At 41.5% G+C, this 144179-nt stretch overlaps 1 protein-coding gene and 1 long non-coding RNA gene across 2 annotated transcripts; one reads left to right on the top strand and one right to left on the bottom strand.

Moving 5' to 3' along the window:
- Nucleotides 1-35426: 35426 nt before the first annotated feature.
- LOC135984103 (uncharacterized) lies at nucleotides 35427-63019 on the bottom strand. Its single transcript, XR_010602012.1, has 3 exons — nucleotides 62868-63019; nucleotides 40134-40226; nucleotides 35427-36110 (listed from the first exon to the last, which is right to left on the bottom strand). It is a non-coding gene; the product is annotated as an uncharacterized LOC135984103 (long non-coding RNA).
- Nucleotides 63020-71024: 8005 nt separating this feature from the next.
- On the top strand, nucleotides 71025-136619 carry TACR3 (tachykinin receptor 3). Its single transcript, XM_005287868.3, has 5 exons — nucleotides 71025-71767; nucleotides 102201-102389; nucleotides 103289-103439; nucleotides 134140-134336; nucleotides 135688-136619. Exons 1-5 carry the CDS (start codon nucleotides 71292-71294, stop codon nucleotides 136001-136003), a joined length of 1329 nt encoding a protein of 442 aa, XP_005287925.1. The 5' UTR covers nucleotides 71025-71291; the 3' UTR covers nucleotides 136004-136619.
- Nucleotides 136620-144179: the final 7560 nt, after the last annotated feature.

Here is a 144179-nt window from a genome sequence, read left to right as displayed (position 1 = left end):
CTTAGGGTCACAACCATTCTTTCCTAATACATACTATGAGGAGAAGCCATAGTTCTTTATGCCCTGCTACCCCAAATTGGAGGTCAAGCTGGAGAGAGCATTGCCAAAGTGGTTTCCAATCTTTCCCTCATCTCTGCCATGTTGGAAACATAAGCAGGATTTCTGCCTGGCAGCTGAAATGCCACCACCAGCTGTTTAGCAGAGCAAATAGACTGAGTTTTATTAGAGCCACAGGTTTCTCACAAAGAAGCCTAATTTTGGTACATTTGTCAACACAACCATCTTGAAATCATAAAACTCATAGACTTTAAGGTCGGAAGGGACCATTATGATCATCTAGTCTGACCTCCTGCACAACGCAGGCCACAGAATCTCACCCACCCAGTCCTGTAACAAACCCCTAACCTATGTCTGAGTTATTGAAGTCCTCAAATCATGGTTTAAAGACCTCAAAACTATCCTTTTGTCTAGACTGACTACCAGGCAACTTCTCCTGCTCCCCGTTAAGTATCTGCTTTTCCAAGTGCTACACTCTAAAAATGCAGAAGATGACCTAGAAAGGATTGTCTAGTGGACAGAGTACTAGGCTGGGAATTAGGAGACATGGGTAGAATTCCTGGATCAGCCATAGGCTTTTTGTGCAACCGTGGGTAAGTTACTTAGGAAAGAGATACAGTGAAGACTGTTTAAATTAGCAGTAGAACCTCATAGGGGTGTTATGAGAATACAAGTCCATTTGTGACTGTGAGGTTGTTATTAGGGCTTTGTAAGTACTGTATCTAGGTAGGGGGAAAATGAAGATTCCTCAAGAGAAAAAGAATCTTAGAAACCAGTTTGAAATATGATTTTTCTCAGTCAAGATCTGAATAGTAAAACAGTATTTTTCTAATCAAATAAAAATGTGCCATGTCATAGACATTGTGGAGAACTGTTGCAATAAGACTGAACAAGTGAACTCAGGAGTCTGTACCACCATTAATACAAGCAGGTGACTGTATTTTCTGGGTAGTGAAAGACTCTTATCTTCCTCTTGCAACAAAGCCACAACTTTATTTTATATTACACTTCCAAGGCATTGTAAAGAATGGTAACAACTTACTCCAAAATTGCAAGGAATTTAGTAAAATAGTATGTGTATTTTTATCACTGATCTTTTAAAGGAATGTCTGAGCAGGATGCAACCACTGTAGAGTTCAGATTCACACAGATTGACCTAGAGTTTTCATTCAAACATTCTGTTAAAAGCTGCTAATTAGAAAAACAGGAGCAGAGAACAAACTTATCTGTACTGCTGTGGGAAAACGAGAGGAAAGCAAATACAGATGAATATATATCCCTCTTATAGATCTTTACTTTCTGGAAACATTAACATCTTACAGTATTGGGCCAGAAAGCACAGTTAGTGTAACTCAGTGGAACTCTATGGACTTCAGTGGAGCTTTGCTGATTCACAACCACTGATTTAGCTGGCTCAAAAGATAAAGAGAAAAAAAAACCATACATTTCTTCATTTCTCCTTTCAATATCTCACAAACCAGTTTGTCTCTGAAGAAGTTACTATCAAAATGCCACTTCAGAGAGCCACTTATTTTGAAGGAGAAAGAAATAAAAGTGCATGCTCAGAACCAATTATTTCTCAAAACAACACATTCAAATACTGCAAGAGCCCTAGGTAAAGCTAATAATGGATAGTCTGTGTGACAAAAGGATAGCTTATAGAAGAAAAACAAATGATCATGATCTCTATCTAAGCCACCAGATAATTACCTCAATGCATTGGTTAAATTAATGGGTTGTAAAAACGTGCCCCTTTGAGCACACACAAATTTGATGTGTCCACTATTTCAGCCATAATATTTCAATTGTCCACAACACCTCCTGTTAGAGAAAAACCCTACAGAAAGATCCTATTGAGCCTGGATCCTGGAAACAGTTAACCATTTGTGTATCTTTACTTATGTGAGTAGCCTATTGAACTCAGTGGGCCCAGTAACATTGAGAACAATTAAATGTGCGTAAGTGTTTGCGGCAACATGATCTAAATAATGACCTCCAGCCATTTGAATTCTGTATATTGGTTAAATTGATTAATTAAACCCCGAATTAGCAAAAATCTTTCTGCAAGAAATTATAGGTGAGGCTTCATCTAAAGTTGCCTGACACTTCCCATTATAAGAATCTATTTTCCGTTGTTTAAGTCTTTGCCAAATTGCAACTGCTCAAGCTGAAATTATCTACGCTGGATGTCTGCCTGAGGCTACATTTTTGGAACATTTCAGCAAAGGTGGTTCAGCCATTTCTGGGATTTGCCACCTCTCAGGTGAGTGCCCTGACCACTGAGCTGTACACTAATTCTCACACTCTGGTCCATTTTAAGCTATTAAAGTGGTTGTACTTTAATAGGAGAAACTGAGGGAGCCCCACATCAGAACATACCATCACCAAGTGGTTAGACCGCTCATCTGAAGGGTGGCACAGCCCTTAAATCTCTTCTCCTCGTCAAGCAAAGGGGGGTCTTGAACTGGTTGTCCTCCACATCCTAGGTGAATTCTCTAACCACTGGACTAAATGTTATAAGGAAGGCCTCCTCCCTCGCCTTCTGGCTGTTTTGTTTTCATTTAGGCAGCCTCTGAGTCCACCTACCACATGCCAGTTAGAATAAGGACCACGTAGCTTCCCTGGTTCAAATTGCCAGCAGAGTTAGCCACCTTCCTGCAGCTTGGATTTAGGCACTTATCTCAGAGAGGGGCAGGGCTTAGTGCCAAGAATTCTTCTGTCAACCTATTCCTGTCTGCACTGGTGGTTAGGTTGACTTAATGATACCACTTGGGGAGTGTGGAATTTTCACACCCCTGAGTGACATAGTTAAGCCAACTTAACTTTCTACTGTACACCAGGCATTAGAGTCTTTAAATTGTGACTGGATATCATTCTAAAAGATACACTCTAGTCAACTACAAGTCATTGGGTTTTAGAGTGATCTCTTACATAGTATTGGAAATATAATCACCTTTGCTGCAGGAATTACTGGGTATAATTCCATGGCTTGTGTTATGCACAAAGTCAGACTAGATGATCATAATGGTCCCTTCTGGCCTTAAAATCTATTAATTCTTTTCAACATTCTTAGAAAGTATTCAAAGACCAGTGGCACTCAGAACCTACTGGGCTCAGCCACTTTCCTTCATATGGTGATGCTCATTGCTACTCATTGCTAGCTGTTCTGCTAACATATCTGAGCAACTCCTTTATGAATCTGCAGCGGAGCAAAGTTATTTATGTAAAATTGATTAATTTTTGGCCAAAAACAATTATAGTAATGTTTCATTTTTATTGTATTAAACTTTTCATATTTATAATCATAGAACAAAGAAGTAAAAAATAACAGACTACGAAGGTCTAAAAGAGTGCTGACAACATATGGCTGTCTGAAAAATAGAAATTTTCTCCAATTATACAGACCGTGAACTCCCAAGTACATATTGCCAGATCCACAAATGGACCTAGGCATTCCAATGCTGAGCATCACAGTGCTTAGAAAATTACAGGACAACACTGCAATCCACAAAGCCTGAGTTAGGCACCTACGTTCCCTATACAATGAGTAGGAAGACATAAGTGCCGTAGAATGCAATCCACAAAAGCCAGCATGTTGGTAGGGAGCCACCTAAGCATCATAATGGGAGATGCTTATGAGAGGAATGTGTATGCTCTGCCCTTTTCTGAGATAGGCACCTATGCACAGGTTGCAGGGAGGTGCCCATCTTTGCTTGTGATCCATGAACAGGAACCCCTCTCCTGGACTCAGGTGGCTTAGGGTAGGTCTACACTGCAATTAGACACCGGAGGCTGGCCTGTGTCAGCTGACTCCAGATCACAGACTCAGACTAGAAGGCTGTTTAGTTGCTTTGTAGATATTTGGGCTCATGCTGCAGCCCGAGCTCTGGGACCCTTCCACCTTGCAGGATCTAGAGCCCGGGCTCCAGCCCAAGCCCAAACATCTACTCTGCAGTTAAACAGCTCCTTCACTCGACCCCAAGTCATGATGGCGTTTAAGTCATTTCTTGCAGCGATTAGTTAGATGCCTGCCTTGCTCTGCACAAAATGTCAAGAGGAAGGAGACATAGTGCTGCTGCTGCTGCCACCTCCTCCCCCGTCCCACTTTATAACTTGCATTGGTTAGAGCACTCATCTGGGATCTGGGAGCCCCAGGTTCATTCCCCCAGACACACTTGTTGCCAGAGAGGGAGAAAGGATTGGAACAGGGCTGCCCCACCTTTCAGCAGAGTGCTCTAACCCCAAGCTATAGAGTATTCTGATCTAGGCTCCTGCACTATTACTGGGAACTGCCATTATTGCTATTGTAAGGGTAAAAATGACAGAATGGTGAATCGAACTTTGAACCTCTCTAGGGCTGATTTTTTTTCACAGCCCAAAACAGTTGCATTAACCTTGCATGTCTTATTCCACCCTACCCCCTTCCCCTCATGCTGCCTCTTAGATCCCTGTCTTTGCTTCTACCCCTACTCTGGACTACTGCCCTTGTTATTGTTGGGAGGGGGGAATAGCTGCTAGTGAAAGAAAAAGTGCCGAGACTACTCCATTCTCCATTCCTATTGGTTGCCTGTTCCTCCACCCCCACCCCCTGGCTCCAAAAGATGAGTTCCAAAATGATGATTGATTTCTTCCAAGTTTTAGAAGCATTTAAATCAAAATATATAGTATTTAAAGCCAACCAAAATGTCAAAAATGTATCACACAAAGTACCAATGGCCTAAACAGTACAGTATGTAACTATTACATTTGATGATCCCATCAATTCTGGCTGGAAGGGCTGGAATTGATATCTTGTTCAGATAAAAAGTTTACGTTCGATTTAAGATTTCCTAACGCAGGCTACTCAACCCTTGTCCTACAGTTATGCATTAGATACCATTTGCAATAGCACCTTTAGCCTCTTTACAAATAACTAGCCTGACACAAATTCCTACTCTGTAACCTCCTGAGAGGATCTCATGTTGTCTAATCTCTTACGAAAACAGCTGCCAGCGTAAAACCCATCATTGTATCCCATGCTGAGGCACATTCTGGCAATGCCAATAATACTGTCTGGGTCTGGAAAAATCTGGGATAATTAGAGAAAACTCCCAGAATTCCCTTCAGCTCCCTTCACTAGGTAGGGTAGCCATTTTGGAAATTACCCCAAAACCCAGCTCTTAGCAACAATATTGGGGACTATAGCTCCAGAATATACTAGTGCATCCAGTCTTTTAGGTCATCCACACAGAAGACCCCATAACAATTATATCAGAAGCAGCATAGAACATTTCTTTCCAAAACACTTCAAAGGACAAGTGATACACCCCACCCTTCCTTGAATTCTAGCTCCCAGCAATGGTTTCCTTTTTTAAAGAATATTGCAAAGGCAGAGGCCCAAAATTTTCAAACACTTACATGGACTTCATTTTTATCCAGCTTATTTTGTAAAATGAGTTAAAAAGTATTGTGTTATGGTAATTGTGACGGGTTGGATCACAGAAACCCCTTGGGAGCTGCCACCTAATGTACCAAGACTACCTCTGCTCCTGTTTTCCCTGCCAGCTCAGGACTCCAGCACCCTGTCTCATCATTAAAATCTTTACAATTTTTTTTCCATATAATTATCACGCCGGTATACATAGTACATCTTATACTTTGGATAGGGAGTAACCATGAATACCACACAACGCTTTTATGACTTGCAAAGGCACTTGTAAAGATTTTAGTGGTGACCACCATACTTGATTAACTTATGAATACATTTCTTTTCACGTGTGAGGCTTGATGAACTATGGCTATACTATTTCCATGGTGAGTCACATCATAGTGCAGAGCTCTCAGTCTATATTGATTAATATGCCATTTTACATTTCTTATGAATAAATATTCCTGCTGGCACTGACTCTATTGATACTGATTTCTTTATAGTAATTATTACTTTGTAAGTCTTAATAGTGTTTAATGAAGTTATAAAGTCTATGAAAAGCAGTGTATTCTTTTGCCTTGAAGTCTTTAATAAATGTAGTTAGTATTAATTTCAGGGACAGATGAATATGAGTTAGAACAGCTGGCCTGAACATCAGATAAACCCAGGATCTGAACAGCGGCTGAAACATTTTAAAGTGAGGGCTTCTCTTCTACTGGTGTTGATGATGATGCTGCAGGAACCAGCAGCTGTGTCAGCCTCTCGGCTGTGCAGTGAGCACCTCAAACTGGAAACCTTGTACTACACAAGCAGTGCACTCTGAGGAGTCCCTGACAACGAACATCAGTGTGAAATATTTAGGCCCCAATCCTGCAAAGATTTATTCATGAGCTTAACTTCAAGTATGTGAGTAGTCTTCTTGTTTTAATAAAGACATCAAGACAGAAAGGGAAAGCAATAAGGAAAGTTAAGTAATGGCATTATTCAACCTGATTCCATCAAATACATACTGTAGATCAGTTCATAAATTCATTTGTCTAGAGACTTGATTGTTATATTTATTTGGTTTGAAATGTACAGTATCAAGAGAATGAAATGTATGGCCTTGCTGCTGGTTTTCCATTACTTCTGAGCAGCTGCAGACTGTGTACATGTGTTAATTAGAGCAGAACAAAATGAGTTCAGCTGTTGAAATCGGACATCTTTTCATTCACTATCATGCAGATTGTGTGAGTTGTAGTTACTAAGTCATGTCTGAATTCATTCTTATGAAAATATCTTCACAACTAATTAGAAACAATTGATGCTTAGGTATCACAGTGACACCACTGAAATACCTAATTGGTTGATGGAATTGAGCTTATCAGTTAGTTAGTGAGGGATGGAAGGATTTTTTTAAAAGATCTTATAAATATCTCAGTTCCTTGCATATTTTTTGTTGGATGGTATACAATAGTGGTGAATATTTCATGAAGAAATGTCTAGCATCTCTGAATGACAAGAATCAAAACAAAATTAAACTATAACCATTTAGACCAGTTTCACAGCATATTGATTAAAAGAAATCTTGGTGTTGTGAGAATGAGGTACAGATGCCTTGATGAAGCTAAAAGCAGAGCATCCCAAATACTGCCCCTCCAAAAGAGAAGGGTGGGTGGGTGGGGGGGACCAAAGATAATTGGCCTTTAAACTTCTAACGAACAAATCCTAACCCCATCTGGAGCTGTGAAAGTGAACAGGGAAAATCTGTTTTCTGCAGCAGAAATCCTGCTGGTCAGGACAGGATTTGACAGGACAGACTTGAAGGACTCACAGCAGTGAGGAGTCTGCTGTTGCTGCTTTAAAAAGGAGTAATCTACACCCCTGGCCAGAGTATGCCATTGCCTGCAGCATATGAATTGAATGGCTGACCACCTTGGGAACACGATAAACATGCCAGCACCTTAGCCAGCCTTCTCTTAAGTACAAGGGAGACATCCTGACCTCCTCTTTAGATGGTGGAGAAGTCATCGTCACCCTGTTACTGTCCACTTACATGGACCCTATAATCATATCATCTGAGAGCCTCACAACAACCCTGTGAGATAGTAAAGTAGTCACACCTCTTTTACAAATGGGGAATGGAGACAGATTAGAGAGCCAGATCCTTAACACCTATAACTGCCAAGCTTCTTCTAGAGTTTCAGGTGCTCAGCACATTTCAAAACTCCTGAGTGTCGTGTCCAAAGTCACAAGAAGTCTGTGACAGAGCTGGGAATTGGTCTCCCTGAGTCTCAACCCCATGCCTTGTAGTTAACAAGACCATCCTTCTTCCAGATCAGCACAGGATAGAGAAAAAAGTCTAGCCCTGTTTTGTTTTTGTTTTACATGTGTGGACGCACACACACTCTCTCTCTTTCTCTCTCTTTCTCTCTCTCTCTCAAAAGAATTAGACGTAGGCCAGAGCCACAAAAGTCAGATCTACATTTTAAACTCAGTATTTTTACAATGATCCCTGTAAAAGTTCAGGTTCATTTCTAATGAGAAACAAAGTAAAGTGGTCTTGGTTCTTCTTATATATCCACTGGCTTTACTCTAATATAACACCATTGACTTCTGATTTACTGTAGGAGGAGAATCTGGCTCACTGCTTCTATTTCACAGGAAACCAGGCACAAACTGGCAGTATTAAAAAATAAAAACCAAAATCATACACAACACTTCCATTAAATACTGACAGGTTTCAGAGTAGCAGCCGGGTTAGTCTGTATCCGCAAAAAGAAGAACAGGAGTACTTGTGGCACCTTAGAGACTAACAAATTTATTAGAGCATAAGCTTTCGTGGACTACAGCCCACTTCTTCGGATGCATACAGTGGGCTGTAGTCCACGAAAGCTTATGCTCTAATAAATTTGTTAGTCTCTAAGGTGCCACAAGTACTCCTGTTCTTCCATTAAATACTGTACATGGTTTTTAAGATGTCAAATATTTTAGTATAAAAGGTAAATAAAAATAAAAGTTAGCACTAGCCATCGATTAATTCCTGCATAGAGGCAGCAGGGCACGGGGAGAGGAGATGTGGGAAGATGCATTTGCTATAATCAAATGATCAGAGCCTTCTGCATTATTTGAGTACCAGATATGTTGTGGTTGCCATGGCCCTGTCACTGGGGTGGTGTTGTTTTCTTTAGTGAATGCATTCTTCTGATTGAAAAAGCTGACCCCATTTGTAAGAAGCCAGAACGTAGTCCTTGGTAGAAGAAAATTTTTAGGGGCTATGATGAGTACAAGATCTTTCAGAACTCTGCTGGGGACTCCAAAAACAAATTACCCCACACTCAAGAAGCTTAACAGACTGAGGCTTGGTGAGTGATTCCCAACCAGGATTTAGAAGCAGATTAGAGGGAAACTAATTCTTGGAAACTAATTAAAATGCAATTTAGGCAGCACAGAGGAGCCTCCCACAAGACTACTAACAATGAGGCTGGACTCTGGCCAGTACAATCTATAGACTAGCTCTCCAATAGAGGAATGGACAAGGGGTACTCCAGATAGTAGGGCTGAGAGGCCCTATGGGGCATGATTACTATTCCATTGGATGGCTCCCAGGGTCAGAGTTAAAATAAGATGCATAATTTTTCTTAATTGTCCAAGTCACTGTATTTTCACCTGTTACTTTCTGCCAGACCTAGCACTGACTGCTTTTTTACTTACTAGAAGCACCTGAGTGTTTAAGGGGAACCCACTAAGGGCTGGAGTCTGTATAGCCAAGTGATTATAGCACTTACAGCATTTGCCACTGAGCTTGTGATATGCAGAGCCCCCATCTAATGGGAAGTGATTACCACAGCACCCATAGTAATGCTCTGCAGAGGGAAGTGGACACAGTGCTCATAATTTTCTCCATGTTTGACCAGCTCTGCTTCTTACAGTTGAGGATGAAAATGCTTTGTGGGTACCCAAATGCATGTTAAGTTCTCATGCAGTTCTTGTTTTGTTCCCAGCAGGGGAATGTAATTGGAATGAAAGCCAATAAAGAATAAAGCCAAAGGAGTGATGCACTGTTTCATTGTTCTGCGGATGTGGCCATGTGGGTCTAATTCTCCACTAGCTTTCCCTTTGTGGAGTCATTTGTTCCTGTGCAAAGTGGGCAGAAAACACTGGTGTAAGAGAGGGGAAACTTTTAATTTGGTAGTACTTACAATGTAAGTGACTCCAAGAGGTGCATGGCAGCAGAGGATCAAGAGGCTCTTACCTTTATTACTGTAATGTACTCCCATTCATTTCCCTCCTCTGTCTTTTCATTCAGAAACTGACTTCTGTTTGTCCTGAAATGAAGGGGGTTCATCAAGAGTGGGAAGTTTGTGTTTCCAGGCAGGACACAGGATGTTCATTATTAGACAGTCTAACTGAGGGGTGAGGAGTGCTATCTGTTTGAGGTACTCATATTACCCCCCTTATCCTAGTATTTGAGCACCTCAGACTCTTTTAATGTATTTTGCCTCACACCACACCTATGGAGGTAGGGAAGTACTATTATCTTCATCTTAAAGATGTGGAACTGAGGCAGAGTGAAGCGAAGGTCTAGATCAGAGAGATTTAGCACCCCAAGTCCCATGTGCAGAAAGTCAAATTCCACTCTCTGCCACTACTTAACCCTGTAGGGGCCTACATTTCTGCTAGCAGGCATGAGCAGAGCTGACTCAGTTCTGACAGCACCAAGCAGTTCACACAATCTTTAAACTAGACATTTCCTCACCTATCTTGCCTAAGGGGCCACACAAGACATGGAGGCTGTTCTGGTGCTCCATTATGCCCAATAGCTAGAGCCTAGGATGTGGGAGACCCAGGTTTAAATCCCTGGTCACCCTGATGCAGAGCAGGGGCTTGAACCCACACCTCAGGTGAGTGCTCTAACCCCTGGGCAGTTAGACACCCCCTTCATTTTCTGTGAGAAAGGTGCCTCAGCCCTAAAAACAAGAGAGGTTTCACAGCTGTGACTGCTGAGTGACTGGAGTCAGGGCCGGCTCCAGCTTTTCTGCCGCCCCAAGTGGGGAAAAAAAAAAAAAGACAAGCGGCAGCACTTCGGCGGCAGCTCAATTGCGCCGCTTCTTCTGCGGCACTTCGGCGGCAGGTCTTCCCTCTCTTCCTCTTCGGCAGCAGCTCAAAGAGGAAGAGATGGATGCGGGACCCACCGCCGAACTGCTGCCGAAGACACGGACATGCCGCCCCTTTGAATTGGCCGTCCCAAGAACCTGCTTCCTACGCTGGTGCTTGGAGCTGGCCCTGATAGGAGTCTCCTCCCAGAGCTAGGCACCTTTGAGGAGCAGGGCTTAGTCCACACCCCTGTTCTCAGCATTTTCTACTGGCTGGCACAGGCAGCTCCCTGCTCACCTGGCTGGGTTTTGTGAATCCCATTCTCATGCACCTAACTCTCCCCATGCAGCATATAGGGAGCCCGGGTACTTAACTCAGGGCTCTGGATTGCACTAGGGAGCTGGGCACCCAAGTGTTAGCTGTCACAATGCTGAAACTAACTCCCCTTTGTGGATCTAGCTCAAAGCCACTTGGCTCAAGGTCACACAGAAGTTAGTGGCAGATCAGAGGCCTGAACCCAGGTCTCATTAGTACTAGACTAGGGCCCTACCCACTGTATCATTCTTCATCTCGGTACAGAACTGCTGCTGCTCACTTTTTTGTCTCAGGTGGTGGGAGCATGCATGTTCCTCCTCACTTGCAGCAAATCAGTCTTCTAATTTTTCACCTGATTTGTTGAGGTAGTGACTTCTCATCTTAGGAAGACTTATTTGTCTCCACCTCCCTGAACCATACCAGATGAGAGAAGCTCCCTCTCCTGCCTGATCCAAAGCTGCCACTTGCTAATTATCACATTAACTTTCCACATAAGTCAACATATTAAATACACACTGCATTTTAAAAAGCAAATATAACAATACAAGGGTCTGTCCTGGGTTTAGAAATAACCAGCATTGTGTCAAGATTAGAAGTGGAGCAGGGAAATAACCAAGACCAAAATTCTTCCCCTAAATTTCAGGCTCTAGCTCAGCTCTCTGCTGCTTTTACAGGCTCAAAAACCTAAAGTTTCAAGTTGCTGCTGTTCAATGAAGGTTGCAGCAGGGAATTGATTCTACCTACTCCTTGGTGCCTGAGGTGGTGTCCATGACAGACCACTGGGGAAAATCATAAAGGACTTCAGACTTGAACATGCGCATACACACACGCCCAAAGAGAGATTACAGATCTCCATTTACCTCTGATCAGGACCCAACAGTGGCATCAGGAAGGTAACCCAATATCTGTAAGAGTTCCTGCATGAAAAGAAGCTGGCTTATAATCATTTCCAGTAAAATGGGTATACCTTAAGTAGAGAAGAATAAGTGAAATTCATCATGGGCCCAGGGTGATAGGTCACTAGGAGCTCAGGCGTGCAAGACACAGGCCTCTCAGCATGTACAAGGAAAGACTGGTCCTCAGGGTGCCCCATGATGCACAGGGAAGGTGTGAAGGCAGCGGCCAGTGCTTTGGGGAGACAACTCCTTATAGTGATATGGACAGATGGAGAGGACAATGAATACTCCACTGAGTGCCAAGGCTGGGGCTGTATCTGGGTATGCAGTATCTCACTCTGTGCAAGGGCCAGGGACAGCCTGGACCTTAATGTAATATACAAAGCCATTTAAAAAGACAATAAAAACCCTTCTGGAAAATGGGGCTTTGGTGGCTAGGCTATTTTATTGAGAACTTTGACAACTGCATGCTACGGGCTCATTTTACTTGACTTGTTAAACTGACAATGAAAACATCAGATTTATTATTCATCACCAGTTTGCGGCTGTTGGTACAGGATTTTAACATTCTCAGCTATTATTCAGTATCATCCAGGCTCATTTCTTATTCCAGTCACAAGCCATATATACATTCGTCCTAGAGAAATTTCTGTAGACCCCTGGCATTACATTTTAGCAGCATGGGAAACACACAGGAGAATGTGGTGCAGAGAAAGCACATGAATCCAAATTAAAATAATTCTTTTATCCAATATAAATTTTGTAACAAAGTACCCTACTAAATGGAAGTCCTCCATATTTAAATATCTGTACTGAGCTTTGGAAATCAACAATGGCTTCTATTCAGGCAGGCGCATGCCTTTCAGTGATGAAGATCTGTGGGTTTAATTCCCATGGATGATCTGTGGTATCTTCATGTAACATTGCCCTGGTTTCTTACAAAAAAAAAATCATACCATTAGGTACAAAAGCACCAGTAGCACTCAGTTCTATCTTCTTATAGCGTGCCTATTATCTTGGTGTCTGAGTAATAAACAGATTATAAATAGACCAATGGAATGCCCAGGGGGAGGAGACAGAGGTCAAAAACTACTTCATCTGAACTGAATTTTACAAAAAAAAATGTTGGGTATCTTTGGACCATGACATTTCATGCAAACAAAAATTCTGACTCCTCAAATTATGAAAAAAAATGGTGACTGTTTTAGGATGAGATTACTGGACAATTTAGCACCATAGAAAAAGATTTATAGTTATGGAACTGAGTTTATATTACATTTGCTCATTCCTGTTAAAAGAAAGAGTTAAAATACCTCCTTATATAGCAATTTCCAGCAGTAGATTTCAGTGCACTTTGCAAAGGAGATCAGCATTATTATCCTCATTTTAAAGATGGGGAAACTGAAGTACGGAGGCAAAGTGACTTACCCAAAGTCACCAACAAGCCAGTGGCAGAGCTGGGAATGGAGTCCAGATCTCCTAAGTCTCATTCCAGTGCTCTATCGTCTAAGCTATTCTGCTTCCCTTATCCACACTTTTTTCTTCTACTTCTCACAAGAGGATGAGTCAGGAAACAAACACTCCAACATGCTATTGAGAGGTGTCCTGTTGCTCTTTTGATGATTCTTCTGTTGTAACTTGCTCACTGTCTACTTATGCAGCCATTTGCCACAAGTCAGGTAACTAGCTATGGAAAGGGACTAGAGAGCCACTCTTGCTTCCTTCAAAGCCAGTGGGAAAATAAACTGTATGACTTTGGGGGAAACAGGATCAGGCCCCAAATTAGTAGTCAAACTTACTCATCTACAGTCAGCCTTAAAGAAACAGTACAGAAAATGGCATTTGAAAGGATTTTATCACCATACTCCAGAGTATAGTAGGATATGCTGGACTTGGAAGACAGAATTTTTTTTCCCCTTTTATCTTCAGCAGCCACCTTGCTGACAGCTTTTTTTCCTCCTCAGAGCCCTTCACCACCCCATAGTGTGCAATGCGCTGATTGGTGTTATGGGCAGAGGAAAAAACATAAGCAGTTCTAAAAGGTCATTCCTGAATCATCTCAGTGATGTACTTTGCTAAATTCTCAGTGGTGAAGACTTGCTGGCTCTAAACAATGCTTTTGGTTCTCTGTTTCAAGTAATCTGCATTTACAGAGCTTATTTCAAACAACTGAATTATTCAGAAAAAGCTGTTTGCAAGAAATCACTCCAGGTAGAGCAACAATTCACTATATTTGTTTCTGATCTGCCAATAATTAATAAGATGGGGAACAGGAACTAGAATGATTTTTCACTAATGATGAAAGAATCAAGTAATTTGCTCTTGCCATGCTTCTCATTCAAACTTATGATAGCTTAAAATCAGTGGAGTTATTCTGCGTTTTCACTGATGTAGCATACGGCTAGGATATCCACAGAACAAATTCTTAACATTTCTTACAAATGATTATAGTATTCCAATTCCTGCACTTACAGCGGGAGTATTGGCATGTGGCTGGTCATAAGTCTGGCCCAAGAAGCATTTTGCTGATCTATGACATGGTGCATTGCATTGTTCTGCTTCATGCATGTTTCATTCCATTCTAAGCAGGACCAATTTGTCTAATCTTCTACCAGCCAGCACTTGCAAGCCAAGGTTTAAGGGGAGAGCATGCCACTGAGTCACTGCTCCCCACTTCTTTGGTATAGCTGGGCAGGGAGGCAATCTACTCTCTCCTCTGATCACATTAGTGGAGATAACCAGCAAGTACATAGTTACTGCTTGATCCCGATATCACCCCTTATATGGCTCATACAGGATCACTACTTCAATACAGAAGTAGTGTTCCTGGGGAAGAAAGGCCTTCTAAAAACACGTGTAGCTTTGAAAAAAAATGTGCATTAAATATGAAAAGACCTCACAAACAATCCTTGATATGACTCTGATCTTCCTTTCAAAGCACTCAGATACAAAGAGCAAAGGTAATTTGGACTCATTTTAAATGAAAGTAATGCAAAAGTAGCCAAAAAATACTAAAAAGGCTATGAGAAACGTTCAGATGACATTATTAAACCTGGGAATGATATAGGCTGAGAAAGCGATGCAAGATGCTGCAGGAAGTTTTTGAAAGGTCCTAGGTTGTAATAAAGCTGCAAGAGTTTTCATGACAATTTTTGTCATCAGTTAAAATGTGTATTTTATTTCATATTATAAGTACTTCAACTCATTACAAGATGTCATTTTTATTTGTAACTTTAAAAATTCACAGGGTAAGTTACTGTGTATGAAATACATTAGAAATATGTACCCTAAAAATTAATATATCGTTTTATGTATCAGAAAGTTTTAAAAAGCTTATTTTAATTACTGTTTATTTCCAATGTAAAGGAAATTAATTTGAATTTTAATCACTTAGAAATGAGAGTTAGAAGTAGTTTCAGGTACTACACCTGCCCCTGAATACACCTGACAATTTGTGGTTTTACAATCATGATTTTCTACAATGAATTTGTCCTTTTGATGTGTGGAAGAGTCCCACACAAATAAAAGGCAAAAACTGACTATACAGGGAAGTAATTAAACAAATTATATGGAGGTGCCGTCAAATGCTCAAATTTTACTCAAATATATATTTTTTTCCCTCTACTATTTCAGTTATACTCTTAAGTCTTCCTTGTAGGAACACTAGGTACAACATTTTCAGAAGAGTTTAATGTGACTGGGGACTGGTACACTGATTTCCCAGTCCACAAAATAAGTCAGGCAGCCTTCAGTCAGTTGCTGTCCCTTCTCCCCAAGGCCAATATTATGAAAACTTATACAGAGTCCAAACAGAACAAAACCAGCAGTAGCAAAGCAAAGACAGCAACAACCAACAGTCTCCACATACAGACCTGTGGTCAGGACTCCAGCTCACACCCAGCTAGCTAAGCATCTTAGATTCTTCAGGCATATTGGAGGGTGAAACAATAAAGAAGTTGTGTTGCCTTGTTCTGCAGCACTCCAGGGAACGGTGTCCTGGGTGTAGAGGCAAAGAAAACAGAGCTCGTTTGGAGTGAATTCCTAGGAGACACAGAGTTCCCAAATCAGCAGAACAGCTACAGTTTTACTCTGTAGAGAGACCATGCTAGGTGACTGCAATCCACAACATACAACTCTGCATGCAATCCATGGGGGGACCAACAAATCAGTGATGACACAGCAGCCAGCCAAGTTCATGAATGGAATGGATTCCTGTCCAGTCTCTGCAGTCCTTTATTCTTGGATTAGGAATAGATTCTGTAGCATCTGACAGGTTTCAGAGTAACAGCCGTGTTAGTCTGTATCCGCAAAAAGAAGAACAGGAGTACTTGTGGCACCTTAGAGACTAACAAATTTATTAGAGCATAAGCTTTCGTGGACTACAGCCCACTTCTTCGGATGCATATAGCTATATGCATCCGAAGAAGTGGGCTGTAGTCCACGAAAGCTTATGCTCCAATAAATTTGTTAGTCTCTAAGGTGCCACAAGTACTCCTGTTCTTCTTTTTGTAGCATCTGAGTAATAGACATTTATGGACCCCACCGTTGTCAAAACAGGAAAAACCATGGGATATGTTATCATTATAGCCATCATTGTACAGAATGAAAAGGATCTTTAGCAAGATTCGGAGTTAATCATTTTGGACCAAATCCTGAAGCCTTAAGTATTCAAGCTGTGTACAAGGTATTTCCTGCTGGGTTTGTAAAGCACGAGAAGGAAATCTTCCCACCAAGGTGATGGAGTCGGAGCAGAGTCATGCTGCATATCCACTGCTGCTCTGCACCCCACAGAGAGATGAACGTGACCAGTGGAGTCTCACAGTTGTCAGTCCTTCAGCCACAGCCCTGTCCTCCTCAAGCACAGCACACTGGACAACAGGAATACCTGCAGAGTATAGCTGTGTTACATGCAGTAAGAGCACACCCTCTGTGTCAGCTCCCCACATTGTCTCAGTGCCAGAGCTCATTTTGGGGGGCTAACAAAGACTAAATCTGCTTCCCTACCCCCACCCAACATCCTGATTGTTGGGACCTTATAAATATAAAGGCTAACCTCAGTTATCATTTCAAGCAAAATAAAAACTTCTGCTTGTAGTGGTCAGAATCTTGACTGACCAATCAAGCTGTATTTATGTTCTGAACTTTAATGAGCTTATTATATCAAAGAGCATCTCATATGCTGGGGATAGGTGTATTAGGGGAGGATGTTCGTTCAGATGTACCAAAGGAGGGGGAGGGTTGGAGGACCTTTGAAAATTTCCAAGGTGTCAAAGGTAACTGTCATGGATTCCTTAATTGGTTTGAGTGCAAGATTTGGGAATTCAATTTCAAAGACCCCCTACGCAATTCAAAGACTTCTTTGAAATGGACACACTGGGTAGGAAATGGACTGTTGACGTTTTAGGAGGAAGCTACAAAGGGTTAGTGAATTTAAGAATAGTTTAATTTGGAAATGCTATGTAGTTGTGCGCTACAGGTTGTACTAAAATCTGAAGGTAATTTACGTTGTCATAATGAACACCTTTGCCTCAGCAGTCTCAGAGAACAGCTACCAAAATCTCCAACTGTGCAGGCAATGAGATATACCTGGGTCATGTCTTTCAGTATCCCATAGAGAGGATGAGACCTTGAACCATAAAAAGCATGGTGCTGTTAAAAGAGAAAATTGTTTAACCAATAAGCTGTAATTAAGAGCTCTGACCTAGCTCATTATGCTTTCCACAGTGTTAATCTAGCTATGTCTCATTCTGCTATATCATTTTGTGATTTTCCCTTTTATTGTCACTCCCGTGCCAACTTAAGTAAATCAACGCTTACTTATCTGGAAGTATCGACAGGAACCATTTAAGGACAAGATTTGTAAGATGCTCCTGAAGGAAAAAACAAACAAACATGATCTGATCTCAATGGAGGTTAAGTCTCTCTCCACAAAGAGAGAAGTATCTCAGTGTAGGAAAGGCAGTGTTGTCTAGTAGAATAATTATGGAACAGGAAAGAAATCTTGGAGTCATCATGGATAGTTCTCTGAAGACATCCACGCAGTGTGCAGTGGCAGTCAAAAAAGCAAACAGAATGTTAGGAATCATTTAAAAAGGGATAGAGAATAAGATGGAGAATATCTTATTGCCCTTATATAAATCCATGGTACATCCACATCTTGAATACTGTGTACGGATGTGGTCTCCTCATCTCAAAAAAGATGTACTGGCATCTGGTTCAGAGAAGGGCAACTAAAATGATTAGGGGTTTGGAACGGGTCCCATATGAGGAGAGATTAAAGAGGCTAGGACTTTTCAGCTTGGAAAAGAGGAGACTAAGGGGGGATATGATAGAGGTATATAAAATCATAAGTGGTGTGGAGAAAGTGGTTAAGGAAAAGTTATTTACTTGTTCCCATAATATAAGAACTAGGGGCAGCAGGTTTAAAACAAATAAAAGGAAGTTCTTCACACAGTGCACAGTTAACCTGTAGAACTCCTTGCTTGAGGAGGTTGTGAAGGCTAGGACTATAACAGGGTTTAAAAGAGAACTTGATAAATTCATGGAGGTTAAGTCCATTAATGGCTATTAGCCAGGATGGATAAGGAATGGTGTCCATAGCCTCTGTTTGTCAGAGGGTGGAGATGGATGGCAGGAGAGAGATCACTTGATCATTACTTGTTAGGTTCGCTCCCTCTGGGGCACCTGTCATTGGCCCCTGTTGGAAGACAGGATACTGGGCTGGATGGACCTTTGGTCAGACCCAGTATGGCCATTCTTATGTTCTTAACAAAGATCTCCTGCATTCTAATCCCAGCTCTGCCAACAACTCCCTCTGTGACCATGACCAACACACTTAAGATTTCCCCCCAGCCATAATATGGAGTTAATTATCCTATAGGAGTAATGTGATGAATAATTTGTAAAGAATTATACTGGGTAGTATAAATATATTAATGTTTGTGGGGCAGACACGCTACTGATGGAGGCCAAGATCAGTATCCAAAGAGACAGGAATGCCTAGGAAGAAGCATTACATATTATTCTAGAGAGAAAGTGTGACCAGGGTCCCAGTGGGGGCCAGCTGTGGTCACTCAATTAGGATGAACTGTGAATAATGGGGCAGACAAACCCCAAAAAGCTGGTGGATATTCCAATACTTAGATTTACCAAGCCAGCATAAAACAGCTTCTTTATTACATTACTGGTTACTCAGAAGTCCAAACAATACAGTTCCCTTAAAGTGACCAGCCTCAGGTACTTCATCCAGGTACTTCAGTCAAATCTGATGATTTCTGGAAATCTTATTTCATCATATAAAAGAAAAGGTTCTACCAATCCCAAAGGATTGGACACATTAACTCTCAGGTTAATGAAGGTTTCAGATCTTACCCAAATACACGCTACAGCCAATTCTTATTAACTAAACTAAAATTTATTTAAAAACAAAAGAGAGAGTGTATGGTTAAAAGATCAATATACATTCAGACATGAATTCAATTTTTAAGATTAAGATTCATAGCAGAGATGGTGAGCTTTGTAGTTGCAAAGAGTTCTTTCAGAAATGATGATCCAGTTAGAACTAGAATCTCAGTCCTTGTGGCCTAAGCTTCCCCTGTAGGAAGCCTCAAGCAGACCTAAGATGAGCAAGGATCTTTTATACAATTTTATGTCCTCTTTGACAAGCTAGAGTTCCTTGGGGAACAAAAAGGATGACTTTGAAGGAGGTCCATCACCAGAACTTAGCTATACGAATTAACATAAGACAATTGGCTTGTCCTCCACCATTCATAGATGATTTGCTATACATTTCAAAGAGAGATGAATACAGAGATATCCCGTGTTTACAATTAATTTAAATGCTAGGATGTTCTTTTGATCTTTAAATTATCAGAATACAGCGTAGACAGGGATTGTTGATTACATTGTTGACCATTATCCATATACAAAAACTTGCAAAAACACAAACATTATCTCCTCACACGTCTTCAAGGGTTGAATTTGAGCCATTTATTTTGAAGGATGCTTAACCCATCACAGAAGAGTAGGTGGACTTTGCTCCCATCATTGTCTGTCCAAGGGGGGACAAGATCTGAATTCAGAGAGCAAGGCAGCAGAGAACAAAAAAGTGGTGCAAATGGGAAGATAGGGAACAGCAAGGATGACAGAGGATGGAGTAATATGGACCCAATCCTGTCATATACTGATCACCTCCAATTTGCAATGAAGTCAACAGCGGTTGAGGGTGCATCACACCATAAGAATCAGGTGTGAAAGAGAAAGAATAGAGAAAATGATGTTTTTTTCTTGGAAAAGCAGTGAGAAAGAAGGTCGACAAGTCATATAGAACAATTGACAAAAAAGTAAAAAGGAAATGGAATTTGGGATTTAGGAAGCAAGAGACACAGAACTATCAGGTTCATGAATTTGACTTGTGCTCTTTTATTTTATTGTACTTCAAAGAGGTGCTCTGCCTCTCTATCTATGAGGGGAAAGAGTGGAATGGTGATTTGGAAAACTTATGTTATTTGAATATTCCTAGTTATTCTGGATCCCATAGCATAACCAGAGGAAAAGTCAGAAAATGAAATTTGCAAGCAAAGACAATTTATAAATCCCCCCCAAAATCAAAGCAAGACTCCTGGTTTTATGTGTGTTACCACTGGCTATTTATGTTAGATTAATATTGCTGACTAATCTGGATTTTATAGTTAAATATTAACCTAAAATTCACTAGAATATAGGCAAAAACCTCTATCAAATGGCTATTTGATAAGTAATCGGAAATTAATCAGCAGTCTGTCCACTTCCAAAGACTGAATCCATCACCACAGCTGAGAACAGCACCTTGATGGTAGCCGAAGTAGAGAGGTCAAGGCAATAAGAATAGCAAACAAATTTCCCTCTGACCACTAGAAGTCATTCTTGCAGGGTTGAACAATGGTGGTGGCACAAGATGGGGAAGTTTATGTGGTTACTTCCCATGCTGCACATATCCTGTGACTAGAAAGAAAACATAGGTTCTTACTTTCAAGCGGGAACCTTTCAAAAGAATTAACATTTTTAGATGTGTAGAAAATGGGAATTTTTTTAAAATTTATTAATGGAAAGAATTTTCCCTAGGGTTGTACAGGGAAGCCAAATCATAGTCCAACTCACAAGCCAAAAGGAATTTATCATGTACATATAGCCTAGTCCAACTCCTGTTGAAGACAATGGGAGCCTTTAATGAGAGCTGGATTAGTCCCATAGCTGAGATGGCTGCTACTTGATCCATAATGTTCCTAATAGAAGGATTTATGGGTAGTAATAGTAGTAATGAGCATTTGTACAGCTCTTATTTATATTTTCAAAGAGCTGTACAAACATTAGCTAATTAATCCTCACAACAGCCCTGCTAGGTAGGAAAGTTATTATTAAGTAATTGCCTATACCATACAACGTAGAGGTTTTCCCTTTAACCTTATCTCATGCTTTCAGTTTCCACAGATTTCTAAATTGCCTCTCTGCTGGAAAATCATTTTGGTCATGACTGAATTATAGATTTATTTTACTTCATGTATAAAGATGTATTGAAATAGTTAATTAAAGTATTAATTAATAGAAATCAAAAATAGTCTGTCCTTTTATTCTTGTGTGTATAGGTACTCTGAGTTCCATTGTAAACCAAGGACATTGCATTCTCAATGCATTTGAGCTAATGAGCACTCTGGTGACCTTGTGAAAGTTAGTCACTCTTTTCACTTCTTGGTGCTGTTGCTGTCCTAGCAATGAAACTGGGATACATATTTCTTTCAGTACAGACAATGGAGCCAGAGTAGATTAGCAGCTACCTGAACTGTTGTTTTTCTGTTTGACGTCTAGTATCTGTCATTGTATTTGTGTAAAGACAATTCAGTTACCTCCACAGACGTAACTGGTTTCTAATCCGGAAGGAGAATTTCAGTGAATAATTGATTACCTCTAGCTTTCTCTGAGTAGGGGTCTCATGCCTATTATGTTTTAGGTGCTTGGAAACAATGGTGATGGGCACAGTACAAAAACCTTGAGCCAAATTCTCCGCTGATATAAATTGTTGCAGCTCCAATGAACTTTGGTAGGCTAGAATTCAATGAATTGGCTTTAATGGAGCTGTGTCAGTTTGCACCTGCAGAGAATTTGGCCCTGACATAAAATAGAATTGACACCATTTACTAGCTTGTGCAATTATTCATATTACTTTAGTGTGTAGGAATCCCACTCATGGACAAAGACCCCTTTGTGCTAGGTGCTGTAAAAACAGAACAACGTCCCAACTTCAACAGGAGCACAGGAACTTGACTTGAATGTCAGGTCAGCACCTAGAGTGATGGCAATGCATCCCTCCTCATTTCTCTTTAGATTTCAAATCAAATTAGCACACATCACTAAGATTATACTTAATTTAGCATACAGAGCTTCAGTGAGGAAACCTCCTATCGTTTTGTACTGAATATTTGCAACTCCCGCTATAACTCATGTGGGCTGAAGATTCTGAAGTTGTCTCATCTGAAATTTTCATTTTAACTGCACATTTCTTCACTTTTGTCACATAAATGAAAATTTAATACAAAAGGCTTCCTCTGCCCTGCAGCCTCAGAGGTAGGGACCTGGACCAGCAGGGGGAAGTAAACCTGTGACCCGCTTTGAAAGATGACTACCCCCTGTTTTCTCCCCTCTATGTGGGCACTGAGCTGCCTCATAGGCTTGAGGAGAGAGGCTGATTGGCTGGAAAAAAGGGTGTAGTGGAAGCCTATCAGCTCCGATAGGCAGGGTTTGGGGCGTTTCCACTTTCCTCTCAGAAGTCCCAGGGATCTGCTTGGCAGGTTAGGTTGCAACAACACAAGTTTTACAGACATTACAGTGCTGGTAATTGTTCAATAGAGGAGAAATTTGAATAGGAAGCTGATTATGAGAATGTATCTCAAAAGAAGGTGAGGATGGCGGTTAGGGCTCCTCATGTTTGGTACAGGTGAGAAGACAACCCTTTCTTCTCTCTATCTCAACCCTCATACAGTGGGAAGGCACTCGGGCCATAGCAGTGGTGCTGGGACTGGTTAAAGGGGTGTGGGTATGTCAAAGAAGGGGCAAGAGAAGCCCTCCAAGTGGTATGGATGAGAGAAGAATGACCAGCACTGGACATTGCTGGAGAGTTCCCAGACATGTTACTTAATAAAGCGGTCATCCAGTTAAACTGTATTTATGGTCTCTTGTCTTCCTACCTGCTGTGTCCAGGAAAATGAAACAGCTTCAGATAAGTGCATTAACAGCAATATTAGCTAATACAAAGTGTGACAGACCCAGACCAGTGGGGTACAGGAGTCTGGTAGAGGGCAAATATACTGGTCACTGGATTAGTAGTTTTCTGTGACCAGAGCAGGGGCTGCACTAGAGTAATCAGGAACCTGCTAGAACCAGTTAAGGCAGGCAGGCTAATTAGGACACCTGGAGCCAATTAAGAAGAAGCTTCTAGAATCAATTAAGGTAGGCTAATCAGGGCACCTGGGTTTTAAAAGGAGCTCACTTCAGTTTGTGGTGTGAGTGTGAGGAGCTGGGAGCAAGAGGTGCAAGGAGCTGAGAGGGTGTACTGCTGGAGGACTGAGGAGCATAAGCATTATCAGACACCAGGAGGAAGGTCCTGTGATGAGAATAAGGAAGATGTTTAGAGGAGGCTATGGGGAAGTAGCCCAGGGAATTGTAGCTGTCATGTAGCTGTTACAGGAGGCACTATAGACAGCTGTAGTCCACAGGGCCCTGGGCTGGAACCTGGAGTAGAGGGCGGGCCTGGGTTCCCCTCCAAATCTCCCAATTGACCTGGACTGTGGGTTCTTCCAGAGGGAAAGGTCTCTAGGTTGTTCCCTCCAACCCACATGGTGAATCTCTGAGGCAAGAAAATCTGTCAATAAGCGCAGGACCTACCAAGATAGAGGAGGAACTTTGTCACAAAAGTTATTACTCAAAGGTTTTTGCTAAATAGCTGTTCACTGAAGGTCAAATCCTATAACTCTTACTGTACTCTAATTCAGGTCAGACTCCCATGGAAGTTTGCATCAGGTTTGCCTGAGACACTACAGGATTTAGGGTTACCATACGTCCGGTTTTTCCCAGACATGTCTGGCTTTTCGGCAATCAAACCCCCATCCGGGGGGAATTGCCAAAAAGCCGCACATGTCCGGGAAAATGCCGGCCAGGCACTTCCCCTCCCGCGGCTGCTCTGCTCCTCCCCTGACTCTTCGGCTCTGTTTAAGAGCCGAGCTGCCCAAGCGCTATGGGCTTCAGGCAGCCCCCTTCCCTCTGGACCCCAGCCGCCGGCCGGGCACTTCCCCTCCCGGGCGCCGGCGGCGCAAGGTCCGGAGGCATGGGGGCTGCCCGAGGCCGGTAGCGCTCAGGCAGCTCGGCTCTTAAACAGAGCCAAAGAGTCAGGGGAGGAGCAGAGCCTCTGGCCGCGGAGGCTCTGCTCCTCCCCTGACTCTTTGGCTCTGTTTAAGAGCCAAGTGCTACAGGCTTTGGGCAGCCCCCATGCCTCTGGATCCTGCGCTGCCGGAGCCTGGGAGGGGAAGTGCCCGGCCGGGGGCGCAGGGTCTGGAGGCATAGGGGCTGCCCGAAGCCCAAGCGCTACCGGCTTCCCGGTTTGCCAGGCAGCCTCCAAACCCTGTGCCCCCGGCTGGGCGCTTCCCCTCCTGGGCTCCAGCTGTGCTGGGGAAGTGCCGGCTGGGGGCGCAGGGTCTGGAGGCTGCCCGGCAAACCGTGAAGCCGGTAGCGCTCGGGCAGCCCTTTTCGCGTGGCTGGGAGTGGGAGGGAGGAGGGGGCAGAGTTAGGGCAGGGAAGGGGCGGAGTTGGGGCAGGGCTGGTGTGGGAAATGGGCGGGGTCAGGGCCCCATGGAGGGTCCTCTTTTTTATTTGTTAAATATGGTAACCCTACAGGATTTGAACCTTAAGATTAAGTCCACATTCCCTGCACAAAGCTCAAATAAAGAAGCTTTGCATGGGGAAAATTAAACTTAGGTTTAGGGGAATCTTTGCTCCCAATACATGGACTGCAGGGTGAGCACTTGAGTAGCTGCATCACAGCATTAGCCCACTCTTCCAACCCCTTACATGAGGGTTAATCAGTTAGTTCTAGCAGTGTATGGCACCACTGACCATGACCCTATCATTCCCCAGTCCATCCCTGTGATCCCAGGGAAAGAGCTGCCCTATAGCGGTTCCCTTTATGGCCTCTCCACTTCACTCTCATACGGAGGTTCTACTGTGCTTTGGCTCTGCAGCAGGAGGCACGACCAGAGGATTGTCTTCTAGGAAGGCAGGTAATATAAACAAAAGGATGAACTGGATCACTTGTTTCCTTCTGATCACCATGAACATAGATTTGTGCCAAATCCCTTATGGAGAAGTCCCAAAAGGAGTTAGTGGGGAACAACAATCTTTCTATTGAATGTTTAGACTCTTTAAATGACCCAGACATTTCTACAATGGTGATATAGTTTTCCCTTAAAGGCTTAAAAATTCTGTAGAAAGGCTATCATTCTCCACTGATTTTTTAGAGTAATTTCCATCAAATTCTATTTAAATTCTGCAGGATCTTCTTGGCCTCATAGCTGTTAAATTCTAGAGGATTTTTTCCACAAAGGTATATCTAATTGAAGAAATAGCATTGCTTCAAGCACCCGGTGTGCCATATGCCATAACTGACGTTGTATTGCTGAACTACTAAAAGGCTTTATTTCAAAAATTTAAAGAAAAGAAAAAAGTAAATCAGCCTTCATTATTATTTTCTTACCTATTTAGTTGCACTATCTGTCCTATGCCAGATTGTGATACCCTTACCCACACATTAAATAGAACCTTGCATTACAAGAAGTCCTACTGAAGTTAATGGAAAAGGCAACTTACTCATGGAGTAAAGTTGAAGAAGGGTATCTCAATCTCGTCCTATGTTTTAAGTTACACCAAGTAACACAGAATAACTACTTGGCATGATCATAGCACCAACAGTTTAATGAAATATAAGTACTGTTGAGACTGATTGCTGAGAAAGTGGGGAAGAATAATTAATTGGGTTTTATTTTCATTTCACAGGTAGTGCAATTACCTGGTATTTGCAAGTGCCCATTCTACTTCTTCACTTACCTTATTGTTTCCTTTTCAGACAGCAAATAGCGTGGTAATCAGAAATGAAAAGGAAGAGATATTGTTACCTGCTGAGCTATTCAATTTGAGGCTGTTACTGAACAAAATCATAACTATAATGGCTTTGATTAAAATGCTAAAGAGACACCTTCTGTTCTGTTTATACTAGTGGAAGAGAGCAGAGTTGGTTCAAAATCCTGTTGCACACATGTGACTGAAGTGGGGGTCACACCCTCAATGCAGAGGTCCAAGAACTGAAGGGATGGCCTTATTTCCTAATGTCTGGGGTTTTGCCTGGTTTGGGGGTCATGTCACAGCTCTTTCTTAAAGACAGTAGCTTCCCCCCCTCCCATCTGCCCCCAACCCACATAGTTCCAGACATCCATGACTTGAAAGCCATCCATTTTAGTTTGATTTTTTTTCCATGGGAGAATATCCTGGGGCCTGCTCTGTTTACCTTGAGCAATGAAGTTCCCATTAGAAAGACCAGTTAAGCTAGAGGCTATACAGCTTTATCATGGAAGTTACAATATTTCATAGCAAAGCTGCACATTCCTAAGGCACTGTACTCTGTCAATGAGCAAGTAATACTTTTCCTGACAATTTGTCAAATGAGAAGAGGACAGTTATTTCCCCCCCCCCCCTCTGCTTAATGGGACTGAAAGCAAACAGCACCATGTTTGTTATGTCAGATTTTGTACCACCCCTCTACAGAGTTTAAAGCTCAACTTTCAGCTCTGACTTGTGTGTTAGGAAGTGGAGAACTATACCTCAGGAATAATCTGAAGTGAATACAACCCTGAGAATGGGCTTTGTTAGTGCTGCCAAGCCATCAAAGGGAGCATATGCATTACATTTGAGTGTAAACACATTGTCAGAGCACTGGTTGAGCTCCCCTCTTGAACACTCCCTAGGGTGATGTGTTTGGACCCATATTCTGGCCTGGCCTATCTACTTTTAAGGCTCCTCTTGGTCACAGTCTCTGGCTTCAGCCTCACTAGCCCACTTAATTTGCACAGACTCTCTGATAACCCTACCCCAAATTGGGACCCTGCAGCCCAGCTGCCCTAGCTCCCAGGACCAATGCTAATCCAACGATGAGACATTTAAGCACATCCTTTCCCAGAGCTTCACCTTGTGGGCAGTCTGATTTAAAGTTTAATGCTTGACAGACCTGTGAAGGATTGGATCACAGAAACCCCCTTGGGAGCTGCCACCCGATGTGCAAAGACTACCTCTGCTCCTGTTTTCCCTGCCAGCTCAGGACTCCAGCACCCTGTCTTGCTGAGCCAAACACTCCCGTCTGCTCCAACACAGACCCAGGGTCTGAATCACTTGCCCCAAAGCTGCAAGTTTACCTGAAAACAGCTCTCAGAAGTGTGCTTGTCTTTAGCATTCAGATGCCCAACTCCCAATGGGGTCTAAACCCAAATAAATCCGTTTTACCCTGCATAAAGCTTATGCAGGGAAAACTCATAAATTGTTTGCCCTCTATAACACTGATAGAGAGATATGCACAGTTGTTTGCTCCCCCAGGTATTAATACATACTCTGAGTAAATTACTAAATAAAAAGTGATTTTATTAAACACAGACAGTAGGATTTAAGTGGTTCCAAGTAGTAACAGACAGAACAAAGTAAGTCACCAAGCAAAATAAAATAAAATGCACAAATCTATGTCTAATCAAACTGAATACAGATTATCTCACCCTCAGAGAAGCTTCAGGAAGTTCTCAGGCTGGACACCTTCCAGGCCTGGACACAATTCTTTCCCCTGGTACAGCTCTTGTTCCAGCTCAGGTGATAGCTAGGGGATTCTTCATGATGGCTCCTCTTCCCCCTCTGTTCTCTTCCACCTCTTTATATATCTTTTGCATAAGGTGGGAACCCTTTGTCCCTCTGGGTTTCCAACCTCCACACACACACACACAGGAAAAGCACCAGGTTAAAGATGGATTCCAGTTTAGGTGACATGATCACATGTCACATTGCCCACTTGCCAGCACACACATATACAGGAAGACTCACAGGTAAACACAGCCATCTGCGGATAATGGTCCTTGTTAATGGGAGTCATCAAGATTCCAAACCATCATTAATGGCCCACACTTTACATAATTACAATAGGCCCTCAGTTAGATTTTATATTTCTAGTTTTAGATACTAGAGTGGTACATTTATACAAATCGGATGATCATACTCATGAGATTATAAGCTTTGTAATGATACCTTACAAGAGACCTTTTGCATGAAGCATATCCCAGTTACATTATATTCACTTATTATCATGTTTTTATAAAACCATATAGACTGCACAACATCACAAGACCCTTGGACAAAGGCTTTGCAGGAGAATTTCTAAATAGCATTTTTTAGACAGCACAAGAGAGACACAGATCCAGATAAAGTAATAAACACCTCATTTCCAGCCTCAGTTGCCTCACCACTCAAGCGGGCTTTGGAATTTAGGTCAGTGTCCTTTCAGGGGTGCATGACCTCTCTGCTGGACCACACTTCTCTAGCTTAGGGCTTTTCCTCCAAAATATATAGTCACTCTAACTTGGAAAGTCACCTTCGACCAGCTTTGGGTGGTCCTGACATCATCAGTCCTTTCTCCCTCCTAAAACCTTCCCTTCTGTGCTTCTCTCATCCTCTGTGAGCCCTGGTCTGCATTACAAACTTACGTCATTATAACTATGTTGCTCACCCTTGAGCAACGCACTTATGCCGACCGAACTCCTGGTGTAGACAGTGCTATGTCAATGGGAGGAGTTCTTCCATCGCCATAGCTACCGCCTCTCTGGGAGGTGGAGTACTTATGCCAACAGGAGAGGCCTTCTTCACTAAGCACTACAGTGATACAGTGCACTGGTGCAACACGATATGGGTAGACAAGCCCTGAGTCTCTCCCCAACTTCTCATCCTATGTGTTTTAGGCATCTCCGTTGACACCTGTCTTTGTTCCCTTCTGGGATTTTTCATTCCTTACAGCCCTAGCTCTCTGTAGAAAAGTTGGAGGAAACTGGTTTCACTTAGGACGCAGCCATCTCACTGTCATGTCTGGGCAAGATCTATTCAGGTGCTGGTCTTAGGTGCCCCTCTCCATCTTCTTATCACAAGAACTAAAAGCAAAGATACAGTAAAGATAATAGGGATTTAAACATACAGAGGTCAATCTCAAACAGAATTCATAAACTGAATCTAAAGAGATTTCACCAAGTCATCACACAGACATGGCATTCAAAATAAATAAATAAATAAACAAACAAACAGAGCTTAGGTTTTTTTAGCTTGGGTTTGGTCTTATCAGACTTCCCAGACTAAGCATTACATCCCAGTTCTCCCTGTCCAGGAAGGAGAGTCATTTTTCCATTCTGTTTCACCATAAACCCCTCAAAACAGTTTTTATTCAGTGGAGTTTGAAAGCATTTTTCTTCTCCAAAGATGTTTCTATTTAAAGAGTTCTAATATGCTGTCTAGTATCTTGACAGAACTTGAATGGGAGACCCCTAAAATTGGTTTTGCTAAAGAAAAGATAAAGGAAGGCTTTGCAAAACCTATTTAAAAAACAACAATGTGAAAACACTATTTGTTCTCTTTTAAGCACTCAAGCAGTACTTTTGACAACTCTTGTGCTGTGTTCAAGAATCCCATTATAAATTAGAGCATAAACATAATGAAATTTGTTAGTTCATTCATTGGCCAAGCTGAGCAAAATGCACAAAGGAAACAGTGAAAAGAAATTTTAAACATTTATTTTAGTTTGAAATATAAAAAAGTGTTATTAGTAACATGGGTGAGAATTTTTTAAAGGTGAAATTTTAAAATATCATCCAAGTGTCTCTTTAGGGGACTATATCCTGCCAGCTTCTCAGCCCTGGACTCCCATTAAAATTAAAGGAGGCAGCATACGCTGGGATTGAATGAAGCTCACAAAGTTTTCCCTCAGCTCTTGTTGCTATACACTGTGCATATTCCACTGGACTCCTTTTAACTGTCTCCATACATTAGCCATATACGTTGCCATTCACTGATTCTGTGGGCTGTTTACGACTGCAAACATCCAATCGCTGATTTAGACACTGTACCCTGGAGCATGCCACAACATTTGCATTCCCAAATGCCCAGCTCAGACTATGAATTTGATCAGATGGGAGGTACGGTATGGAAACTCACAAGCGATATCCTTATTCAGAGAATGCGCAACCATGTTTCAGGCATTGTTTTCTTGTCTTTCAGGTGATAATGTTAATAACTTGTGTCAGAAGACAAGGAATATAAAGTCACAAGAAGAAACTGTATAATTCAGAGAGCTCTTGGAATTCTAAAACTGTATTAGATACCTTGATAAATCTGATGGCATGTTATATGTTAATGAAAAGGAGAATGGAATAGATATAAGGCTAATAGAAACAGGGTGCTGGTTGCAGCCTACTTTTACTATTGATAATCTGTAAAGAAGACACAGAAAATGAGCTTTTCCCTTCTCAGACACTAGCCAAACGAGCAACATTTACAGGGCTAGATCCTCAGCTAGTGCAAGTTAGCATAGCTAGCTCCACTGACTTCAAAAGAGCTATACCAATTTACACCAGCTGAGGATTTGGCCCAGAGCTTTTCCACAGCCCGTAAGTGCTCGCCAAAGATTTCAGAATATTGACCAAGCTTGGAGTGCATGTCTACAGACTTGATATCTTTCTGCACAATCTAACTATTGAGGATAATATATGGTCCCAATTCATATGTCCAACTTTTGTTGACAGTGGGAAATCAGTGTGCAGAGGACTGTATCCTCCTGCATATCAATTACACACCGAAAATTTTCCCCCTCTCTTCTCCCATAAGGAACTAGAAATGCTCATTCAGAATGTCTCACATTTGGTGAGACATTCCCCAAGTCTTTTCCTAGCTCCTGACAGTCTTCACCAGCACTACCCTTATACTTATCCAAGACCAAGAAAGTCTTCCTGATGGTTTCCCATGATTGAGCTAAAAGCACCCCTTTATAATCTTCAACAGATAGTCACTTGACTCAAGCACCTGGTGCCCATTCTTGATTTGGTCTGTTCAACCTTTGCAGAATTACCTTTCTTAAAGGGATCATGCCTTGGTACAGAGTTATCTATCCCCAGGCCACACTGCCCATAAACGGGTCAGACCACTGATGACATACACAGCGTCCATGAAGAACTGCCCCCAAGAGAAGAGTTAAACAGAATTCATAAGACAATTAGAAAGCAAATGAGTAAAAACACAAATATGAGCCATAAAGAGCTGGCATTAACACTAAACCAGGTATACTGCTGCTCAGGAGATAGAAAATATCTCCAGACCTCAGTCAGGTCAGAAGCCTGTAAAAGAGTTGCAGATCACTAAGCAGACAGTGGCTGTGGTTCCAATCTCTCATTAAGAATAAAATTAAAATTACCACCCTCCCCCAAAATTAGAATATCATGTGTCAAACAATTTGTTAAAAGAGCACCCAAGCTCTAAAAATCCCACACACGCTGTCTTTCGCTACAGTAGGAACACAGATATCAGTCAAAAAAGATATTGTGCAAAAGTAGCTCAAACCATCAGTAAATGGCCTGGAACAGCTTCCTGTACAACCACTGAATCGGGCCTCACCCTGCATGCAAAGATGGCTACCCCTGTGCTTGTAGTGGAACCATGATTCAGAAAAACCTCCCCTCTCCAATCAGCAAGCCAGTCAGCTTGGTTGCCTGGATCTGTGTGCGTCTCTTACAAAAATGTGGACACTTCATTTTTCTGGGACAGGTACTCAAAAAGAGCCATACATTTTTTAATGTCCCTACACCCATTCACATTCGTTCAGAGAACCACATATAAAATTATCCATTAGACCAGTACTCTCTTACTAAGGGGAAAAACCCCAAAGCCTCAAAAACACCAAATTCTCCTATATCCATTAATCCCCAACTTTGGTTGTTTTTTTTTCCCCAATCTGTGCTATTTCTGTTTGATAAATTTAGAGACATCTCATAGTATACTGAGCAGACTACAACAGGTTAAGGTCAGGAAACCCGTCTCCCATCTGTTGGTGGGGGGGTGGGGAGAGGGAACCTCAGAGAAACCAGAGGGAGGGGGCTGCTGGGACCAAGAGGGGCAGAACTACAACCAGAGAATTGTCCATGCCCCTGACAAAACAAAAAGGGGGGGAAAAATAAAAGGACATCTTAAGCACCCCCAATAGTCTGCTTCCCAATTTTGCTGACCTAACTAGCCCTCTTCGCAGTGCCCTTGGCAACTGGAGCCCCTTCCTCTAATGGCCAGTTGCTGCTTTGGGGCTTTGCCAGCAACCCAGAATCCACAGCTAAGGCTGCAGATATCATAGCAACAGGCTCAGGCTGCGTTTCGCAGTCAGGCTCAGGCCAAGAGGCCTCTGAGTCAGGAGCCACAGAACCAGTCATACTGCCTCCCCCAGATTATAAAGGGGGTTGCCCATAACCAACAACCCCAGAGACATCTGGGTCCTGTTGGGACACAGTCTCTGCCAGAGCCATCCCACCTAGGGCTTTTCTCTCAGAAACCTGCACATTCCCAGGTACAGGATCATCGTAGGGCACTGATTAACCGAGTGTGTCAGCCTCCCACAATGAAAAGAGGCCATGTCCTCAGCTGCCAGCAACTTAGTCACACTCCCCAATTCTATACTTCATGGAAATGTTTAGAACTTTGGAAGCATTGTTTAATATATAATCCTGCCTATGAAGGGACAAGATATGCAGGACCTCTGGTGCACTACAAGGACAAAAAACAACACACCACACACACACAACAATCCCCTCCACAGCCACCTGTTCAACAAGGCTAAGTGGGGCAACACAAGAGCCTTGGTCATGGGGGAGGCATACCTCACCTTTTTACACCCAGTCATCTTCCCCACAGTTAGAACACATTCCTCCACAGAGGAGAGTCTGCAGGCAAAATCTGCAACCCATGGCCATGGGTTAAACCCTCAGAATCCACAACAAACTGAGGTGTCTCCCCTTGGCTGGCAGACAAAATCCTGCTAAAGTAAGAGAAATCCTGAAATTAATTCCACAATCACCAAACAGAGCCCCATTTCCCCAACAGAAAGAAACAACCAAAGCGCACCCACTCTCAGTCTCACTCCCAAACATTCCCACAGTCCTCTTAGAGAGAGTTATGAACAGAGAAATGCTCACTAGATTTTCACGAATGTTTTGCCAGTATTTTTCTTGCTTGATGCTGTCTGCCAATTTCCACTCAATGTATTGCTCTAGTTGAAGGAAAACATTGACACATTGAGTGTGAGAAAACATACTTCAATGTCTTGGGGGTCAATGAAATGATTTTCCAATCTAGTATTTTCTAGAAGAGAAATTTGCCTGGGAATTAAACAGATGAGCACAAGCAGAAGTATCAGACTCTTGCACCCAGAGGCAAATATACCTTCTTTCCTGCCAGTCACATTTTCTTTAATTACAATACAATATTTTGATGAACCTTCTTTTTGTTTTGTTTGATCCTCAGAGAAATGGTATTCAATTATGCAGTCAAAGTGTTTTTGGCATTGAGTTTGTTTGTCAGACACAAGGCAACGTAGAGGATCAAATTAATCAACAAGCTCAGCTTGATTATGGTAATGATGAATTAAACGTGCTGTCAGAAGCTAATTTTGTCAGATACATTTATGATTTTACTAATTCATCATGCTACCTATTTCTTGTTTGCTTTATTCTAACCCCCTAAAAAGTGTGTTGATTATAATGGCTGTAGCTTCTAATACTTGTTTCCATGTTGCTGATCATTCCATCATGACTAACATCCTTTTTGAAAAAGCCTAAAAAATTTAACACAGGCTAAGAATCGACATATGTAAATTTTTAAACCTACAAGTTTTATTCTAAAGCAGGGATGTAATTCTCTATTAAATTCTGTAGGATTATCATTTCCATAGAACCCTATTGCATTTCTGTAAAACACTAGTTTCAATCTACTACATTCTATAGGCATTTTCTATAATATATCAGGATCTAAATTCCATAAGACTTTTCCAGAAGGAAAAAGGGATGAACCCCCTAGATTTCTAAAAACCCACAGAATTTAATAGAGAATGATATTTTTCTATAGTTTTTTTTAAAAACTGTTCTATTAGAATTATACAGCAGAATATTCTCTACTATTGTTCTATATTAAATTTATAAAATTGGCAAGATCACTTTCTGTTATACTCTATAGGACTAAGCTGGTAGAGGCCCCTGCCGCATCATGTAAAAGCCACCCACTCATTATATAGAGTCAGAAGGACCCAGATCCTCAAGAAGCATTTAGGCAGCTAACTCCCATTGAAATCAATCGGAGTTGGTGCCCAAATATCAATGAATAGTAACTGCTCCTAGAGTCTGGTTCATTGACAAGAAGATAACTCCAAAACAACACATGAACCAACCCTTCAGCCTTTTCCCCAGATCAGGTAGCTCCTAGGGCTTCTTTACTCCAGCCTAAGCCTTCTCTGCAGGATTGGCTGCTGAGGCGCGGTCTGTTCCAGACTCTAGCTCTCTATTGTAGAAGGGTACCTCTCCCCTTCCCCCAGATGTTCAAAACTCACAAGCCAGATCTCAGAAAAAATAATGAGACTTTAAAAATATTATTTTAAATCAACAAGCCCACCCCCGTTTCTTATTTTTTTAAATTTGCCTTATGGTTTCCAGGTCCATATGCTCATATCATATTTTCCAGCTTTTCTCTGGAAGTATGAGAATTAGAAATTTTCTTTTTATAATGCAAGCTGAGATTCTCACATAATCACTTGATTTCAGGAGCTGGGATTTGAGTGCCACGTACATTGAGACTTGGGATAAAATCCTGAGAGTTGGCAACATTGCACTCTAAATATAGGCAATCTACCCCAAAGAGTCAGTAGTAATTAACCTGCATTCCAGATCCTGCTGTCTGGATAGGGAAATAGGAGAATCTTGCTACCCAGTTACAAGGACTTTCCCCATACAGGAAAATCACAAATGTGTGAGAGACTGCAGGCTTTTTTGACATTGTAGGCCTGGCTTGACATGAGTAAGTGGATATGGAAGGGGCCTCATTTCTCCTCTACGAACCACAAGCAGACTTCTTAAAAGGCTGCAAACTAAAAACAATTGTACATTCCTTTCTTTTGAAAAATGAATATACTTTAAAGACTTTTTGAATCAATAGACTTTTTGAATCTTTTCAGTCTGAAAATGCAACATAAGTGTGTCACTTGACTTCTAGATAACTGTGAAATTCTAAATTTAATTTTAAATTAAGAAAACCATTATTAATTCAAACAATTCTGGCTGAGAGAAACATAATTTTGTTGGAAGATTATAAGTAGGTGAAATTGTACTTGATCGGTAGGAAATTTGTAAATCAAGAGATGTATCAAATAATGCAACTGTAGCTTAAGTTTGTATTGTTAGGTACCTTCTTTAATATCAAAATCAATTATAATTTTCAAAGTGAGAAAAATCTAGGTTGGGATGAAATAAGATTGGATTCCTCTTTGCCTTATTGATAATAACTTAATAAAACATCTGTGACATACTGTGACTGAGCCAGGAATTTCACCCCAGCCTCTTGATACCCAGTCCACCAGACCATCTTTCCACTAAATATCGCATCCCTTAGAGATGAAAGACCTACTGGTCTCGTCCATACCCCTGCTAACATCTTTATTCCATTGGACCTACGTAGATGCAATAATGGCATTGAAATTAGGAGATAATTTCCCCATGATCTTCTCAAGAAGGGAAATTTTCTGCACAGATTCCCACTTGCTGGTTCTAGGAGGTGGTGGGCTACTGCTTCCACTGAACCACCCCCTTCTACCCCAGGCTGAGGAGGACCCTCAGGAGTCTGCATTTGAGGATAAAGAGAGGGTAAGAAGGATCCATATTGTCCTCTTCTCCCACCCCTAATGCTTTAGAGACCTCTCTATGCCCCCATTGGTGAAAGGGTTCCAGGAGCAGGTGGTAGGTAGAGAAGGATGGGTAGTCTTGTGATCTAAAGCAGAAGGTCTGGCAGTCAGTGGAGAGGCTTCTCTGTTGGTGTCCTTGGCATTCAGAATATCCCTGAAGAACCTTTCCACTGGGATCAAGCCTGGCCCTCACTCCAAATAGAATGACTGAAAGGAAAACTCCATGAAGTTCTGGCACTTTTCTTCCTCCCTTTCCTTGGTAGCTACCCACCACTGACATTCTATTTGTCTCCTGTAAAATACACATTACTTAGAACTCCAATTAATTAAGTCAGAAAATATTAACATTTAAACAAAAGCCATGGTGGCGTGCGAAATCACTTGAGAAATAAAGTCTTTTAAAAGTGGCTAAATATGAGCCTCACTGAGATGACAAGTTAGGGCAATAAAAATGGAGAGCACTTATAAGCCCCTGGATCAAAGGGACCCGATTCATACAACACTGGAGAATGAAATGCTATATTGCTGGGCAAAAAACTTGCAATAAAATATAATCTATTGGTGCCTTCCAAGCTGCTATGGGATCATTGACAATGCATCATAAGTAAGACCATAATGTGTTAGACTCTAAGTAAGCCAAGAAGCCATTAGTGACCATAGAGTAGTTTACAATATTTTAAAAAGAAATCTAGCTATGCTATTGTCAATGCATTGAATAAATAAGGTGTTTTTCAAAGTAATTATAAGAGCCCAGGAGCTCTTATGGAACATTCATTAACTGCTTCATTTTTTAAATACCAAATGACATAATTAGAGATTGCTTTTGAGGTTTATGATGGATTATCAAAATATATGTAATTGAAAGTCCTTAAAAACCTCTTGGAAGTAGGGAAATCAAAACCAAAAATAAGTATTTTTAAAATATTCAGAGATTTCAAGTTCAGTGGACCATTATGATCATCTATTATGAGCTCCTGTACAGCACAGACTGTACAACTATTATATTACAGTTTTAACACTCAGCAAGTGAAATAGGTGATGCACATCTCTTGAATAACCCCAGATAAGGTCTTCAAAGAACTCCACCATTGCTCAGTGGAATAACCAGTCCTGCAAACGGAGGCGTTCCATATGGGGATGGGATACACCTCTATTGCATTACAGATTCAGGGTGAGACCCATAGCATATAATTAGAAGTCCCAGGGGAGTGAGGGATATGGTGGCTTTAAGCTACCTCTGCAACCCCCCAATTCTGGGCTGCTTCAGGGATCACAGCCACCCACAGGGGCGGCTGTAGCTTTTTTGCCGTCCCAAGAACGGCAGGCAGGCACACGCTTGGAGCGCTGGTGCCTGGAGCAGCCACTGGCCACCCATAGTATAATTAATGCAGCACCAAAAGACTAAGTTACAACAGCCTGTTCCTGTCTTCCTATGGGCAACAGTAAAAGCCAGAACTCCATAATGCTATGAGCGCCCCCAACATGCCACTTCTGCCTCACCCACACTCCTTGCATGCTCCCTAGGCAAGGGCTTGATGTGGATCCTCTGAAGACAGCCTACTGCTGTCTGCCCTAGTTCCTGTGCTGGGAAATTTGCTCTGCTTGATCCAGGGCTTTTAGGGTATCTGCACTGCAGCTGGAAACATGCATCCCACTGCTTAGTGAAGAGGGAGAAACAGTAACAGGAAACTTGGAAATGGCAGAGATGCTTAATGACTTCTTTGTTTCGGTCTTCACTGAGAAGTCTGAAGCAATGCCTAACATAGTGAATGCTAATGGGAAGGGGGTACGTTTAGCGGATAAAATAAAAAAAGAACAAGTTAAAAATCACTTAGAAAAGTTAGATGCCTGCAAGTCACCCGGGCCTGATGAAATGCATCCTAGAATACTCAAGGAGCTAATAGAGGAGGTATCTGAGCCTCTAGCTATTATCTTTGGAAAGTCATAGGAGACGGGAGAGATTCCAGAAGACTGGAAAAGGGCAAATATAGTGCCCATCTATAAAAAGGGAAATAAAAACAACCCAGGTAACTACAGACCAGTTAGTTTAACTTCTGTGCCAGGGAAGATAATGGAGCAAGTAATTAAGGAAATCATCTGCAAACACTTGGAAGGTGGTAAGGTGATAGGGAACAGCCAGCATGGATTTGTGAAGAACAAATCATGTCAAACCAATCTGATAGCTTTCTTTGATAGAATAACGAGCCTTGTGGATAAGGGTGAAGCGGTGGATGTGGTATACCTAGACTTTAGTAAGGCATTTGATACGGTCTCGCATGATATTCTTATCGATAAACTAGGCAAATACAAATTAGATGGGGCTACTATAAGGTGGGTGCATAACTGGCTGGATAACCGTACTCAGAGAGTTGTTATTAATGGTTCCCAATCCTGCTGGAAAGGCGTAACGAGTGGGGTTCCGCAGGGGTCTGTTTTGGGACCGGCTCTGTTCAATATCTTCATCAACGACTTAGATATTGGCATAGAAAGTACGCTTATTAAGTTTGCGGATGATACCAAACTGGGAGGGATTGCAACTACTTTGGAGGACAGGGTCATAATTCAAAATGATCTGGACAAATTGGAGAAATGGTCTGAGTTAAACAGGATGAAGTTTAACAAAGACAAATGCAAAGTGCTCCACTTAGGAAGGAAAAATCAATTTCACACATACAGAATGGGAAAAGACTGTCTAGGAAGGAGTACGGCAGAAAGGGATCTAGGGGTTATAGTGGACCACAAGCTAAATATGAGTCAACAGTGTGATGCTGTTGCAAAAAAAGCAAACATGATTCTGGGATGCATTAACAGGTGTGTTGTGAGCAAGACACGAGAAGTCATTCTTCCGCTCTACTCTGCTCTGGTTAGGCCTCAGCTGGAGTATTGTGTCCAGTTCTGGGCGCCGCATTTTAAAAAAGATGTGGAGAAATTGGAAAGGGTCCAAAGAAGAGCAACAAGAATGATTAAAGGTCTTGAGAACATGACCTATGAAGGAAGGCTGAAAGAACTGGGTTTGTTTAGTTTGGAGAAGAGAAGACTGAGAGGGGACATGATAGCAGTTTTCAGGTATCTAAAAGGGTGTCATAAGGAGGAGGGAGAGAACTTGTTCACCTTAGCCTCTAAGGATAGAACCAGAAACAATGGGTTTAAACTGCAGCAAGGGAGGTCTAGGTTGGACATTAGGAAAAAGTTCCTAACTGTCAGGGTGGTTAAACACTGGAACAAATTGCCTAGGGAGGTTGTGGAATCTCCGTCTCTGGAGATATTTAAGAGTAGGTTAGATAAATGTCTATCAGAGACGGTCTAGACAGTATTTGGTCCTGCCATGCGGGCAGGGGACTGGACTCTATGACCTCTCGAGGTCCCTTCCAGTCCTTGAATCTATGAATCTATGAATCCCAGCACAGTTAGACAGATTTGCACTAGCTCCAATAGCTGTCTGGACGTTGTAGCAGCTCTAACTAGCCACCTGAGGCCAAGCCCACCAGCCGATTGGGTTGGAGCTTGATTGGCTAGCCCGAGCGTTGCTGTGCTGCAACATTCAGACCACTACTAGCAGCACAGGCAAAGGCTTAGTCACACAAGCTCCAACCCAGGGGATTGGGTAAGCTCAGAATTGGGCAGCTAGTCTGAACCACCACCAGGGCACAACATCTACCGCTAATGTTAACGTGCTAATTTGAGTGGCGCCATCATGAGTTTTTGTACCTGGCCTGGGTGGCATGCCCCAAGCTGCATGTAGACACATTCTTAGGTCTCTCTTATACAATTCCAGCTCTTGCCTCACCCCTCCGCCCAGTGTAAAGGAGTTGCAGTGGGGGTGATAATCTCCCCTGCAAAGTCCAGTCCTGATCCTACTGTAGTCAATGGGAGTTTTGCCATTGACTCTCCAGTTCCCAGTGTAGTGTCCCTTCAGTGAGAAAAATGTACTTGCCATCAATTTATCATTACAGGAGAGATTATGTCCTACAGAGCAGGGGCTCTCACCATGATCGGTCTGATACTATAGTTCAGAATGAGAGACTGATTTGTTCTCTAATCACCACCTGTTTTCAGATATTTATCTTACAGAAGATACTGTTTTTAGGTTATTCTTTGTTATAAAGAAAAAATGCTCTTCAAAAATAAAGACTCAAAGAAAATAAAAACAGTGTTAAAAGTCATTTAAAGAGGGTAAAAATCAAATTGGACAAGATAACCAAAAGTAGGGGAACAGCGAACATTTGTATTATAAAATAGGCATTGAAAATGCACCTTAAAAAAAAAACAAACAATCTACTGCTGGTAAACACTGAAAATCCATCGGCACTCTTACCTGAAACTATTGTAGTTTCATTCATGTGACCAAATGTAGCATTGTCTTCACTCTTTTTATGAAACAACAGATGCTCAAATAGAAAATATTTCACTGCAACAACAAGAAAACCATGATTGAGGGATTAATAAAGTTTAATTGGGTGGGGAGAGTATTTACTCCACATAACTTCACAGCATACATTCTTCTGCATCTTTGAAGAATGTCATCACAATTTTTTGTATTATACTTGTACCTGGAAAATATCCTACGCATACTTCTGAGTTAACACTTTTGGAGCTATGTGTTTAAGGGTTGTTGTTACCATAGCGGATTTTTTTTTTTGGAGCATTTCCATTGGCTTGATTTCTCAATAAAGTCAGTGATAGATCTAGGTGGAGATTTTCAAAGGCACAAAGAGCAGCTTAATTGATTTTCAGTGGGAGTTGGACTAATAAGTTTGGGAAAAAAAACCTCCATAAACAAGATATAGATCAGAGAAAGCAAGCCACAGACAAAACTCTAAAATAGACCATTTCTTGGGGAGGATACAGAGAATATTCAAGGATTAAATGATTCACTGCACATTTTTATACAAACTAGAAAAAAAAACTGCAGGAAGAGGAACATTGGGTTGGTTAATTCCATTTTACCTTTTATAATGACAATATTGACAAAATGAATCACTAAAGCCAAAATGAAACATCTTACCTTATTGAAACAACATGGTTTTGTCAAAATGGAATGAGTCAAAGTTATCTAAACAATGTGTTTTGATAATCCCAAATCAGATTTTTTTGGGGAATTTTCACTTCATGGGAAATTTAAAGTTTCAGCTTTTTGTTCCAATTTAGAACAAACTTTTTTCCAGAATGTTGGAACGTCCCATGGAATGAAATTCTTATTCCCAATCCGCTCTAATAAATACATTTAAGATTGTGAGGTGCTCAAATACTATGGTACTGGGGACTAAATAAGTAACTCAGGGCTTGTCTACACTTTAAATGTAACAGTGGCACAGCTGCACTGCTGTAGAGCTTCAGCGTAGATACTACTTGTGCCAATGGGAGGGGTTGTCCCATCTGTCTAGGTAATCCACCTCCCCAAGAGGCTGTAGCTAGGTCAAAAGATGAATTCTTCTTGACCTAGCAGCTGTCTACACTGAAAGTTGTGTCAGTTTAACTATGCCGCTCAGAGGTGTGGATTTTTCACACCCCTGAGCAACACAGTTAAAGTGACAATTTTCTAGTGTAGACCAGGCCTTAGATACTCTAAGCACATGAGTAGTCCCATTGACTTTAAGGCCTATATAACTATCTGAAAAGGCCAATAAAGGCTGGTGGATCTTTGAAGAGAAAAGGAATATTTGTCAGCATTTGAACAATAATGTATAAATAGGCAGAGTTGGAAAGAAAAATAGGAATGTCAGGTTAACATCTTTGAAATGCCTTAAAGTCAGATTATTTTTAGAGAATGATGTAATTGATCTATTTGCTTAAAAACAGGGATTGGCCTCACGGACAGTTGATGTATATTTAGAGGGGAAATGGATTATAAACCATCTGGAAATTTAAGAGATATCTATATGGACATTTTAAGTGTCTAAAAAGGGTGCACCAACAAAGCCATTTTGTACACTTTTGCATCATTGTAACTTTTCCTAGTTCTTTAAAATGAAATTTAGCAAACAATTCACAATATATACAGATCCCTTTTATATTTTTAAATGAGTAATAGTGGCACAAAATAGCTTTTTCATCTGCAGAATTCAAGGTGCTTTTTAAATGTGGCTGAGCACTAAAAGTCATAATGGAACCACTCTGCACTCACAGTAACTCCTGTCCATAGGAATTTTAACTATTCAGTCACAGTTATCGGCTGAGAACTATTAAGTGGAACAAAGGTTTAATTGTCCATATGTTCCGAGGGGAATTTTTCTAAGAGAAGACTGCCTAAGACCTATGGGGCAACAATTTCACCTTTGAAGTCAGGGGAGTTCTGTCATTGACTTCCATGGGGCCAGAATTTCACCCTAAGGCTACATCTATACTACGAGCTAAGAGTGTTATTTCCAGCTTGTGTATGCATACTCATGCTAGTACTAGTATAAATAGCAGTGTAGGCACAGTAACATAGGACATGGCAGCAGAGGCATAGCAAAGCCAGAGAATGTACAAACCCGCCTGAAACTGATGGATATGTATTTGGCATGTTATGGCACCTTTAAATGGATGTTATGTCTTTAAACTTTGTTATGTCCCCTCTTTTGCCAAGACAAGGTTTGGGAGGCAGGGGAAGACAAGCCTATATCCTACATTTGCAGTGGGATGCAGTTAATGGCATAGTAGGGTTTTCTCATCTCCAACATTTATGATCCAAGCCCCTGTACTGCCGTAGTTCCCCCAGTTAGCTGAGAAGAGCTAAAGCTCATACAGCGGGTTCCTGTGGAGTCTGGTGCTGTATTACAAATTGCCCAGAAGAAGTTTTCTACGTAACTATTCAGAACATGTATGACAGTGCCTGGTAGTTTTAGGTTAGGTAGGCTTTTATATAGACAGTGGAATTTTTTGGTATGGCTTCTGGGTAAATTCACAACCTGTAAAGAGTATTTCAGTTTCTTTGGATTACTAGCCTCTTAACAGGAAGATCAAATAACTCTCCTCAAAAGAGTTAGCCAGTATTCCCTCCTACCGCCACCCCCAAGCAGTCTAGTTCAACTCAAATTAGACCTTATATATTTTCTCTGCTATGTCTAATATTAAGACTGTACAACAATGTACACATTTCAGACATCTTGCAGGAGAATTACACAAGGATTCTGTTGCCAGCTGTTCCATACACTTTTGCATGATTGCCATTAGTATTGGTCTAATTATTCATTGCCACTAATATTCAATTAACATTTAATTTTTTCTTTTATATTTGTTTGCGAGCAGATCCTGATTTCTGCAAGTATATTCATTATTTGCTAAATAGTTTGGATGAACAATTTTCAGATTATGATTGGGTTACAAGTAGAGCTGTCGATTAATCACAGTTAACTCACACGATTAACTAAAAAAAATTAATCGCAGTTTTAATCACAGTGTTAAAGGAGAGAATACCAATTGAAATTAAATATTTTGGATGTTTTTCTACATTTTCATACATACTGTATTCCGTGTTGTAACTGAAATCAAAATGTACATTATTTTTGATTACAAATATTTGCACTGTAAAATTGATAAAAGAAATAGTATTTTTCAATTCACCTCATACAAGTACTGTAGTGCAATCTCTTTGTTGTGAAAGTGCAACTTACAAATGTAGATTTTTTTTTGCTACATAACTGCACTCAAAAACAAAACAATGTAAAACTTCAGAGCTTACATGACCCTTCAGTCTTGTTCAGCCAATCGCTAAGACAAACAAGTTTGTTTACATTTACGGGAGATAATGCTGCCCTCTTATTTACAGTGTCACCAGAAAGTGAGAACAGGCATTTGCATGGCACTTTTGTAGCCAACATTGAAGATATTTACATGCCAGATATGCTAAACATTCGTTTGCCCCTTTATACTTTGGCCACCATTCCAGAGGACATGCTTCCATGCTGATGACGCTCATTAAAAAAATGTGTTAATTAAATTTGTGACTGAACTCCTTGGGCGAGAATTGTATGTCCCCTGCTCTGTTTTAACTGCATTCTGCCATATATTTCATGTTATAACAGTCTTGGATGATGACCCAGCACACGTTCATTTTAAGAACACTTTCACAAAACTCAAAGAAGGCACCAATGTGAGATTTCTAAAGATAGCTATAGCACTCACCCCAAGGTGTAAGAATCTGAAGGGCCTTCCAAAATCTGAGAGGGACGAGGTGTGGAGCATGCTTTCAGAAGTCTTAAGAGCAACACTCCAATGCGGAAACTATAGAACCCGAACCACCAAAAAAGAAAAATCAACAGTCACTGGTGGCATCTGACTCAGGTAATGAAAATGAACATGTGTCAGACCACACTGTTTTGGATTGTTATCGAGCAGAATCCATCATCAGCAAAGACACATGTCCCCTGGAATTGTGGTTGAAGCATGAAGGGACATATGAATCGTTAGCACATCTGGCACATAAAAAATATCTTGCAACGCCGGCTACAACAGTAGCATGCAAACGCCTGTTCTCACTTTCAGGTGACATTGTAAATGAGAAGCAGGAAGCATTATCTCCTGCAAATGTAAACAAACTTGTTTGTCTGAGCGATTGGCTGAACAAGAAGTAGGACTGAGTGGACTTGCAGGCTCTAAAATTTTAGATTGTTTTATTTTTAATGCAGTTTTTTGTACATAATTCTACATTTGTAAGTTCAACTTTCATGATAAAGAGATTGCAATACAGTATTTGCATTAGGTGAATTGAAAAATACAATTTCTTCTGCTTTTTTACAGTGCAAATACTTATCAAAAATAAATATAAAGTGAGCACTTTGTATTCTGTTTTGGAATTGAAATTAATATATTTGAAAATGTAGAAAACATCCAAAAATATTTAAATAAATGGTATTCTATTATTGTTTAACAGTGCAATTAATCTTGACTATTTTTTTTAATTGTGTGATTAATCGTGCTTAATTCTTTTTAATTGCTTGACATTCCTAGTTACAAGCTCTCTGCTTTGGGTATTCATGTTGTGTGAATGGTTCTCTCTATGATAGGGTATTACTTTGGCTTCCTGATTGGAAGATTGAAATCTTTTAAAGAAAAATAATGACAAATAAATGAGTAATGAATAATCCACTTTGATACAAATCTTTGGAGGAATATTCATTTGTGGTAAAATTCTTTAAACTATCACAATTCAAATACATTTTCCACATACACACCTGTTTTCCAGTATCCACAAACTAATGATAGACACAAATAATATAAGCTTAAACAATAATGAAATTGTTTGTATTATGGCAGCACCCCCAGGCTCCAGACAGGATCAGAGCTCAGTTCCTCATGTGCTGTATAAATACATTGTATGACACCATCCCTGACCCAGAAAGCTTACAATGTAATTTTAAAAAAGTCAAGTTATAAAGAGTGGATTTAAACAATGGGAGGGTGAAAGGGGAGAGGACTAGAATTACGGTGATGAAAACATGCGATTACACAGATTAGAGTACAACTTTATGAGTCCAATTCAGTTTTATTACTCCTGTTAGATACGCCCTCTGGCACTTCTATTTGTGACAGTGTTTGAAAACAAAACTTGTTTAACAGTTAGTATTTGGCCAATAGTGGCTGAAAGCTGCCTATGTCCCAATAGACAAAGCTATCCCTCTTTGACCACAAACCCATAGAGATATCATGGTATCATTCTTAGAGGGAATGGGTTTATTTTCCAAAGGTCTGCCCACAGTCAACCTATTGTGTGTGTGCGCGCACACACACACACCCAACAATACCATGATTCCTTAATCCTTAGTATTGTGTCAGAGGGTAAATCAACTTTTCATTAAAAAGCACCCTTCCATTTGAAGTTACAGAATGCCATCAACAGGGTGCGGTAGCTCCCTGCCCCACCTCCGCCCTGAGGCGCGCTCCCCCCCCCCCCCCGCCCTGAGGCACCCCTCCGCGGCAGCTCCCCACCCCAGCTCACCTCTGCGCCGCCTCCTCCCCGAGCACACCGCCCCCCTCTAATTCTCCTCCCCTCCCAGGCTTGCAGTGCCAAACAGCTGATTGGCGCCGCAAGCCTGGGAGGCGGGAGAAGTGGAGCAGCGACGGCGTGCTCGGGGAGGGGGCGTAGCAGAGGCGAGCTAGGGTGGGGAGCCCTCCGGCAGCTCCCCCCCCCCCTGCCCTGAGGCACCCCCCCAGCCCAGGGAGCCGTGCGGCAGCTCCCCACCCCAGCTCACCTCTGCTCCGCCTCCTCCCCAAGCATGCTGCCCCCGCTCTAATTCTCCTCCCCTCCCAGGCTTGTGGCACCAAACAGCTGATTGGCGCTGCAAGCCTGGGAGATGGGAAAAGTGGAGTGGCTGCTGCGCTGGGAGAGGGAGTCTGAGCTGCACGTGTCAGCGCACCGCTGGCAGCTCAGCCCAGGAATGCTGTAAAAAAAAAAAAAAAATAGGGGGCACCACTTTTGGGTGCCCCCAAATCTTGGCGTCCTAGGCAACCGCCTAGTTTGCCTTAATTGTAGCACCAGCCCTGGCCATCAAAGCACTTCCTACATCTTTAATTACATTAAAAGGTCTGTGTGAAGTCTTGTAACAAAATGAGTAATATTAGGGTGTATTTGCATGGTAAACCAATGAGCAGTTTGAAAAGCTACTGCTTAGCACCAAGGAATGCTAGTTTGTCTTCTTGAAATAGTGTTGATTCATAGGGGCCTTGCTAGAATACATGCTAAGCACATATGCCAGCTCAGAATTTCCTTATTGTCACCAATAAAAGAAAGTGTGCATACTCATGCCAGAGAGATAAAAGGCTCTTTCTTCACCAGATTAATTTGGAAAGAATTCCTTAAATAACATTCTACATCCATGAAGACATGGAAGAAATGAGTTTCGCCAGTCCATAAGTGATGTCCCTGTATGTTATAGCCACCCAGAGTCCTACTTGACAAAATTAAGTTGTTAGAACAATTTTGTGAGACAAAAATACATTTTATCAATACATTACATCTGGGTCAACTTGACAACAGTAAAAGATTAATAAGAGTTTTAATCTGCTACATCTAGAAGAAAATAAAGACTTCACTTTCAGAGAGCAACACAATGGGGATTTGAGAGATTTAATCAAAAGATCTAATACCTGATGCAGGAAAAAAGCCTATGGAAGCCTCACATTTTAATTAAAAATCCCAAACATCTAACACTCTTCTGTAAACTTGGTTAAAAGTATGTCTTTTATATAATCCATACTACAACATAGTCATTCCCTCTGCTATATTACAGCAAGGTTTGGTTTGTTAAATTCATAATGCTGTGTAACTCACTTTTATTTGTCACTAGTAATAGTAATGGTTCAACTCTCAGTTGCTTTCTAGAGCCCTGTTTTCATTTCCATTTGTGTGTTTTCCCATAAATCATAATCTACAGCATGCTCTCAGTATAAGGATCAGCAGACTAAGCCATTTCTGATGAGGTTTTCAAAGAAGGAAATAGTTTTGTTCCCAGTTAAGCAGAATTCAACTGCAGGTAAAGGGATCAGAGCTGCATTAAATTAACAGGATAAGTTATGGAGTTGTAGTAGCCACTTGATAAGGAAGGTTGCTATTGAGTTTTTGTTATAATGCGGATTCCCTTCCCTCCTACCCTAAGACTCACTAGACAAAAAGATCCTGGCCATCATGTTGCCAGGTTAGGTATGAGACTGAGTTAGAATTTTTCTGCCAAATTTGAAGTTATTCAGACAGGGGGTTCTTGAATTATTACAACCTGCAACTACAGGAAAGGCTTGTGAACGAGAAGCATCTTGCAAGTATCAGAGGGGTAGCCGTGTTAGTCTGAATCTGTAAAAAGCAACAGAGGGTCCTGTGGCACCTTTGAGACTAACAGAAGTATTGGGAGCATAAGCTTTCGTGGGTAAGAACCTCACTTCTTCAGATGCAAGCATCTTGCAGCCATTGATTGGGTGTTTTTCTAGAGATTGGGTGTTTTTCTAGAGATTTGTAGAAATGTTGCCCCTCACAAGTCAACTGAGCATAAAATATTAAAAGGCATCTCGTCTCATTTTAGCACTAAAAAAGAAATTGTAATTGTGGTGCTTTTTGGGGTACCCAGGGCTGAGAGTCATCTTGTTGCCCACATGCCTCCAGCGTGAGGGAATCTTGCCTGTGCCAACTGGGTGTTACTCCCCAACACAACCAGCCTGTCAGCCACGTAAGCACTCTCCTTTCGGCTATACCAGCTCTCCTGGTTGACAGCAGATAAACCCCAGCCCCTCCAGGTCCCTTCAAAGTGTGATATCCAGCCACAATCACTGGATAACCACAGAAATCCAAGATCCTCAGTTCCCAAAGGAACAGTGTATTACAGTTTAGCAGTTTTACCTTGGACCACTTCTCCTGTATCTCACACAGCACCTGAGTTCAATTATAAACAAAAGGAAGTTTACTTAAGAATAGAGACTGAAATAGAAACAAGTGCGCAATGGAGACAGACATATAAAACAAAATCATAAAATATGAATTCAGGCCTACACTTAGTAGTTACCTTTCCCTAGCCAATAAAGAATATTCTCACTCCAAAGTTCAATCTTTTGCAGTGTTTGCTGGCCCCTAGGATCCAGAACCCAGTCTTCAAGGTGCTTTCTCAGTGAATGGATGCAGAGTGTCTTTCCCCACCCTATGATATACCATATCAGTCCTGTCTTCATATACAGACAGGGTGATCCCATGGCTGTCATATCATTCCTTTTCACTGCCATGTGGTTTCAATGTTTATAGCTTGTGTTTGGTGATTTTCCATTGACTTTTCTGGGTTGTTGCCACAGTGGACAATTGAGCAATATGTTCCATAATCAACTGGCCAGGGAGGGTGACAACTCCCCTCCTGATTGAATGGAGCAGCCCTGAGACATGATTCCCTGGTGACTTGCTTTCACGCCAAGACCATAAGGCATAGTTTTCACTATATTTACATTATTCCTTACATGTTATCCATGCATACAGCTCACAATGATTATGATTATTATCAATAAGTTACAAATTTTCAGTAGAGAGCTCACATACTATCCTTTATGGATCAATACCATTTAAGTAGTGTAGGGGTGTAATGAGTTTGCCAGGTCTGAGACAGGAGTTGTTTGTGAAGAACAATGAACCTTTTGCCAACGAGCCTCCGTATCACAATAATTGACAATGGGCCAGTTTGCCAGCTCCAAACTCTATGCTTTTGAAGACACAGCATGAATTCAACCTTCTTCTTTCCACCTCTACTGCTCATTTGGAAGTGGCCTGCTGGAATGAGATGTGCAGTTTGTAGAGATAATATGGGATCTCTGTTGAAGAATTATATGCTTAGCTTTAGGGTAACTTGTACTTTATCCCCTGGAGTAAGATCAGCTCAACTGCTTATGGGTCAGATCAGAACATGTAAGTCTTTACCCTAAGAGGCCCTGCTTAAAGGATGTGAGGCTGAGAGATTCCAAATCTAAGAGAACACAGACTTTCTTCTTTAAATGTCATACTGCATCCCAAAGTTGCCCCAGTCCTAAAAAAAATTGGATAAGGAAAATATTGTACAACAGTAGCTGTTGTCAATGGAAATTGCTGCACTATAAATTTGTAGCTGTTTGAGCGTGCTCAAGTCATGCTATACAGAAGAGGTAAGCAGTTGGTTCCAATCCTAACTGAAGTGCCATGTGACCTTAGTTGCACTGGTACTCACACCACAGCCTTAGCAAAGATAAATCTGTTGGGAAGAGTCCTTAACCTGCTCTACAGGAGTCTATGCATTTAGAATTTGATAATCCAAGTAAATTCACATTAGTCTGTATCCACAAAAACAACAAGGAGTCCAGTGGCACCTTAAAGACTAAATCTGTTAGTCTTTAAGGTGCCACTGGACTCCTTGTTGTTCAAGTAAATTCACTTGGGCAGTCTTTCTCAGGGATGGAAGATGGCATGTTCTGAATGAGTGATAAACCAGTGCAGTACCTGGATTGATAACTGGTTGATAAATATTAATTCTGTTCAAAATTCTTTACACAGAAAAAGAGAATAAGATGTCAGAATGTGTACTGCTGCATCAACTCTGTCACAGTAAGCCAGGCAAGAAGGGAGCTAGGGAAGGTTCCAGGCAGAAGCTATAAATGCAGTGATGGGAGGGGCGCTTGAGATCACAATATTTTCCTTATTCTAATAAAGTTTTGTTCAGAGTAAAAGAAAATGAGGCGACCTATTCTGGACACAGCACGGAGTTTTACATTGTTACAAGCCAAGTGACTCACCAGAGGCAAAAACTCTTGCAACAGCAGCATATGCAATTGATTGCACAGTCAGGAAAGCCTGACTGATACCTGAAACTCCAGAATTACCTTGTGTTCAGAAAGATATGCTGTAAGAAGCTTGACCTCAGCATGTCAAGAGGAGATTATTCCACCCCCCACACACACACACACCCTTTCTGATCTCAATGATTTTGACAGAGAAAATTCCCCTAACCCCAAATTGAGCTCAACCAGAGCTCTTTAGATTCCTGATCAAAAGCCCTTTGAAGTCAATGGAAACATTCCTATAGGCTTCAGTGGGTCTTGGATAAGGCCCTAGGGGCTAGTTATTCAAAGGTATTTAGGTGCCCAGTGGAACTTTTATAAGTGCATAGGCATCGGAGTTAGGGTTAGATCTACAATGGGATATGGACATTGCAACTTTTAACTCCTAAGCAACCTTCCACCTTGTGGAATCCTGAAAGCCTGAGCTGTTTTGTTTCTCCATGGCTGTTGAACAGAAGTATCCTGCTGCTGTGACCGCCAATTGGTAATACTTTAGAATGTACATGGCATACACAACCCAGCATTTGAAACAAAGTATGCCTGGCTATCTGTTGTGTTTAGTGCACCTAGAGGGCATAAAAGAAAAGAAATTCTCTACTACTAAGAAATGGATTAGTATTCTATAATTGTTCCTGTTCACTGTCTGCTTTTCTAAATCTTGGCCATAACTGAGCATATATATATATATATATATATATATATTTTTTTTTTTTCTCTCTCTCTCTGTTTTGTTACAAGTCTCGATTGTAAAGGACAGATGCATGAGGATCCAGCTGCAATGATCAATCAGATGTTTGATCAAAAGTCATTTGTTATAACACTGTTCTACTTTATTTTATGTTTTATTTATTAATGGGATTCCTCTATAAGAGAGCAGCAGTATTTTGTAATGAAATGCAAACATACACCCGTTTAAAATTCCACTGTAATTTGACCCCCCAAAAAATCAGTTTTGAAAAAGGAAATTAAGTAAAAAAAAAAAATCATTTTACAAATCATGAATAGAGAACCAGTCTAACTTGTCATTCAAATTAAAGAAAACTGTTCACATAGTGCAAATAAACAGTAGTGCCCATGTAAATGCCAAGATACTCTTATTGAAAACTGAATCTTTCTTTGATCAAATATATTCATATGGATGAAAGTGTGGCTTTAACCTAGGTCAATGGCAAAACTCCCACTGACTTTAATGCAGCTAGGATCTCAGCCTGTGAGTAGAAGGCCAGATTCTCAAGTTGGGTAAATTGGAGATAGTTATGCTGATTTACTCCAGCTGAAGATCTGTCTCGTACTTTAACTTTATTCCACCCAAAGGCACCATATTCACTCTCTAGGCACTGCCATTCAGCCATCTCTGAGCCCCTTAATAAAAGGAAGCTAATAATATAATCTGCATTAAGTGGTCAATATGCCTGAATTAATTCCAGAGTGGGACTCAAGCCTAAAGCAAAGACATAAAAACACACAGCTCTCTAGACACATTAGAGTCTCTGGCAGGTGAACAGACAGCAAGAAGTTTGAGTGTTAGTCTCAAACCAACAGAAATGTAAGGGCAGGTCTTCACTACAGGGGGGGGAGGTCGATTTAAGATACACAAATTCAGCTACGCGAATAGCGTAGCTGAATTCGACCTATCGGAGCCGACTTACCCCGCTGTGAGGATGGCGGCAAAATCAACCTCCGCGGCTCCCCGTCGACAGCGCTTACTCCCACCTCTGCTGGTGGAGTAAGAGCGTCGATTCGGGGATCGATTGTCATGTCCTGACGAGACGCGATAATTCAATCCCCGAGAGATCGATTTCTACCCACCGATTCAGGCGGGTGGTGTAGATCTAGCCTAAATCCTTGGATCATGTGTCCTAATGGGGATAATCCTGTCCCCGCTCTGTCCTTCTGACTACAGATTTCAAGTCCTCTGCTCTTCCAGCTTAAGAAGTAGTTGGTGATGATATCATTGGCTTTGACTGAATGGCTGACTGCTTTCGTGTCAGGTTAGTAATCAAACCCCAACAAAGTCCTGAATTCACCCAGGGAAGCTGTGATGGTAAGCACCTCTGTATTCACACCCGGCCTACACACTACTGCAGTGGTGTTTGTACAAAATATGCCTTGTAAGGTATTTAAAAACTAACACCACACTGGTCACTAATATTATAAAATGGATGTGCTAACCTCATATGTGAAGTTATAAATTCCCTCTGTATAATATTACTAGAACACATTTAAGACAAAGACAGCTTAACCTAGGTAAAGGCAATGAACAGGTTGTCCACCTAGACAAAGGAATGTAGGTTTACCACAATTTATATATTAGCCATAAAAACAAAGCTATCAAGTAAACAAGCGGGGGTTGTCTAGAGCCTCAACTCAAGAGACAGAATTAACATGGCTCCTGTACCCCAGGTCGTGATAACCCCTTACTGGTCTGGATTGTACCCCAAAGTTGACAGAAGGGCAGCAGCAAAAATAAAATAGGTAAAATATTCTAAACTATATTCTATAAACTGGTATGCATTATCTTTTCTATGAAAGAAATTGTATTTTTATGCATCTACTGGCTGTATATTTTATTCGAGCTTGAACAGTCAGACAATAGAACGCACACACACTAATAACGGCAAAGTCACCATATCATTTGAAGGAAATGCAGCCTCATATTATTGCCATATAAAACTATGCATAGCAGGATCTGGGACATTTTGATATCCCACTTGTCTTGGATCTTGTTTTTGGCATAGCTAGACAAAACATCTGAGGGCCTGCATGGCATAACTTTACAAGCTTAAAAAAATAGTACAGTTCTTTTAGAAGCTCTAATTATTTTCTTATTAGCATATGCTCACACTGTAATGTTTGATAACATTCTGAATTCCTTTGATTCCTTGGTGAAGAACATATTCTCAGGTACATTGAATTGCTCTTTTTATGGTGTGTTTTATGGTGCTAGTATGTATTCTTAAAGAGTATCCTAAGAAAAGAAAATGTCTTTACTAAAAGTTTAATTGTATCATTTTTATTCAGATCAGACAATTTCAGTAAACAAAATTTAAAATAACTTGATCGCATAGGTGAAGAGAAGAAAGCAGATCTTCAGCAAGAGTCACAATCTCAGTGGACCAGATTTTTAAGGTATTAGATGCCTAAAGATGCAGATAGGCACCTAGTGGAATTTTCACTAGTGCCTAGGGCCCAGAGCCTCAAAAGGTGTTTAGGGACAGAACTCCCAGAGAAATCTGAAAATTGGACTGTGGGATAGTCGTATGTGGGTCTGTCTCTCTTGCTGAAGTTGTTCAACTATAAATAATGGAATAATTAATATTAATTGGGTCAGACTAAGTGTAAGGGACTCTAGTCCAGAGGTTAGGCACTCACCCAGGAGGTGAAGAGCCCCTGTTCAAATCCCTTCTCCTTATCAGGAAGAGGGGGGAAGTGAATCAATATCTCCTACATCCTGTTTGAGTATCCTAACCACTGGGCTAAAAGTTAAGGAAGGCTATCCCTTCTTTCCCCTCTCCCCCAAATCTCCTTGTGGATCCAGATCTAACATGTCTAAAATGCTCTGAAGGTTCAAACATTTCAAGGTCTCAGATGTAGCGGTGTCAGGTCCTATGACTATTTGACTACTAAGGACTTCAAGCTACAAATTTAACTCAGCCTCACTATGTTCTGGGAGGAATGTCCTCCAGATATTAAATAGTTGTCTCAGGATGAAAGATTCAGATCTTGATTAAAAACTTGATAAGCTTAGGAGTGTTTGGGTGCTGTGTTTTGGTTCAGGCTCATATCTAATTTTAGAGGGATGCACTTTCCACTGACAGAAGTAAGTCCAATAAAAGATACTATCTCACCTAGCTTGTCTCTTGCATCTCCACTTAGAGCAAATGGAGGTATGCCAATTTATACCAGCCAAGGAAATAAACCAAAATATTTATTTTATTTTAAATACACTGGTTGTATTTCAAGGCTTGTTTTTTCAGTTGCCATTGGCTATATGCTATTTCTGTCACAAACCTCATTGCCACACTTGTGCTGAGAGGAGCAACAACTCCAATGATAAGAAAAAAGGGAGCTACATTGGGGGGAAGTTAGCTCATGCTCCCTAAAAAGAGGGGGAAAAGGGTGGGGAGAATGGAGAGGGCAGTAAGCTTCTATGCATCTATTACAAAGCAAAGGGTTAGAGTTAATAAATCCAACAAGTCCATAAAACCGCACTTGAGTGATGAAATGTTACTTAGACAGTCTGCATGGATCTTTCTAGCTATGCTTTTTTATTAGCAAACAAACGTGTCAGCAAATGGAACAAAAGACAGATTTTGGAAGGAGAGATTTTGAAAATTTCAAAAGTACTTTCTGAGTAGAGGAGTGTTGGAAGATTTGTCTTAGTTGAAAGCAAATTAAACTTTCCTTCAAAAGTAAATAGTCTCCAAACAACAACTCTTTGTCCTAAGAATAGCAGAGATTTTTAAAGGTGATTCAAGAAAATTCCCATCTCTGTTCACCTGAGCATTTTTTACATATTACCCCTAACAGCACCATTTCTAAGATAGCTCAAACAATCAAAAAGCTGAAATAATCTACAGTTCAAAGCAAACGTCACCCTACATATCAGAGAACTAAACTGTTTTGTAAATTGTTGTTTTATTTTGAAAATATACCAGAGTACTTAAGGGAGTTAGGAGTCCAACTCATTTCAGGATGCCTAAATCCCTTGGGCTCTTTTGAAATTCCTACCTTGTGTTACAAGTATCATTTGTCCTCTTAGGTCTTCAGCTTCTCTTCCTCTTCTTCTGTTTGCCCTGGTCTTACATATATTTGCTGCTTTCTCTAGTTGCTTTGTACCTTTCTCCCACATTTTTGCTCATTTATTTTTTTATTAATTCCTTTTAAACAAATACTTGTACGAAGACAAGGAACAATACTTGTCTTGTGTGCACAGAATTCAAGACGAAGAATTAAGACATGCGCAATGTGGTGACAGCTACCTAGACCACTACAGGGTGCTTTCTAATGGAAAGAAATTTCCATTTAAACACCCTGGGCAACTGTAGGAGCACACCCTTTCCTCTAGTCTAGAGTGTCTCCCTATGTTCACTGTACGGCATATATCCTTTCACTCTAACAACCCCTCCAGGTCTTCTGGCCTCACAGCCATCTGTTGCCTTCAATGGGCTAATTCTCCAGCTAAATCACTGCTCAGTAATGCACATTAGACAACATAATCCCAAATATACATACAAAATGATGGGGTCTAACTTAGCTATTACCACTCAAGAAAGAGATTGGGGAGTTGTGGACAATTAAAAATGATTAAGGGTATGGAACAACTTCCATATGAGGAGAGATTAAAAAGATGGGCCGTTGAGCTTGGAAAAGAGACAAAGAGGGGCTATGACAGAGGTCTATGCAATCATGAAGAGTGTGGAGAAAGTAAATAAGGAAAGGTTATTTACCTCTTCACATAACACCAGAACCACCAGTAAAAACAAACAAACAAAAGAAAGTACTTCTTCATACAATGCAGAGTCAATATGTGGAACTTGTTGCCAGGGGATGTTGTGAAGGCCAACAGTATAACTGGGTTAAAAAAAGAATTAGACAAGTCCTTGGAGGATAGGACCATCAATGGCTATTAGCCAAGATGATCAGGGATACAACCCTATGCCCTTACCGCTAGATGCTGGGGTGGACAATAGGGGATGGATCACTTGCCCTGTTCTATTCATTCTCTTTGCTGCATTTGGCATAGGACACTATCACAAAACAGGATACTGGGCTAGGTAGATCATTAGTCTGACCAAGTATGGCCATTCTTATGTTCTTAGTATATCCTCATTCAAAGTACACAGAAAAGTCCAAAAATAGGGAACTCACAGTTCAACAGCATCAGCCTCTGCCTAACACTCAGTCCTTTACCATTTTCCCTCTCCTTAATCTGGGGAAGAGGCAGCAGAACCCAGGTTCATCTGTCCACTGGGTTCCAGCTCAGGCCCCTGTTCAGAACAGCCAGAATTAGCCTCTCAATTCCCTTGCTGTTCCCTCAGCAGCTTACTACCTCTGTGGGCTTTCCAACTTCTTGTTGTGTCTCTCCTGTTGGCTTCTCTAGTAGTTCTCACCAGTTTCTTAGCAGAAGCTTCTTTCCGAAGTCCATCAGTCTCTCTGGACGCTACCCCCACCTACCTGCCTTACAGCCCTTTTATCCTCACACCTACTCTGGGGATGCCAATCAGCTCTGGTTAAGCAGATAGACAGGTTTTTGTGTTAACACTTTGGTTGCCAAGCCAGCATAGACTCTGACAGCAATACTGCAGCTTATGAACCAGGTTTATTGGTATGATTTGGCTTCTTTGTGCCACTCTGGTGAAGAAAACCAGCTGTAAACCTGCTTTAGCCAGCCACTAAAGCCAGCTTTATGGCTTCTTTATGTCACCAGAGTGGTACAATGTATCTTGAGCATGCCAGTTAATCTTGCCCTCTAGGCCCAATCCTACAATGCATTGAGTGGCCTCATCTTCCCGCACTTTGCACCTTGCAGGATTGGGTTGTATATTATCTCTTGCGATGTGTTAGTTCAATTAACCATGCAGTCTATACCAGAGAGGTGTCTGAATTCCTTGCTCACTGTTTATTCCTCTTTGTCACTCATTGTTAGAGAAACTACCAAGAGTTGGGCCAGATTCTGAATTCAGTTGTATTCATTGAAATCAGCAGGTTTCTATGACTGTAATTGAGGGCAGAATCTAGCACAGTATATCTGGGGAAGGAGTGCTGTGGAAAAGGAGAAAAATACACATTCAAAACTGCAGACAGATTTCTACAGTCGAGTATGTCAGACCAGAAAACTGTACTGCAGGATTCTCTGTGCAATAAACTGAGAAACACTCTGCCCAGTGTGGAGCACATCAGAAGCAGGCAAGCTCTGCATACCAACCTTCCAAGAGACTCAAGAAATGTGGGACACTGGGAGATGGGTCCCAGTGTAGGTGGGGATAGTGTTCTCCAAAAGTGCCCCTAAAGGATGGTGAAAATATAAAACTAAGACATGGTTACAACCTCTCAAGAAACCAAGCATAACCACATGTGGCACTTCCCCTTCCCAAACAACAGTTATGGCTTTTAGAGCTATCCTTAGATAAAGGACCGCTCTTTACCAGCAGTGTGTTACTCCAGTTGTACACAAATGTAATTCTGTTGATTTCCAAGATATGGCACACTCTTTCAAGTGCAAAATAAATCACAGAAGGAACGCTAGAGACTGCCAGGTGAATTAGTACAACAGCAGAAAAAGCAGTGGATGCTCCATTGCTTTGAACATTTAAAACTAGACTGGGCAAAGCACCCTCCCAGGACACACCCTATAGACCTGCTAATACTGCCAGCAGCAGTAGTGGCTATCCCACCTTGGGGCCATTGCTAGTGTACGTAATTTACAGCACTGAAGCTGCCATAAACTATGACAGGGATAGCGTAGAACCAGCACAAGACTAGGGACAACCCCCCCTTAACCCTCTCCCCCCCGAGATCGCTACTTTGCAGCTCCTCTTTCTCCTTACTGTGTGCAGCTGAGGACTGAGCCAATTATAACATTGTTAGAGGACCAGGTTTTAACCCTGGCAGATACGTAGGCCAAACAGTTCCCTAACATGGTTCATATGTCATTCCATTGGGTTTATAACTGAACAAATCAGTCTAACACACTAAGATGTTATGACTATTCCTACTCTTGGAAAATTGCCAGAGGCCATAATTTAGGTGGCTAATTATACACAAGTGTCAAAATATTCCTAGCAGGTTGATTTCTATTCATTTACTCTGGTCATTTGAAAGTGATCAGACTTGACAGTACATAGTAGAAGATGGTTATCTTCTTTGGTTAAAGGAGACAATTAAAAGAGAAATAGATGGCAGTTTGGCATGATATGCTAAAACGATCAGCAGTGTCACCCCTGACACTTTCTCCAAAAAAAGGGCAGAAAAAGTGAAGTCTCAATAGTTCTTGAAATAGAGGTATTGATTGGTTTACTATCAGAATGAATGTTACAACTTATATTTGAGAATGTATGTTACAAGCACTATTAAGGATCCCTTTTACTTTTAAAGTGTCCTTTGCCAAATATGCCACTACACTGAAACTGTTCTACTTGGTTTTATGGAAGCTAAAAAGAAATCTGTGTTCTACAGCACTGCTGAATGCCACTGGACTCTTGCATGTCTGTTCAAGAAATACCGAATACTCTCACATTTGACTTGGTAGAATGATCTTTTAAGGGCAGTAAGGGAGACCTATAAGTACGGATTTGAGATTCTCCTTTTTCACCTGTTTCAAAACCAGAAGGGAAAATAGACCATAGGCAGGTGAATAAGAACTATCAGTGTGTTGTGAAAATATGTCAAAATGTAGCCCTCTGGAGCAGAGATGGTCTATTCTATGTTCTTACAGCACCAAGCATAAAGGAGCCCCAACTCCAACATGGCCTTTGGGCACTAACAATAGTAAAAGATATTTACTACTATTAATAATGCACCCAGGAAGGGAGAGAGAGAAGTAACTTTTCCACTAATTGGTACTGTGATGGGGTGTATATACCCGGCCTCCCAATAAAGATAGGAAGGACTTACTGGCCTGGAGGAGAGGAAATATTGCTGGCTTCCTCCAAGGTTGGGATTAGAGCTCTCCCACAAAGTGGATTCCCTAAAATGGGGAATATTCACTATTGCTCAAGTAAAGAAAGGGCTAATGCCCAATCCTCCTCATAGACTTTAATACCAGAAGGGACATCAAGATCATCTAGTCTGACCTCCTACATAGTGCAGGGCACAGAAGCTAGCCCAGCCACTCCTGTAATAGACCCTTAAACTCTGACAGAGTTACTGAATTCCTCACATCATGATGTAAAGACTTCAAACCCATATAGATAAGGCCTTAGCTAACAATGCAAACACCTAGTGTAAACACAATGCACATTAGTGGAGAATAATTTGCACATGTGCAGATATTCCAGTGACTAAAATCCAAGCAGAGACAAGGCCTTTGTGTTTAGTCAACTTTGGACATACATAACCATTAGTCTGGTATCCTCTGGTGAGCCAGGAGTGCTTGCGTCTATGTTAGAAAAAAAAATTTATTCCCACGAGAGTCTAGATTGAATGATAGCTATAATCTCCCCACAAGGGAGCAACATCCTGTGGGAAATGTTGTGTTCTGCAGAGGAAAGAAAGCAAATAAACAGCAGGAAAAAGAAGAGACTTAGTTTGGAGAGATACAGCATTGTTATCCAATGAATTTTAAATAAGCATTCTCCTCTCACATCAGTACTGATCCAATGACTGTTGCTGCCAGCAGCAGGGAGCAGGATCCTTTTAATACATTCATGGGGGATTGATCTCTGTTGCTGGCTCTGCCTTTACTGGCTATCAGTGGTGTGGGGCTCCACATTGAAGTCAGGGGAAAGATTCCCACAGGGAAAGACTTCAACTGGCTTTGGATTAAGCTCATAATGCTGATCTATTTTTGAGACCTCTGAATGAAAATCCTAGTCATTTGAAATGTATTACGTTCAATAAATACTTAAGCTAGAAAAACAAAAACATTGTTCAAAGTCCACCTTTATCACTATGGATTTAGCAAAACATAGCCATTCCTACTGTACGTCACGGTGCTTTCTCAAACCTTTTGCTGCATTTGTTCCTTTATCCGTGGCACCAATATTACCATATATATGATGAAGAGTTAGGGCAGAAGAATGCTACAGACAGGGCAATTACAAAAATTTATAGAGTATACAAAAGAATCTTATCACATAGTCATATGAAAATCCCACTATATTAGGATTTCCTGCATCATATTAAGACTGTCAACTTTAGCCATATTTTGGCGGGCCTGGCAGCACACTGCCCCTTTGTGGCTAAGGTGGGATGGGGAGTTGGAACCTCGCCATTCTCAAGTTCACGTGCCCGTCTCTCTGTGGGCAGCCGGTTGCGGCCTAATGGCCTCCTTCCACACAATCACTCCTTGGTCAGGGTAGTGGGCCTAGTGGCTAGAGTCCGGGTAACTCAGCCCAAACGTCTGGGCCGGGTGGCCCAATAGCCAGGGTCCATATAAATCACCTCCCATGTTGGAGCAGTGCAGCCTAATGGCCAGAGTCCATACAATCCCTGTGGTGTGTGTGGAGGGTGGTAGGGGGACCTGGGCAGGGCCAGTGCAACCACTAGGTGAACTAGGCAGTGGCCTAGGGTGGCAAATGGTTGGGGGCGCCCAGGGTCGTCCTCAGGCATAGGCAGCTGGGGAGGGCACCTGAAAATTTGGGGCACCACTGGGTCTTAGTGTCCTCCCGACTGGTATTCCTATCCCTGTTCTGACCCTTCCTGCAGGCTGAGTCTTCCTGGGAAAGAGATCTAGTAGTTAAAAGAGAAACAGTCTCCAGCCTGCCAGACCTATTAGCACAACACTGAAACTGTTAAAGAACCATTCAAGGGGTAATAAGAAGAACAGAAGTACTTGTGGCACCTTAGAGACTAACAAATTTATTAGAGCATAAGCTTTCGTGGACTACAGCCCATGCTCTAATAAATTTGTTAGTCTCTAAGGTGCCACAAGTACTCCTGTTCTTCTTTTTGCGGATACAGACTAACACGGCTGCTACTCTGAAACCTGTCAAGGGGTAATGAAGACATTTAACAGGCATTTGCCAACCCCCAGGTATCTACTGTCAGTTTCTGAATGTACTGACAAAAACAGTTGTGTACTCTATATGCATCCAAAGAAGTGGGCTGTAGTCCACGAAAGCTTATGCTCTAATAAATTTGTTAGTCTCTAAGGTGCCACAAGTACTCCTGTTCTTTGTGCATGACTGTAATATTTACTCAGAACATGACAGTCTACAGGACCTTAGTTTAAAATTTGCTTTAAAAATATTTCATTAGTGAGTTGGTGAAGATTATAAAATCACATCTCTAAAAAATCGTTGCATAGATTTTTAGATGCACAATCATCTTTAGCCTTAAATGCTTGGATCTTCAGACATCTGGTTTTTTAAATAAATTCTTCAAAAGACCACCCTTATCTAAAATACACATTTTAATTACTATAGTAAAAAAAAAAAAAAAAACCACCCTTACTTCTAAAGTCTTCCTGTCCTTTCTGTCCATCCATTTCTCCCTTCACCCCCTCCTCCTCCCCACCCCTCCCACACCCCCAATTGAAGGAAGCAACAGCTCTTTGCTTCCAGATAGCTGGACAGAGTTTCCCTTTCTTTACTTCTGACTATCTGATGAACTAGTTTTAAGCAAAATCAGTACCTTGGTAAGATATAAAATCCTTTGTTATGCCTAAAATCTTTGGAAACATATTTTTTAAAGTTGGTGAAATTTCATAAACATGTGTATTGTTAGGGAGATCACACACAGTAAATTAGTGTTCCCTTTTTCTAAAAGCAATGAACATTGTTATGAACACACTAAACCTCTGTGACTGATTAATTTAAAATAATGTCTCTTTTTCAGTGAGTTAAATATGTAGTAATCTGGAAATGATTACTTTATGAAGGCTTAAGAGTACATTTAAAATATAAAATCAGCTTAGAAATACTGATTAAGAAAATGTAAAACAGAGAAGAGCAGCATCATGTATTCCATAATATTTAATGTTGTCTTCAGCAGACAGCTGACTCACCCTTACTACAAAGTTTTTGCAAATAAATGTCTGACAAACTTCAGGGCATATCAAAAAACCTGTGACTGACATTTTTTATTCCCAAGTTTAGTGCTTTAATTAAGTACCTTCTGCATGTCCATTCTGCGTGAGGGAGAGGGTACAGGGGTCTCTGCGGGGAACTGTGACTCTCCGCCACCGTGAGGCGGGCTGGGCATCTTGTTGTTCTTTCTGCCTTGTCCCTCCTCCCCCGCCCCTGCTGGGCTGCAAGCTCAGGCTGCCGTAGGGCATAGGAGCACCCGTTTAATAATACTGCATAGAGCTTGAGGGGGCGGTGAGCCCCAGCCATAGAGGAGCCGGCGCAGCGCAGGGGGGCAGGAGCCCTGCAAAGGCAGCGGCAGCGCTAGCAGGGAGCAGCTGCGCCCCACGCCCATCCTGCCCAGGCTGTGGCCTGGCGCCCCAGACTGCAGCAGATGCATGCGGGCCCCACCCCCCGTACACCCCTCTAGGTCTCCCCTCGCCACATTCGGGCTCTGTGGCTCCCGGGTATGTGAGCCGCTGCCGGGGCGCAGGGCCCTGAGACTGCTCTGGGAGCGGGAGGGGCAGTGGTGGCTCACACTCCCGGGAGCCGCAGAGCCCAAGCGTGGCGAGAGGGGAGCCAGGAGCCCCCAGAAGGCAGCTCCTCCCTGCCAAGCTGCTGCAGCAGCCCAAGCCCGGCAAAGCCAGTGAGTGGACTCGGGGCGGGGGCCTCCAGAGTGGGGTAGGGAGGGCTCATGGGGGGGGGGAAGGGGCTGTGCACCATCCAGGGGCATTCAGGGGGCAGGGAGGGGGGAACCTGGTCTGGGGAGCAGCCCCTGGGCACGGCTGGCCCCTAGGGTCTATAAAGGCTCATTGGGATTTGGCCCTCAATGAACCAATGTTACCAGGGGGAGGGGAAGGGCTCAAGGTGGAAGTTTCGCATAGGGTGCAAAATATCCTTGCCCCAGCCCTGGACCTGGGCCCCCCCTCTCCACCAGGTCCTGACCCAGGGCCCTGGTAGTGGCAAGTTCCCCTTGCCACCAGCTCAGCGGGGATCCACCCCTAACACCCTGATCATCTATGCGGCTCTAACACCGTTTGCCTCTAAAGTTCCCCTGGGTCACTTCCTACCATAAACTCCAGGTTCTCCGCTTCAGGGGGTCCTCCAATCTGTTCCCCTCCTGTGATGTACTCCATCTGGGCACCAGGATGCATCCCGGCTTGGCTGGCCTCTGGATCCTGGTGCACAGGCTCTCCCTCTTCGGGAGCTGGCAACATGCCTCCTTCCCCTCTGGCAGTCCACCTAGCCTGAGCAGCTCTGCAGGCTTTTATACCTGTTCTCCAGTTGGAGCATGCCCAGCAGAGCTTCCGGGGCGTGGCTTCCTCTGCTAGGAAGGAACGGTTAACCCCTGCGGTACTAGTGCAGGGCCATTCTGCCCCATCACACATATCCAAAAACTTTAACAACAGTTTTGATCTAATTTGTATAGAAATATTAGAAAACCAATAGAAATGGGTGTGGTTTCTAATCATTTTTACAGCGCTATACCCTTCCGTACTGGGCATTGAGCAAAGATAACTGCTGTCTGACAGTAAGTAGTTTCTTTGATTCTGCAGTGAGGCACAAATCTTGTCTCCTCCTGTACCAGTGTGTGGGGACCCTTCCAGAACAGCCAGTGAGCTTCTGCTGCATAAGCTAGGAGGGAAATAGTAAGAGAGGGGGAGAGAGGGAGCACACAGGAAACTTGTACCCCCATGAGACAAAGAAGTGGTGCTAGGGATAAGGTAGGGCTGGAACCAGATGATCGGTTGCTACATAGTCCCCTGGTCCACTCTCTACTGCGGAGCATGGGTAGCGGGGCTGGTGAGGCTATTCCAGCCATTAGATAAAATATCATCTGCAGAGAAGCTCCGCAGTTGCTCTGTGGTTTAGACAGAATGTCACCTGTCACCTTCCCCCATCCCCACATGTACACATTCCCACACGCTCCCTTGTGGAGTTCCCCCTGCATCCTGCCGACTTATTCAGGCTTGGCACAGAGAACAGGATTTTAACATATGTGAACAATATCCAGGAACAGATTTCCAGCTGTTTTATAAGAACAGCTCCATAAATAAAAGCAATAAAACTATTTGTTCATAACCCAGGTAGGCTGACAGGCTCGTGATAATAGTGTAGTGCAAACAAGCTGCCATAACAAATAGGACAGTGCTAAGCATTTCTGAGTGATCGCAATTCTTCCACTGTAAAAATCTAAACGAAAGACTGATAAAGAGTGAATTTCAAAACAGTCAAGAAGAAACCCAACTGAGGAAGACTTTTGAAGTATCAAAGCATCTTCTGAAAGGTTAATTCCTTGAAGCCCTACCCCCCTCCCTCATCCCACCCCACCCCACTCCACCCTACCGTACCCTGGGAGTTAGATGAAAGAGGCTGTGTCTACATTAGAGAATGGAATCACAGACAACTGATCAGGTGGGGCAGCACCAATGTAAATAGCAATGGTGTAGTTTATCCACGGTACGTAGCAATGCTGTGCTGGGTGCAGTTTTGCTATACATCCATACTGTTGCAGTCTAGGTGTATAATCCCACTTTTCCTCGTGCAGTTCCCTGAAGCAGTGACTTGGGAGAGATTTTGAAAAGACGTTTGGTGCCTAGGGAATTGTGGAAGATGAAATCAAACTCCCAGAACTCCCAAAGAACCAGCATAATTTAGAAGACTTCCATTTTGTGATAAAGTTTCCACTGCATGCTCAGCATGAAAGGTTTCTGCACTGGAACTTTTAAAAAGTAGCTACAAGGTGTATAGGGCGGCTATAATGAAATCCTGAAGGATGTTCCAGCAGCATATGCAGAGATTTAATCTTGATCCACTTGGTTTTTCTTTACCATTCACAAATACATAGGAATACTTGGGAATATGAAATGACAAATGGTTTTAATTTGGGGAAAACACAATAACCAAATGTTTGCATAAAATAAAAGTAACAAAATAAAGAGTGTATGAGGAGTACAGCTAACCCCAAACTCTTAGTTAAGGGCCAAGAACTCAGTCCTTACTCATTAACCTGATTAGATCTAGTGGTGGCTTAGTGGTGGCCAAGTGGCTCATAGGAGACAGCTTTACTCACCTGTCTGCTTCAGTCCATTGAAGGCAACACCACTAGGTTCTGCTCCACTCCATTGCTAGTCCCATAGGGTCAAGTCCACTTCCTCGGTGTTCTAAATCTCTGGGTGTGGGAAACTCCAAACACAGAAGGATGCAAGATAGTACCCCTAGCATCTCAAGCAGACTCTCTCAGTAAATCTCCAAAGCGATCCTAAATCCCAAATCCATGCACACTTGATCTGGCTACCCAATCTCAGGCTGAAAGCACCACTGGACCTGTTGTCCAGATTAGAGTGGTCCAATTCCAGGGCCGGCCTTACCATGAGGCGAACTGAGGCTGCCGCCTCAGGTGCCAGACTGGGGTGAGGGGGCACTAGGACCCAGAGTGTAGAAAATTGTGTCTGCTGCTGGTGCATATGTATTCTCTCTGCTCTAGATGCACAGAGATAGTGGAGTGAGTGCTGTGCGGGAGGAAGGAGGGCACAAGAGACATAGGCAGGCAGGCAGGCGAAAATGTGAGAGGGAATAACAGAAAGCAGCAGAAGCTGCAGGGAAAGAGGAGGAGGAGCCTCTTATGTACCTCTCTAGAACCCCCAGGAGCCTGGACTGATTAACACCAGCTTCTCAGGGAGCTTCCTGTTTCCTGCTACTTCCCTGAACCCACTTGAGGAGAACAGGCAGTCAACTGAAGTAGTAGGAGCCAGTTAGGCCCTTAAGACGCTGATATCGTCCCTCACTCAGGCCCTGCTACCAGTCTGCTTATTTGTCCCCTTCAATTGAGTGTTGAGAGCCAGTATAGCTCGCACAGAACAGCAGTCATGAGTGAAAGAAGAAAACGCCCCTCTGGGGCACCATTCAGAAAAAAAGAGAAAGAAAAGGAAGCTTTTCTATCTAAGCAGGAAGGAGCTCTCCTGAGATACATAGACACAAATATTCACGGTGAGCCTTCCAGCCCCAGTGAGGATGTGAGTGGTGAGGAGATGCCTGATCTTCCAGTTAGTCAGAGTGCAGGTGACCTGGCAGCTACTGCAGCATCCATATCTCCATCTCAAATAGATGTAACCATGCACATTCCTGAAGAAAAGGGTAGATCAGAGAAGAGTGTGGTGGAGGCACAAGAAACAGCTGCTGCTGAGTTTAGTTCCTTAAGTCTAGATGATCCAGGACTGTGGACCAACTTGAGCAGTAGCCTGAGGGACTTCCTTCTACTTCATGGGCCACAGCAAGTGAAAAACTTCATGCTCCCCAAAGACAATGAAAATAGAAGTTTCCATCCAAGCACATTACTGGCATGAAATCCCCAATGGTGACAAAGTGGAGAAGCCATGGCTTATGTACTCAAAAACCCAGAATGCTGCATACTGTTTTTGTTGCAAACTCTTCCAGTCTAATGTTCCAGCCACATTGGGTTCTACAGGAACAAAGGACTGGAAAAATCTGGCTAGAAATCTGGCATGCCATGAGAAGGCAACAAATCACCAGAGAGCATTCCACAGGTGGAAAGAGCTTGAGATGAAACTAAGATTAAAGGCCACCATAGATGATCAGCATCAAGAGAAGATTGCATCAGAGTCTCTTTACTGGCAAAATCTGAAAAGGCTCATTGCCATTGTGAGAATGCTTGCTACCCAAAACCTAGCACAATGTGGCACTTCACATCAGCTACATGTGCCAAACAATGGAAACTTCCTAAAAATTGGGGAGCTGATGGCTGAGTTTGATGCTGTACTCCAGGAGCATCTAAGAAGAGTCACCACCCAAGAAATGTACACACACCACTACCTTGGAAAAACAATTCAAAATGAGATCATACAGTTACTGGCAACAAAAGTCAAACAGAAAATTGTGGCAGATCTGAAGTCAGCAAAATATTACTCTGTTATTCTGGATTGCACACCTGACATCAGCCAGACGGAACAAATGACTTTAATGGTGCGTTTTGTAACAACAACAGAACCTAGTGAAAATATCCCTGCTATGGTGACTGTCAGAGAGCATTTTCTAGAATTTATTGACATTGATACTACAGGAGCTGGTATGACAAATGTGCATCTTAAAAAGCTGGAAGATACGGGAATTGCGATAGCTGACATGAGAAGTCAGGGCTATGATAATAGTGCCAACATGAGAGGAAAGTACAGAGGTGTGCAGACACGGATCCGAGAGTTAAACCCTCGATCTTTTTTTGTCCCATGCAGTTCTCATTCATTGAACTTGGTGGTCAGTGATGCAGCACCAGCTTCTAGTGAAGCTGCTGAATTTTTTAATGTAATTCAAAGCATCTATGTATTTTTCTCTGCATCAGCTCATCAATGGCAAATTTTGAAGCAACATCTGGGAACATCCTCTCTGACACTGAAACCACTGAGTGCCACACGATGGGAAAGTCAAGTGGAGGCAATAAAGTCTATCAAACACCAAATTGGGAAGATAGATGATGCCATAGTTGCCATTATGGAGGATAATCCTATGACAGGAACTGTTAGTGGGAGAACACTGGCAGAGGGAAATGGAATCACCAAAAACATACATAACTTCATATTTCTGTGTGGCTTAGTGGTGTGGCATGACATACTGTTTGAAATAAATGTTGTAAGCAAGAGACTACAAAGTGTTGACCTTGATATATATGTAGCAATGGAACAACTGGACAAAGCAAAGCAAAGTCATACCTACAGTCTTACCGGTCAGATGAGGGATTTCAAAACATTCTGAAGAGTGCACAGCAGTTGGCAGAGGAACTTCACACTGAAGCTATTTTCCCACCCATTCAAGAATACAAGTCACCGAAGAAGACATTTTGATTACGAGGCATGGGATAATCCCATTGGAGACCCCAAACAACAATTCAAAGTTGAATTCTTTAACCAGGTACTAGATTGTGCAATACAGTAAGTTGAAGAACGTTTCATGCAGCTCAAGGAACATAGCAGTATATTTGGGATGTTGTATGATATTCCAAAACTCCTCACTATACCTGAAGAAGACCTACACCAGCAATGCAGGGCACTAGAGACAGTGTTGACACATGATGATGATGACATGCACGATATTGATGCGAGTGATTTAGGTGATGAACTGAAAGCCCTTTCAAGATACATTTCAGCAGGATCAACTCCAAAGGCTGTTCTGGAATATATGTGCACAAATAAGATGACCACCCTCTTTCCAAAAGCTTTTGTTGCTCTACACATACATCTAACACTTACTGTAACAGTTGCCAGTGGAGAACGCAGCTTCTCCAAGCTAAAGTTAATAAAAACATCTACGCTCCACAATGACACAGAAGAGGCTGGTCGGCCTTGCAACCATCTCAATAGAGCATGAGCTGGCTCAGACTGTGGACTTTCAGCAGGAAGCCGTTCAAATCTTTGCAACCAAGAAGGCATGGAAAGCACCACTTTGATTATTCAAACAGATAAAAATGCCAGTGTTTACTATGCAGACAACAAAAGTTACATTTGTTGTTCAGGCATTTGAAAGTTAAGTGTTTTTGAACAAGGCATTTTAAGTTGTTAGTTCTCCTTTATTGGGGTAGGTAGCAGAGCAGTACCATTAGAGGAGTAGAACAGGAAGAAAGCAGAATTGAGACTTTCAAAGTTTTGGCCCAAGTGAGGGGACATGGGGGCGTCATTTGATCTCCCTGCCTCAGGTGCTTGTGGGCTGGCCCTGTCCAATTCCCTCAGTGGACAGGCATTCTCACTCTCCTCTCCCCTTTCAGGTATCTGCTGACACACAGCAAATATATCCGTTTTGGGATGTGGGGGTAAGAGGAAAGTCTGTGGGTAGAAGCACGTTGAGGAGAGTAATATCCATAGGGCCACTACACTCCCTTCCACACTGGTGGCCAGGCAGCAAGCAGGCAGGAATGAAGGAGTGAATGGAGTCTGGCTCTGCCCCTGCCAAGCACCAGTTGAGAGTAATCTGCTCAGTATATAGGGATGGAGTTGATTGCTTCCCTACGAGAGCAAAGAGGGAACCAGGAACCAGATTGGTGCTCTGAGTCATAATCTGGTTCCTGATTTGCTCCTGAAACAGTGCCACTGCCCCTTAATTGGGGCTTGTAGCAAAGCCACCATTGAGTACTATTAGCATGTGTAAGGGTGACATAATTTGGTTATAAATAAGCGGAGTGCAAGAGGCGTTGAAAAGGAAAGAATAGGAGTGTGTCCAAATTACAGATATACTATAGAATCACATAGACAGACTTAAAAAAATAAAGTCAGTGCATTTGAATTAGGCCTTTTTACCTAATCATTTGCACCATTATCTGTCAAAACAGTGAAGACTGCAATAATTGTTACAGCTGGCCAATCCTGCACTCCTTACTCGTTGAACTCAGCATTTCAACACTCCTGCAACAGACTCAGACTCTCACAGGGCTTGTCTTCACCGCAACATTATTTTGGACTTGCCTGGCTCCCAGCCACAAACATAACTCTCCCCCATCAGTGCAGTGGTGCTTTCAACCGGAGATAGGCTTAAGTCTCTATGCAAGGATGGATGGACTGAGTAATAGTAACACACTCACAATGAGGACTCAGGCTGAATCGTTCCAGTGTTGATTGTCCTCCAATGCCTTCCCACAATTCCCACCATGTGCCCAGAAGATCAAACAAGTTCTCCCCCATTTCACTGGCAAAGAATCAGAACAGCTCAATTAACTGCAGTGCTAAGAATCACTGGATATGATGCACACAAGTGAGTTCTGTATCAGTGTAGAAGCTACAACTCCAGTATGGCTTTGCAGTGTGGCTGCTTGCACCTAAATGCCAATCCCCCAAATTAACTCTACAGTGAAGGCATGCCCATAGTCAAGTATACACACCACATTCCTTGAGTAAATACATCAGCCAAGAGAGAGCACAAAGTAATACTTCATCTCTGACATCCCAAAGAAAATATATTCTGATGCCAAGTATTAGTTCTAAATTGTTGAAGTATGGAGCAGAATGGCACTGAAATGCACTCATTGCTTGCACCGTGCAATGCCTCAGATAGTCGGTGTTTGACGGATTTGACAGTGCCTTCCAATCAACATCTGCACGAAGCAGAATCTCTATGCCAACTGCAGTTACAGAACTAAGAAATATGTGGCATTACATCAGGTTATAAACCCAGCCGCTTTACCTCGTCCCATTGAGAAATTGACATCAATCAATGAAGATAGCTATACTGATTGCTCAAATTAATAAAAGGTGCAAGAAGTTCAGATAAACGAAAAATGTTTACAATTGCCCAGTGAATTCAGAGCAGGTAGGGTTTGTACAATATAAACAATTATTATAAACCTGGACTACTGGATTTCTTTTTCAGTACAAAGAAAATAAAATCCTGCTGATTTCCCCAGGTTTAGGAAAATTGTACCTTACTGTCAATTCTACACAAAGGACTATATTAAGCTATCAATTGAAATCAATAGTTGCTGAATAAACTGGTAGCTTTATAACATCCAAAGATTATTCTATGAGGAAAGATTCATTAATTTAAACTTTATAAATGTTTCCTGACAGAATTAACTATTACATGTAAAGAAGTGCAGTAGAAAGCAGCAAGATTTATCATTCATTTATCTCATGAAAAATGTCATTGCTTTAGATCTGTAACAGCAGGAATAAATAGCATGCGGTCAAATGAAAACTTGCTGAAGGGGGGGGGGGAAGACGAGCATCAAAAGAGGATCTTAATAAATTGTTCTCAAGAATGTGTTAATACAAATCAGGGATGTATCTGATGTCCACTAATACTGCCAGCCAGACTGGCTGCTGCCCTTAGCAGAATGCCCAGCATTTCTCAGAGAATGTTCTGACAGAATACAGAATGGAAGTGACAATATAGTGTGGTTTTATTAGCATCTGAGACTTGGAATGTTCAATTGATTCCAAAAACACAGAGCCCTACAAAGCTGGGGAAAGGAGTATAACAACAAAACAGGCATGAGCATGAAAGGGTAAAGAGGGAAGTGAAGGGGGAAGGGGGTGGGGAGAGAGGGAGAGGATTTATTCTCCTTGTTCCTTCCTTCACAGCTACTGAACGTGGATGCTGCTGACAGTGAATGAAAGCTGGGGAGAGGAGGAGGGAGAAGAGAGAGAAAAAAAGTGTCATCACCCCACTCCCTTTAGGACGCCGGGGAACACACAGTCCTATAAAAGGTGCCTCAGCTCCTGATCCCCTTCTCCTTCAGCAAAGCAGAGAGAGAGCTGGCTGCACAGAGAGGGAAGGGGACAGCGTGTACTACTCACAAGCAGCAGCTCTCCTGGTGTAGCATCCTTTTATAGTTTAAGCAGCATAACCACATGTGGTGTTGCTCAAGCCTGCTCTGATCCCTCTCTCACTTCCACTAAGCTGTTCTCATTTTGTTGATCAACTTTTTTGGGGGGTGGGGGGTGGGAGGGGAAGTGGGGGAGACTTTCATATTGCTGGGACAAGGGAGGACATTCAAGATGACTTCTATACCTGCATCCAGCTGGAGTGCAAATGAGAGCAGCAGCTGGAACACGAGCTTTTCTGGGTCAGGAGGCAACTGGGGGCAGCCTCTGGGAGCTCAGGCTGGTAACATCTCCTCCCCTTTAGCACCCGCAACAGCTAACTTCTCCAACCAATTTGTGCAGCCCTCCTGGCGCATTGCCCTGTGGTCTCTGGCTTATGGCGGGGTGGTGGCCGTGGCCGTCCTTGGCAACCTGATTGTCATCTGGATCATCTTGGCTCACAAGCGTATGAGGACAGTGACTAATTATTTCCTGGTGAATCTGGCCTTCTCGGATGCCTCCATGGCTGCTTTCAACACCCTCATCAACTTCATCTATGCCCTGCACAACGAGTGGTACTTTGGGGAGGCTTACTGCCGCTTCCACAACTTCTTCCCCATCACTGCAGTCTTTGCCAGCATCTACTCCATGACAGCGATTGCCGTGGACAGGTGAGAGAAGGGAGGGGACAGGTGGAGATGATGGGGTGGAGACAGAATCTCTCTGCTGAAAAATCCCTGAGGGAGAAAGCCAAATAGGTGAGGGGGTTGAGTGATGAACACTGCACCTAAAGTGCTCTGTGTGGAAATTCTGCTGCAGTCCTTGTGTCTGTCAGACAGATCAGCACGGACACTCCACTGTGCCTTTTCAAGATCCCTCCCTAATGCTCATTTTAACTTTTTCTTTCCTCCTCTGTCTGATTTACCTCTGTCTCTCTCTCTCTCCTCGTCTTTTATTCCCTCTCCCTTAGTCTTGCTTTCACATTCTTTTCCTGCGTGAGGACTTCAGCAGCTGTCTGTGCTCCCATCCTTTCAATAATGATTGTGCTATGCCAGCGCCTGCTCTGGGTGTGCTCTTTACCCAGGGAGATGCTCCGTTCTTACGGTCCATGCCATTGTGCTACACCCTGCTGCTGGAGAGTCTATTCTAATGATGTGATTAGAGGAAGCATTTCAAATTTCCTTCTTTATTTCTGCAGCTGGTAGTCATTGAGGAAGACACATCCCAGAGAAGCATCTGCCTCTTCTTTGCTTCCTCAGCGGAGGGAAAACAACTTCAGACTCTGTTGTCAGTAACTCCCCTAGCCGGAAGCTTCTTTCAGCTTTGCCCCTCCTGATCTTAGCTAATGAAATGATTTACATTGTCATTTGTGTATACAGGAGGTATTATGTTTTTAATCAAGTGTATGATTTCCCTCTCAATAATCAGAGCAAGGAAGCCTGTGATCCTGAGAGAAAATAGAACAGGGACAAAACTTCATCCTGGTGTTCTTGATGCTAATGGGATGGGATTGATACAGAAGTTCCTATTGACGAGAGATTTGACACCATCAAATCTCTCGCAAAAATGTTTCACTAGATTGTTCCCTGACTCTTGCAAGATCAGTCTGTGGCTCTCCCTTAGGAAGCGCTCCCTTCTTCCTGATCACTTTCACATACACTGTATTGAAAGGGAGACTCGGCACTTCCTTCATGAGCCTAAGCAATTTAGTTTACATTCAGAAAAACTGGTAGCTTAAGATTGCAGATCTGCAGCAATAGGTAGTGTAGTTATTTCTAAGACTCTTTACTACGTGTTTGTTATTGCAGTGCATTTATAACTTTTTAAATGCAAGAGAGTACATAAGCTATTAAAATCATGTTGTGTAGGTTTGCTCACTTAACTTGCTAGAAAATATGAAACTTTGGGGTGACAATTTTTTTCAAAGGTTCAATCATATGAAGCTTTAAAAACAAGTGCAAAGACAGCAGCAGGATTCCTACAGAGCAGAAGGTCAGAATACTTCTTTGTGAGTTCTACTAAATTGTAAATCTGAAGGCTGAATTCTCAGCCACAAGAACTCATGCTAGGTACAGCTGACAGAAGAGTGGTTCTAAGCCACCTTTCCATTTCCTCTGCTCCTGGGGCCAGTGAGAGCCATTCTACCAGCCCCAAATTGTAAGAGCACACTGTGCTCTGACTTCACTCCTGCTATCAACTCACTGTACCTCACCTCCAACACACACCCCTCTGCTGAAGGGGACGTAGAGTAGATGGAATAAAGACAGGTATGCCATCCTTATGACAGCCGAGGATTCCCCAACTGCCAATTTAGGGATAATTTAACGTCCTCGGTGCTCCAAAGAGTCTTTAGTGGGTACTGAGGATCTTGCCCTAAGCTTTTATTCATATCTATCCAGATGCCTTGTCTGCATTTTTTGGTGAGAAAAAAAAATGAGATATTGCATTACACCAAATATTGCTAATTATTCTAGGAGATTGGAACCAAAGATGAAGTTGTCCTGTGTTACAAAGTCCTCAAGGAAGAAAGATTGGTGTATTTCTAGAATGAGTGAAAAACCACCTGCCCTGCTCCACACTGCCTAAAACTTAAGTGCTTGGCTTGGTTTTAACAGGTTGAAAGGCACACAAGTGTTTGAAATTCATTAGGTGCCATTCTTCCCTCTGACTTATTTCTGAGAACAAGTGACTGGGCTCAGAGATCAGAACAGGGGCTGTCACCAGAAGACATCTCCCTCCCCCACAGGCACCTGCACCCAGAAAACACACACACACACACACACACACAATCTACGCTTGGTGTGTGGGCGGGGGGGTGCAATCAACTGTGAAACGAGTCCTTTTCTTGACAGAATATAAACAAATATTCAGCTCTCTGCAGGGTTTATCAAAACCCTTTTAAGACAAAAATCTCCCCTTCTGAGGCTCAAGCAGGAGAGCAGCAGCCACTACTGCCTTCTTTTACACCTAAACAGCTGGGCCAGACACCCAAATGCACATGCTCTGTATCTTGTAACCCTTCCCCACCTGCTTCTACAGCACATCCCTGCAGACTCATAAGGAAACAGTTTAGCTGGGAATCCCAAGGAGGATCCAAGGCCCAACCCCTCATGGGACCCAGCTAGGTAGCACATCCATCACAGGACATTGTTCTCAAAGAGGTCACTTCCTGGAGAAGAAATATAATGTTGGGTTCCTGCTTGCTTTCATGAAAGATCTCATGCCTTCTGCCAGAGTCAGGATGTTGCTTCTGGTATCCTGGTCAAGTTTTAACTCCAGCAATTAAATTCTGTCAATCTAAATACCTCCAACATTATCAATTGGATATGTTATATTCTTCACTTCCTGTCTTAATCTGATGTGTAAGTTCTGTTAAACAGTTGTCACATTCCACATCGGACACATATGCATTTCAGCAGTGGGTTAAGTGATCCGTTTTTCATGCCTACCTCACAGAGGTGCTACATGTCTTAGTTCATTACTGTCTGTTATATACTTGATTTCCCCACATGAAAGGCACTATAGAAATGCAAAGGTTACTTTACAGCTATTTTATCTATAAATCACTTCCATGTAGTGTGCCAGGGCACTTAGGAAACAGCAGTGAAATAAAATACAATATAATGAGCCTGTCAAGAAAACAATGTTAAGAAAAAATATTTAAGAACCATATGCCAAAGCATCAAATTTAAAACACCAGGGGGGAATGCTACACAAGGACTGACATTAAACAAACAGCTTCTTTTGCAGAGATGTATATGTCCCATATGACTAGAAGCTATTAAAATCAAGGTTCTGAGACTCAAAAATGCATACCTGTAACTGAGTTTTATTGATTGTGTGTATTAGTATTCACACAGTACAGGTTATTCTTCACTGACCCAGGTGTCATTAACTATCAGGAAGGGTATTGATCAAAGTCTCAAGTGATGTGGATTTCCTTCAGTACTTCTAGGACTCTCTGTTGCGTGACTAAGTCAAGTTCTTGGATGGATGTGCTTTATCAATTCTGTGTTCAGTATGAAGTCACTGGAACCCACACAGGCCATCCCAAACTAAGGTGATCTCCTCTGTGAAGCTGATAGAGGTGCTGGGTTCAGAAGTTGAGGATTAAGATATTTTGGGTCAATGAAATTATTCACAGTCCAAATCAGTTCAATGTGTAAATTTAGCAGCCTCTAACAGAGGAGAAGTAAAACATCTAGTTTTCTCCCACAGCCATCATCTAGGCTTGTAAGAAGGCCACATTTTGAAGTCTGACTTTATTTGATGTTTCCCACTACCAATTTTCATTTCTATTTGCCCTCTTTCAGATTGGTGAGGAAAAACTGAGGTTCCAAGGGTAAAGCAGTAAGGGGATGCTTTGGTACCAGACCCAGTGAATGATCATCATAATTCTACCCTTCTCCCCTTTCCACCAGCTACGCTGATCTCAGCATAGAGGAGAGGGTGGTGTGCTCATGCTGGAAGAGTTGGGTAGTTTAATTCTTGTTTTCTCTATACCCATTTCCAGTTAGAAAAATCAGGCTTACCCTATGAACTACTCTGTGTTTAGGCCTTGAAATTAACTTTGATAATACTGGTGAAAATGGGTAGGTTTTGGAGTATTGCATCACAGGCATTGTCAGCATGGATGTTGAAGACTCCCAGGATAAAAAGCTTTGGGAATTTTATGTGCATAATGAAAGGTAGCATCTCAGTTTTCATTTATTTCTTTTCATGGATATTTATACTATTAACGCACACGGAAAAAAAAACACTACAACTAATGTACTGTTAATGTTTCCATAATAATTCTCTCACCTTTTCCAAGGTTCATAAACACATTATTATGAAAGGAGTCACCAGATAGCAATGTTACACATATCTTAGAAGTCTGTTTTCATAGTATGCAAAGAAGTTTTTGCTCCTTGAAGAAATGCCATATTGTTATTAGCTTTTTATATGCAGTAGTTCTTGGAGGAAGCAGTGGCTGATAGTTTGCTCTCTGGATTTGGAGAAGCTTTCCAGGAACCAAGTGCTGGAGTGTAGGCTAAGATTTCTGAAGAGTGATTTGCTTGTGTGCTATTTGTGATGCCTCTGTTCCAGGATGTGTGTGTATAGGATATAGCCGGACTCTGCATCACTCATTTCTCCTTCACTCGAAAGCCAACCTGCAAGGCCCCCGAATTTGCTACTACTCAGCAGAGGGGCAACACTGCCATCAGAAGCAGTATTGGTATTGGAAAGAGAGATGTGTGTATATATAACAACTGATTTTTCCCCACCTTATTCATATTTCTGATCAAGCAAAACAAGACCGCTAGAGAAATAAATGCACAAAGTTGGACATAAGTATCTTAACATACATTCTGGATTTCCTAGTCTGGAGATTCATGTTTCTACTTTGTATTTAAACTTGTACCATCGTGCCTACATATGAAGAGGTTCACGCACCACAAGCCCTTCCTCATGGGCAGGCGTGGCACAGCAGCTCTCTGCCCATATGGCATTCCCTGCGGACAGTTACTCCATTACTGCAGTGGTCTCTCTCCCCAAAACTCAGCCCTTCAGCCCAGGCATGATTTAATACACCCCTTTTCGGGTTACAAAATCCAATAGGACAACAGTCCAAATGCCATTTCCAGATAGCGTTCAATCCCAGCTCAAGGGTTGATTCCACTATATCAGTAGCTAGGAGAGGAGCCCAGCCCATCTGCTACTCTGGGTTCTAACCTAAGGAACCTATAACTAGCAATCAAGGTCCTCAGTACTCATCCCTAGGCTCCTTCCTGCCAACCCTCCCTATCTCCTTTTGCTCTAGGAGCTTACTCTTCTCCCCATGGTTATTTCACCCCCTCCTAGCTTCTTACCAGACTGCTTACTCCAGGATAGGCACTCAGGCCTTATGCTCCCCCTAGACTTCCTTCTTGTCACTGAGTCACCCTCATCCCAGGAAGTGACTAGAGCCTCCTTCCATTGCAGCCCCCTCTGTTTTTCAGTTTCCTGGTTTTATACTATTGTCCCACCTCTTTCCCCAGCTGGGTTTCATTCTCAATTAACTCTGGCCCTCCTTCTCTCAGTTGAGGCAGGATAACCTAATTGGCCTCTCAGAGCTGGTGTGGGGTGCACATCCCCTCACTCTAGGACTATACTATTTTATGTGAAAGCAGGCAATTATGACTAGAGCTGTGTGAAATACTTGTACTGAGCCTCAAACTAGCCAGAGCCTGTAACTACAAAAGTTAGAAGACAGTGAACCGCCCTCCCTGAATTACACTCCATTGCTACCATTCCCTCCTACAACCCCCATAACGTATTTCATTGGACCTTTAGATGGCTTAGGGCTTAATCAAAACAAAAAACAAAAACTATGGGAATCTTTTGGCTGATTTCAAAAGGTTTAGCTCAGGCCATTCAGGAGGCATTATAGGGCTTGTTGGGGAGTAGTAAGGGGTCCCTTTGGCACAAGGGTTCAGTCTAGGGTAGGAAGGGGCATTTTGTCAGAGCTTCAAATGAGCCTGCAAGGGTGATTTGTCTCCAACCCACAAGAACCAAACTGCAGGGTTCAGTAGTTGCCAGGGACCTCTTTGCAAAGCAAAACATGTAAAGATTCCACTGCCCTAATTACTACTCCTTTCTTAAACAAAGAGGAAATAATTAATCCAATACATTTTCTACAATATAAAATTACTGTTTTAAACAGAAAGAAAGTGACTAATGTGTTCTACCACTGAGCTACTCCATTCATTTTAACAAAAGAAACTCTTAAAAGTGCAGCTCTGTGCTCATGTCTTGTGTTCTTGTATTCTACTCAATATTTTTTTTCCTCTGTTGCTTCACCCTTCCCTTGCTGAGTAAATGTATCTAACACTCTATTTGAACATATTAATGTTCCATACATCACTGCTTTTGCTTGTGAACTAATTACATAGTGTTAGAGCTCTGTTTGCTCCATGTAAATAGTCTATGCTTGACGTTTCTCTTGGAAACTGAAAAGCTTGTTTCTTTCCAATAAATCCACACTCCTTTCATAATCAGGCCCTCTTTTAGACAAAACTGCTATTGCCTTCATTAGAGAGACAAGGTGTGTGAAGTAATATCTTCTATTGGATCAACTTCTGTTGGTGAGAGAGACAAGCTTTCGAGCCACGCAGAGCACTTCCTGACAGTATGATGGCATCCCAACAGGCCTGGTTTCTGAAAAATCTTCCTCCTAAACAGTGCTTCCAAGAGTACTGGTTGCTTTGGGGGAAAAAACAAAAAAAATCCTTGATTTCATAGTTTTTTATACTTTAAGATTAATCATCTTGATGGAAGTGAATACATGATTGATTTTATATGGAAGTTTGGTTCAATATATTTCTTTCTATGTGCAATAACTTGGACCCTCATTTCTTTTGCTGAAAAATACTGATATCTTAATTCTCATATCGTGGCCAGCGTAGCTAATACATCACATCCTGAAATGAGTCATTGACTCTAACGGTATCATAGAAATCAATGGACTAATCCTGGAGCTGCAGATGCTAAAATCTTCTCAGGCTCCAGACTTAAAAGTAGCGATGTACCTACTTCAACAAATTACCCTGCTGAAATTGGAATTCTTCATATCAGGAATATTTTGCATATGGTGAGGTGTGCTCTCCACAGATAGCAGTAATGTGTAAACGGTCTCTCAATTCCTTATTTTTATTTTCCTTATTGATAACATTGGATTCATACCATAGGCCCAACATGTCACATGGCTAGCCCATTGCCACATTAGCATTTTCAAAGCATTCATTTCATGATTCACCTTTGTTTGATCTTAAGTCTAATCATAGCATATTAAACACACATATATTTCCATGTTTTACTAACCATCTTTATTTTTCATTTCATCTGCTTTGAAAAGTTCAGACCCAAAATGGAATCTACTCAACATAGTTATTTATTCTGAAACATACCAACCCTCCAAAACAACATTTATAGCATAGAGGTTTTTTTTCAGGAAGGCAATCTGCTAACAAATCTGGGATGCAAATTCTCTTTGTGATTGTTGGCAATGCCTTGCCCCATTCCTCCCACTACATGTGCATATGATTACCCTTTCTATCATGTCTGTCTGTTTGATTTATTCCTTTGAGGAGCTAAAAAAACTCTGTACTTTGACATCTGTATTCAGAGAATATCTGAGTATCCAGATAGTTAATTTCTTCAGCTAGGTCAAAGTTAGGTCACTTGCTTTGAACATCACTTTAATATATTATTCTCCTAGGATTTTATCACAGCAACAAAAATATTCACTTAATAAAAATGTACTTGTATAGTGCCATTCCACCTGAATATCTCTAGCCACTTCACAAATATTCACAGTTTATGGATTAGGCCTCCCAGCGTCCCAGTGAGATCAATTAGCGTTTCCCCCCATTTCACAGATGGGAACAGTAAAGCGTAGAGAAGTCAAGGATTTCTTTTTCAAACATGTCCTCTACTTTTGACTGTGCCAGTTTTTGAGTGCCCTATCTGAGACAAATAGGACTTGATTTTGAGCACTGCTGACTATCTACATCACCAATTGACTTCATGGCCTACTGTTGTCTTACGTTAGGTCTACACTAGCACTTTTGTCGGTAAAACTTCTGTTGGTCAGGGGTTTGAAAAAAATACATAGGTGACACCAGCAGCAGTGTGGACAGCACTATGTCGGCAGGAGATGCTCTCTTGCCAACACAGCTATGGCCGCTTGCTGGGGGTGGTTTAATTATTCCAATGAGAGAGCTATCTCCCATCGGCATAGAGCAGTTACACGAGAGACTTTACAGCGGCGCAGCTGCATCAGTACAGTTGTGCCACTGTACGGTCTGTAGTGTAGACGTAGCCTATGAGTTTGAATACTTGAATGTAGCGACGTCCACAATTAGCAGACATTTTTGAAACTGAGACCTAAATGAACTGGCCAAGGTCACATAGGAAGTATGTGGCCTTGCAATGTTCCCTCTAATTTTTTCCATCCATGCAGAATGAATTTCGTTATGTGCACCAATAGCGAGGTAATGTGCGGCTGTGCGCCACCAGTAGAAACAAAATACCTAGATAGAATTTTTTTTTCAAGTTACCATAGGGATAATTACTCCAGCCAGGACAGGTTAGGCATTTTATAATTCACTACTCAAAGAATTAAATTTAAGCATAAAAGAGAAATAAAATTATGAAATGCATAGACCAGTCAGAAAAAACTAAAACAACAGCACTTTGAAAGAATAGTATTACAGAGAATATATGTACATTGCAGGAAGTGCCAAGAAGTAACAACACCACCACCACCACATGTGTTGGGAGGTGAGTGTGAAAGAGACATAGTGTGTATGTGTCAGAGACAATGGGTGTGGGGGTAAGACAGAGACAGTGTGTGTGTGGGTGTGTGTCAAAGACAGACAGTGTATGTGTGTGTGTGAGAGAGACACAGAGACAAAACGTGTGTGTATATCTGTGTGAGAGACAGAGAAACAGTGTGTATGTGTGTGTGTGTGTGTGTGTGTGTGTGTGTGTGTGAGAGAGAGCGCGCTTGTGTGTGTGCTGGCTTCTGGAGAAGGCTCTGGGAGACCATGCGCTGTCCCTTTAAGGCACTCACACCAGAAGGCTCAGACCACAGCAGCTCTCCTGCTCCTGAGCCCTGGCCCCCTTCCCCCACTCTGCAGAGATGGGGTACACCCTGACATCAGCCCCCCTCCCCCCCCCCCCCCGTCCCTCCCGCTCTGCAAAGCAAACGGGAGGGTCCCGGGAGCAGCTGGCCAGGTGCTCCAAGGTAGAGAGCAGGAGCAATGCAGCTGCAGAGCAGCAGTGGGGAGTGGCACCTAAACACACACGGTAGTGTGCCCCTCTGCTAATTTAGTGTGCAGCACTTGCTTCACTCCTGGGCGGCCACACAACAACACAGCTTAGAAAAGAACACAGTGTGGCAGTGTCAGAAATAGAACCTGGGGCTCATGGATCCCATTTTTCTGGTTTAGATAAAAAGACTCTCTTCCTTCTCTTTCCCAAGGCCTCTACACTCAGGTCCTCACTTTTTTCCTTCTTCACTTTCCTACTTCATCCTCTGAATACATTGCACCAGATTGTTAGCTAGTATAAATTGGAATAACTTTACTGAAGCCAGTGGAGCTACACCAATTTACAACAGCTGAGGATCCATCTGCCTTAGCTATTCAGCTCTCAGAATCATTTTCCTGTTAATTGTTCTACTTTTAGCTCCTGGTTTAGATTACTTGTGTTCTACTCTTAGATCTTATCATTTACAATTTAACACTCAATTTCTGAAGATCTATCAACTTAAAAACTCCATTAACCTTCACCAACAAAATGTAGATAATTTGTTGGTAGATAATTAGGTTGTTTTTTGTCCTCAAAGTCTTCACTTGCTTTTGAAAGAGGATATAATTTACAGGTAGAATGGTTTAGTATCATTAATATATTAGATCTTGCATAACTGAAAATATAATTCCTTTTTTTATAAGCCAAGACTACAGTAGAAAAATATTCTTATATATACCCTAATATTTTGAAGGCCATTTAAGACAGCTGATTTTTCCCCCCAAATAATTTTTGTACATTCTAGCCTTGACCCTGCAGGGGTGAGGTGCTGATGAACACCTATAGCTATCAAATTTGTCACAATTTTATATAATTTAAATAAGATTTAAGTGGATTCAATATTTAAGGTTCTGGTCCAACTTCCAATAATGCCTTGGAATTATTAATAATATTTGAAATTATTAATATGGAAATCACCAATCACTAATTTAACCATAAATTATTTATTAAATCCAAAGGCCAAATGGTACTTATACAATTGCTCTAAGATGCCTAAGAAGCCTAAATAATAAGCAATTGACTACATCCAAACAGTAACAAAACATTTATAAGCATTTGACAAAGATACTTACCAACGGGCTAAACCCAGGGGTGCTTAGACCCATATCCAGTGTGGTCAGGAAGGTATTAGCAATGAACCCTTTAAGAGTTTCCTTTTTATACCTTTTAATAAACAAGTGATGTAATTGCCAGTTAACAACGTTAACTAAAAAGCAACTTGAGGCAGTTCACCCTTATTTCCAGTCTTAATCCAGATAAGATTTAAAACCTGATTTCTTCCCAAGGCCTTTTCTCCCCTCCTTCTTGCTGCCAACAATTTTTCCATTGCACCTGGGTTCATATAGGATTTAACACTGGTGTGTGGGTTGGGAAGGGCTATGATGGCTCATTTTAAGACAGATTCTCTTTGTTTTATTTAAAACCATCTGCAGTTCTTCCTCTCAGTCAGAGGCTTTCCTTTTAGAAACTTCCTCTTATCTCATTAGTTATTCTTTGAACCAGACAGCCACCCTACTTCATTTCTTCTGGCCTTATAACTTATTATTTTCAAGGCCTTTCTTCTATTTGCTAATCAGGGCCTTTCTTCACAACACATATATTTCCTTAACCAAAGTTAAAATAACCCTAATTCTTTAATTTCATAATTATCCTACAGGTTGGGATGTAAATTACACAATGTTGGTATTCTGCTCTCAATAAAATTATTCACAACTGCATGAGATTTGCATTTATGTGATGGGGCTGGAAATAAAAGATAGGATATAATAATTTTGCTGAAATAAGCTATTTATACTAGAAATTTGCCAGAGTAGCAAATTTTTATTGAATCCAGGTTCAGATTTTGCCAGCCCCCAAAGTTTAGGAGGTGATACTTTTATGCCCATCTCTAGCATACATACATAATGAAACACAATATATATATAGTGGAATCAGGCAGGTCAGAAGAAGAATGAGCTCTCCTCAGCCCTTCCAGAGCTGGGAAGGCTGATTCTACCAGACTTTCAACACCACCCTGCTGGGTAGTGTTCCTATTTTAAAAGGAATCTCTTTAATCTGAGGAATTAAATTAAGGCTAAGTAAATACATTACCAAGGACATATTGCAAATCAGAATAGCTTGGAATGAAAGATAAGATCACAAAGGAAACTGCAGCTCTTTAGTGAGGAAAATTGACACTTTTTCATAACTAGCTTCAATTTTCCCTCATCTTTGAGAACTGAGGGTGAGAGAAAGATCACCTTTAGTATCAGAGAGGAAATCTGCTTTATCTGCCAAGGTCTCTGAAAATCAGATTTTCAATCCAATATCAATTTTGCCTAAGATTGCATTATAAAGACTTTTTTGAACTTCTCTGCAATGATTGTCTGAGAAGCAAGGACAGTGTTCTTTGCTTCCACCATAGCATCCGCAAAGCCTCGATCAATTGATTTGTTTGAAGAGGTGAATAGCCTGATTATTCCAACCTTCCTTCATGGTGGGGACTGCGGAAATTTCTAGAAACTTTACAAACACAACCCAGAAACTGAAGCCAAGGGTGGGTGCAGTGAACTGCAGCAGCCTGTTTATTAAGTGATGTATTTAAAACAGGCTTAGGATCAGCCTCTTTTAGACACTGCCTTACTCTCCTTGCCACATTACATTAGCTGTAACCCACAGAGGTACTCCAGCTGGAGCCCCCTCAGAACAAAAGAAAGAGCTGCCCATAGAATGTTCCATGAGGAGCCCTCAACTTAAATATTAGCTATCCCACTTGGTCCAGAATAGCCAGGATTTAATGATCTTCAGGGCAGGCCCATCTATTTACTCAGGCATTTGGGGAAGGAGAGACATGATAGGGGCTGGTGTGTGTGTGTAAGGAAGGAGAATATTATTGGGCTTTTTACTTTGTTTGTTTATTTTTGATTTGGGGGTGGGGAGTAGCTGCTGGCTTTACTTTTGATTGTAATTTTAAATTGGACAAAGAGACCAAGGGCCTGATCCACATCCCACTGAAGCAGTGGAAGAACTCCTGTTGACTCCAGTGGGCAGTAGCCTCACAATATGGGGCCAGATTTTCAGCTGATTTAAATGGAAGAGCTCCATTTACGTTAATGGAGCTGTCCCTACGTACATCAGCTGATGATCCGACCCACTGTTTTAGGTGAAATATTGAAAAAAACACTCCTTTAATGTGTTTTTAACACATCAATTTCATACGTTACAAACTACAATAAAATGCCTTATAATTTTATGAGTTACATTAAGTAAATTAAATGTTTATATTAGAGAGCTCCTTAATGCCACTCACATGTGCCCAAATACAACTCTAAACAAGGACTGCTATAAAAAACTGATAGTGTGACTCATTTTCACAGACAAAGAACCAGGTTGCCTTGTGACTGTAACTGGTTAGTATACTGTTCAGGCAACTACTTCTGGAGAGAATATGCAATTGAGAAATTAAAGGAGCCAATGATGAGTTTCAGTAAAAAAGTAAATCATGGACAAAATTCATCCCAGGTGTAACTCCACTCAAGTCAGTGGAGATACACAGAGAAAAATTTAGCCCAGAGTCTTTGGCCTGGGGTTGGAAAATTCAGAATCCATGTTATCAGGGTCCCACCTGCCCAAAGCTGCAACTGTAACTTTTCTTACATCAGGTGGTCTCTAGTGTGGTGGGGGCTCAATGGAAATGTTCACATAGTTTAAAACAGCATTATCCTTTCTTCTAATTTACCATTGGTGATAAAGGAAGATGGCCCTGCCCAGTTTCTGGCCTCTTCCTTCACTGTGACAAACATCCCTACCATGTGTCTGTGCATAGAGGAGAACTCACACACCAATCTAGAAGGCATATGGCCCATATGAACTGACAAATTGGAAGTGAGCATCCATATAATTAGGAACGTTTTCACTTCACCTACAAGTTATTGTTCATTTAGGATGGGATTTTCAAAGGCATCAAAAGGAATGACCAAATCCCACTGACTTTCAATGGGAGTTGGAGATCTAACTTAGAGCTGGTTGGGAGAAAACCTGCACCATGAAAAAAAAATCTATTTTTTTTAATTATATAAAATAAAATTAAAAAATCCAGAACATATTCACTTTTCAGTTGCGAAGAAATGTAAAATATTCAGTTATACTCTGAAGTTATACATTGATTTTATGGGTTGAAATCAGACCCATCAAGCTATTTAAACATATGGTGTTGAAACTTCAGTTGTTATAACAGATTATCACTTAATCCCTTTAAAAGGTATTAGTCATTAGAAATTCTGAAACAAGCAGTTTTGCATATAGAAGAGAGCTTTTCATTTTTAATAGACTCCATGTTGATAGCTATCTCTGCCTGAATTCTACTCCTGACAAACCATTTGAGGCATGTATGTGCAAAGAACCCTTGCCCGCTGTTGCTGCCTCCTGCCAAACTCACCTCCAGAAGCTGTCCTGTACTATTACTTTGCATGAAATTGGGAGCTACATTCTAGAGCATCACCTATTTCATATGGACACTTTGTCCTTTTATTTCACAGTGTGGAGATCTGAGGTCCAGGGAAGTGTCTATGGACCACAGCTATGTGCACATACCTAAAAATCCTCAGACATATAGAGGTGCTAGAGCAGGGGTGGGCCACATCTGGGTCTGGAAATTGTATAGCAGGCTATGAATGCTCACAAAATTGGGGGTTGGCATGTGGGAGGGGGTGAGGGTTCTGGCTGGGGGTATGGGCTCTGGGGTGGGCCTGGGGATGAGGGGTTGGGAGTGCAGAAAGATACTCCAGGCTGGGACTGAAGGGTTCAGAGGGTGGGAGGGGGGTCAGGGCTGGGGGAGGGGTGCAGGTTCCAGGCGGCGCTTATCTCAAGCAGCTCCCGGAAGCAGCGGCATGTCCTCCTACACAGAGGTGCAGCCAGGCAGCTCTGCGCACTGCCCCGTCTGTAGGCGCCGCCCCCACAGCTCCCATTGGCCATGGTTCCTAGTCAATGGGAGCTGTGAGGGCAGCGCTTGGGGTGGGGGCAGCGTGTGGAGCCCCCTGGCTGCCCCATGTGTAGGTACCAGAGGGGGGACATGCTGCTGCTTCCGGGAGCCACGCGGAGCCACAGCAAGACCCCGACCCCGCTCCCTGGCAGGAGCTTGAGGGCTGAATTAAAATGTCTGGGGGGGGGGTGGATTCGGCCCCCAGGCTGTAGTTTGCCCACCCTTGTGCTAGAGGTTATGGATGGTTGCAGAAGTAATGTGGTATGTGGTATGCAGGTACCATGAAGATATGCATTCATGTTCATCACCTGTATAGCCACTGCATCTGCTGGATCTGGAAGATATTGGGTCAGGGTGGTGCAGGACATGATGACATGGTCTAAGCATTGCTACCATTGGCAGGGGGAGCTTGAGAAATAGGCGATGGCTGTGGAGGAGCAGGTCAGGGCCATAAAAGATGTGATGCAGAGTTCCTCTTTCTGCACAAGCACAGATGGCTTCCAAAGTTGCAGAACCATCATGGTTCCATTGCACCAGTGTGCATCAGGGACAATACATTTTATATAGCAACTAGGGAGGTTTGAGCAGGAGCAAGAAAAAAAAGCAAGGTGTGGCTAGTAGGTCTGCAACTATACAAATCTGTTGGCCAAGACCCCTGTGTAGGGTGAATATGGAGGTTGCAACAGCTCCTATGCTCCACAGCCTACCAACAAGGTGGAGAAGGAAGGATTCTTTCCTGTCCACCCTGGCATTAGTGCTCTGTGCCACTTATTTGAACTTGGTATGTGGAAATAGGATTTGGCCCTATTATAGCATTCTTTCAGGAAGACAGGGATATATCCCTAGGACCTGTTCCTGCCCCACTGACAAAATAGCACTGCCTATTGTTGCTTTAGACCAGCGGTTCTCAAACTGTGGGTTGGGAACCCCAAAGTGGGTCGCGACCCTGTTTTAATGGCGTTACCAGGGCTGCCGTTAGACTTGCTGGGGCCCGGGGCCAAAGCCCGAGCCCAAACCCCACCACCCAGGGCCAAAGCTGAAGCCCAAGGGCCTGGGTGGCAGGGCTCAGGTTACAGGCCCCTTGCCTGGGCCTGAAACTCTTGGGCTTTGGCCCTCCCGACCATGGCAGTGGGGCTCAGGCTTCGGTCCCCCCTCCTGAGTTCATGTAGTAATTTTTGTTGTCTGAAGGGGCTCGCAGTGCAATGAAGTTTGAGAACCCTGCTTTAAACAATGCAAAATGTATGTCTAAAGCAGCTGAAGAAAAATTAAATTGGGAGCCTAGGTCCCCTCTAGGGTTTGGAAGTAGCAAATGTTGTCACTGTTCAAAAAATTGTAAAAACACACTTTTTGTTTATTTTAAGCCAAATGTTATATGCTGTTTCTCCCATCTGCCCATGGGAAGTCAAAGTTTATGTATAGAAAGAATAGCCACATACAAAACTTTTGCAACAATAAATGTGGATGGGGGTAGGAATCAAATTTTAGTTACCTTTCATCATAATTGTATTCATATATGAGTACATAGAAGTAGTACTGTGACTTCCATTATCTCCTTTATTCAAATATGTTGTATGCAGAGGAGTTGTGGGGCTGGGACACTGTAGTCAGAGATATTTTGTTGTTAAACTGTAAGAAATATGATAATGGACTTATCTCTTCTGGGATTTTGCAAGAAGACATTTTATTTTAGAGTCTTCTAAAGTGATATTTCCAAAGAGATAGATGGGGAAAGCTGCTGTCTCCCAAACATGCTATTTTCAAGATACAGTTTATGGGTAATTAATTTTATTTGCCCCTAGTGTAACACAATTGTACAAAAATATGTAATTGCCTTGATCTTTACACTGATGAAACTAAACAACACAGTTGCTTTGCACTAACTGATGGAATTAATACTAATAATATTGTGCTAGCCCAGGTCACTGCATGCCAGAGACAGACATTGGTATAAAATGTTGTGGGGGGTTATGGTTTTATTCCCCTGATTTGCCAATTAGATCAGAGAGCTCAGATGAAAACCAGCTTCTCCCTGTCTGTGTAGCAATTTTATTGCGAGTCTCATGATATTTGGTGTTTTTCTTATAGCCTCTGTCTTGTGATTATATGAGTATCTCAGGTTTCATATAAAATTAACAGTTGCAGAGAAAAACAAATATGTGAGTCCAAATATCAAAAGGCAAAAAACACAAAAGAACTTCAAATGTATTTTTTTTTGTTGTAAAAATCTCGTGATTTTGGGGAGTGGGAAATAGTGTTCTCTCTCTGACAGCAAGTGGAATAAGCTTCTTCTGATCTTTCCCCTCACATGGTATTTGGGTCAGCCAATCTAAGACACAGGAGAAAGATTGTGTGTCTTACCCTGTGAGCTTTGTGAACTCAGAATGCGCCTGCAAACAGATTCATTGATAACTAGATAGATAGTTTGGGCACAAACAACATTCTTTGTTATCTTCTTTGTTTTGCATTGAACGAGACTGTTTTGATATCTACTTTATCACGTGTTGCCAGGAAAGTGAGGCTGCCCCACCCCTCTTTCCAGATATATAGAGACAATGTTTACAATAGTCTCTCCCCTCAAATTTCCCTATATGAAGCAGGAAATATCTGACAAGTTCAAACCAAATGCTGACCTAAGAAATTCAAATCTGACAGTGTGTCTCAAATTTCATTTTCTCAGTGACTTCACTTACAGTATAATGGTAACAATTACGAGACTTATTTTGGATTTTCCAAATATTTCACTCCAAGTTGATACATTTCTGTCTTCTTGGAACAAGGATGCAGAATCATGGGGCTTTTCTTCCTGAATACTTTTTTTCTGGTTCAGTTATGTCCATGTGCTTCTCAAGGATCTGCCAGCCAGAACCTGACTCTATGCCACTTTCTGACCATGCACATGTGTGTGATATTTTTGCCTAAAGAAAAGAATATGATTTCAAATGTGAACATTTCCAGTCATCCTCCTGAAGAAGTAAAGTAACCCCCACACACTCCGTGTTTATCTCCTGGTCTATGGTAGATGTTTTCTATTAAACTTGCTTCCACTTTTGGACAGAGATTGAGCCAATTGGTGTCAAAAGTTTGGGTCCTAAATCCATGTTTAAGCACCAAAAGAGAAGTAGCCTATATTTCAAAGGTGCTGACCACCTACAGCTGGCATGGATCTCCATGGGATTTGTGGGTACTCTGGTGTAGCAGTAGAGTTCCTGGTCTTCCACAATTACCAGAGAGGACCAAGATATGGTGCATCAGGGAGTTTAAACATAGGAACTTCCCGGTTAGGGAGTTCTCTAGGTGCTGCTTAAAACATGGATCTTTGTGTCTATATCCTTTAGACTACATGGTTTCAGAAATGAATGAATCCCTCTCTCTAAAGATAGAGTAAAGGAAAGATGAGACCACCACATTCCAGAGCAGTGAAAATGGAAAATCAAGGAAGAGACTTGTGAAAGCTGCAGCAGGAAGGAGGCAGAATCTTGTCTCAGCACAGCAATGGAGCCCAGAGTACAAATGGCCCTGTGAGAGAAGTCTGATTTTGGCAACTCAAGCAGCTGAGATCCATAGATTTGAACAATTCTAGATGACTTCTGTTTTAACAGAGAAAGCACTAAAATTCAATGTAATGCCCTGATATTTGCCATGGGTGATGCTGCTGCTGATATACGGTGCACGCTGCTCCTCATTGGAGGATCATAATGCCACTATATAAAGCCATGCTGTGCCCACACCTAGAAAACTGCATTCAGTTCTGGTTGCCCAATCTCTAAAAAGGTATATTAGAGTTGGAAAAAGTACAGAGAATGGCAACAAAAATTATTAGGAATAGGGAACAACTTGCATATGAGGAGAGATTAAAAAGACTGGAACTGTTCAGCTTAGAAAAGAGACAACTAAGGGGGGGGATATGATAGAAGTCTATAAAATCATGAATGGCATGGAGAAAGTAAAGTAGGAAGTGTTATTTCCCCCTCCCATAACACAAGAACTAGGGGGTCACCTAATGAAATTAACAGGCAGCAGGTTTAACACAAACAAAAAAAAGTACTTCTTCACACAACGCACAATCAACCTGTGGAACTCATTGCCAAGGCACATTGTGAAGATCAAGATATAAGTTGGTTGACAGGGGATAGGTCCATCCTTCATGAACCCATGCTCTAGGTGTCCCTAAGCCTCTGACTGTCAGAAACTGGGACTGGACACTCAATAAAAAAGAATCTGACACATCAGAAAAGGGCAGACAAATAAACAGTGACAAGTTTTTAAAGTGCTTGTACACAAATGCTAGAAGTCTAAATAATAAGATGGGTGAACTAGAGTGCCTTGTGATAAAGGAGGATATTGATATAATAGGCATCACAGAAACCTGGTAGACTGAGAGCAATCAATGGGACACAATCATTCCGGGGTACAAAATATATCGGAAGGACAGAACAGGTCGTGCGGGGCGGGGAGTGGCACTATATGTGAAAGAAAATGTACAATCAAATGAAGTAAAAATCTTAAGCAAATCCGCATGTTCCATAGAATCTCTATGGATAGAAATTTCTTGCTCTAATAAGAATATAACATTAGGGATCTATTATCGACCACCTGACCAGGACAGTGATAGTGATGATGAAATGCTAAGGGAAATTAGAGAGACTATCAAAATAACTAACTCAATAATAGTGGGGGATTTCAATTATCCCCATATTGACTGGGAACATTTCACTTCAGGACGAAATGCAGAGATAAAATTTCTCGATACTTTAAATGACTGCTTCATGGAGCAGCTGGTACGGGAACCCACAAGGGGAGAAGCAACTCTAGATTTAGTCCTGAGTGGAGCGCAGGAGCTGGTCCAAGAGGTAACTATAGCAGGACCGCTTGGAAATAGTGACCATAATACAATAGCATTCAACATCCCTGTGGTGGGAAGAACATCCCAATAGCCCAACACTGTGGCATTTAATTTCAAAAGGGGGAACTATGCAAAAATGAGGGGGTTAGTTAAATAGAAGTTAAAAGGTACAGTGACTAAAGTGAAATCCCTGAAAGCTGCATGGGCGCTTTTTAAAGACACCATAATAGAGGCCCAACTTCAATGTATATCCCAAATTAAGAAACACAGTAAAAGAACTAAAAAAGAGCCACCGTGGCTTAACAACCATGTAAAAGAAGCAGTGAGAGATAAAAAGACTTCCTCTAAAAAGTGGAAGTCAAATCTTAGTGAGGCAAATAGAAAGGAGCATAAACACTGCCAAATTAAGTGCAAGAATGTAATAAGAAAAGCCAAAGAGGAGTTTGAAGAACGGCTAGCCAAAAACTCCAAAGGTAATAACAAAATGTTTTTTAAGTACATCAAAAGCCCGAAGCCTGCTAAACAACCAGTGGGGCCCCTTGATGATCGAGATACAAAAGGAGCGCTTAAAGATGATAAAGTCATTGCGGAGAAACTAAATGGATTCTTTGCTTCAGTCTTCACAGCTGAGGATGTTAGGGAGATTCCCAAACTTGAGCTGGCTTTTGTAGGTGACAAATCTGAGGAACTGTCACAGATTGAAGTGTCACAAGAGGAGGTTTTGGAATTAATTGATAAACTTAACATTAACAAGTCACCGGGACCAGATGGCATTCACCCAAGAGTTCTGAAAGAACTCAAATGTGAAGTTGCGGAACTGTTAACTAAGGTTTGTAACTTGTCCTTTAAATCAGCTTCTGTACCCAATGACTGGAAGTTAGCTAATGTAACGCCAATATTTAAAAAGGGCTCTAGAGGTGATCCCGGCAATTACAGACCGGTAAGTCTAATGTCTGTACCAGGCAAATTAGTCGAAACAATAGTTAAGAATAAAATTGTCCGACACATAGAAAAATATAAACTGTTGAGCATAGTCAACATGGTTTCTGTAAAGGGAAATTGTGTTTTACTAATCTATTAGAATTCTTTGAAGGGGTCAACAAACATGTGGACAAGGGGGATCAAGTGGACATAGTGTACTTAGATTTCCAGAAAGCCTTTGACAAGGTCCCTCACCAAAGGCTCTTACGTAAATTAAGCTGCCATGGGATAAAAGGGAAGGTCCTTTCATGGATTGAGAACTGGTTAAAAGACAGGGAACAAAGGGTAGAAATTAATGGTAAATTCTCAGAATGGAGAGGAGTAACCAGTGGTGTTCCCCAAGGGTCAGTCCTCAAACCGATCCTATTCAACTTATTCATAAATGATCTGGAGAAAGGGATAAACAGTGAGGTGGCAAAGTTTGCAGATGATACTAAACTGCTCAAAATAGTTAAGACCAAAGCAGACTGTGAAGAACTTCAAAAAGATCTCACAAAACTAAGTGATTGGGCAACAAAATGGCAAATGCAATTTAATGTGGATAAATGTAAAGTAATGCACATCGGAAAAAATAACCCCAACTATACATACAATATGATGGGGGCTAATTTAGCTACAACATGTCAGGAAAAAGATCTTGGAGTCATCGTGGATAGTTCTCTGAAAATGTCCACGCAGTGTGCAGAGGCGGTCAAAAAAGCAAACAGGATGTTAGGAATCATTAAAAAGGGGATAGAGAATAAGACTGAGAATATATTATTGCCCTTATATAAATCGATGGTACGCCCTCATCTCGAATACTGCGTACAGATGTGGTCTCCTCATCTCAAAAAAGATATACTGGCACTAGAAAAGGTTAAGAAAAGGGCAACTAAAATGATTATGGGTTTGGAACGGGTCCCATATGAGGAGAGATTAAAGAGGCTAGGACTCTTCAGCTTGGAAAAGAGGAGACTAAGGAGGGGTATGATAGAGGTATATAAAATCATGAGTGATGTGGAGAAAGTGGATAAGGAAAAGTTATTTACTTATTCCCATAATACAAGAACTAGGGGTCATCAAATGACATTAATAGGCAGCAGGTTTAAAACAAATAAAAGGAAGTTCTTCTTCACGCAGTGCACAGTCAACTTGTGGAACTCCTTACCTGAGAAGGTTGTGAAGGCTAGGACTATAACAGAGTTTAAAAGAGAACTGGATAAATTCATCGTGGTTAAGTTCACTAATGGCTATTAGCCAGGACGGGTAAGGAATGGTGTCCCTAGCCTCTGTCTGTCAGAGGGTGAGAGGGATGGCAGGAGAGAGATCACTTGATCATTGCCTGTTAGGTTCACTCCCTCTGGGGCACCTGGCATTGGCCACTGTCGGTAGACAGGATACTGGGCTAGATGGACCTTTGGTCTGACCCGGTACGGCCTTTCTTATGTTCTTATGTAATAAATTGCCCTGTTCATTTCCAGCCACTGTTGGAAGACAGGCTTCAGGACTAGATAGGCCATTGGTCTGACCCAGTATGGCCATTCTGATGTTATCTTCTTATGAGGAAAAGATAAAATACTCCAAAGTGAAAGAGGCTTTTGATGCCCATTTCATAGGCAGACAGAATATTACATAGAAAGGGCCAAATTTAGTAGGAGGTGCCAGCCACAAGGGAAAAGTCTCAGACTTTTATTACTGCCATTCATAGTCTTGTTTAATGTTCAAAATATGGAATAAAAGAATTAATAAGAGATACCAGTTTATCAGTACAGCTTCAGTTAGACCCAGCTCTCACACTAGCAAAAGTAAGAATCCAAGAAGATGTAAAGAAACAGCTTTGTCACTTGCATACTAACAATATATGGGAAACTGCTTCAGACAAAAATTAACACAGTAATGAGAAAAAGACCCAAATGTAAAAGGAGCAGTCAGACCAAATTTATACCATAAGAACAGTGCACAACTGGAGAGTGGGAGACCGAAGAAACCTTAATAGGAGGGAAGCTTAGAAAAGCTAAAGAAGATGTGGCAAGACACAGCTTGCAACTATGTCCATCTAACAAGGCGGAAGGTAGGAGATGCCACAAAATGGGACACTGTGCAATAGCATGCAGATCGCCAAGAGTAGTGGAAACAATCCAAGAGGGAGTGTTATCAGATAACAATGAGAGCATACTTCTAGGGACTATATTCCCAAAAGAACAGAGAACACTGGGTGCACAAGCATGAATATCAATGGTTGAGACTGTAAATTTAAAATGGATACAGGGGCAGCAGTAACTGCATTCCCAAAAAAGATAATACTTGATTCCAGGATGGAGCTCTGAAAAGACCAAATAAGATTCTATTTGGGGCTATGTAGTAGGGTGCGCTCTGCTCCTGTCTTCTAGCATCACATAAATGACTCTAACTCCAGTGATTGTGTATCCACACCATGCTGTTTGTTTATGTTCCCTCCACTAACACCTTTATGGTCCTGTGCAGTAATGCTGTGTAGTGTCCCCTGTGTTTCCAGCCCTTTTCCTAGGGCCCGAGAGGACCAGAGATCTCCCTTTCCAGAGATGTCAGTGAGACTGGGTTTAGCAAGCCTAGTTCTTCTCTCCCTCACTTCCTTCCTGTGCCCTTCTTATCAGTCTTGAGCTGATGGACTAATTGGTTCTTTAACTCACCCAGCCTCCTCAATTAATTAGATAATTAGCTTCAATTACCCCAGTCAGCCTTCTCCAGAGGAACTAATTGGGGTCAGGGTGCAATCTCACTTGCTAACTGTCACCAACTAGTAACATTATATTGAATGTTTGTGGCCAGTGCCGTGGGAAACTGGAGAAAGGACGGAAAGTTCTTCAACAAGTAATATGTAATATAAAGATAGACAACTCCTCTACTAGGATTACCAGCAGTACAAGGACTACACCCAGCAGAGAAACTGGAATGCATTAATGGCAGAAAGTAAGCTATGCAGGAGATGTATTCTCACATCTTCACAGGGCTCGGATAGCTGTCAAGGGAATACAAAATAAAACTGGTGCCATCAACAACTCCCTTTGCTCTTACAGCCCCATGGCACATTACTATACCCTTGCTAGGGAAAGTCAAAGAAGAATTAAAGAGAATAGAAGACATGGGGGTTATTTCCCAGAAAGAAGAACCCACAGATTGGTGTGCAGGGGTGGTTATAGTATCAAAGCCCAATGGCAAAATCCAGATTTGTGTAGCCCTTACACAACCTAGTAAAAGCATGTGCAAAAAAAGATGCACACTTCCCACAGTGGATCAGATATTAGCTCAGTTATCAGAAGCCAAAGTCTTCTCAAAATTAGATGGTACGGCACACCCCTAGCAAATCCCTCTTGCTAAAGAACCTATGCCATTAACTAGGCATTAACCTATGCCAGCACCTCCCCATTTGGAAGGTACTGTTTCAGTCATCTTCCATTTGGCATACCTTCAGGACAGAAGAAAAGCACTACCTGATCTGAGACCCAGGAACAGGGTTTGGCTCAAAAGCTCTCAAACATTTGGAACTATTCAGAACTTAGCGGAAACTCCCAGATCCTACCTAGTGGAGACTCCAAAGAGGACTTCTCTAGCAAAATCAGGTTCATCTTCAATATTTTCCAACACAACAAAGAGAGGATCTGGGTCCTGTGAGTATTTGTCAGGAAGTGAGCCCCCTCCACAGAGAACACCGTGCTCAAACTCAACAGAAGTGAGAACACACTCTGGAAGACTGATCAAACCTCCTCAAAGACTTGATCCTTAGAATACTGCTCAGTACTATTTAAATACAATTGATAAGAGGACATAATTGTGTAAATAGTTTTAAGGAATTTGTAGTTTATTTTGAACTGTTGTGTGTATATACATGGCTTTATAATTATATTTTAATATTTTATTATAAATAAATGGAGATGAATGTTTATAGAGTTTCTGGTCCTTCAGAGTTACCAGAGAGGATCAGGATGCATTGGCAGCAGGGAGCTTAATAAATGTAGGAATTCCAGGCTAGGACATCCTCTAGTTGCTGTTTAAAACATGGCTCTTTGTGTTTATGTCCTCCCACTACAGGTGCTCATCATCTTTGAAAGTCAGGCTGCTTATAATTTGTACTTTGTTACTTGTCTGGTACATTCATCCTACTCTAGGACATCAAGCGGAACTACATAAATGTGTGCACTTACAGACATTAACAATCATTTGAATCATTCTGAGAGCGCCACTGTCATGGAGGGAGGCTCCTTTTTTTGTTTACATTTCATGGTCTCACTTTATACTAAGGGTACATCTATAAATAATTTTAAAGGGTTAATAGAAATTCATAGATGTTTGCTCAGTTGTCATAGAATATTGAGTCTAACCAGTAACTAAACAGCTTATGACCAGATAAAATACTTTCGACTGACTTCATGTAATTTATCAGTTAAATGATTCAGTAATGTTTTAAGCATGTATTAACCCTTTATAAATGATCACTTAACATAAAGTGTGACCCTTTTATACTAGCTCATTCATATGATGAAAGATTTTGAAGTGTATTTCAAAGCCGTTTTAGAGTCTTTTAAGTTGGGCTCCCAAAATCATCAGATACTTTTGATAATTTTGGCCATAAAAACCAGGCAGCGACAGTAGTTCAACATCCAAGGGCACAGTCCTGGAAACCCTTATTCATGTGGGTAGTCCTTGCTCACTAGAGTAGTCCCATGAAATCAGTTATGCTAAATTGCTTGAGTATGGATTACTCTCATGAGCAAAGGTTTGCAGGGCGAGGGTTGCATGTGTCTGTTGTAGGTGGACATAAAACAACGCAAAGGTTAAGGAGTTATTTTGGTCATTTAGAAAATGTCTTAGAAACCTCCAGGTTTCTAGCTTGTGTTGCTATTTCCAGGCATCCCATGGAGGATTCTTTACTGCAGTGTTTTTAATTAGGTCCATCCACAATTAGGATCTTGCCCTTCTATCCTTGAATTTCTTAATTACCAGTCAATCCAAATACCGTACCAATGCAGTAGACAATATTGGGTAACCAATCACAGCTTTGAGGAAAAGAGTCTGTGCACTGTGAAGAACTGTAGTGGTCTCTGCTGCAGATGAACCTCTTTTTATGCAAACTTCATAATTTTCTTCTAATCTCTTTCCTCTATCAGCATCCCAGTTACCTGTTCCAACTTATGCTGAGTAGGTTAATTTCCCCCCACACACATACATCAGTTTACAAGCAAACTGTAAGTAAGCTAGACAAATCATTTAGCACTTTTAATGGATTCCAACTGTGACTGCAGATGGGTGTTTGTAAAATTCAATTTGGAACTTGGCATTGTTTTTACATGTATGTATTTTTACTGCAATTGTCCAAATAATGTGTTAAATGCAGGAAAATTGCTCTCTATTTACTAACTCACAGTTTGCAGTCCCCTATGCATCTTAGCTGTCTTTTTTCCCCCCTTCCTCTGAAGGTTCTATTACTCTTAACTGGACTGAATTATGCTTTTTCTGTGATGTGGGATGGCATTTAGCTTGTTTTAGACATACACATTTCCTGGTTCTCTGACATTGTGGGATATAAGAAAAAAAGTATTTACTCAATTGTTTCACAATTTTAAAAATATGTGCTAAGGAGACTTAGCACTAGTCATTTGAAAGCAAACTGATTTTTCCTTTTCACACAAGTGACATCAAAATAAGGCTGAGCTATTGAGAGCCTACTATGTGAACATAACACCTGCAGATCTGGGACTGAATTGTTGGTCCTATAGTTCCAGATATACTATACAGGCAGGGCCGGCTCTAGGCACCAGCAAAACAAGTTGGTGCTTGGGGCGGCACATTTTTAGGGGCGGCATGGCCGGGGCCAGAATGCCACCCCTGCCGCCCTTAAAAATGTGCCCTGGCCACCCTAGCTCACTTCCACTGCTGATGGTGCACGAAACAGCTGATTCGCATGCCGCTGCTCGCCCTCCCTCCCAGCTCTCAAACCTGGAAGGGAAGGGGAGATCCTGAGCGGCCGCGGCGCACGAAACAGCTGATTCGCGCGCCGCTTCTCCCCCTCCCTCCTAGGCTTGAGAGCCTGTGGGGAGGAGGCAGGGCTGGGGATTTGGGGAAGGTGCGGAGTTGAGGCGGGGCCGGGGGGTGGGGTAAGAAAAAACGGGGGGGGGGGGGGCGGCCAAAATTGATTTTGCTTGGGGCGGCAAAAATCCTAGAGCTGGCCCTGTATACAGGACTTTAAACACATGAGTCAATGGAAAATGTACATTATGGATCATCTATAGAAGGATTTTATATTATTTGTGAGCAGTAACAAGCCAATAAAGTGCAACACTCACACAACTACAGAGCGTATCTGATTTTGCTCCCACTGAAGTCAATGACTAAAACCTCTCATTAATGTTATTTGAGTCAGGACTGGACCTTTAATGATTCCTGAGGTGTGAGACAGATTTTCCTGATTTAGGGGACTAAAAAGCAAGTACCATACAGTAAATCCTGGAGCTTGGCCAGACAAACTGAGCAGACCTGAAGGAAACAAGATTTGTCTCTCTTTTGAGCACAGCAGATAAGATCAGTCCTGAAGGAGAAGGAGTCCAGTGTCTTTGAAAACCATTACACATCAGGTATTGTGGTGCCTGTTCCAGCTCTGATTAAATCAGTGGAAAGACTACCATTAACTTTAATAGGAGTTGGGTCAGTCCAAACTGATACCTAGAAAAAATTTCAGTAGGCATATGATTGCTCTAATATGGTCACAACAACCCAAATAGCAAAGTTTAATGATGAAAGTTAAGAATTAACTGCCACCTAAAGATTCTTAAAATCAGAATTTAGAAATCTAAATTCAGAACTCAATGCAGAGGATGAATAATTCACAAGTCATTCTTGCAGGTGATGACTTAATTGAATTTTTTTTTGAATACACATATTTACTTGTCATCAGTTCTTAGCTGTATTTACATATATCCATTTCTAGATATGTATATCCTATCTTGTAATTACTTTCCAAGTGTTGATTTGGTGTTTATGCTGGATGGGATAATAACAGTTTTCAACTGGCTGTTATGATGAACAAGCATAGAGTTAATTTTTTTGCACTAAATCTTTTCTGTTGATTTGCATTTCTGATTCACAAACACACACATCCCATTTATTTTTGTTGAATTAGTCATTTGCGGCATGACTTTTCAGAAGCACAGAATATCTGCTTGTTGCCACTGGTGCCAAAAGTCTTTTGAGGTCCAATCTGGAACCAAATGACGTCAGTGAGAATTTTTTGCCCTTGACTTCAGCGGGAGCAAGATTGGACATTCTATGGCTCCAATTCTATATTCACTGCATATCAACAGGCCTGTTGCTTGGAGCCCTGCTGAAGTAAATTGGCCTCTGCATGGACACAGCAGTCCCCCCCCCACAGCCAATTGAAGAATCAAGGCTTATACTTGCGTGACTACATTGCACTCCGTTGGCTGGTTGCAGCTTAGTGTATATCTAAGAATCCTTCTGTTGCTGATAGCTAACATAGATTTTCCCTTAAGTCAAAATGTCAGAGCTCTTTACAGGTTTCACCCCCAGCTCTGCATGTGTGTAGTTCATGTAATTTGTAGTGCTAGAAACTACTGCAAAATTATTAGTGGCCTCATTCTGAGAGGTACTGAGCACCTGCTACTCTCACTGACTTCAGTGGGATTTGCTAGTACTCGGTACATCTGAAAATTAGGTTGGGACAGTACATAGGGTAGAAAGAGAAAGAAAGAACAAACTGATGAGTAGGCAGATGCTAGGGGTGTTCACTGGAGGAGAGAGAGGAGAACACCATAATAAATCCCTAGCCATAAATTTGCTGCTGACTTAGTATTTAACTTTGTGACTGGTAAACCAGTGAAACCTGAACAGACATGGCTTCTTTTTAAGAGTTCAAAAACAGCTAATGATGAATGATCCATATTCCTCTGGGTTTTCTTTTCCCCTTAAGAGGCTATGCTTAATATTTTCATAACAGATAAATACTATGTGGAAGTGAGCATAACCTTTAGTGTTGTTAGTCTACTTGTGATTTGCAATTTACACAACAACTGCAGTTGTTGGTGGGGGAAAAGCAATAGTTTACAAAACCCAATAGAAAACATCAGTAATTAGGGATCAGAGAGCTGGCCAAAACTACAGATTTCCAGTTCCAGGGAAATTTGGAAGCTTGGTTTTGTTCTGATTTGGACTGAAACAAAAAAAAATTAATTTCCCATGAACCCGAAAAAGTTTCATTTCAGGAACACTGACACATGGTATTTCTAAAACAAAATATGCTCCTTGGGATCATAGGAGCTGCTGACTCGAATAGATAAGAATGTCAATTTTAGGCAGCAGCTGCTGGGGTTCTGAAGGTCTGCAGCTCTGGGGCAGCCCTACTATGCAGACTGCCCTGTGCCAGGGACTCCAGGGTTTCCAAAATCCCAGGGCTGCCTGCTTAAGAGTCAGGCAACACAGGGAACCAGCTGGTCCAGGAGCCTCATAGCTCTGGGGTTTCCAGAACCAGGGCAGGGTTGCCCCACAGCCACAGATCTGGATGCTCATCCCAGCGTTCCCAGGCTCCCAGCTCCATGGCAGGGAGTTTAGAAGCTCTGATAGCCTCCATGGTTCCAGGCTTCCCATTTCAAGGCTTTGAAAACTTTAGAGTGTCAGATCAAATAAACGTACTCAGTAAGTCTATTCACAAAAAAGAAATACTTCTTTAAAAGACAGTGTTGGCCCATGCCTTGCAACATACTAATTAATAATGAAAACCAACCTTTGTGAATCAGTCTTTTAATTTACCAGTGTTGGTAAATGAAATGGGGGGAGGGTGATCAGGGAATTTAGTGGAGAAGGTGTTCATTTGGAACTCAGTTTAGAGATCAAAGCAGAGTTATGCAGTGATATGTAAAAGCACATTAAATATACAGTTATGGACTGGAGGTTCTGGTTCTGATTTGCTTTTTCCATCAAGACAGAGATCAAAAGACAGAAAGATTAAGTTAATTTTCACTTTTTAAAATCACACCTCTCCCCAGACCCCCTGCGCCTTCCATCATGTTCTTTATCCTGTGTCCTCCTGAAGAGACTGGAATTACTGAAGGGCTGTCTTTTCCTATTTTTTGATAGTTTTCTATGAGGTACCACCTTAAACGTATAGCCAACACAGTTACAGGAAAGCCAGATAGATGCTATTCTGCCTCAAGCATCACTATCAAAATCGCAAGCGGTTGCAATCATCTTAGCCACACATTTCTACTAGTGCCTTCATCTTTTGTGTTGTTTGGGGAGGGGTGCAACAAGGAGATAAAGTTCCTCTCACCATCCTCCCACCGTGCAGGGACCAGTCACAATCTGGCCTTGTTTGTATTGCTGATTGCGTGAAACTGAAGGAAATGTATGCCTACTTAATAAAATGCATGGGTATGTATCAGTTTCTCTAGATACAGGGCAACTCTTAAAGTAGACTGTAGCCATATGCTGGTCTTGGACACCAATGTAACTTTTACAATGTGATCGTTAACTTTAAATTTAACAACAAATCTGTTGTTTGCAGCAAACGATTACTGAAGCATCCTATCTTGATCACGAGCCAAATGTGGTTTGTTATATTACTACAGGTATTTCTGTGAGACCACTGTTGTATTAATGTAGATGGAATATACAGGTCAAAGTGTTAACATAACCCAATCACTGTCCAACATTAAACAGTATAAAATAAGGTTTAGGGTTTGGTATAAAAAGTCCTCAACCTTCGTACCATGGTAGGCACACTGTTAAAACCCCTTTAACCTTTTACTAGATACAGAAAAGTAGGGAAAACTGTTAAAGTATTTGGAACATAAAATGTTCATTTTAACAACATTCCTTATTCCCTTTAGCTGGAGATTAAAAAAACAAAAACAAAAAACCATCTTCTTTGCCATGGTTTTAGCTTAGTGGTTCTCCCCCAACCTCATTCTTAGTTACAGAACGTGTGTTCTTGTAGTGTATGTCTATGCTGCAATTAGACACGCATGACTGGCCCATGCCAGCTGATTCAGGCTACATGGCTATTTAACTGCAGTGTCGACTTTTGGGCTCGGGCTGCAGCCCAAGCTCTGGGACCCTCCTACCACACAGGGTCCTAGAGCCTGGGCTCCAGCCCTAGCCCAAATGTCTACACTGCAATTAAATAACCCCTTAGCCCAAGCCCTATGAGCCTGAGTCCGCAGGCACAGGCCAGCCAGGGGGGGATTAATTGCAGTGTAGACATACAGTAAGACCCTGAATCAACTTCCATTCAAGCAAATGGAGGGTGGTGGGGGAGAAAAAAAAACAACACCTCCCACTGACTTTAATGGGAGCTGGGTCAGGTCACTGATCATTTGAAGAATATAATGCCATTGGGCCTTCCCAAGACAAGAAAATAACTATCTTCTTTTCACTCCTTTGCACAAGCTGGTTTGCTACAGGAACACAGTCATCACTGAAGATTTCTCACATGAAGGATTTTTGTTTGTTTTTTATACAGATACATGGCCATTATCGATCCCCTGAAGCCCAGACTGTCTGCAACTGTAACGAAGGTGGTCATTGGCGGTATATGGATTTTGGCTTTCCTTCTTGCATTTCCCCAGTGCCTCTACTCCATAACCAAAGTGATGCCTGGAAGAACTCTTTGCTATGTAGCATGGCCAGGTGGTCCAAAACAGCACTTTACGTAAGCTTTTCTGCTTTTAAACTCAGGCATGGCTAGATCTAAACTGCAGGCTTATTTTAATTTTGCAGAGGGACGGCAAGAATAACTTGCAGGCCAAGAAATCAAGCCCTGTACCTATCCCATACTCACAATGTGGGTGACAGAGATTTTCAGCCATATCCTCATCCGGTGTAAATTAACATAGCGCTACAGAAGACAATGGAGCTACACTGATTTACACCACCTAAGGACCTAGCCATTAATCTGCATGAGTTTGGGATGGTGCATTACTTATGAGTGACAAATTTATATGGAAGGAGATCTTTCCATTTACCTGTCAAGACCAAAGTTAAAATTCTGTGTTTGCTCTTCGATAGCAGTTCACTACACTGCCACAAAAACTAGGACTTACGTTATATAGGTTTTGGAGGCATCCCCATGCACTGCAGGGTGAATGACAAAGTCTGTACTTTGATATCAATAGTTGAAGATGCCAGTTTTTCAAATATTTTGATTTTAAAAGTTGTTTATGGGTACAATACTTTATTGTGCAATATTTGGCTACCCAGAAAACTGGGTCTCAGTAACACTATTTTACAGTGTTGTAACTTCACTGATTTCAGTGAGTAACTCCTGATTAATAGCAGTATGCGTTCAGAATCAGAACTATAGGTTTTAATAATGAATTCAGATCTTAAACAGTTTTCCGTCTGCTTTTAATGCAGTTTACTTAAGACTTTCATGACTGACAGTAAAAAAAAAATACTGTGCCAAATCCCCAGCTGGTGTAAATAGGCACCATCTGAGACGCTGATCCTTTAGGTAGAGAAAATGTCCTGTTTATTTCTCAAACATTCAGAAAATTCTATCTGAATAGTCCCTCTCAAAGCATTTATCAGTTCAATGCTCTTTTATTGCAGGTATCATGTCATTGTGATTGTATTAGTGTACTGCTTTCCACTGCTTGTCATGGGTATCACTTATACCATAGTTGGAATTACCCTTTGGGGAGGAGAGATTCCAGGTGACACATCTGACAAATACCACGAGCAGCTCAAAGCTAAGAGAAAGGTACTGTTCCATTAAACCTTGCTAAGTACATTTATATTGATTTTTTTCCTGCTGAAATCACTAGCAATTATGTTGTAAAGTATTGGAAGTGTTTTATTTCAGACAGAATGGCATTTGAGACCGTTATAAAAGAACTCTCAATTAAAATCGCAATTGATTTTGACAAGGTTTTTTTTTCCGGTGTGGTTGTTGTTCAAACAAATGATGTAAATGTTTGGATTTTACTCCAATTCTAGGGGGCTCTGAGTAACGTTTAGTCAGGCATACAATTGTGTCCTTGAGATGTGAAACAGAAGGACTGCCTTATTAACAGAACTAAAGTGATGATCCTGGAACTTTGGGTTCAGCTTTGTCTGTTCTCTGAACAGTAGCTCTTTATTGACCTGATCCAAATCCAGCGGAAGTCAATGAGAATCTTTCTATGACTTAATAGGTTTTCGATCTGGCCTATTTCAATACACAGATAAGAGCTGCTTTACCTATTCATCTAATGAAGGCTATACATTAGAAATTAGCACCTTTTATAGTGACAATCAACAAACTGATACTTTCAATTATTTTTTCAATGTATTTCATTAGTTGTAATTACACCTCTACCTTAATATAACGCTGTCCTCGGGAGCCAAAAAATCTTACCGCGTTATAGGTGAAACCGCGTTATATCGAACTTGCTTTGATCCGCTGCAGTGCACGTGCCTCCCCCGCCTCCCCCCCCAGAGCACAGCTTTACCACATTATATCAGAATTTGTGTTATATAGGGTCGCATTATATCAGGGTAGAGGTGTATTTGTATAATCAATATTTCAGCTTATACGTTGTTAGTGAACCATTTACTTTGACAATTCGCTCAGTAGTTGTGCAATTGGTCACATGGATCAGGTTGTATTGTTTCTGCTTCTTAAATGGATGACAGAACATTCTAAGTAGGATAGTAACCGAATAAATAAGCCCTTCTGTTATTCATTTTCAGATAAAGAATTATTTGTGCTAAAATTCTTTAAAATGGATTTGCAAACATTGGGCCCAATGCTGGAACCCTAACTTGCTTTGGTGAGCACATACTCAATTAGTCTGACTGGTCATCCCCAAGTTATCCCAACATTCATGAATAATGAACATAATCCCATGAGTCATAACAAACCGAACAGAATACTTTGTGAAATACTCGTGAATCAGTTATTCCAACTCTCCCACCAGCTCTCCATTACAATTAAAATTCATGTAGGAGGACACCACCAAATTCTGCTTGCTACTAGTGTTACAGTGTTGTGTCTTACAGTACGTCTATACTTACCTTTGGGTTCGGTGGTAAGCAATCGATCTTCTGGGATCGATTTATCGCGTCTTGTCTAGACGCGATAAATCTATCCCAGAAGTGCTCGCCGTCGACATCGGTACTCCTGCTCCGCAAGAGGAGTACGCGGAGTCAACGGGGGAGCCTGCCTGCCATGTGAGGACCTTGTAGTTCGAACTAAGATACTTTGACTTCAGCTACGTTATTCACGTAGCTGAAGTTGCGTAGCTTAGTTCGAACTGGGGGGTTAGTGTGGACCAGCCCTTAGACAGCCGTGACCTTGGAATACAAAAATCATGTTAATGTAAATAACTATCAGCCTTAATTAAACCCATCCATACTGGCTGGCCATTTACATAGACTCATAGACTTTAAGGTCAGAAGGGACCATTATGATCATCTGGTCTGACCCCCTGCATGCTGCAGGCCACAAAACCGTCCCTACCCTTCCCTTGACTCTGCTGATGAAGTCCCAAATCCTGTGTCTTGGTGACTTCAATTTGCAGAGAACCCTCCTGCTAGCGATCCCTGCCCCATGCTGCGGAGGAAGGCGAAAAACCTACAGGGCCTAAGCCAATCTACCCTGGAGGAAAATTCCTTCCCGACCCCAAATATGGCGATCAGTAAGACCCCGAGCATGTGGGCAAGAGTCTCCAGCCTGACCCTTTTTAGTCATTATACTATTTACCTTACATATAAAACTCTGGCTTGCTACCACTCAACAATAGCAGGGGGGGAAAACTCCCAAAGTCCAATGCAATATGCATTAAACCATAGGATGGATTCTTTGGTGCTTCCGTTGTTTCAAAAACATATAAAGGAACATAGAAGGAGGTTCTCCCAGACAATATAAGTGATCACACTCTTAGAATAGAGGACCTAGGAAGGAAGAGATCAAGGCTCCCAAGGGTGTTTCTGAGCCCAGGATACATCATATAGCCCTGAGTTCCTCTTTAAATTCATGTATTGGTAGCACAGCTGTGTCTCAGGGGATAGGGTGATCATACACCCCTTTTTGGCCGGGACAGTCCCCTTTTTAAGCCCTATCCCGGCCCTCCCAACCTTTTTGAAAAAACTGGGCATTTGTCCTGTTTGCTCTTGTCAGCTTGATCAACTGGCAAGAGAAATGTGACAAATTCCCACTTTTGTCAAAATGTGGGGTGCAGAGGAACATGCCGGGGGCGAGAGACAATGCCAGGCCCAATACCACTCAGGTGGAAAGAGCCCCAGGTGAGTGACTTGGGCCAGCCCCACCTGGGGGGATGGGGGAAGGCTCAGGCTAGCAATACGTGGTGTCCTGTTTTCCCTTTGGGAAATATAGTCACCCTACAGACGGACTAACGCAATGTCTTCTTTGTATAGGTTGCAACAACCAGTTTCATTCACCCAAGTCCTGGATGCTTAAGGAAGTTTAGGCTACCACCTGCAAGTTGGACCCATGTCCTTAATAACTAGTAAAATCCAGTGTGGAGAACATTGGAAAGGACTTTGGACAGCTCCTTTCTGGAGGGCAAAGTGCCAGCATCTCTTAAAGAAGCAATTGTTAGGCCCTGCTCAAGCAACCATCTTTTAACAGACTCTTATACCAGTTATTGCCTTAACTCTATTCTTGTGGGTGGGAGCGGGGGGTGGGGGGGAGGTGTGGTAATTTTAAACTAAGTGAAAACTGACATGCAATTATCAAGGAAATCTGGAAAATGTACTTAATTATATTTTCCCCCAAGAAGCTAAATGCTTTAGATTTATTTCAAGGAATATAAAAAGCATTTCCATAGTGCTCTATTTAGATCTTTAACGGGGTCCTTATCTCCCATAGGAGCGGGAATAAATCTGCCATTCATAATATCACCCATCCAAAAACAGGTTTCCTATGTTTACAAAATGAACTTTATTACAAAACCCTAGCAGTGGAAACTCTTTGGTGGGCAATTATCGGGCTTATTACCTATACCTCCTCATTAGGTCAGAAAAAGAAACCATGAATGGTGCCAAGGGTTTGACAGTGAAGATAAACTGAGAAATGACTGTGTGTAACGAATGCAGTTTGCAAAAGGGAGTTTGGAAGGAAACATTCAGGAAACAAGCTCCTGAACTAGGGGAGCCAAGCCTTCCCACTTTATCAAAGAAATTCAGCACATTTGATAGTAGTGGCTAAATGAAATGAACAGTTTATGTTTAATGCGAGAAGGCTTTGAAGAGAGTAGTTACCATTTACTTTGTGTTGCTAATAGTCCAACTAAATCCCTTCAATCCTTTAAAACAATGGCCATTTAGGACTTTAAATGTACACAAGAGACAAGAAATGCCTCATTAATTAAAGGCTTTTTAACATGCTGGCAAGCCCCTGTTTTCATTATGCCTCTCCATATTATCTCTCTGCCTACAATGGGCATGTACTGGAATTCATGCTTTGGAAATGTACAATAAGAGGATTAATAGTGCATGGGACATAAAGTAACTGCATCAGCAGTGTTATTAGTGGAGCCCTTAGACAGCTCTTCAGTTACACTTTTGAGGTCTTAAGTATGATTTGTGAGGCAACTGGTATTTGGAAAGATGAATTTGTAATTGTCACTCAAAAAGGCAAATTAATAGATCAGGCTCCAAATTAGGTTCTTATTTGTTCTTCCTGCAAAACTCAGTAAAAAAAAGCTACAGCTCTGCCTTTATTCAAATGAAGAGAAACTTGGCTAGTTACCTAAACACATGGAGGGCCTGCGCTGATTGCATTTTATTATGAAGGGTAAATATACAACAACACTAGGGGAGTTTGACATTATGCAGTGAGATTATTGGGAATGGTGGTCAAAGCATATAAAATGCTAACAGTTAATGAACAGCACATGTAAGACTTCTAAAGAAGTCATTAGAAGTTTGCAAAGACAGTGGTTAACACCTAAACAACATATCAAGTTATCAACAGCTTTGAAGACATTCCCATTTTCTGTATATATGCAGCACTGCAACACACCCACATTCTTCTCAAAGTAACTTCCAAATTATATGGAATTCAAGGAAGATCGCCTTACATCTAAAGATGAGTAAAACTATTCCTGGTATTTTGGAGGGCCCCATCTTTGCAGCATTTCAAAAGTTCAGGACAATATGGGTGAATTTTAGAGAGTATCAGTTTCCAAGAGAGATAGAAGAAGATCCACCACCCACATGATGCTCCAGATTAACCTGTAGACCCCACACACACACACACACTCCCCCAGCTGCAGCAGTACCTGCCCCAGTATATGCTCAAAACTTGAACTAAGCCCTGCCCTGATATTAGGAACTGATTTTTGTCTTGGATTCCCCCCACTCTCCATTTGTGAATCTCTCAGCTTCCTGTTTCAGCCAGGGCTAGGAGGAAAGGACAGAAATATCCCAACAGAAGCTATTGTTGCATTATTTCTGGTCAAGCCAAGACCAGAAATTAATGGAAATGGGGTGAGAGATTTTTTTGCTAACATATACAGGTCTGCAGGATACCACTACATATACATTTGAACTTTTGGATGCTTCCCTGAATCTAATTCAGTGGCCAACCTCTTTGAGGTTTACCCAACACCAATCTGAACTTTAGAACAAGAACAAGACTGAGACTTGGGAGATATTTTTCCTTCTTATTAAAATCTTTGCCATGAGAATTGACTCATGTTTCTCAGCTGTGCTCTCATTCTATAATCATTTTCATGAGGAAACAATTTCCATGCCCAATTGTCTGTAGATGAGAGACTTTGAATAAGTGTATAAATATGGGGAACTATTAAGTGTTAGAATCACCCTATCATTAAAATGCACATTCATCCCTAGCTTTTCAACCACTACAGTGTTCTTTATTTTATTTGTTCATCAATTCCAATTCCCTTTCTAACTTTACAGAGACTGTAAAAAGGGAATAGCCAACATATACTGTAAAGGTCAAAGTAATAGCTTGCTTCTATCTGTTCTGTGAGAGATGATCGTAATACAATTCTGGTACAACATTTTTGTGACAAAGATTGTTTTGATAAGATGAAGTAAGAGTCTTGGGCCAATGATTAGACCAAGAATAGGAAATTCTATTCTTTAACCCTCTGCATTTTTCATCTTTTCTCTAACTTTATCTTTACCTATTAATTTTATGCTAACGATACTCCACTGTGTGTGTGTGTTTTGACAATTTTCATGACTCCAACACTTGACTCTGTCCACATTTGGTCTTCTCTTGACGCTGTCAACATGCAGCCTCAACTCAACTTCCTTCTTCATTGCAGTATAAATAAAAGCCAGATGTGGCCTGTGCCCAAAATGTTTAAGTGTTTGTGGTCCTATGAGCCTGGAAGTACATATAACGTCTCCCACTGTGTCATAGTATCCCAGGAAGTAAATTGGTAAGCACACAGGCGCAGTAGTGTCAATTATGTGAACAAATTTGGAAAGCTAGATATTGAAATAGTGGTTAAAAGAGGAAAGATGCCATAAGCACTAAGATAAGACCCCTCTATTTGATGGATTAACATACTATGCGTGAGATAAGGAAGCCCAGAATACAAGAATATAGATATCTAAGATTGCTGTCTAAAGACAAAAAGATACTCCAAATAGTTTGTTGAATGTTTGGATTTAATAAAGTCAAGATTCTGATCTTTGATGTGAATTTGAGAAGCCACACACTGTGGGAAGCCAAATATAAAAAGAAGACAGAATTACTTGTTTCTGAGGCAGGGTTAGAATACTGAGGTGAAAATTGGAAAACTCACCCAGAATAAAAGAGTGACAAGTTATGACAGGTAAACAAGACATTTTAAATATTTTTTTTCAAGTGACTCTCTAGAGGTTCAACACAACCTTAGCTTAAGACACCCCTAAGCAAACACTTTACAGTAGTGTGCTCAAAACAATATTGAGTATAAATTTTAAAAATGTCAATAAAGCACACTAAGAAATAGCCACTTCTCCACTCTCCAAATGTAACCAGACAGAATTCTGCTAGACTCACCTTACATATAGAATTAAGCCCTCTTTCCATCACAACTAGAATATTAAGATTGTGATCCTTAACAAATTCATGAATGAGAAGCTATTTATGAATATAGCTCAACAAATGAATCCTCAGGAAATATTCTTGGGTTTTCTCTTACATTCCACACAACCCATACAGGAAGAGCAGGTTGTCCAAGTTATCAGCACACACAGACTAATGACACGATGCCACGTCCAGACACGGTGTCAAGGTCACAGGCTTGTTTATACAGCATTATACAATGCTATTGTATAGCACTGCAGAGAATCCATTGGTAATACACATTCACTTTATCCTGTATGAAATACACAAAATACTAAAGAGAAGTGGGGTGCTACTGTCTGACATTAGACAGTAGTCTAAAAAGGAGACAAATTGGACAAATTGGAGAAATAGTCTGAGTTAAACAGGATGAAGTTTAACAAAGACAAATGCAAAGTGCTCCACTTAGGAAGAAAAAATCAGTTTCACACATACAGAATGGGAAGAGACTGTCTAGGAAGGAGTATGGCAGAAAGAGATCTAGGGGTTATAGTGGACCACAAGCTAAATATGAGTCAACAGTGTGATGCTGTTGCAAAAAAAGCAAACGTGATTCTGGGATGTATTAACAGGTGCGTTGTGAGCAAGACACGAGAAGTCATTCTTCCGCTCTACTCTGCTCTGGTTAGGCCTCAGCTGGAGTATTGTGTCCAGTTCTGGGCACCTCATTTCAAGAAAGATGTGGAGAAATTGGAAAGGGTCCAGAGAAGAGCAACAAGAATGATTAAAGGTCTTGAGAACATGACCTATGAAGGAAGGCTGAAAGAATTGGGTTTGTTTAGTTTGGAAAAGACAAGACTGAGCGGGGACATGATAGCAGTTTTCAGGTATTTAAAAGGGTGTCATAAGGAGGAGGGAGAAAACTTGTTCACCTTAGCCTCTAAGGATAGAACAAGAAGCAATGGGTTTAAACTGCAGCAAGGGAGGTCTAGGTTGGACATTAGGAAAAAGTTCCTAACTGTCAGGGTGGTTAAACACTGGAATAAATTGCCTAGGGAGGTTGTGGAATCTCCATCTCTGGAGATATTTAAGAGTAGGTTAGATAAATGTCTATCAGGGATGGTCTAGACAGTATTTGGTCCTGCCGTGTGGGCAGGGGACTGGACTCGATGACCTCTCGAGGTCCCTTCCAGTCCTAGAATCTATGAAAGAGTTTTCACATGCTTAAATTCTCATACTTTTTACTTTAGTGTTAGAATTCTCATCACTGGCAACCTTAAATAACATTTTTTATTTTGTGCTCTCACAATTTTTGATCAGAGGAGGACCTTTTCCCTTCATTAAGCTACTGTTTCTGTTTTCAGAATAATTTACATACTATTTAAAGTAGGTGGCAGGCATTCTTAGTATTTTTTTTCCTCTGAAAGCTTTAGATCCTGCCTCCAGTTAAGAGCCATTCCATATGCCATTCAAGTTTTCTAAGTAGACTGGGGACAGAAATTATTTCCTTCTTGGAAGTACATTAAATTAGGTGTTTCCAGCACATCATTACAAAGTTTCGTGGCCAAGTGACTGTCACCTGCCTTGATCTGTGCTATTCCTGTTTTATCTGCTACTACCATACCCAGAATTTATTTCTGGAACTGCCAACCTCAAAAGTTGTATGCAGTGTTGTTGTAGCCATGTTGGTCCCAGAATATTAGAGACAGAAGGTGGGTGAGATTATACCTTTCATTGGACCAACTCCTGTTGGTGAGCGAGACAAGCCTCAAAGCCATACACATGCCATGATCTTATGCATTTGCCACTCTCTCTTTAAACCTAAAGTAAGATACTGCTTGGAAAGCAATGCTTCAAGTCAAATCACTTTTGGTGCTTTGTCCTCCTATGCTGCATCTCAGACAGACGTCATTGACATAAGCCCTTTCTTATTCTGAAAAGGACATTAAAAATGTTTTCTCTAAATAAAAGCTTCTTTATCTGTAAGGTAACACCTAATCTTTCCATGAAAAGATAATCTTCCCATCTGTAGAAAAGATGATAAATAGATGTGCCTGCTATTAAAATGTGTCAGGGAAAGATAATGGTATTCATTATGTGAACAGCTTCCTATAGAGTGTGAAAAGGAAAAAGTCAAAGGGTTAAAGCTGCAATTAATGAGACAATATTATTATCCCGATCAAGATTTGCCAGACTCATTCTCAAACCTTCTCACCATCTAAGTCAAATAAAGCAATGGTATTACATCGTAGATGTGCAACATGCTGGAAAGCAGGGTTAGTGACTATATATTAAAACTTGTTAAGAATAGAGTTGGTAAGAACAGAAGACATTGCTACAAGACAAGAAACTACAAAATGGACATACCATAAAGTGGACAATAGAATTTGTTAGATGTGTTGACAGAAAGCATATCTCAAAACCTGAGGCTGTTATGGCACTTCACACTGCCGCCTATTACATCCATCAAAATTAATTATGGGATTAGTTAGGCCATTAAACTTCAATGCCTTGTTCACTAAATGTGAACAAGCGGGACAGGTGGCTTGGGTAATGAAGCTAGATGAATGAACTTTGGACTTAATGAAAATTAATTTCAGACTTATGGTATGTGAAATTAGTGTCAAGGATGGATGAGCACAGAAGCCATGGAGTAAGTAAACAAATTCAGTCCTCTTGAACTGTCCTTTTAAAGCATTGTCTACACTAGAGAGGCATAGGTAATTAAATTGGTGGGATAGCACCATGATAGGTGGCAATGATGTAACGTATTCACAGTAACCAAGCTATTTCAAGTGAAGATTGGTTGCAGTTTTGCCCTGTATCTGTATGTCACTGCAGTGGCACTGCGAACTGGGTATTCCTTCCAGAAGCAATTTAGTAAGTACACTCTTTTCATCCAAGGATGAATTTCAGCCTTTTTTTTTTGATTAAAGCAATTTTATAATCCATGGCTAAAATAATTTACACCTCACTAACTGCAGTACATTATCTATGAAAGAGCCCAAACTACTGTAAATTTTCTTCTATTGGATCCATAATTAATAATTACAAACATTTTGTCAATTTCTGATTTAACATTAGAAAATGTTACTTGGAATGAACATGTGAAGTTTAAGTAGAAAAACGTTTTAGATTATTGTAGGCCTGTAAAAATTATACTGTTCAGTGCAACATCCATAAATCCTTTATAGTGATTAGATGAGTAATGAAAGTGCTTCCACAAATGTCCTGAATCCATAAGTGTCAAATGGAATGTGAGTCTGGAAAAGCAGCTGCTTTTACAACCCCTCCCAGGAGCACGTGGGAAATTATTAGCCCCTTATTTTTCAGACCCAGGGGAATGCTTCTGAATCCTGTCACAAATCTCTTGTTTCCCATGCTTTCATGTAAGTCTGTTCTACTCTATCAAAATTTAAAAAAAAAAAATCTTTCCAATAGAAAGTATCTCATCTGTGTTTCCATTATTCAGTCCAGACTTACAAACACCCCATTAATTTCCATGGCATTTCTCATGCAGGTTAGGATGCTCATATGAATAAAAGTTTGCAGGACAGGGACTTTTGAAGAGTGTACTCACTACTGGCTTGCCTCGTCGTGGCATAGCAGGCTCTCCGCATTTGGCTCTCCCTGCCAACAAACACTTTGAAAGAGAAGACGACGATTAGTGCAGGGCCAAAGTGTTACTGGCTTGTGGATAAGGGGGAAGAAATAGATGTGATATACCTGGATTTTAGTAAGGCTTTTAACACAGTCCCACATGACATTCTCATAAGCAAACCAGAGAAATGTAGTCTAGATGAAATTACTGTAAGGTGGCTGCATAACTAAGTGAAAGACTGTACTCAAAGAGTATTGTAAATGGTTCACTGTCAAACTGGGAGGGCATGTCTAGTGGGGTCCCACAGGGTCAGTGCTGGGTCCAGTATTATTCAATATCTTCATTAGTGACTTGGATTATGGAACGGAGAGTATGTTTGCAGGTGACACCAAGCTGGGAGTGCTTCCAAGTGCTTTGGAGGACAGGATTAGAATTCAAAATAACCTCTACAAACTGGAGAATTGGTCTGAATTCTACAAGATGAAATCCAAAGATAAGTGAAAGTATTTCACTTACAAAGGAAAAGTCAAATACACAACTACAAAATGGTGAATAACTGGCTAGATGGGAGTACTGCTGGAAAGCTGTTGGGGTTTATAGCAGATCACAAATTGAATTTGAGTCAGTATGATGCCATTGTGAAAAAGACTAATGGTCTGGCATGTATTAATGACAGAGTTATATGTAAGACCAGGTTGGTAATTGTCCTGTTCTGCTCAGCACTGGTGAGACTCAGCTGGAGAACTGTATATGATTTTAGGCTCCAAACTTTAGGACAGATGTGAACACACTGGAGAGAGAGAACAAAAATTATAAAAGTTTAGAAAACTTGGCATAAGGAAAGGTTAAACAAATAGGCTTGTTTAATCTTGAGCAAAGAAGACTGAGGGGGGACCGCATCAGCCATCAAATATTGTAACAGCTGTTATAAAGAGGGTGGTGATCAATTGTTTTCCATTTCCATCGAAAAGAGCAGAAGTAATGGGCTTCATCAGTAGAAAGGGAAATTTAAGTTAGAAACTTTTTCCTAATATATAAACTATAAGGGTATTTAAGTTCTGGAATAGGCTTCCAAGTGGGGGTTGTGAAATCCCCATCATTGCAGGATTTTTAAGAATGGGTTAGACAAATACCTGTCAGGGATAGTCTAAGTTTACTTAGTCCTGCCTCAGCACAGAAGGTTGGACTTGATGACTTCTTGAGGTCCCTTCCAGCCCTACATTTCTATAATTCTGTGACTCATCCTTCCAGCCAGGTCACTTATAGTTACTCCCCCAGGTAACAGAGTTCACCAGCCTCACACCAAGTCCAATTCCAAACTTACTAGTCCTTTTGCCCCGGTGTCTTCACACCACCTTTCTGAATGGGCCTGTAGGAGAACCCAGGCCCTCCCTTTCCACTGGGTTCCAGCCCAGGGAATCTATAATAAACAAGCAATGTCATCTACTCAGACCAATCCTGCTTCTTCGTTGGGCTTCTTCCGACCTTAGCCAGTCTATAGGCTTTTCACACAGCCCCATCCTAGGCCCACTGTATACTTGTATTCTCCTCATGCTCCACAGCCTCTCAGGGTTTACCCTACTTTCAGGGCAGGGGCTCCCAATGGCTTCTCTGTTTGTCTCCTGGCCTCTTGCCAGAGATCTCTACTCAGGAGAGGATCCCAAGGCTAACTCTTCCCCTGGGCTTTCTTTTCAACCCTGCAGGACTGCCAAGAGAGGGACTGCAGAGTTCTTTCCCTCCCCTGCACTCTCTCTCTCTCCCCGCAGCTCCCACTTGACTTCACCCCCTTCAACTCTGGGCTTCTTTTCTTTATAACAACCAGCTGGGACTCATCTTTCATTGGTCAGAGCCCACCCTCCAGTTACAACCTTGTGGCCTCATTGAATGTTCCAGCTCCAATTAACTATTTCAGTGCCAGTGTGTGGTATACACTGCAGTCCAGGGAACTTTGTGTTTATTTTTATTTATGTTCATCACAAGCTTTTTTAATGGCTGAGGGCCAAAATACCATGAGCACAATTCCCAGATGGTGAAGATATGATAAAAAACAGATATCCTGTTATTTTTGCCCAACAATTGGCTCCCTTCGGCATTAAAAAACATGAGAACTGTAAATACAAATACAGTATCAAGATATACAACTCTATTCAGGTGTTCTTGAATTCCATTAACTTGAACTTTATTGAGGTTCCATGAATAACCTTACTATTCATAACGATAACATGGCCCCAAGCCTACAATGACATGAGGCAGTATGGTTCCTACTCTGAGATAATCCTTTAAAGTGTTTCAAATAAGTTATTAAATCCTTTCCATCATATTGTATTTGAAGTTTAAATGGATCTAATACCCACTGTAAAAGCAGTTCATTGTTATGCATCATACTTTTGGTTTTACTGTTTTGCTCTTTGTGCACTCAGTAATTTCCCAGGAAAAAAAATAAGACATGAGAATTTTTTAAAAGAAACCAAAATTAATATACCCATACCAAAATGTTTTAGGATGATTGTACGGGTTTAGATTTTTCAAAGGATGAAATTAATCCTCTCGTTTTCATAGTCGATCAGACATCATTTGCTTTCTCCCAATATATCTGTCCCTTGCACCTGATAGACCTTTTTGTCATTAATTTTAGAATTTATCCATAATTATTGCCTTCCTGCAGCAGAAATAAATGAAGTCACACTTGGTTGATTCTTTCTATATCAGTGTGAATTTTTGGCTTCTAAAATATACCACTTGACACTTCTGGAAACCTGGAGCCTGCTGTTTATCCACAGAACAGGTACAGCACAGTAAGAAGCAGTACACGCTTCCCCACACAGCCCTCCATGTTTTCCTAAGCAGAAAGGACCACCATGAGTAAGAGGGGAGCTACGTACTCCTGTGCTGCAGAAGGTTTGAGCAGGCTCGGCAGGATGTGACTGTCACCTTTAGCCTGTGCAGTATTGTTGTAGCCACATTGGCCTCGGGATATTAGAGAGACAAGGTGGGTGAGATCATATCTTTCATTGGACCAATTTCTGTTGGTGAGAGAGAGACACACGCTTTCAAACCACACAGAACTCTGCTTCAGGTTTTCTTCAGGGCATTTAACCTATCTACTGAGACTGCTAAATTAGCAGTAGTACCGGTATGGCAGCATCTAGGATACCTTGTCATGGACCAGTATCCCATCATGCTAGATGCTGTAAAAACACAGAACAAAATGATAGTCCCTGCTCCAAAGCACTTACAGTCCAAGACGAGGGACAACACAGATGGGGGAGTACAAGGAAACAATGAAACAAAACTGGTCAGCACTGTCAAGTTTTTTGTACACATCATGGCACTCGAGAGTTTTAAGGAGGATAATGAATTAATTTTGCAGATGTTTAGGTGGCGCTTCTCCCAAGCGTGAGGGGCAGCATGGGAGAAAAAACATGGAAGTGCTTGTTTAATTTAACAAGTGAGCAATGGCGATGGTCTTATTGGCGACAGGAGTCACACTCTTGATACAGAATCAGAGATGACAAGTCAAGTGGTGATAGATCCTGAAGGGCCTTGTAAGTGAAGACAAGTAGCCTATGTTTGATGCAATAGAGAAGAGGGAGGGATGACATGGTCAAACCAACGGGCTAAGAAAATTATCTTTGCAAGCAGCATTCTGAATGGATACAAGCAGGGCAAGACTACATATGACATGGCCAGAGAAAAGGATGTTGCAGTATCTGAGAATTTGGACAAGAGTTTAGCTGTTTGGATGGATAGGAAAGGTCATATCTTAGATGTTAATACAGAAAGAATCTGTAAGACTTTAACATAGCTTGGATGTGGGATCTTGGAGAGAGTCTCCAAATTATAAGATGATACCCAAATTATGGGCCCAGGTGACAAGTAGAATGGTGGTGTTGTCCACAAAGACTAAGAAAGGAGGTAGTGGTATGGGCTTGGGGGGATGGGGGATTCAGAGCTGTGTTTTAGCCATGTTGAGTGTGAACTGATAGCTAGACATCTACAAGGAGATGCCTGAAACAGGCAGGTTTCAATTAGACAAGAGTTCTAACTCAAGCCTGATGATATCCAGTGGGAAATAGACTGAGATCATTAGCTCATTTCATATAGAACACCAAACAGCCACCAGGTGGCAACAACTTTTGGTCAGTACCTGAAGTCAGACTCTCTAACAAAGGGTATGTCTACACTACGGGATTAATCTGAATTTATATAATTCGAATTTTGGAAACAGATTGTATAAAGTTGAATGTATGCGGCCACACTAAGCACATTAATTCGGTGGTGTGTGTCCATGTACCGGGGCTAGCGTCGATTTCCGGAGCATTGCACTGTGGGTAGCTATCCCATAGCTATCCCATAGTTCCCGCAGTCTCCTCTGCCCATTGGAATTCTGGGTTGAGATCCCAATGCCTGATGGGGCCAAAAACATTGTCGCGGGTGGTTCTGGGTATATCCTCCCCCCTCTCCAGGGAAGCAAAGGCAGACAACCGTTTCGCGCCTTTTTCCTGGGTGAACAGTGCAGACGCCATACCACGGCAAGCATGGGGCGCGCTCAGCTCAAGACAGCAGTCATGAACATTGTAAACACCTCACGCATTATCGTGCAGTTTATGCTGAACCAGAACCTGCAAAACCAGGCGGCGAGGAGTAGGCTACGGCAGCGCAGTGGCGAGAGTGATGAGGATATAGACATGGAATTCTATCAAACCGCGGGACCTGGTGCTTTGGAGATCATGCTGTTAATGGGGCAGGTTATAGCCGTGGAATGCCGATTCTGGGCCCGGGAAACAAGCACAGAACGCTTGCTTTTAAAACAAGTTTTATATTTTAAAAGGTAAACTCACCTGAGGTCCCTTCCATTGGGTCATGGTCTTGGATACTGGCTTGGGAGGGTTGGGAGGGTACTTCAGTCAAGCTGAGAAAAAGATCCTGGCTGTTGGGGAGAACGGAGTGCTGTGTGCTCTCCGCAAGCTCGTCCTCCTCCTCCTCCTCTTCCCCGGCCGCAGAATCCTCAGGTGTAGCTGATGAGATTACCCCCGCCTTGGAATCCACGGTCAGAGGTGGGGTAGTGGTGGTGGCCCCCCCTAGAACTGCATGCAGCTCGGCATAGAAGCGGCATGTCTGCGGCTCTGACCCGGAGTGACCGTTTGCCTCCTTTGTTTTTTGATAGGCTTGTCTGAACTCTTTGACTTTCATGCGGCACTGATCTGAGTACCTATTGTGGCCTCTCCCAATCATGCCCTTGGAGATTTTTTCAAAAGTTTTGGCATTTTGTCTTTTCGAACGAAGTTCTGCTAGCACTGAATCCTCTCCCCATATAGCGATCAGATCCAGTACCTCCCGTACGGTCCATGCTGGTGCTCTTTTTCGATTATCGGCCTGCATGGTTACCTGTGCTGATGAGCTATCTGTGGTCACCCGTGCTCTCCACGCTGGGCAAACAGGAAATGAAATTCAAATGTTCGCGGGGCTTTTCCTGTCTATCTGGCCAGTGCATCCGAGTTCAGATTGCTGTCCAGAGCGGTCACAATGGTGCACTGTGGGATAGCTCCCGGAGGCCAATACCATCAAATTGCGGCCACACTAACCCTAATTCGAAATGACAATATCGATTTTGGCGCTACTCCACTCGTCAGGGTGGAGTACAGAAATCGATTTTAAGAGCCCTTTATTTCGAAATAAATGGCTTTGTTGTGTGGACGGTTGCAGGATTAATTCAATTTAACGCTGCTAAATCCGAATTAAAGTCATAGTGTAGACCAGGCCACTGACACTGAATTAAGCGTTATAGAATCACTTTAATCCCAGATTTTTAAGTATGTATTAGAGAAAGCCAGAATAATTGATCCCTTCTCAACATATGAATCCTAAATCAATTGTGTTTAGTCACATAGGCCTCAATTCAGTAAAGCACTTTAACTTTAAGCACAGGCTTAAGTGATTGCTCTATAAGAATAGGACTTTAGCATGTGCTTAAGTGTTTTGCTGAATTGAGTCAGACATTTCTTAACAATAGAGTCAAAATTCTTACACAAAAACCAATGATACCTACTTGTCAATATTTGGGTATTTATTACACTAAGAAATAAACTGAAAAGTGTAGCACAAAACTGGCCCAAGTCTGTGATTGATAAGCCATGTGTGAAAATGGAACTGCTGATTGAAATGAAGTGAAATTCAGTATGGGCTAGATCAAGGATCTCAAACACACGGCCCACGTGCCACATGGAGCCCGCGGAGTTATTTCCTGCTGCCACCAAGCTCTCTTCACCCACCGCCCCCCAGTGTGCCACATCCCCTCTCCTCTTCCTATCTCCAGGCGCTTCCTGCCACCAAACAGCTGTTTGGCAGCGCTTAGCGCTTTCCAGGAGGGAAGGGAGAGGAGCGGGAAGCCGCATGCTCAGGGGAGGAGGCGGAGAAGAGGCGTGGCAGGGGCAGGGATTTGGGGAAGGGCTTCATGGAAGGGATGGAGTGGGGATGAGTGCAGGAGTGGGGGGTTGTACCTTTATATGAAAAGGTGTTAGTGATGCAGCCCTCAGGCCAATGTATTAGTCCTCATGTGGCCCTCATGGTGATTTGAGTTTGAGATCCCTGGGCTAGATTATGCTCATACATGGCCCTGCACAGGTGGGGAGAGATTACAAGCAGACTTTCTCCTTTGTGCCCGGCACAGAACCCAGGCACAATTCCAGTCCTTGCATAATCCTTGTCTGATCCCTCAACTGAGTTTGTTGCACTTTCTGCACCCATCCAAGACGCTGTTGTATTTGCTTTCTGGGACAAATCCAATACCCACTGAAATCAATGAAAGGACTTTCACTGACTTCAATAGGCTTTGGATCACGCCCTCTTAGAGCTAGATCCTACCACCCTTCTTCAAGATGGTTTGTACCGTACTCCACTGCCATATGGGAGTAAGGCACTAATCAGTCTAACTAAAATTGGCAAGTGGGCAAAATCTGGCCATTAGTGGCAAGGATTTGGGGACTCCTGCACCAGTGTGATGCGGTACTCTAATTACCACTAGGATAGTGACACCTCCTGGATGTTCTGGGGATTAGCTTCATGAGATTAACACCCCTTCCCGCAGTTGCACGCCATCTCTCTGCCTCTCTCTTTGGATCTGCAGCCCTTCTTTCACTTCACAAGCTGCTGCTGCCTGTTTGTGACTCTCAGGTCCAGCCAGGGTTTCCCTTCTGGAGGTAATGTCAAAGTCTCTTCTAGCCATGCGTCTCAGGCAGCCTTCCCAGTCAGTAGCTGATAGGAGAACCCAGGCCCACCATCTACTCTGGATTTCAATTCAGGGACCCTCTATTCAGCAGCCATGATCTGTTCCTTCCTGAACCTTGCTCCTTTTCCCTGAGCATCTTCCATACCTTCCAACTCTCGGCACTTCTCTGGGTTTCCCAGCCCAAACTCCCTCCTCCCCCCCCCCCCAGGGAGCAACCATTGGTTACCTGGCTCTGTAGCCCTACACCTTCCTTGTCCCAGAGAGTGACAAACTTTCCCAGCAGCCCTTCCCCCCTCCTTCCAAATTCCTGCCTTTATAACCCCAGCCCAGCGTGGTCCTTCTTCAGCTGGGCTCCCTCATCCCGTCAGGGGATTACCTAACCACCAGAGTCCCCCCCACCTGTGGCCCATAGGGTTAACTAGCCCCATTCTCACTCCACATTAACCCTTTCCAGGCAAGTGTGGGGTGAACACCCCATCACAGCCAGCAGTGACACTAGAAACTCCTTCGGCAAAGGGAAACACCGGGTGCTGAAAGGACTATTATGCTATTGCCAAACTAGCCAGCAAAGCTGGGCAGGCACGATTGAAACACGTGATGTATCCTGTTAAAGGTTGTGGCAATGGTCATTCCCAGTGCTCTCAGAGGTGCTGTTCCACACTTCGGGTGCAAATCTACTATACCTAACAAATTGATACTATTGTACAGTCCCTTACTGAATAAGAATAAGAAGACGAGCGCTTCAATACAATAAGTAAAACTCCAACATCATTGACATTAATTTGCTTCTAACTCAATTTAAATGCAATACCGAACACATGCTTTATGGGAGTGTTTTTGTTTTGTTTTTGTCTCTGCAGTAATAAACCACTTTGCTTCAACCTTCTGAAGAAAAAATGTTACTATCTTTGCAAATGCACAATTATGGTGGAAATAAAAGAATAGGTCTAACTGCTTTGCAAGCTGCATCAAGCCATGTATTTTGAAAAAGTGCTGTTAGAGGCAAGTGCTGCCTTTATCTTCAGGCAACACAGTTTTGTTCACATCAGAAGGATAGGGGGGGAAAGTAGCTCTTTTATTAAATGTTTAGCACTTTTTTTCCATGACATTTTCATATAATAAATGATAAAGAAACACAGTAATTATCTTAAGTGGTTTGTTACTGTATAACTTTACCAGGAAAAGGGCTTACTTCTAAAAGCAAGCACTTAATTCAATTTAGTGAATAAATTAAGAAGACCTTTATGGCCACTCCCCAGCCATAGTGCCTGCAGGTCTCCAGGGGTACCAAGCTATGCAGGCTACTTTTAATTCTAAGGGAGTACTTCCCATTGTTAGAGGTCGCATGATGAGATTCCCATTTCTAGAGCTAAAATGTGCTTACTGCTTATCTGCATGCCCTAGATTGATTGATTTACCTATCTCTTCACATTTATTTCCATTTGTGCCAATCGGTGTTCTCTAGAGGTGTCAGGGTTCCCTCCCCACTCTGAACTCTGGGGTACAGATGTGGGGACCCACATGAAAGACCCCCTGAGCTTATTTCTACCAGCTTAAGTTAAAAACTTCCCCAAGGCACAAATCCTTCCTTGTCTTGGATGCGTACTGCTGCCACCACCAACTGAGTTAGACAAAGATTCAGGAAAAGAACCACTTGGAGTTCCTGTTTCCCCAAAATATGCCCCCAAGTCCCTTCACCCCCTTTCCTGGGAAGGCTTGAGAGTGACCAAGGTGAGCACAGACCAGACCCTTGGGTTTTTAGGACACTAAAAACCCAATCAGATTCTTAAAAAACAAAACTTTGTTATAAAGAAAAAGTAAAAGAAGCACCTCTATAAAATCAGGATGGAAGGCAATTTACAGGGTAATCAGATTCAAAACACAGAGGATTTCCCCTCTAGGCAAAACTTTAAAGTTACAAAAACAGGGATGAAACTCCCTCTTAGCACAGGGAAAATTCACAAGCTAAAACAAAAGATAATCTAATGCATTTCCTTGCTATTACTTACTAGTTCCGTAATTCTAGATGCTTAGTTCAGATATGGCTTAGGGAGATGTATTTTCCCTGCCCTGGTGCCTTGCTGACCCAGAGAGAACACAAAGGAACACAAAACAAAAACCTTCCCCCACAGATTTGAAAGTATCTTCTCCCCTTATTGGTCCTTTTGGTCAGGTGCCAACCAGGTTATTTAAGCTTCTTAACCCTTTACAGGTAAAGGAGGGATTAACCCTTTACAGGGTAAGGAGGAATTTTATGCTACCCTTAGCTGTATGTTTATGACAAGAGGTGAAATTCCTGACTGTGCCAAGGGCCAGCCCAAGGCTCATGCACCATTTTTAAGTCCCACTGAAGTCCGATCCTGAGAGCTTAAGTGGAGAACAGGCCCTGTGGTGGCCCATTGTGCAGTAATGAATTTCAACCTAGGTAGAGTACAACATTTAGAATCACAACAACAAATCAAAAACGTAAAAAAAAGAAAAGAAAAGACGTGTGATCAAGGTCATTTTAACAGTGTAGACCAAAATTATGGCTTTTATAGCTAGGGAACATTGCAGGAAGTATAGCACCTCATGCGCCCTCCTGATGGCAGGAGGGGGTATTATGAGCCTACAATGGACACTGTGGGTGTCTGAAGAGTGAATAAGCTGTTCTCCCCCTCCCTTTTTTGCCAGGGCTTGGTAATGGGATTGCAGGTCATGTAGACACACCCGAGCTAGCTTTAATCAAGCTGGCTCAGGTACTGAAGTAGTGAAGCTGTGGCAGCACAGAATTATGTGTGGCCTGTATAAGTCTCTCCGGTGGCTAGCCCAGGGGTGGCCAACCTATGGCTCCGGAACCACATGCGGGTCTTCAGAAGTTAATATGCGGCTCCTCGTATAGGCACTGACTCCAGGCCTGGAGCTACAGGCGTCAACTTTCCAATGTGCCGGGGGGTGCTCACTGCTCAACCCCTGGCTCTGCCACAGGCCTGCCCTCACTCCACCCCTTCCCACCCCCTCCCCTGAGGCTGCCATGCCCTCGCTCCTACCCCTACCCCTCCCAGAGCCTCCTGCATGCCACGAAACAGCTGATCGGGAAGTGCAGGGAGGGAGTGGGAGGCGCTGACTGGTGGGGCTGCTGGTGGGTGTGAGGCGCTGGAAGCAGGGGGCGGGGAGCTGATGGGGGGCTGCTGATGTATTACTGTGGCTCTTTGGCAATGTACATTGGTAAATTCTGTTTCCTTCTCAGGCTCAGGTTGGCCACCCCTGAGCTAGCCTGTGCTGAAGCCCATGCTGTCACGGCTTCATTGCCCTAGTTTAAATCTAGCTTGGGTATGTCTACAAGAGCTGTGATCACAGCCTGTGATTGCAGTGTAGACATACCCTTAGACATGATCCTTATGACTTGATTAGCACGATCAGCAATGATAGAGTTCCCCTTCTAGTTCTCCTCTGTTCTAGTAGCAAAATTATGGATGATGCCTACATGGGTGCACTGGGAAAAAATTGACGTGTTGTGCCTTCTCCCCTCCCCTACCTCCCCAGCACACAACTCTGTTGAGCCATTCAAAACTTGGCACTTAGGTATGATTAGATAAACGCTATAAGGCAGGGGTCAGCAACCTTTCAGAAGTGGTATGTCGAGTATTCATTTATTCACTCTAATTTAAGGTTTTGTGTGCCAGTAATAAATTTTAATGTTTTTAGGTCTTTTTCTATAAGTCTATAATATATAACTAAACTATTGTTGTATGTAAAGTAAATAAGGTTTTTAAAATGTTTAAGAAGCTTCATTTAAAATTAAATTAAAATGCGGAGTCCCCTGGACTGGTGGCCAGGACCTGGGCAGTGTTAGTGCCACTTTAAATCAGCTCACGTGCCGCCTTCGGCGCGCATGCCATAGGTTACCTACCCCTGCTATAGGGTCTTCTCCCTCTATTTTCTCTGGTAACTCATAAAAATGGAGGATGTTCCCTCCTCTTTGAGCTCCTTGATCTTCTAAATCTGAGCAATTTTGTTGAATTAAGTCCATCTTCCAGGTCACAAACCCTGCACTCTCCTCTAAAATGGCTACACTGAAAGCCTCTGCATTTCTTCCACTGCTCTAATGATTTCTGATTTAATTTCAGCCAAGGAGTGAAATACTATTCAAGTCTAACTTTTTTTCCTCAGGAACAGTAACCTTTTGCTATCTGTGAAATAGCAAGTATAAATTCTGTGAACTGGGTAAACGTGATTTCCTCTTCGGTGACGTAGAAGAGTGTTTTGGCCTCTTGCTTCCAGTTAACTTATCTGTTGAACTTTCTAATTCAAGTATTTGAAGGAGGACATAATGATCCAAGGCCAAATCCTACATTCACTTTCACACAATGCACCCTCATTGACTTAGAGAGACTCATCTGGCCCATAATCAAGGGTTAAATATGAAGTTTAGTGATAGAAAGATTACTATTTAATTTTTAATTTAAAAGGTAGCCAAGTCTAATGGATCTAAATCAAGAAGCAGCCACCTTAGTTGAGCATCACACAGTTCCCACTTAAGTCATTTAAAAACAGGAAAAGCTCTGAATACACTGCAATCCTGCATTGGCAGGGGATGGACTAGATTTCCTAATAGACATTTCACATCTCTAATTTCTGATTCCTTCTGCTTGTTTCTTACTCACTGCCATTCCAGAAGGCCCATTTTGAGTTCCCCCATCCCCCTCTTTATATTGTGGAATAATCCAAGTTTGTGACATTTAAGCAAAATCCAACAGCAAATTATCAAGACTGGAGGAAATTCTATGTGCATTTTCTATGTGATAGAACTTCATAAAGAGTCAGACTGGATACTTTTCTTTTCGCAAAACTCAGAGATGTCACTAGCTTTAATAAAAGTCCAGAGGACCAGACAACATCAGTGAAGTGCAGTATAACAATGCCAGGGAGCCAAATCTGTTTCTAAAAATGTCAGAATGGCTTTTATTTTGTAAAAAGACCACAATTTGTAAGAGACTATTGCAAATTTATGAAGTTAAGAAACAGAAGTGTTGCATAGCTGATGCTGAAACCAGTCTACATGAAAATCCTATTTAAATAGCAAAAAAATTGATCACGAACTTTTATTTTTGGGTTATTCAAATGGAATGTAGAGGTAGATATTTAAAAAACTGGCAGAAAGTGGCTTATAAATCAGAAGAACAAAACAATTTATGAAGTGCCGAAATTGGCACCTGTCTTATCTGATTGAAAGACTATCTATGCTTTCAAACCTTGTGATTCTTTACTGTTCCCATCCTGCGTACATTACTATTATCATGAAAGCATTGTTGATATAGACTAAAAAGTTAACTAAATCACTAAGTTTGTGAAAATTATGTGAAAAGTCTCAGTGTTTATAGGAATATAGGCGCACACTACCTCTGAGTGAATTATACATTTTAAACTGAGTTAGGATTCTGACATGACTGATTAGCCCAAACTATGTGATCAAAAGAATGAGATCATGAGACAGAGGGATTGTTTGTGTTAAACTTGTAGTGGTCCTGGAAATACCAGTGTTATTTAAAGTTTGGGCTGAGCAATAGAAATACAGAAAACATGGTATATTAGGTACTAGGGTCGGTAAAATAATTAGGTACATAAGTTTGTTTTGAAAAGAAATGCTCAGTCCAGTAGCTGGGTAAAAATAGGCTGTGTGAGATAAGGTAAAAAACCTTGAAGAAAGCAGAATGCAGCCCTAAACTGCTTCAGCTAACTTTAGCGTAGGTCCAATAACCAGCAATGCTATCACTTGTTTGTTACAGTGTATAAAAAGAAAAGTTTTCTAGGGGGTTTTCAGCAGAGCTTTTCCTTACCCCTCTGGAGTACACCATGCTATGATGGTGTCACCTAGGCCTGAACCTGTTGTAGGTATTTCAGCCAATACTTATAACTGTATTGTTGCTAGGGTACAGAATATAAGGATGTATAGGCTTGTATTGATATTTTGGATGTAACCAACACTAAGTGGCCAGTGGACTAATAAAGGAATGATTGTGAGGGAAGTAAGTCATGGTAAACCTTATTATGTCCAACAGTGTTTGACTTCTCAAGCACCATCTCATTTGTGGCATAAGTCTATTGACATCAGTAGAGTAATGATTATGGCCTCAAATGCTAATTATCTAAAAAGGGTTAGATTGTGGTCCATCCTACATGCACAGTGCATGGCAGAAAGGGGTGTAACGACACCCCCTTTTTTCTTTGGCTTGCTACCCAGAGCATAGCATGTGGTAGCCAGGGGTGGAGGATGGGCAGAGCCTTGGCTTCACCCTCTCAAACATGCCTGACAAGGCAGCTCAGCCAGCATGTGAGTGGAAGTAATCTATTTCCCCCTAAAGAGGGGGAAGGGAGGAAGGAACCAGGAACCAGACTGTGACTCTCTGAATAACTATCTGACTTCCAGTCTGCCCTGGAGCAATGCAACTAACTGCCGCCCCTTTCTGAGGGCCTGTGGCAAAGTCACAATCTAGCTTTAGTGAGGAGAAGGGAAGGTTCAAGCCAAGGGTTAGGAGTATGAAGAGGCAAGTGTTAGCAAGCAATGGGGGAAATGGGAGAAGAGACACCAATCACTGGGAGTTGGTCACTGATGGTAATGACTTGGGGATTGGGGGAAGGAAGTAGCAATGGAAGGAGAGGAAGGGATAGTGAAAAGAGGAAATGAGAATAACAGTAGGAGGACAGAGAAAAGAATCTGCATTTGCTGCTGTATTTTCCCTTCTCCTTATCCCTAAAAAGAGATAGGCAGAAGGATGGAACGAGACAGATTTAAGGGAAGAAACACATACTTACTGGTGCCTTGAAAACACTCCAAGAACTTAATATAGTCATCGGTACCAACCAGCTGTCACTAAAAGTATTATACGTGTGTGTGTGTGTGTGTGTGTGTGTGTGTGTGTGTGTGTGTGTGTGTGTGTGTGAGAGAGAGAGAGAGAGAGAGAGAGAGAGAGAAATATTAAAGAATGCAAGCTATTGTATACAGTTAGCAATTTGTCTTTGGCTAGTTTTAGCAATGGTTAAATAAATTAAAATGGCAAAATCAAGGAAAATTAAACACGTGGCACAACACTTCTAGAGTGGATTAATTTCTTCCCTTCAAGGAGAGTTGATCTGATGATCTAGTAGGTGTTTTCCATCTAAGTACTATGATTCTTTGATTTAGGAAGCATGCAGGATACATATATTTTGGTTTTCATAACCAAAGACAAAAGTCTCATCACTTTGTAACATAGGGGTTCCTTTTAACCTTCTCTGGGTATGAGAAATCTCATTAATAATACACCTTATCAGATTACAAAAGAATTTTCCTTCTGGGTTGTTAAGTGTAAAGATGAAACAAAAGAAAGGTATAGTATAGTACTTCAAGAGAGAAAATTGTCTATTAAATAGGGAGATAGGACATCAAAATTTTATGTCTCTTAATACCTTAAATGGCACAGGTTTTATCTTTTAGAAAATCATTGTGGCAAAAATCTCATCAGTAACAATGAGAAGGTTCTACTATATAGCTATAACAAGGCAAAAATCAAAAGCAAAGCTACACTTGATTTAGTTTTACTTTTAAGTATCCATTTACTTACAAACCTTAAGATACATGTTGCAAATTTTATCACTTTATTCTAGCTAAACAATCCATGAATGGATAAATAAAGACATACTTACAGAGATATGTTCTTTAATAACTGGACCTGATTCTTACTTACATCTTTGTAACTCCACTGAAGCTGAAGTTACACAGTATGGTGCAAATGAAATCAGAATCCAATCCCATTCACCTCGTAGAAATAACAGAATCAGGTTTGCAACAGAAAGCCAATAAAATGATGTACTGCAGTTTGGAAAGGAGGCTTTTGACCTGCCTAAGAATCTTGTTCTAAGTATACTGAGTAGCTCAGCAAAGTGCAGGGAGCTGAGAAGCCCAGGGTGACAGCCCGGGGGAGGGGGGCAAGTGGGGCAATTTGCCCCAAGCCCCGGGTCCCACAGGGGCCCCCACGAGAATATAGTATTCTACAGGTATTGCAACTTTTTTTTAATGGAAGAGGCCCCCAAAATTGCTTTGCACCAGGCCCCCTGAATCCTCTGGGTGGCCCTGCCGGGGGCCAGCTGGGCTCCCAGCAGGGAGCTGAATGCAGAACTGAGAGCAGCCCCTCACACTGTCCCTCTTAAGTTGGTAGAAGCGCTCCCTGGTGAGAATGCGCACCACTGACAGAAGGGCAGTGTGGACATGAACCACCACATAATTCCTGCACTGGCTATAAGTCGACCTAACGTAGGTCGACTTGAGTTTATAGTATAGACATGCCGTATGTTACATCTGAATCAGCCAGACTAATTTATCTAGCCATTCCTGGGCTAACCCTTCCCATGTGTGCAAATAAAATAATAATAAAACAACAAACCAAACATCATTGCTGCTCTTTGTGAATTTAGCAGAATCCTTTAGTTCCCATTCATTTTGGAAATAGCATCAAATATTTCACAAGGCAGGGGATCCTACAAAGTCTCACTCCCATAAGTACCCTGGCTCACACTAGATAAGCATGTTTTGTTCTTTTTGATACACTACATTTCAGCTGACTCTTTCCTTTGCTGTGTTGCACACTGCTGATTGATGAGAAATTGCAACTTGTGCGAGGAAAAGATTTAAGAAGTAAGCAAGGCTGCTAAGTACACAGTCTAACTCATTTTTATATAATCTCCATGTTCAGTGAGAAATCTGTATAAATAGTCCAGGATTGCCCTTAAATAAAATCCTTATTTGATTCCTCAGACAGGGCCGGTCCTGTAAGGCTGCGCTCATGAGAGTAATCCAATGGGACTCCTTGCATGAGTAAGGATTACTCTCCTGACTGAGGATCTGCAAGATCAGCCCTAAGTAATATAACAAATGTGGATTTTCTTTATAGGAAATCCTGCATTATTCACATTGTCTTTATGCAGATGTGTCATAAGAGTTAGATACTCAGGTATGGTGGAGATACAGTCAGAGCAGCTGAGGGAGGTAAAGCAAATATCTCTCCCAGCGAAGGCTGGTTGAACTGTTTTTCAATGGAAGACTGGGTTTTCAACTAAACAGAATTTTTCACTGAAAGTTCCTGTTTTCTGTAGACAAATTGGAAAATTCATCAAAAAAACAAACACCTCAAAATTGAAAAGTTTTCAGGTTTTGATATTTCACCAAAATTTTTGACAAAAATGGAAAAAAATAATTATCAACATTTTTCATGAGGAAAAGAATTTCCTACCAGCTCTGCTCACAACCTCAGGATTTCTCAAAGCATACCCAACTACCCTCCAGCACAGGGGACTGTTCAACAGCTAGGAGTCTACACTGGTGGAAACCACTGGTAGCTGGACCCACCGGTTTCTGAGTGATTTGTGGTGGCAGGACAGCACATAGCAGCTAGAATAGGGTTGAGCGTCTGGCCAAGAGATTATGTAGAAGTGAGAAGTCATGTACTTTCCTGGCTTGCTTGCTTCATGAAAATCCTTTCCATCTGCACAAATGGCAATCAGTCATTAATGAATGTAACACAATATGGAACAAAGGAAAAAAGCAGCTGAAATGGCAGTTTATCAAAAAAGAGCAAAACATACATATTAAAAAGAAAGAAAATAAACTGAATTCTGTATTGCCAGATGCACTCTATACAATTCAAATAACAAAATTATTAACATGCTTTCTTCTCCTCTGGAGCTGAATAAGTAATAGCACCAGAGGGATTTTTTGATAAAATTTCTAGTGTAGGTATAATCTGGAGATTGGGGAAAATTAGGTACAAGTACTGTTTCACTCTTCTTCTTGTGCTCTATCTTAACTCTTTGCTGGAGCTCATGCCAGAGTTTCTTCTTTTCAGGACTTTTCATTAAACTGAGTCAAACTAAGAGGCATCGTATTTATAAACCATGAATGTAGATCCTATTTGTTAGCTACCAGTCACTGTCAAGGAGAGAAACACCTACATCTAATGGTATTTGGATAGAGCAAGAGGACTGAATGGATTCACACAACGAGTTATAGTGGATTACATTTTGTTTTTTATATATACAGTTAATACTGAATGAAGAGAATCTAACATTGCTATTCAAATCATGGAGTATGCACCCCGAGTTTGAGCACCTGCATTCCTGACAATACAATATTTCAATGTATCTATCTTCTTAATATGCATGTTTTGCTCTTAGCTGCTTTTTTCCTTTGTTGTATCATTCATTAATGAGAGATTACCATGTTTGCAAAGGGAGAGGGTTTGAAAAGCAAGCAAATCTTGTTCATACCGTTACTTGAATGTAACCTATATTTTGTGGGAAATGTTTCACTTTGTCTTTTCACTGTAATCCTCTCTCTTCCTGCTCCTTTCCAAATTAGCTTTCATCTCCATTTCCCCCATGCCTTCCCCTTCTGTCCCAATATATCCACATTCCCCTCCCTTCCATTTCAACTCCCTTTGATCCTTTCTTCCTTTGATACTCCTGCCTTTCCCAATAGCGATGTGATGATGTGTTTCACCAGGTAAGGAGGTAGGAGTATATTTGCAGGTGAACTGACATGCCTGATTCCCTATAGAATTATAACCTCCTCCATTTTACAGAGCAGGGCAGATTTCTGAGTGTAAACTTTTTCACGCTTTCATTTCATGAAGTCTTGGAACACCTCCCACTCCCCAGTTTTCACTTTACGCAAAATGTCAATGAAATGTCTGTTTTTCATATTGTAAATATGCAAAAAAAATGCAAAATTATGCTCAATTTTAAAAGCAAAGATTTTTTTCCTTGGAAAATGGGGCCTTTTTTGCTTGAGTATTATGTGACATAGGTGAGATTTTTTTCTCTCTTAAAATGCCCCTTTTACAAGTTTCTGGCAACATCCCAAAACCCAGTGTACATCTTCTGTAGACCATACACAACATACATTTCCATTGACTTTAGAGAAACTACTCATGATATACTCTAGTGTGAGAGGAATATCAGATCTTCTCACTTTCAAGTAGAACATAAGAATGGGCATACTGGGTCAGACCAAAGGTGCATCGAGCCCAGTATCCTGTCTTCTGACAGTGACCAATGCCAGATGCCCCAGAGGGAATGAACAGAACAGGTAATCATCAAGTGATCCACCCCCTGTCACCCATTCCCAGCTTCTGGCAAACAGAGACTAAGAACACCATCCCTGCCCATCCTGGCTAATAGCTATTGATGGACCTAACCTCCATGAATTTAGCTAGTTTCTTTTTTGAACCCTGCTATAGTCTTGGCCTTCACAACATCCTCTGGCAAGGAGTTCCACAGATTGACTGTGTGTTATGTGAAAAAAATACTTCCTTTTATTTGTTTTAAACCTGCTGCCTATTAATTTAATTTGGTGGCCCCTAGTTCTTGTGTTATGAGAAGGAGTAAATAACCCTTCCTTATTTACTTTCTCAATACCAGTCATGATTTTATAGACCTGTCTCATAGTAGTTTTGTCTTTCATTAAGAACAAATTTGTGCATCTGGAATCATTACCAAAATTCAAGGCAGAGACAGCAACAGGTTTTTAAGCTGGCCCTGCATTCACTGGCTTATTTGTGTTTTTTCAGGAGACCTTCCGACAATCTTTTAAATCGGCAACTCCCGTAGAGAGGCTTGACTTGCCCTTTAAGTGTCTACACATTAACCTGCTTTTGTAACAGCTTAGGTGTTAGAAACAGAAAGGCTACTTTCTCTGGAAATTGTGGAGCTAACACATTTTAGTGATGCCAGAATTGGTAACCTGTAATGTTACTGTTGTAGCAATTCCTGCAGCTCCAGGGTATGAGAATCACAGTGTGCAGCCAGTTTAAACCAAATACATTACAGTACTGAAAAGCTCTGCTTCTTCAGTTTCTCAAGCATTGTGTAGATGGATTGTTTGCATACATATTGAGTTGACTTTTTAGACTGTAAAGAACTGAGGTCTGATTTTCATTAGTAGCCTCCCATTTTCCAACTATTTTGATCCACTGGTAAATATTTTCAGGGGTAATTTTATGGGCACATTTTATTAAAATATTCATTGTATCAGGTTTTTAGCTGATTAATTTTGGTTGCAAATAATTAGACATTTAAGTGCCATGAAATATGCCTGCAAATTCAAATAACAATAGTTTCATACAGGCATAAAAATGTGGATGCAAAACTGGAGGCCAAGTGGAGGCCCTTCTGAAAATCAGGGGATCCGATGCTAAGATGTGGTGAAAGTATGCACCAAGTCTTCTAGCAATACAATTTATAGTTGCAGAAGTAATTTCATCACAGATGAACAGCTGGAAAGTATGTCCAAAAAAGAATGAAATATAACCCAATCTGAACTATGATTGTTTCAACACAATATTTCTGTGGTAGCCTGCTGAATCTGGTTGCAGAAATTTAATGAAAAGTAATTTGTGTGTGAAAAACGTGAGCATGTATTCATGTAATTACAATCTGTACCATTGTGCATGTACCACAGGGCTGGATTAAGGTTGAACAGTCTGAGCTGAAGCTTTCAAAAAAAAAAAAAAAAAGAAAAAAAAAAAAAAAAGAAAAGAAAAAAACCAACATGAGAGAGACACTTGACCTGAAAAATTTCAACTCTAGTGCTTAAAGTTTGGCAAAGTTGAAAGCAACTGGAAACAGGGTCTTTATAATGGGAAGTGACAGGCAACCTAAAGTATAGGTGGCAATCCCAGTTCTCCTTGTAACATACATACATATACATGGCCAACAGATTTACAGTATAAGCTTAATCAGGCCAGTTTTCATTTTATACACACAAAATAAAATCTACCATGCTTATTTCTGTCACTGTGTGTTGAGAATGACTGGTCTGGCAATTTCTATAGCTGAAGAGGGCAAGATGGCCAGCTAGAAACACTTTTGTTTAATGCTTACTTCCTCTGTCTTGCATGACTTTCTCTCCTTGCCTTTCACACTGACCAAAGCTTCTCTTCATTTATCTTTTATTGTGATTTGGGGGCTGCGATGCCACACAAAACCAGGGAAGATGATGAAGATCACCAACCTGTCCTACTTCTGGATGTACGCCATCTGAAACTAAATTAAGAATGCAGATTACTGCTGGTGGGCATTCCCTGCTGGTCACTGCTCGCTCAAGTCCCATTTACTAGCAAGGGATAAAGTTATTTAGCAGTTAGAGAGGAATCTCTTCTCTACAACAGACTTTGGGGCAATAAAGGGCATGCAGGGGTGGCTAAATGAAAAATAGGATAACCTTATTCTATGGCTAATGACCTAGGAAAATGATAATATTGAACAAGTCCAAGCTTCAGTCACTAAGTGTCAATTTTTGGTACAAAGTTCAATGTGGATAATGCTATAAAAGTCTCTCATACTATTATTGAGAAGGATGCTGTTCTCCAGAGAAAAATGGAAACAAGTAATTCAGAGTAAAAACAAAAATGCTGTTAAAAAATGTTCATCCCTGCTTCAACTTCACTAACTTTAATAGGGAGACTATCAAGAAGAGATCCAATTGGTGCTAGCTTTAGTGGTGCTTGTGATATGGACACCTTTGTACTAGGTACGAAGCAAGAAAACATATATAATAAAATGGCCTTATTGCTTCCTTCTTTCAGGTGGTAAAAATGATGATTGTCGTTGTGTTGACATTTGCAATCTGCTGGTTGCCCTACCACATTTACTTCATAGTTACTGGGATCTACCAACACTTAAATCGGTGGAAATATATTCAGCAAATCTACCTAGCCAGCTTTTGGCTGGCCATGAGCTCCACAATGTACAATCCCATTATCTACTGCTGCCTTAATAAGAGGTAAGAGAGAATTATGAAACTATTGGGGGAGGGGGGTGAGCTTAGCCAGAATATAAATGATTTGAATGTGAAAAAGGCAGAATAATTTTCACTTCAATAGTAAAGATTCCCAATGAGAGAAAAAAATATATATCATGTGAGGTGAAAGCCTCCTTCAGGTTTCTGTTCAATGCTAATACTATTCTTTCAATGAACACTTGTGGCATTGACAAATGTAAGAGCAAAATTTAGCCTTGGGGGGCTTAGTCCGCCTGCCACATTCCACATGCAGAACGGCTAATAAAATCAATGGAAGTTCCACTTGTAAGGGCTTGCAGAACCAGGCCCTAATTGTTTAAAATACACCAAATGTAAATTAAGGTTGCTTTGCTGTTAGCAAACATATATAAATTGTGGCATACACCACTAACTAATCATTACTCCAAAGATACTTATAGTATGACTTTACGAGGTGGGTGGTCAGAATGCAATTTAAAATAAAGCTTTTATTGAGGTATTATTGATCACATCACAATATTTCTATTATACATTGCAGTCTGAATCGGATGATAAAATGAATGTTCATAGCTTTATTACTCAGTACTGAAGCATATGTAGTTGGAGATGCTGGGGGAAAAAAGTCACACATACTCCTAGGTTTTTATTTTCAAGGGGGCTGCATTTGCAGTTAACTTCACTGGGATTTGTGGATGCTTACCCTTTTAAAAATCAGGCCACGATTGTTTAAGGGACTCTTTATGGGCATGAGTCACCTTGCCTGGATCAGACTGCAGGATCAGGGTCTAAATAAGTACTATTCAGAATGTGTGCCATTACACTTCTTCACATATGATACTGCCTCTACTTTTACATATCTGCTAATTTTTCAGTGTTTTCATTAGTATTACTGAATTAAAACCATCAAGAGCTTGAGAGAGAACCTGCCTGGGGAGGCGGTGGCCCACCCCCTCCACTCCCCGCCTGGGTCAGGCTGCCAGGGCCAAGGTCTGAGCAAACCAGAAACGTGTTAGGCCCGGGCGGGTAGCAGAGGGAGCAGGTAGCTGCCACCTTCCCAGACAGGCTGTCTCTCAGGCAGCAGTTGTGCTGCACAGAGGCAACGATCCGGAGCGGCCACACTCAGCCAGCCTGAGAAGTGACTCTGTCCCACCCCTTATGCTCCCCGCCCAGACCCGGCTGCCAGGGACAGGGGCCGAATGTGCAGTAGAAGGGGCAGGTGCAGTAGAAGTACAGAGCCCCTCTCTCTCTCCCCCCTGGAAGGCTGAGCAGAAATATGGGGGGGCTGCACTTCACCGTGCATGCCCCCCCCCACGTGTTGCCTATGAATGCTTTCACCAAGTATCTTTCTTCTCAGATTCCGAGCTGGTTTCAAGAGAGCATTCCGTTGGTGCCCATTTATCGAAGTGTCTAGCTATGATGAGCTGGAGCTCAAGGCAGCCAGGTTTCATCCCACCAGACAAAGTAGCTTGTACACTGTATCCAGAATGGAGTCTAGCACAACAGTAGTGTTTGACCCCAATGATGGAGATCATTCCAAGTCCACCCGTAAGAAAAGAGCTGCTTCGCGGGACACAAGCTTCAATGGCTGTTCACGCAGGAATTCCAAAACCACCTCTACAACCTCGAGTTTTATCAGCTCACCCTATACATCCGTGGATGAGTATTCTTAAGGCTCTGGGTAAATTTGTGATGGGTGTGAAAAGAGCAGTATTGTACATGAAAAGAGACAATACTATTCTACTTTAGAACCAATATCCAAGCTACAGGATGGCAGTCAAGATTCAGTCGATGAACCCTTGTTGTAAATACCATATGACTTACTGGCCCGGCTTATGTTTGTGCTTTGGAAAAAAAGAGGAACTATAAGACGTCTGTTTACATGAGTATGAAAACAGAGTGGCATCTTGTACATGGAAATGTTTGTAAGAATTATTTAAAACATTACAACATAAAACTCTTGCTCGTTCATTAGGATCAAATGCTGACCTATAGCTGACTTACTGATATTTAAGTTTCACTGACCGAAATGTAACCAGACAACTTCAAAATAACTACAGTTCAAACTTTACTGAATTTTTATATTATCTGTGAATTCTACAGGAGGAAAGTTACATAAGATTGGGTTAAAAATTCCTTTTGTATCAAGTCCTGATAAGTTCCAAATCCAGTCTGCTGTTGTACAAACTCATGTGAGTGATCCTATTGAAGTCAATGTGGATGGGATTCAGCTCTGTGCAGAGGTCAAACTGTGCACCACTTTAATCCCATTTAAGACAAACTCAACCCCCAAAATAGGGTTTAAGTAGTTCATAGGCCTTGTTCTGGCCCCTGTACATGAAGGAATACCACCTTGTGTGACAGAGGGTCCTGTGGCACCTTTAAGACTAACAGAAGTATTGGAGCATAAGCTTTCCTGGGTGAATGCCCACTTCAGACGCAAGACGCGGGCATTCACCCATGAAAGCTTATGCTCCAATACTTCTGTTAGTCTTAGGCCTGGTCCACACTAACCCCCCCCACTTTGAACTAAGGTACGCAACGTCTTCTAAGTACCTTAGTTCGAACTTACCGCGGGTCCAGACGCGGCAGGCAGGCTCCCCCGTCAATGCTGCGTACTCCTCTTGCCGAGCGGAAGTACCGGCATCGACGGCGAGCACTTCCGGGATCGTCTAGACAAGACGCGATAAATCGATACCAGAAGATCGATTGCTTGCCACCGGACCCGGAGGTAAGTGTAGACCTACCCTTAAAGGTGCCACAGGACCCTCTGTTGCTTTTTAAAGATTCAGACTACCCCTCTGATACTTGACACCTTGTGTGAGGCCAGTAGGACTTATTTGACCCACCGTTGGAGTGTCTTTCAGTAGGTACACCAGACTACAACCTCAAAGTGAAGATCAGAAAACACAGTCTGTATCAAGAGATCTTTGTTAAATATGGATCAATGTTCTCCCACTGAAGTATGAAGAGCCACTTCCTCAGTAAGACATTGCAAATTAATGCCTTACTAGACAGACATAAAAATACATAACTGCATTTGTATTCATTTTGACTGTCAGCCAACTTGTATACATAATTAAATTCAGACAAGTGAAGCTTATGGTCAGATATCTGTTTTCCTGCAAAAGCAAAACAGTGATTGTAATAAATATAGTTTGCTTGCTCTGTCCCCAGATACAAACTCAGTTTTGGTTTGGGTTGAATCCCAAACCATAAAGGGTGTATTCTTCAGTGCAGTTTCAGATATGACTAATCTCTCACACAAGCAGCTTTTCCTTGCAAGATTTTGACCCAACGTATTATGATATTTTGATTCAAGATAAAAGAGAACTCTTTTGAGATCACGTCATCTTACCAGTTTTTCCATCATTTTGTGCTAAAAACAGTTCGCAGGATTTTGGCACAATTGACTCCAAACCCAAAACTTGAACTCCAGATTAAAGCCTGAGTCAGGGATGAATGGTAGCCTAATCCTAATACACTTGGGTATGGCTCTTACGCTGGAAACATGATTCCAACAATCATTTGAGAAATGTGTGTGAGGTTTATGGCATATGAAAAAATATCCATCATGAAGGTCTCCATAGTGCTTCAGAGAATTGCAGTGCTGTTCATTGAACTCTAAGGGCTTACTTTGGAATCCAGTCTTTACTGTGGCTCTGTTTCTGCACCCACAAAATAGAATAAATCAATCATTTAAATGTCTAACTACCTGATAGCTCCCGTTAGTACAAAATTTGTGGGTACAACCTATCTACAGGGAGCCTGCAGCTACTTGCACCTGCAAATTGTAGAGGCAAAAAACAGATCCCAGTGTTTAGAAATTTGTCCTCATAGACAATAGTTTTCCAAATATACATTTCCTTCAATAATGTGCATTCTTATGGGTGCACGTAGAAATCTTGTGATCACATTTTTGGAAGCTCGTTTGTAAATATGAAACAAATCTAAGCATACTATCTTTTTATATTAGATTAAAAAGTATTCTTTTTAAAATTATCTACTGTGGTAAAAGCCCAAGGAGCTGAGTACCTCTTGAGAGCTGCACACCCACATTTTCCACTGAAATCACTGGGCCAAATCTTGAAATCTGTATCCAGTTTTTAACCTGTCCTTATTCAGGTAAACTGCCACTGAAGACTGCAAAGTCTAATTGCTTGAATAAGAACTGAGTAAAAGGTTCAGGATTGGCGCTCAGCACCGTTTAAGAGACATTCTGAACCTTGGAGATCAGACCATAAATTTGCCAATCCTGAATCTTTAACATCTCAGTCCTATAGTTACTGGACAGCAAGAGAAATTTCTAAGACATCTGATACTTAGACAAGGTGGATGAGACAACAGCACATTAGGAAGTCATTAGAGAATCCAATATTATCATTGTTCAGGCTGGCCATTACCAACACACTTAACCATGAACATAACCCCTTAATGGCTTTAATATCAGAATTTTTCCATTTTTCTTTAACAAGAACTATCGTATAGTCCAGAAGTATTAGTGTGTGACAGAATTTAGATCCATATCCACTTCATACACATCTGGAGTGATCTGGAACAAATACAATTCTTTTTTATAATATACAGAATCTTTTCTATAATATCCATAGTATCTATTTTTAATCATACAGTACTTCTATCACACAAAACCAAAAGTTTATTAATATGCATAAAGACTAAAGAGTTGAGTGTGTGATAGAAGTATGATTAAGAATAAATACTATCTTATATTGAAGCAGAATACAGTAATTCAGAGCAAGGACACAATGGATATTACACTTCAGGAAACTTTGAAGTTTGTTAAAAACATTAATATGTGTACTTTATATATATTTTATTTGTACAAGTATGTTTGGTAACTTTAAAAAAATACTATTGTTTTCAATTGTGGAATTGTACAAGATAAAATGTAAATGTCAGGAAAAGTCTACAGTTAATGTCTTTTTAAAAAACAGATTAAATTATAATGGAACCATCAGCTTCTTAATAAAATACATTATATGATATTTAATTAAAATTAAAATATTGCTACTTAGTTTAAGCAGAATCATCAGCTAAGGCTTGGCAGTAACAACAAAGATCTTTTTGAGGTGTATTTTTTGTATTAGCTTAGGTGAATGTACTGTAGCTCACTGTTCTGGTAGCTAAGGGAGAAGTCCTGGCTCCAATGAAGTCAATGGAAGCTTTGGCATTGATTTCAATGGGGTCAGGATTTCTCCTAAGGATTTTGAACTGAGATACACAAATAAAGAAGAAAAAATTCAAAGCAGAAAGGTCAGTATGCCATGTTGTGATGTTTGCTTTTACCTAAAACAGATAAAACTATCTTTCTGAACAAAACAATGAAAAGGATATTTGTGCCATTTTTCCTAGGATAAAAAGGAGACAATTTCCCCAGTGAAAGAAAACCATCCCCAAACTATCCCTAAAGAATAGAAGAAGGCCAAATTCTGATCTCAGTTACTCCAGGTCTAAGGTAACTACACTGACTGCAGTGGCGTTATTCAGGATTTAAACTGGAATATTTGAGATAAGAATCTGGCTCAGAGGTTCTTTAGGAGCAAAACATACTCCTAAGAGATGTTAGATGTGTGCTTGACTTCTGCCAGGTATTCATATACACTAGAAATTCAGGATTTAACTAAACGAGTCAACAATGAGCCTTGACTTTGTGTCACAGAAAACAAGCCAACTCAGAGCTGTAGTGTGCGGGGAAGAAATGTGTACAAGATGGAGAAATTTTGCATTATTGTGATCCCCTATTAAGGCATCTTTTACATTAACCCCAACAACTTAATTCCAAAGGTGAATACAGAAGTCATTTAAAGAAACCATTACTCTTTTATATTAGAAAATTATAAAAATATAGTAACTTGCAGTTCCAGTGTCACATATGCCCTTCCCTGCAAGGACCAGATCCAAAGCCCATTGACATCAAAGGAAAAACTCCCATTAATTTCTGGACCAGACCTTAAGTCACTGCTCATACATGCCAAGTGCCTGTATTTATGAACAACAGGCCCTGTTTTTCAGCAAAATATTTATAATTTAAAAAAAAAACCTCTCCTAGTTCAGTATATGTAATGTGATGCATACAAAAGCGTCCATTTTCATTTTTTGCCGTAAATGTCCTGATTTAAAGGTTTTAAATGCACACAAGTATGAAGATATACTAACACAACTCAGCTGGGAGAGTTCCGACTGGCTACAAAAAGCTAAGCATAGTAACTTTGTGCTTGTATATTATGTGTGTGTATTGTAAAGTCTTTCTGGTTGTTCATGTACAATTTCTGTCTAGAAGGAAGTTATGTACAGAAAATGTATAGCTGTTGAATAAACTGTCTTTTTAAAATTGTGGCTATTACAAAAAAGGCATTGTATTAATAAAAATCAGTATATGAATATATGTTGTATACTTTAAACCGTGTGACTGTGGTGAGCTTATTTTGTTTTTCTTCTCTCTTATTTTAAGCTTAAAAAAGACAGATGTAGAATTTTAGAAGTAGCTTGTGACAATCCAATGTCAGAAATGTGCCAGGTTTCCTCCTACTCCATACACTTCTAAAATGCTGATGATAGCAAGAACAATGCAAACGCTCCAGAAGACAAAGAATGTGGTAAATAAGCCTTGGGGATGGGGGGAGCAGTAGATGTGGTATATCTTGACTTTAGTAAAGGTTTTGATACTGTCTCATATGATCTTCTCATAAACAAACTAGAGAAATACAGCCCAGTTGAACCAACTACAAGGGGAGTGCACAACTAGTTGGAAAACCATACTGAGAGTAGTTCTTAATGGTTCACAATCAAGCTGGAAGGGTATATTGAGTGGGGTCCCACAAGGACCTGTCCTGGGTCTAGTTTGATTCAATATTTTCATAAATGGGTTGGATAATGGCATAGAAAAGTACACATAAATTTTGTGGGTGATACCAAGCTGGGAGGGGTTGCAAGTGCTTAGGAGGACAAGATTAGAATTTAAAATGATCATGACAAACCAGAGACATGGTCTGAAATAAATAAATAGGATAAAATTCAATAAATGACAAATGCAAAATACTCCACTTAGGAAGGAATAATCAATTGCTCAAGTACAAAATGGGAAATGACTGCCTAGGAAGGAATACTGCAGAAAAATAATTTGGGAGTTATAGTGGATCACAAACTAAATGAGTCAACAATGTAAAACTGTTGCCAAAAAAAAAAAAAAAAAGAAAGAAAAAAAAAAAAGCTAACATCATTTTGGGATGTATTAGCAAGACACAAATAGTAATTCTTCCACTCTACTTGGCACTGATAAAGCCTCAACTGGAGCACTGTATACAGGTCTGGGCACCACACTTTGGAAAAGAAGTGGACATATTGGACAAAGTCCAGAGGAGAGCAACAAAAAATGATTATAGGTCTAGAAAACATGACCCACAGGAAAAGTTGAAAAAAAAAAATGGGTTTGTTAAGTCTGGAGCAGAGAACACCGAGAGGGGACATGATAACACTCTTTTAAGTACGTAAACGTTTGTTATAAAGAGTAGGACAATAAATGTGTCTCCTTGCCCCCTGAGGACAGGACAAGCAGTAATGGGCTTAAATTGAAGCAAGGGAGTTTGAGGTTAGACATTAGGAAAAACTTCCTAACTGTCAGGGTAATTAAACACTGGAACAAATTACCTAGGGAGGTTATGGAATCTCCGTCATTGGAGGTTTTTAAGAGCAGGTTAGACAAACACCTGTCAGGGTTGGTCTAGATAATACTTAGTCCTGCCTCAGTGCAGGGGACTGGACTAGATGACCACTGAGGTCCCTTCTAGTTCTACATTTTTGTGATTCTATGAATGGAGACAATGGTAGGTAAATAGTTAATATAGGGGCAGACTGTAGTATCCTCATTCATGCCAAGAAAAGGTTTGGACTGAAGACCATATTGCTGCTCTCCAGATGTCCATGATAGGGATATTACCCACATATGCTTCAGAGGCTGAGTGTGCTCTTGTTGAATACCCTTGATTATGTAGTACATAACAATACATCTGGTGATCTAGTTGGAAAGTTATTATGTTGTTACAGAATGTCCTCTCATTTGTTCCATGCAGGAGATGAACAGCTGGGCTTTGTTATTTCCAGATAAAAAACTAATGCTCAGTGACCATCCAAAGCATGGAGCTTTTGGATATGTTAGTGATCATGTGGTTTTGGAAAGAAGACTGGTACATAGATAGATTGGCTGAGGTAGAAATCAGATACTACTTTGAAGAGAAACTTAGGTGCTGCCTAACCTGCACCCGGTCCTTGTAAAAATAAAAAATAAAAAAAAAGTGTAGGGAGGATCTCTAACTAGAGCATGTAGTTCCCCTACTCTTTTTGCTGAAGTGGTGGCTATTAGAAAGCCACCTTTGCTGAAAGGTGAAGCAACCAACAGGTGGCTAATAGTTTGAAACGGGGATCCATAAAGGCTGATAAAACTAAGTTCAAATCCCACTGTGGAGTAGGATCTCTGATAGATGTGAACAGTCTTTCTAGGCCTTCAAGGAACCTGGTGGTCATAGGGTTAGAGAATACCATCCTACCCATAACATGAGACTAAAATTGCAGCCAGGTGCACTTTGATAGAACTGATAACCAGACCTGATTCTTTTAAGTGTAATAATCCAAAATCTTTTGAATCATAGATTGCATAGGACATATACTGTAGCTAGCTGCTCAGATAGAGAAATGCTTCCACTTACTAAGGTAAGTAACCCTTGTGGATTTGTTCCCTACTATTATGTCTTCCTCCCTGGCTTGCCAGCCCCAGATTGAGGGTTATTATTAAGGGTTAAAAGTGAGAGAAAGTTTGGGGGCGGGGGAGGGAGACTAAACTACATTTTTGGAAATGAAATGAAAATTTTCATAGAAAAATATTCATAACTGTATGTGCGCTAAGAGTTGGCGTCTGATCCCTCCAGCTAGGTAGCATTAATAAGAGCATATGATTATTCCAAATCCTACAGAACAAGTTAATCTTGAATGAGTGTAAAGGAGAATGAGTCTGGGGCTGAGAGGCCAGAAGGAGAAATCAAAAGGGGAAAAGGGAGTGGAGGGAAAGAGGCAAGAGAAAGAACCATGAAAGAAATGAAGAAAGAAGCACAGAAGCTAGAGGGGCAGGGCAGGATTTAAGGGGGGATTCAATGCCCTATTCCGTAGGAACACCCTGTACAGCAGCAGGATACAGGTGAAGTAGGAGGATCTGCTGCTACATTGATGCTCCCATCCATTTCTGGGGTGAGCATTTTGCCACAATTTCAAAATGAAAAATTTCAAAAATACCAAACATTGCTGGGTTTTTCCCAAAAGGTTTTGATTTTTTTTTAAATGTAATTGAAAATTATTTTTCACTGTTTTTATTAGTCCCCTTTTTCATTAAACAAATAAGAATATCTGTGATGCTTTGCCATTGTCACATAACATGGAGGACTCCTCTCTATGTCCCCAGTACACGTATACCTAGCACTTCATCTGGCTACTTAGCAAGGGTGCTGGACTCAGGATTTGGCTCCATGTTATCACCCAGCCAACCCTCAAACAGGACTGGCAGGGATCAAATATCTGCCTGACGCTCTGCCTCACTACTGAGTCTGAGCCCCAACCAAATGTGGGGCACACGTGTCAAGGATCCAGACAATGAGCCATCTAGCCTACCATTACATCTCCCTTCAGAGAGTGAAGGAGAGAACCAGCATTTGGAACAGATTGTGTTGACTTGCCTGATATGTGTGACACTGTGTGACAAAAATCGCCGGTGTAATTCAGCTGAAGCATTTGCCTCATTGTCTCAATGGAGTGATAAAAAGCGATCACCTCCATAGAGTGTCT

Source organism: Chrysemys picta, chromosome 5 (genome assembly GCF_011386835.1).
Source record: "Chrysemys picta bellii isolate R12L10 chromosome 5, ASM1138683v2, whole genome shotgun sequence".
NCBI classification, from domain to species: Eukaryota; Metazoa; Chordata; order Testudines; family Emydidae; genus Chrysemys; species Chrysemys picta.
Note: the sequence above shows the minus strand (reverse complement) of the source record. Positions and strands in the feature narration are given on the sequence as shown.

Coding starts and splice junctions, on each gene's coding strand:
- TACR3 (XM_005287868.3), top strand. CDS start 71,292: ATGACTTCTATACCTGCATCCAGCTGGAGTGCAAATGAGAGCAGCAGC. Junction 103,440..134,139: donor AGCTCAAAGCTAAGAGAAAG/GTACTGTTCCAT, acceptor TCCTTCTTTCAG/GTGGTAAAAATGATGATTGT. Junction 134,337..135,687: donor TACTGCTGCCTTAATAAGAG/GTAAGAGAGAAT, acceptor CTTTCTTCTCAG/ATTCCGAGCTGGTTTCAAGA.